Genomic DNA, 116,354 nt, shown 5'->3' with positions numbered 1-116,354 from the left:
CCACAGAGATGGCAGCTTGAGAAGATGAGGAGATCAAGTACCAAGCCCAACTTGATCCCTCACAGTAAGAACATCACAGTTAGGATGGAATATATACTGCCATGATGGAGTGCTTGTGTGGTACGCATGGAACCCTGGGCTCAAATCCCACCAGTGTTCCTCTAAACTGAACATCTCATACTCACCTCAGGCTTCATGATACAGTGGCTAACCATTGCATTCACTGGCTTGACAATATCAACAAAGAAACCACTCAGCGTAGGGGGCATTTGTGTATCAAGGGCTCAAGGGTGCAGCTGCACTTGAACCTCAGGTTCCCACGTTCAAAGGCTTCTGTGAACTAGGCTGGGATGTGCTTTGTCCAACGAGAGACAAAGATGGAAACAAACCCATGGGGAAAAATCTATCTGCCAACCCTCTCTCTGATGGAGAGGAAAGAAAATGTCCTTCCTGCACATGTGGGTGCCACTCTGAAAGTCTTGATTTATGGAACGGGTATTGACTTGATTGGCCATCAATTAGTCCGTCACTTCAGGCCACATTTGTTTTGACTTTCTTAGCAGAGGATCAAAGGAACAGCTTTGTCCAGTAGCTTATATTAATTCAAAAGGAGAAGAAGAAAGAAAGAGAAAAGGTGGGGGCTCTGGCTGGTGTGACTGCATGCTTGCATGCTGAAAAGCCCCATGTCCTTTTCGCAAGTAAAATATATAAGAATGTGGTGAGAATTTTAAGATAAATTATATCTGATCACATTTCTCTATTGTACACTGGGTAAACATTTACAGTAAATCGTTTGTAAATTTCACCCTTGGAAAAACTACCATGCAATCATGTTCGTTATTTCCCAGCCTCTAATGCAGTCTTGGGTGGCAGGACTTATATTTCTCATTTTACCTTGTTCCAAATGTGAGCTGGGGCAGCTGGCTCTTTTTCTTCCCTTACATTTTCATGATTTATATAAATACTTTTGCTGCTGTATTGTATTTTATTTTTATCCTTTGCATTTTATTGGTAGCAAACTACTGGTGCATTTCCAAGGCTCCCATGCGAATATTCCTATTTATCCCGTGGTTATTTATTGAGAGCTATCTCACGCTCAGTTACGTTACCACTTTCTTTGGCTTTAAACATTAAACAGATGCAGTATATTTTCAAATAATTTCAAACAGTACTTGACGACTGAATTTTTCCTTTTTGGTCCTGCTAAGATTTTTTTGTTCCTTCTGGTCAAAATTGGAATGCTGCTGTTTTTGTAATTAGAGCTTTGCTGTCTGGTTGGATGAAGATTGAGAAACGATCCTGTCTCCCAACGGAAAGATCAGGCTCCATTTTGACTCGGAGAAAAGTTTCTGTACACAAGGAAGGAGGCTTGGAGAGGAGGGATCAGCAGAGATCAACAGAACTTGCTGCTCTTCCAATCCCATGCTCACAGCCATAAATAACTTGGTTTAACTTTAATTACGCATGGCCACATGCGTCTCAACATGCCACAGTATTGGCAGGATAGATCTAGACCAAGGCTTTAAAAACTTTTTCTGGTCAAAGACTGGTTGTTATTTTGGTTTGGAATTTTTGTTTTTTGGTTTGTTTGTTTTGTTTTTGTTTTTGAGACAGGGTCCCTCTATATACCTCTGAGTGTTATGGAACTTACTATATGACCAGGCTTGCCTTAAACACACAGAGATCCACATGCTTCTGTCTTCTGAATGCCAAGATTAAAGACATGCACCACAACATCTGGCCCCAAACATGTTGTTGCCAAAGACATTTTTACATTATCCTTAGTATATATGTATGCAAAATAGGCATATGACTCAAGAATTAACTAATAATAAACCACTAAGAAAATTTATTTTAAAACAATTCTCTGGTATAAATTTAATTTTACTATCAATTAAAGATGAAAGCAAATTTGCATTTTGATTAGATGGATGCAATTTTTTACATAAGAGATAAATCTTAGTTGAATAGTTGAAACTGTAGGACACAGCAACTCCAACATTTCCCCAAATTGATGGACATTTTGATTTTATAACAGAGCTAAGAATGTGACTTTGTCCAAATACACAGAACAAAATGGTAAAGGTACATTCAGGGCCATTTCAGAAATTATTAGAAATTCTGTATAATTTCAAGCCAAAATTCATTCAGTAATTGTTTTTCATATTTATTTATTTTATATATATATATATATATATATATATATATATATATATAAACAAGTTCAGTGTTCTCTTGCTTGATAACCTTCATAGTGCAAAGTCCCAGTGTTGTTTGTTTAGAATCAAGGCCTCAGTGAAGTCTCTTTATACAACACAAGTAAGCACCACCCCCTAACCTCAGAATCATCACACATTAGATTTTGAATTAATTTTTGGTTACTGTGTTATCAGAAACTCTTTCCTGCTGCCAGATTTCTCATTCACACCATCAGTTCTGTGGTTCCACAGAGAACTGCGACTCACAGTCTAAGAAGCTGTAGTATCCGCAGCTATGCAGATTGGATTGTCTGGGAGTGGTCTGATTTATCTACTGAAAGGCCCACAAGGATGGAAGAACTGAGGCTGTTCTGCGAGCACTGGGGGGTTAGAATCATCACTAGCCTTACTGAGTGGATTGGTGTCGAAAATGAGACAGGGGCAAAGCACCTACTTCTTCATCAGCAAAACAGGCATGATAATTACAAATGTAAGGAATTATGGGCTGGAGAGATGACAATTCAACAGTCAAGTGATCAATCTACAATTGTGAGGACCAGAGTTTGGATCTTAGTGTCCTAGTAATAAGTTAGTTGTCCCTGGAAATGCCTGTAATAAGTTAGGTGTCCCTGGAAATGCCTGTAACCCAAGCTCTGAGGAAGGTACAGACAAGAGATCTTTGAGGGCTGCTGGCTTCCATCCTGGCCATGACTCCAACACTAGGCTCAGGAAGACACCCTGTCTCAGATGACAGGTGAGGAGTGATGGGAAAGGATACCCATCACTCTCTTCTGATTTTCTTGTGCACATAGACACATGTGTGTATGCACTCACATAGACTACATATACATACATAAAATAAATAATAAAATGTAAAGGTCAGAATATTTATGTCTATATGTGCACCTGCATGAGTTTATGCCAACCATGTGCATGCAGTACCCTTTAAGGTCAGAAGAGGGAATCAAATTCCCCCCTGGAATTGGAATTACAATCAGTCGTGAGCCTTCTGATGTGGGGCTCGGGAACCTAACCCAAGTCCCGTGAAAGATGAGTAAGTGCTTTTAACCAATGAACCATGTCTTTAGCACCAAGAATAAAATAAATAAATAAACAAACAAACAAATAAATAAATAACAAGTGAAGAAAACAATCTTATAACAATTACTATGGAGATAAAATGTTACTAACACAAGTAGGAGTATTTTAAAGCAATGGTAACAACGTACCCTGCACATTTGTTATTTGCTAGGCAACTTTCATGAATAACCCATTCCATCAGTGTAAAGACTCCATGGTATAAGTGCTACTGTAATTGTCCTTACTGCTGTTTCCACATTAGAGACAAGAACACCCAGGCTCAGGAAGCCGATTCCCTTCAACCAGAAGGTAGTGGTGCTGTCCCTAGGACCTGTGAGCTTGGCCACCATGCCAAACAAGCAGCAAGACCTTGGATGTCAGCCATGATTAATCCTAGCATTCACTTCCAGTTGCCTTTGTGCTTTTTGTCTTGGGGGAAGTGGGAAGCAAATCTTTTGGTGGGGGCATCTGGGAGAAAAGAGTCTGGAACCAGTCAGTGTGGGAAATAGAAACTACCTGTCCCTCCTTGCCTGTCCTAGCTGGCATTGAGCCAGGGAAGCTGCTTCTTGCTCTCAGCTCCTAGGCTTCTTTCAAAGGGTCTGGCTATTCATCTTGTGACAGTCACACTTATGCAAAATCATTGTTTCCCACTGCACCATAGTCTGTACCTCTTCTATGCATCTAGAAGTCTGGGCCCTTTTACTGGCATCTGAGGGGCCATTGGTAAGTTGTGTTATTCCATGAGAGTCATCATTTTTCTTTTCTTTTCTCTCCTTCCTTCCTTCCTTCCTTTCTTTCTCTTTTCTTTTTCTTCTTCTTTCTTTTTTGTTTGTTTTCTTTTTCATTTTTTTTTGAGACAGAGTTTCTCTGTGTAGCCCAGGCTGTCCTTGAACTTGCTCTGTAGACCAGGTTGGCCTTGAATCATAGATCCAACTGCCTCTGCCTCCTAAGTGCTGCAATTAAAGGCTTGAGCTACTGCCTCCCAACTGAAAGTTACAATTTATCACACTAAGGAATCAAACAGCCACAGGCACCTCAGGGGGCAGGCTATAAGACATGAGTAGCATCTGTCAGTGGTGACCAGGTGGCCAGAGCTCTGAACAACTCTGGAGGGGGAAGGCGGGATACGGGATGAGTACCCTTCGGTAGCACCCACCAATGGCAAAGACTACCACAGTGCTCCAGTCATCATGCACACATGTATGCAAACCTGAAATGGCTCTGTCTAGAACCAGCTTTCCAGCAGAGTCTCCACCTGGACATTCTGATGGCATACAGCCTACATACTGAGATCTTGGCAAATCTGTAGTTTTAATTCCAAATGCACCCTACCCATTCCAGTGTGTGTGTGTGTGTGTGTGTGTGTGTGTGTGTGTGTGTGTGTTAGGCATTCTACCCTATTTTTTTAAAATATTATTTTCACCTTAAAATTTTTCATGTGTATGAGTGTTTGGCACTGCATGAGTATAACCCAGAGAGGCCAGAAGAGGGCACTGGGTCCCATGGGACTGGAGTTAAAGACAGATGGTTTGAGCCACCACGTGGCTGCTGAGAATTGAACTCAGGTCCTCTGGAAGAATAGTCAATGTTCTTAACCATGGAGCCATCTCTCCACCCCCACTTCCACTTATTTTGAGATGGGACCTTTTTGTCATTTACAGCTGCATATATCAGGCTAGTTGCCTTAGAGCTTCTGAGGATTCTCTTGCTTCTGCCTCCCATCTCTCTGTAAGAGTACTTGGGTTGCCACGCCTGGCTGGGGGGTCTAAGGATTTGTCTTCATGTGTGTGCAGCAAACACTTTGTCCACCTGGCCATCCCTCCAGTCCCCACACTGTGGTTTTTAAAGATGACTGTGCTTCTTCATTTTAGTCAAGAAGCATAGTCTCTAATTTTGGTGGTTTGAACCAGAATGGCCTCCTTCATGCACTTGTATATTTAAATACTCAAGCCCTAGTTGATGGAACTGTTTGGGGAGGACTAGGAGGTGTGGCCTTGTTGGAAAAGTATGTTACTGGGGGTGGCTTTAAAGCTTCAAAAACCCACATCATTCCCAGTTATATCTCTCCTGCATGCTCTCTCTCTGCCTATGCCTTGTAGATCAGTGTGCAAACTCTCAGCCACTGTTCCAGTGCCATGCCTCTCTGCCTGTCTGCTTGTTGCCGTGCTCCCTGCTATGATAGTCATGGACTCTAACCCTCTAAAACTTAAGCAAGTCCCCAATAAACTCTTTTTTTCTATAATTTGTCTTGGTCCTGGTGGCTTTTTATAGCAATAGAAAAGGAACTAAAACCCTAATGACTAAGTATTTAGGAAACAGTTTCTTTCAACATATTCTTGGATTCCACAGAGTGACTACTTTTTTCTTTTAAGTAAAGTTACACAGGACAGATCCAGGGCATGGTGCAGGTGACTCAGGCTCTGGGTTTTCTGAAAAACTTTGCATGTCTCCCAGAGTAGAGAAGAGACTGAACATAGAGATGCAGGCTCTGCAATCCTGGTGTTACAGGCCTGTAAAATAAGCTACTTGGGAAGCTGAGGCTGGAGAATGGAGAAGTCAAGGCCAGCCTGGATACAGAGTAAAGTCAAGGCCATAGTGAGCAATTTAGTGAGAACTCATTTTAGAAAGAAGGCTAAGATGGAGTTCAGTGGTAGAGTGCTTGCCTACATGCTCAGGGATCTAAGTAGGTCTGTCACAGTAACACACACACACTACACATACTAAATACACTCACACATAACACACACATATCACACACACACACACACTACACATACTAAATACACTCACACATAACACATACATATCACACACACACACACTACACATACTAAATACACTCACACATAACACACACATATCACACACACACACACACTACACATACTAAATACACTCACACATAACACATACATATCACACACACACACACACTACACATACTAAATACACTCACACATAACACATACATATCACACACACACACACACACTACACATACTAAATACACTCACACATAACACATACATATCACACACACACACACTCACACCAATTGCACACATTACATATACCAAACACACACCACTCACAACACATACCACACACACACAGCAGGAGAAAGGGAGAGAGGGAAGAGGAAGGGAAGGAATGGACGGTGTGGACAGGATGGAAGGGGGAGCACTATTGGTTAACAACACAGCCGGAGCTTGGGTGTAGGTTTCTCACCTCTACACACCATTTGCAGAAGTCATCAAAATTGATTGCTTCTCTTTATCCATTCTTCTGTTGTTGGATATCTCGGTTAGTTTCACAACTAGGTATTGTGATAGTTCTCCAATAAGCACTGATGTGTCAGAATTTCTGTAACATATGCTGAGTTAGAGTTCTTAGGATAAAGACCCAGGGCTGGTACATGCTGCTTTAATTTTTTCAAAGCTCACTTTTATTGATGGTTCTTAAATACTTTAACCTCCCTTGTAGCCCACCACCACCAGAGGTAGTGGAAAAGAAAGGATATGAGGGGAAGTGAACCTGTTTAGAAATGGTTCTTTGGAGCAAATCCCATCTGCATTGTCAGGAAATCAGCAGCTCAGTTCACAGGTCAGCAGTGGCAGCTTGATCCACTTGCAAACATTTCATGGATATATCAGCAATCCAGTTCGATAGAGTCAGGATAGCAGCAGCGGCAACGCTACCTAGCAGGAACAGCCAGGCCTCAGCTGAGTCAACATGGGTCAGCAAGAAGAATTAGGACCACAAAGGATGCCAGGAGAAGTTCTATGCTGTGCTTCTCTCAATGGAGAGAAGATCAGTGAGGATGCAAAACCAATAAGCATTGCACAGCTAGATCTACCAGCAAGCCTCAAGCTCCTCTCACAGTCTGTTGAGTCCTATTTATATCCTCCAAACATCACGTGTCCTCCACGGGTCTTTCCTCACCCTGTGTCTTACCTTAGCATGTGAGTCTGTCATAGCAAAACTCCACGTGTGTCTGTCTCAGTTGACATCACTCCGCCAATCAACCCAAGTCCACAAAAGCCGCAAGAAACTTCAGCACACCACCAGAAGTTTTTTGGTGCATTTCTTTCTATGGAGTCCTGACAAATGGAGCTCAACTACACAATGTAAGGTGGACCAATACATGCGTGTCATTAGTGAAGAATTCTTCATCATATGTCCTTTCACGTGCTTGCTCTAGCAGAACATCCCTTCCCTGTGTCTGCTTCAGGAAAACACTCCTTCATGTGTTTGCCCCAGCAAAACACCATTCGACATAACTGGCTTTCCAAAGAACCCTTAACTTTCCACTTCGGGTACTGTTGGGTTATAAGGTAGAGCTACTTTAAAATTTTTCAAAAGTATGAATTATTTATTTGTATGTGTCTGTGCAGTATTGTAAGTATTGGTACCTGGAGTGCAGGGTGCAGAAGAAGGGACTGGATCCCTTAGAGCTAGAGTTACAAGTGGTTATGAGCCAACCAACATGGGGATTAGGAACTCAACTCTGGTCCTCTGAAAGAGCAGCAAGTACTCTTAACCTCTGAACCACCTCACCAGCTCCCTGACTTTAGTTTTTGAGGAACTCCATACTAACTCCCAGTAGTGTGGGTTCACACAGTGTGTGAGGTTCTCACACAGTGGAATTTTTTTCAGCTATAAAGAATAAAGTTATCTTGTTTGAAGGAAAATGAATGGGACCAGAGGTAATCAGTCTAAGAGAGTCATGTCACTCTCAGAAAGACAAAAACACATATTTTTCCTGTGACATAAAACCATATAGGTACAGGTAACAAGAAAGTGGAAGTGAGACTCTCCGGGGAGCAGAGGGGACTAATCAGAAGAGAAGAGGGAGAAGAGGGAGGGGAGAATCTGGAGGAAGAATATGCTCGAGTGGAAACAGCCTTCTGCAACCAATGATAACCGTATTGGTAATGATAATATTTTATTTTATTTTATTTTATTTTATTTTATTTTATTTTATTCTTTGTTATACAGAGGGTTTCTCTGTGTAACAGCCATGGCTGCCCTGGAACTTGCTTTGTGAACCAGGCTTGAATTCACAGAGATCTGCCTGCCTCTGCCTCTGGGAATGCTGGGATTAAGGGGTGTGCCATCATACATGGCTGGTGCTGGGGCTGCCTTTAAAAAGTGAAGTCTCCTGCCCCTTCGTGGGGGATTGCAAAGGGAATTTCCCCAGTGACAAACACAGGTGACTGAGGATGTAGCATGAGGCTGTCGTGATTCTGTTGTCTTTGTGAAAATTTGTTCACATCTTCCAGAGTAGTTCCGGTTTATGCTGGATTTAATTATTTGTAACACGGTGTTTTCAGAGCTCCCACTGAAAGCCCGAGTAATGGCAGTGTGTAATGAAGTAAGAACCCCGGGCTCCCTAGTGAAGGTGGAAGTTCTTGCAGGAAGCCACCTCTGTGTCTTTGCCAAACACCCCCATAATTAGGTCACATTAAGGATGCAATGTCCGTAAAATTGGATTGTTTAAAAATAATGAAACTTTAAGCAGAAGAAAAAAAAGGAATTTTAACAATTAAAGATTTTCTCAGGGTGATTAGGGGAAGATTTCCTCCCAGTTCGAACTGATTAAAATGTCACTGAGGAAAGAGCTCCTTTGCCCTTTTGCAATGTGTGGGACTGTAGTGTAGCGAGCTTTGGCTCCAGAAGTGAGGACCATGTGTCTAGCTGTCTTGAGGTCTCCAGCTCATGGGCTGCTAAGTATCAGCAAGCAGAGTGGAACATGGGCTGGATATGGCTCCCACACGTTGAAAGAGGCCCACATTCTGCCTCCAGGGCTTTAGTCTGAGCACAGTGAGACTCACTGCAATCCACCCAGGACCTTCGGCCTTCTCCCGCAGTTATCCCTTGACCTTGACTCACCATTATTAGGAGTCGGTTTTCAGGCTGGTAAGATAGCTCAGTGGGTAAAGGTATGTGCCACTAAGGCTGCTGTCCTGAATTTGTTTCCAAGGCCCATATGATGGAGAGAGAGAGAGAGAGAGAGAGAGAGAGAGAGAGAGAGAGAGAGAGAGCCCTGCAAGTTATCCTCTGGCCTACATATAGCATTGTAGTGTGCATACACCTCCCCCACCCCAGACACACACACACGCACGCACCCACGCACGCACGCACCCACGCACGCACGCACCCACGCACCCACACACTCCTTACTGTGGCAGATCTTCCTGCCACAAGCTTCAGGCCTCAGATCAGTGACAAAACCCTAAGAGTTTTCCTCACTCCTCTGACCTCCCTCAGACCCTCCACAAGGGTTTCAGATCCTCTCTAGAGAGTTGTAAAAACCATCAAGCAAATCAGTAAGGCAGGGAACCTTTGCAGATACCTCCCCAAGGGCCCTACCTTTACACCCCCTACTTCTTCTGTGGCTCCCTTCATCTGAGAAAGGTCTTTCCTGAGTCTCAAGTGCTTTTTCTTATTCATTTGCCTGCTCATTCTTCGATTGGGTGCTTTCCTTTGTGATTTCTCTCAGGCGGACACTGAGTACTCCTGGTCTAGCCTCATCAATCCAGGCACTTTCAACACACAAGAGCAAGCAATCCAGGCTGGGAAAAGCACAGTGAAGATGAACAAGAACATGGTAGAGGAAGGTTTGAAGTGACAGTGAATGGAAGTGGACTTCAAGACAGGGGGTACGGGGTGGTGGAGAGGTGAGTCTGGCCCTGGGTACAACTTCTACATCTTTTCCTGCTGGGAGGGAGTGACAACGCTAAATGGACTCAGTAGGGTGTGTGTGTGCATGTGTGTGTGTGTGTGTGTGCATGTGTGAATGTGTGTGTATGTGTGTGTGTATATGTGTGTGAGTGTGTATGTGTGCGTGTCTGTGTGTATGAGTGTGCATGTATGAGTGTGTATGTATGTGTGTATATGTGTGTGAGTGTGCGTGTGTGTGTGCGTGTGTGTGAGTGTGCATGTGTATGTGTGCGTGTGTGTGTGTATGAGTGTGCATGTGTGAGTGTGTGTGTATGTGTGTGTGTATGTGTGTGTGTATATGTGTGTGAGTGTGTGTGTGAGTGAGTGTGTGTGTGAGTGTGCGTGTGTGTGAGTGTGCGTGTGTGTGTATGTGTGTGTGTTCATGTAGCAATAATAACTATGGAAGAAGAGGTCATGAACTTGAGAGGGAGTGGAGTGATGTAGGAGGAGTTGAGGGTAGGGATGAAAATGACAGAAATATAATATTTGTATATAAAATTCTCAAACAGTAAAAACAAAATTCAATTAACAAAGAAAGAAAAGCTGTATGTGGTCGCACATACCTTTAATCCCAGCACTCAGGAGGCAAAGGCAGGTAAATCTCTGAGTTCTAAGCTAGCCTGGTCTACAGAGTAAGTTCTAGGATACCCAGGGCTATACCAAGAAACCCTGTCTCCAAACAAAGACAAAAACAAAACAAAAAAACAAACAAAAACAACCACACACACATAACAAGATCCCTCCCCCCCAAAAAACCAAAATTAGATTCTGCCATCAAGCATGGTTAAAGCAACAGCATAACATCACCGGGAACTTCCTCTAGGAGGCACTCCTAGAGTGCTTTTACTCTATGACAGGTCTTCATGGCAGTGTGGCATCTGTTCTGCCTATGATGTGGTTTTCCTGGTCTCACAATGAATCACAGGCCAGCCTATGTCCCCTGCACCTCATCCTCTCCTTCTGCCTGATGCTCTTGGTCCAAGGTCTAGTGTGGAAGGCAGTTCTCACAAGACCCTTGCCAAACTGGACCAGTCTCCTCCAGATCCAAGACTCTTACTTATAACTCCTGGTGGGAGCTTATTATGCTTCCCACCAGTCTGCAAGCCTGAGATCCTCTAGACTGGGAACACATGGGGAACAGATAGCTCAGGGAACTTACCAGCCTGACTACTGTCTGCTTCCTTACTAGCCCACTAGGACTTACTGAAGATTTCATGTGAGAATTAGTTACATGAGGGGCCTGGGGCAATGCCTCAGCAGATAAAGTGCTTATCACAAGGACCTGATATCAATTTCAGGACTTACTCAACAACTCAGGTGTGAAGGCACATGTTTGAAATCCCAGGCCTACAGAAGATGTGAAGACCAGCAGATCCCTGAAGGTCCCAGGCCAGAGCCTACACTGTTTAATGAGCTCCAGGCCAGGGAGAGACCCTGCTTCAAAGAGAACAGGGTCCATGACAGCTGAGGAATGATAGTTGAGATTGGCTTTTGACCTCCACACACATATGCATGCACATCTGGACATACATACACACACACACACACACACACACACACACACACACCCCGCAATGAAGCACAACCCCAATTGCTACAAGGCCCTGGCTAGGAGGAGCCACATGGTTGAGAGGGTAGCACTGCACATACTCTTCGTGAGGGCCTCCTGCCCTGTGAGCCTGACCACCACACTGTAGAAATCCCCACTTCCTGCTTGTGACTCCCTTGGACAATTTACTCAGGCCTTTATCCCGAGACAGCAAGGACCAGCCAGGTGAGCCAGGCACAGCCATGCACTCACAGGCTTGGAACCAGGCAAGGGAAAGGCCATCTGCACGCAAGCCCGAGGACAGACAAGACATTTAAGTGTTACCAGCACTCAGTTACAGGACTGGCATAGAGAAATGGCTGCAATTCTTTTTATCAGCTGGGAGAACAGATTTTAAATAAGAAAATATTAGCCCCGCGCCCAGATGCCTGGAACCTACAAGTTTGGAAGCGGCAAAGGAAATCTGAACTTGGGGTAGGAGCCTCAGATTGGGTGGGCGGGGCCTCCTGTTTCCCTCTCTTCCAGTCTTATTTATTGTTTCAGTCAGTCACTTTATTCATCCGTCTGTTCATCGATGTCAACCTATTTTTTTTTTAATTTTTTAATTCTTATTTATAGACTGACCTTAATAAACTCCCCTCAAGTACTGCAGGTTTGTCACTGTCACCAACGAAAACATTATTAATGACTGGCTGGCTGACCCGGACCATGGCTGCCCTTTACTCTCCTTGCAGCTGGCCGGGACCGCAGAGGTGGCTGCAGAGAGGAGGGCGGTCGATGGGAGGCGGGGGTCAGCTTCTGGCCCCATCATCAATGCCAGCCACAGTGCTGTTGCCTCTCCATCACAGCAGTCCACTATGCCTGAAGGTGGAGCCTTCTGCTTCATTCTAGGAGACAGCACCAGATTGCAATAGTCTAATTAAAAAAAAAAAAAAAAAAACAGTAAACAAGAAGAGAAGTCCCCAATACACTAAGCTGAGGACTAAGCTTTTAAATAAATAGTCCTCTATTAATGTATTGTTATTCAATAAATAAAATAAACAATAAAAAAGAGAAGAGACAGAAGGACAATGGGTTTCTTCTTGTCCGGGAAGGAGTTACAGGAAGACTGGGGGTTGGTTTGGCTCAGGTGAGGGTGTGAGATGCCCTTACTGAAGTGTCTCTGAGAACTGTCACCCAGAATACCTTACCTTTAAAACAAAGGAACTCCTGTTGGGGCACAGCTCAGCAGCAGAGCACCTGCCTTACTTTGGTGGAGCTTGGGGTTCAGTCCTCAGCAAACAAACAAAACAAGAACAAAAAGCTTCTTTCCTGAAGAAAGAACAGAAACTTGAATGAATCACAGCAGGCAATGCCGGGGGCCACAGAAAAAATGCTGTCATTTGTCGTTGTTGTTGTTCTTTTGGGGGTTTTGTTTTTGTTTTTTTGGTTTTTGTTTGTTTGCTTGGTTGGTTTTGTTTTGTTTTTTATTTGAGAGGAGGTCTCTTTATGTAGCCTGGCTGGCCTGGAACTTAATATGTAGACCAGGCTGGACTTGAATTCAGAGATTCACCTGCTCCTGCCTCTGAAGTGTTGGGATTAAAGGCGTGCACCATCACATCCATCTTTTTCTTCCTTATTTCTTTAAAAAGTAGACAGAATTGACTATAAAATAACGAATTCAGTTATAAAAATAATTTTATAGCTAGATATGATGGCTCACACCTTTAATCCCAGTACTCAGGAGGCAGAGACAGGCAGACCAAGCATTTGAAGCCATTCTGGTCTCCGTTGTAAGTTTCAGGTCAACTATGACTGCATGTGAAATGCTCTTTCAAAAATCAGTATAAGGATAATAACTTCAATCTTATGTTGTGGGGTAGGTGCTTGTTCACACGTGTGTGTGTGTGTGTGTGTGTGTGTGTGTGTGTGTGTGTAGAATGAGGCCCACAACGATCAAATCACCCAGGACCAATAAACTCCTAACAGGGCTACTGGTCTAGGCTTGCAGATAATTTTGTTATTTTTTTTATAATTAATTAATTAAGTAAGTAATGGGAAGGATGCATGCACATACCACAACACTTGTGTGGAGGCCTGAGGAAGTCAGTTCTCTCCTTCTACCACATGAGTCCTGGGGATCAAATTCAGGTCTTCAGGCTGGACAGAAGTCACCTTTACTCCCTGAGCCATCTTGCCTATCCCAGACGGTTTCAAACAGCATCCCTTCCTCTTCCCAGATGAGTAAGCCATAATTTCATGAAAAGCACACCCTCCCTGCCTTTTCAGCCTTCTCTTGCTACCTGAGATCATAAACTTTCCAAAGATGCCAGTCTGGCAGGAAGAAAAATACTGCATCAAATTGTGCATCAGGGCTGCTCCCATTAGCCTTAAAATTAGACACTGCTACATTAAGTCCCAGGCACATTCTTAACAGACGATGGTCACCAGCCTGCTTCGGAAACGAATATAAATCCTGTGTGTTGCTGCAGAGCTGACCCTTGGAAACATTCCCTCCCCTCCCCACCCTAATCCCCTCCTCCACCTTTAGGGACCTAAACAAACTTAGCAATTATTTAGCGTGCTATCTCAAATAGCACTCACTTTCATCCCCGAGTCTGATTACACCGTTTGGACATTAAAAGCAGAGCCAGGAGCAGAAGCACCCGCAGCATGCGGTCTCTTCAACACTGAAGTCTCTCCTCACCACCCCATCTAGAGCCTGTGAGGTAAATCACACTCGTCCCTGTTAAACGTCTCACGTTGTTGCAGGGTGGTAATTTTGATAGCAAAATAAGGCAGCCAGCTGCATATGCTATGGGGTGACATGTGATTTTAACTTCATTCAGGACCTAGACTTGTGAGACATTGTTACCTGCTGGAGCAAGCAATAAAGCAGGGATGTACAGGAATGTGTCAAATAAAGGGCCTTCCTAAATTACGCCGCGAGGCCCAGATTAATACATTTAATATATTCTGGTCATGAGTGAGGTGCTCCGGGCAGAGCAACTGCTCCTTTGTGATATCATTCACACGAATGAGCTACGGTCGCACTGACAGCCTGGAAAAGTGCCTTCACTTTTCAAACTGTACAAATGGAGGTTGGACACAGTAACTCAAAACTGGACACTTCATTTCAAGTTTAAAGCTAGTGGCCCAGCCACAAACTATTACTCCATCTCCTTTATTTGTGGTCCATGGTTTTGTACTCTTTAAGAATCAAATAAATACTGGTGTAATGTTTGCAACTGCCAGTTCAACGAAAAATACTGCTAAATTCACCAATAAGTCTTTTTTCTACACACACAAATTTATGCCCCCAAGAGCAGAGCCCGTTGCTGCCACAGGGGCTGGGTAGTTTTTTAGTGTAGAAGGAGACTCACTTTAGTGATAAGAGTTTAAAGCTGAACCCTTTTTTCCTTTTTTCTCACTCATAGATCTGGTGCTGGGAGCAGTGGGAGGTAAACAATCAATGTTTGTAAGTGCAGAAGCATTAACAGACATTTGTGACTTGGCCAGGAGCAGGCTGGCTTCTTTTCTGCCTCCTCATCCTGCTGGAATTTGCTCCTGAACTGTCTATCCACATTGGGACTCTGCAAAGCTGACTGTAGCTTCGAGCTTCCTGGGGAGAACCACCTGGTGAGGTGGCCTGGGGAGAACCAGGTCGGCGCATTGTTGAGATGTCTGTTCTAGACCAGGCCTATGTCAGCGCATTGTTGAGATGTCTGTTCTAGACCAGAACAGTCCCTGAGGATGTAGCTCAGAGGTGAAGTGCTTGCCTGGGTTTTATCTGAGCACTATCAATCAGTCAAAACAAGTCAGTGTTTTGTGGACTCAGTTTTAGACTTATTTTATTTATGTGTAAGTATTTTGCTTGCATATATGTATGTGCCCAGTGTTTAGAAGAGGGGGTCAGATTTCCCTTGAACTGGAATTAATGATAATTATGAATTCAGATCCCATACAAATGCAGCAAATGCTTTTTAACCTCTGAGCCATTTCTCTAGCTTCTCCCCAACTCTACAATTTTTGAGACAAGGTCTCACTATGTAGCCCAGGCTGGCCTCAAATTTACTATGTAGGCAGAGATTCTCAACCTTCCCAAGGCCACAACCCTTCAACACAGTTCCTCATGTTTTGGTGACCCCCTAACCATAAAATTATTTTCACTGCTACTTCATATCAGTAATTTTGCTAGTGTTTTGAATCACAATGTAAATATCTGTGTTTTTCAATGGTCTTAGGTGACCCCTGGGAAAAAGTTATTCAATCCCCCTAAGGGGTCAAGACCCACAGGTTGAGAACTGCTCATGTAGACCAAACTGGCCTTGAACTCACATAGATCTGCTTGCCTCTGCCTCCTGAGTGCTGGGTTTAATGGAGTGTGCCATGCCAACACACCCTACTCTATGGTTTTAGTGTGTTTGTAGATTTGCACAACCATCCAGTCCCGAAGTCAATTTTAGAATGTTTTTTACACCGAGTTTTATCTGAGCACTACCAATCAGTCTACTTCCAATGGGAAACCCCGTACTCACTAGCAACCACACCTCCCTTTCCCCTGTCTCTCACCCAGACCTAGAGAACTGCCAATGCCCTTTCTGTGCCTGTAGATTTGCAATGAAAAAAAAAAAAAAACAAAAAAAAAAAAAAAAAAAATGTGGACCTTTGGAGTTGACTTCTTTGGCTTAGCATCACGTCCTCCTTGTTGTAGCATGAACTCGTGGTTGGTTTTTTTTTTTTTTTTTTTTTTTTTTTTTTTTTTTTTTTTTTTTTTTTTTTGTAGTAAACTATGTAGTACTGCATGGATGTACCACAGTTTATTTACCCACAAGTCAGCCAATGGCTCAGACTGCTTTCCTCCCAAGGCCAGTTCTAGCCTTCAGCAGATCTTCATAGCAGGCTTGTCGTGCGCCAAACATGCAGAAGACAATGATCTGTGTTCCTGTCTAGGGCTTCAGAGCTTTGTTACAGACACAGAACCTATGCTGAGCAAGCACTGAACACCTGCAAACCTCAGAAAGGCTTCGTGTTACTCATTGAAAGTATTTGGTTATTTACCGTTCGCACACAGCACGCTTGTGGTTAGGACACCTTTCAGGAGACACATCTCTCCTTCAACCATGGACTCCAAGAACTGAACTCAGATTATCAGGCTTGGAGGGCAAACACCTTTCCCGGCTGAGCCATCTCACTGGCTCAGAAAGGCCTACTAAAAAAACAAAAACAAAATAAAGACAAAACAAAAAGCAAACATCTCTACAGTACCTATCACACTAACAAAATAATGATCCCTGATCTTAACTGAAAAATCAGTCCATAGTTGAAGGAGAAAACAAAACTCTTTAAGGCTGACATTTGTCAAAAGTAACACTTTAAAAAAAATTAGAGCCAGTTTTATAGCCCAGGTTAACCTCAGACGCTTTAAAAATATTTTTATTGAAATAATTTGTACCATGCGTTCTTTTTCAAAGACTTAGTTTATTTTATATAGCTCTATAGGTGAATAGAGCATACCCCCATTTTTTCCCATTCAGATTTTTTTCTTTTTTAAAGAACTTTATTTACTTTATACATATGAGTGCTGTATTCACATGTATGCCTGTGTGCCAGAAAAGGGCATCAGATCCCATTACAGATGGGGTCGTGAGCCACCATGTGGTTGCTGGGAATTGAACTCAGGACCTCTGCAAAAGCAGACAATGCTCTCAACCTGTAAGCCATCTCTCAGCCCCTGTACAATGTATTCTGATCATGCTTTTCTCTTTCCCCAACTCCTCTCAGATCCTTCCACATATCCCCATACAACTCCACACCCTCTCTTTCTCTTTCTGTAGAAAGCAAGTAGGTAAACAAAAAAACCTAAAACAAAATGGGAAGAGGGAACATAAACTCTCACACATACACAGAACAAAATCAACAAAACATAAAATAAGAAACGATAATATACAAGCCCAACCAAAGCAATATGATGCAAAAAAAAAAAAAAAAACAAAAAAAAAACAAAAACAAAAACAAAAACAAAAACAAAACAAAACCCTACAAATATGCCCTTGAGTTAGTTTTGTGTTGGCCATCTACCGCTGGGCATGGGGCCTTCCCAGAAGCATACTTAATATACCCAGTGAGACTCCTTTGGTGAAAACCAATTTTTTTTTCAAGCAAGTGTCAGCTGGGCGGTGGTGGCGCACGCCTTTAATCCCAGCACTTGGGAGGCAGAGGCAGGTGGATTTCTGAGTTCGAGGCCAGCCTGGTCTACAGAATGAGTTCCAGGACAGCCAGGACTACACAGAGAAACCCTGTCTCGAAAAACAAAACAAAAAAAAAATTATTTTGGCTCACAGTTTAAGGGATACTGTCAGTCATGGTGAGGAGTCATGTGATGGCTAGCAGCTCCACCCTAGTGGATACCTTGCCTCCTCACACTCAAGCAGGAAAGGAGCTAGAAGCAAACAATAAGCAACAGACACAACCCACAAGCCCCGGCCCCAGTGATCCACTTCCTCTAGCTAGATCTTACCTCCCAAATTCTCTACAACGTCCCAGAACCGTGCTACTGTCTGGCGACCAAGTGTTCAGACATGAACCTCTGAAGGCCATCTCACATTCAAACAGCAGCTGTGGTTGGGAAACTCTGCACCTCCTGGCTCCCCACATGCATAAATGATGGGAGTAGTTATGGTAAGTGTTATATATAATATAATCTCATAGTTGATTATTTAAGACACCCTGGCCATGGACAAAGTGGTGCAGACCACAATCCTGCCCAGGTTGTAAACTCCCAAGAGCTCAGTGTGAGTCTTCCTCAAACACTCCTACCTTGTAGTACAGAGGCTTTGGCTCCTGAAGCCAACTGATTTTAGAAGACATCCTTTGATAGATAGTAGGGATATCTTGGGGGCCCTGCTTCTTCTCAGTCCAGGTCCTCTTTTTTATCCTAGGAGTTTTGCTACCCAAACCAGCCTGAGACTAGGATGGCAATAGGAACAAGTAGGAAGCCAGAGCTCCATTGCTCTTGCAGAGCAAAGTTGCCTAGATTTAAAGAAAAAACAAACAAACAAACAAACATTGGGAATTGGGGCTGAGCAAGGAGGGTAAGGGAAGAGGAATGGCTGGTCCTCTGGGCTAAGGAAAAAGATGAGGCTGGGGTTGGGAAAGGCAGACCTGGAACTGGGGCTCAGAGGCCATCTTGAGAGGCTGCTGGGATGACACTTGCTTTGCTGACAAGGCTAGAGGAGGCAGCACCAGGCCTGGGTGATTCATAAATAGCCCTCAGAACCTACAGGTCAAGGGTCCTTGCTCTCCTGGCTCCCCAAGAGTCTGCCTGGTCCCTAAGCTCAGGAAACTCTAACACTCCCTCACTGAAGATGAAGCATATTAGACCTTCTCAGGGAGCTCCAGAGTGTGGTTCTGTGGCCACCTGCATGAATGTATCGTTTCAGGGGCATTTGAGACATTGTCCTTCATGGACTCAAAGGTTAGGTATAGATTCCACCTTGCTGCTGGCAATGAGGAGTATAGAAGACAGATGGAGCAGCTCCTACCAGCAGTATGCTAATCCCCTGTGCACTCAGTGGACCAGGAAATGGCTGGCCATTTGCGCTGCCATCAACACTCAGAGATGATGCCTCCAAGTTCACGTGTCTTTAATGCCATCTCCTAGTTAGGACTCCTTAGAGCAATTGGTCCAGGGTGGCAGGCAGCATGAGGAATGGGACAAGAGATGGATGTGTGGGCTATCTCCAGGAAGCTGCAAAGAGCCCACCTGCACACTCATCCTGCCCTGGCTTCGGTGCCCTTGGGCCTGTCCTCGCATTCCCAACTCTGCTGCTCTGAAAGAGCTACTGGCCAGAGAGCGGAAGGAAATGAGAACAGAATTGTTATAGTGAAGAAGACTGACCACTTCTGGGGTCCCTGCTGAGTCTCAGCCCCACGTGGCTTTCTGTCCATTATTCATGGGGTTGAGGGTGACATAGCCGAGGACAATGCTTGCATTCATACTGCTTGATTTTCTGATTCTGTGATGTGTAAGAGGCTGTTTTGGGTCTATCTCCTCGACCTTCTTTCTGTTCATCTCCTTCCACACCTTCAGCCCAGTGCTTTGGGTGTAAAGTGTTGTAGCTCTTTCTCTTGTGTCCATAAGTCCTAAGATCCAGGTGTCTAATCTATGGGAGGTCTCCAAAATGAGTAAGCCCTCCCTAGCAGGCAGGATAAATGCAGACCTGACTGACTGCTCCTACCTGCAACTCCCCTCCCCCCAAGTGTGTGTTCTATTCACACTGTCCAGACTAATGGGGCTCTATAGTCTTTTATATGAGAACATACACATTGTCTCTCCAGGATCTAAAGGTATCCCCTGGGGTGCCCCAGATCCTTGTCATCTTAGAAAGACACTGCTGGGAACACGCCCACTTTATGCAGAAATGCTTAATCAGGGGCCCTCTTTCCCAGAAAATGTGAGAACAGCCGAGGAATGATAAAGAATTTATCTCAAAACTTAAATTTATCTTGAGTAGGAAAACACACTTATTTTATTGTTGACTTAAGGCTACAATTGCATCTAGTATCCTAGGCTAAGCTAGGAATGAAGCAAATGTGCCTTGGATATACAGGATCTTCAGCACTAAATTGCATGATAGCTTACTCTGAAGGTCAGTCTTCGTGGCCGATTTTCACAGCATGGTCTTAGAGAGCATCATTTTGATAAAATTATCTGGGCACATCTTGCAGTGTCCCAAACTTAGTCCACAGCACTCAGATCACCCCACTTTGAGTGTTCTCAGTATTACGCCCGCCCATTCTTTTCTCTTTTAGATTGAAGAATGGTCATTTTCTCATCTGCTAAGGGCTTTCACAAAATCTCTATCATCACGTTCATGACGGTGTGACATCCTGCAGGGCACACAATTTGGAGATACAGTTTGTACTCAGCATACACAGGCTTTGCGATTGCATCTGACAATTAGTGAGACAGAAAATAAGGGTGCAATACGAGTTGGGCTGGGTAGGGAGACCGGGAGGGACTGGAGGGTGAGGGGGTTGCAGGTTGGAGGGGTGGGGGGAAGGTTTATGTGGATGACACTTACATAGATACTATGTAGCCCAATGGCCTTGGCATGACTTTCACTGACCTAAGGAAAACATTTAAAGGACACAGTAACGAGTTATGAGAGCCAGGAGAAGCTGGGCCCAACTTTTTTAAGTGTCGGGGCCTCCTCCCTTTGTTAGGAAGTAAGGAGCCGGTGCGGCTGCTTTCCTCTCCATGATTCCTGTTGGGTTTTTCTGGGCCAGATCCTAGAGACAACCTGACAGAAGACACAAGCCCAGAAAGAGAAGCAGCCATGTGCAGCACAGTGGCACACAGCCGAGAAAAACTCTAGACCCTTGGGGACCTCCTTAAGCTGAGTTCCAGCTAACTTCTCCTTCCTGGAGAGACAGAGGGAGAGAATTCTGCCCCAGGCCTCTCCCAGGAATCAAGGTGGCGGAAGGTGGCACTTTGGGAAGCCACCCTTGTTCAGCATCAGCCATCTTCCGGTTGTTTAGTACAACTTAGGATACACACTCCCCCTGGGCAGGTTCTGTGCACATTTTACAAGTCTCTTCTCTCTCTTTCTCTCTCTCTCTCTCTCTCTCTCTCTCTCTCTCTCTCTCTCTCTATCTCTCTCTCTTAAATTTTGTCTTACTACCCTGTTAATTTTATTCTCATTTTAAAGTTGAAGAAATGAAGACATAGGAGGACTATCTATTCATTCCAGGGTACCACTTATTCCAGGTATTCCATTGTGAGTAGAGACGTGGTCCCAGACCGTCTGCCTCTAGGACCTCATACGAAGGACAAATACTTTAGACAATGTCTTAGCTTTTTGTCACTGTGGTAAATACTTGAGAGAAACAATTTAAAATTAGGCAGGTTTCATTTTAGCTCATTGTCTGGGAGAGATTAGTGTGTAGTCACTTGGCTCCATGTCTCTGGGCCTAAGCTCAGGCTAGGCATGGTGGTGGAAGGGTGCCCTGGGCTGAGACACAGACAAAGAAGTCAGGCACACCCTCAGTGATGCACTCCCTCCAACCAGATCCCACATCCCAGTAAGAACATTCATCTCTTAGGTCACAGTCTTCAGGATCCACTTAATACTTAGTGACTGGATTCACCACCTGGGGGCCAGGCCTTGACATTGGCCTTCTGAGGAAGACATTTCTTAGCCAGGCTTAAACAGACACTAACTTGGCTTTTTCTTCTAGGTGTGGGTAATACCAGGAAGCAGCACTGAGGCATTGCCCTGTTGTCACAATTGATAAGGATAAAAAAAGAGACCGAGAAGAACTTGTTCGATCTGCCCCATTGTTCATCCAGCGCCAGTTAAAACCCAGTGTCCCCTAAAACCTTAAGTATGCTGTTCATGAGTCAAGAAGGTGTCTTCCCTCAAAGGCTGCCTTGACAAAGCTGTGGACAGTCTCACCAGGCACAGAGTATTTTTGTAAAGATGTTTCATTTCTTAAAACTAATAAAATAATTGGGTTGAATATGTTCAACACAGACATTTCCCTACCAGTGAGCTCTTTTATGGCCACTGAAAAAGTCACTTTTGGGTGGGTGGGGGGCTCATTATCCCTCAAGAGCTCATGCTCATTTGCATATGAAAAAGGAAGTTCATAAAAGCCCTTTCTTATTTTCTAATGTGGGTTCAAATCTGGGGCCATTATCATCCTATAGAAAGACCCAAATGGCATATGGATCATTCTGGAGAGAGGGGGTGAGTGCCTTTTAAGAGAATTGTTTTAGGTTTTGCAGGAAATTAATCAGAGGGATGGGCTTTGTGGAGCAGGGAGCAAATCTAATCTGTCCTTTGTTCAAATTCGCCTTGCTCCAATTCCTAGCAATTGTACACAACATGATCTTTTGTTCAGGAGACACTTGTTACATGCATAATTAGAGACTGCAGTAGCTGTGTTTAAAGAAAAACTGTTTTCCAATGTAATGTGTGATCTTGATAATAGTATTTTCATCAAAGGTAGCAATTACATTCATTAAGCTGGGACTGGCGTGGAGGCGAGGAAATTAAGTGGGAAGTGAAGAAAGAGCTCCCCCCCCCCTTTTTTTTTATCTCCTTCCCTTTATAAGTTGAAATGCACCATGGTGAGCTGTAACTGGGAAATACATAGTGAATATAAAAAAATAAATTCCCCCTTAACCTTTCTGAATAATGACCCTGCAGACATCCTAGGGACAGCCACTATGGATGCACTTTTCAAATTAAAGGGCTTTATTCCTCCTTAATTTCCAATGCAAGTTTTAAATGAGCCCAACATATGATTCAGATCTTTAAAGGCTGCTGGGATCTTCAGGATTAATTCAATGTCCTTTTCACACATAAATTAGTAGTTTTGTGTCCTTAAAAAAAATCACAACAAGGCATAAATCAACCAGTTTAGGAGAGAAACAAGGCCAGGCACCTATTTCTAATCATGCCTTTAACTATTGATTAGGCTTCCTTCGTTCATTCTGAAGGTGTTGTAAATGAGGTGAGCACATTTGAGATGGAGAAATAGTACCAGGGGAAAAAAAAGAAACCCTGCAGATCTTTGAATCTGTATTGCTGAGAGAAAAGACAAAGTATGTGTGTGTCTCTCTGTGTGTGTGTGCACACGTGCTCCTGTCTGTCTCCTCCAGGCAGACGTTCTGTGTCCTCACACTCCTAACAACTTGATTAAAAGTCCTGCTTAAAATGTGACCTTGCAAGGTCTCAGAGGACACAGAGCTCAGATTTTATGCAACAGACAGAAAGATAGTAAGATGCTCCGGGAAAAGCAGACGGGGCCCAGCTCACCTCTCAGCACCCTGGCTCCTGCCCGTGTTTAACCTCAGAGGTTTTCTGAGACAATGAAAGCAGTCCCCAGAAGTCACCTGGGAACTCCTCTTCTTCCCACTGGGATGTGTCCTCTCTGGGTTGACTGACCCACATGTCATGCCCATCACCTAAGAATAAAACAAAGTATTTAAACACAATCAACACTTCCTGTTGCCTGCACAGAGAGGCCCTGATGACTAACTTAGACCCAGGTCTAGGAATGTTACTCCCCAAGGGAGTTCTGTAGTTTGAGGAAAAGTGGGATTTCTGAAGTTATTCAGATTTGCTCTCTAACCTACTTACTAGCAGTTGGTTTGACTTTAGGAGACAAGAACATTGGATAAGTGTCAGGAGACTCACCTGGTGGTCCCTGCCTGCTGTTCACTGACGCCTGAGTGTGGTCCTGGTAACATCTTACAGTGATCTTTTGAGGTGGACATCAGTATTGTCGTTACATTCACTTTTCATTTCAGAAAAATCTGGCCTTACAGAGGTCAAACAAGTAGCCACTGGAGTGGTCAGAATAGATTCATCCTTCTAAACCCACAGGATGAAGCAAGCCTAGATGCCCTGGTGTAATGAGAAGGAGTCCCTGGGAAGTAGTAAATCATGAGGAGTCTACCCTCAGGAATGGGATTATTATCATCCTTAGAAAAGGAACCAGAGCCAGCTCTTGTCTAATGAACCCTTAACTACAAGGGCTTTCTCAGGATATGGTCTTAGCTATTTGGGATGCTAAGATGGGCAGGGATTGAAGAAAGGATTCTTTCTCTTATACCCCAAAGCTTTTAGAATTCTAACTTTTCCTTTCTCCTCTTGATCCTAATTCAATTTTTTTTTTCAGACAGGAAAAAAAAAGTGTAATCCTAATTTCAAAAGTTTCACAGTCTTTTGGGCAGGCATGGTGAGTGCACACCTTTAATCCCAGCCCTCGGGAGGCAGAGACAGGTAGATCTCTATGAGTTCGAGGCTAGCCTGGTCTACGAAGTGAGTTCCAGGACAGCCAGGGCTTTTGTACAGAGAAATCCTGTTTCAGAAAAAACGAAAAACAAAACAAACAAACAAAAAGTCTTACAACCCACCTGACTTTAATTTTCCTAAGTGCATTGTGTTTCATCTTTCTACCCCTGAGGAACTTTGCCCGTCTACCCAGCACCCAGTGAACCATGCTCAGCAGAGGCAAAGTTCTCCATCACTGTCTGGTGTATCCTGGATTCTGTAACTGCCACTCGTACATCCACCATGTTTCTACAGTGAGGGCGGCTGGGGAATCTTCCTTTGAATGTCTTTCTTGCTTTCCAAGGGCAGTGTTGTTGGATGTATCCAGGTTCCAGCTTGTTTTCTGAGGTTGTTCTTTTGCTTTTTCTTAAGATTTTGGGCTTCTCTGTACCCACACTTGGAAGCTCCTGGCCTTACTTCATATTTCCTTTGTCAAGAAAAATAAAGTTGGACTATTTTCCTAGGCTTGCCTTCATCCCACTCCAGAGAGCATCAGATGCCTTTAGGGACAAACTGGTGGGGAGGGGCCTCCACCTCTCTGGTCTTCAGCCTGAACATTAGGCTTGAAAACAGGAATGTACTTCTGCCATATACATATATGTCATGTTCATACTCCAGACCTCACAAGGGTAGGTGGGGCCCCGTTAGCTTTTCTTATGCCAGGAACCCCCCTCACCTACTTTCCCCTGAAACCCTGGCTGGCTAAATAGACCAGGCTAGCCTCAAACTCAAAGAGTTTGCCTCCTTCAAACTCAGTTTGCCTTCCTCTGCCTCCCAAGGGCTGGAAGCAAAGGTATAATATATACCTTGCCTGGAGGAAGCCTATTCTTAAATCAGAAAATAGAAATCTATATGAAAACACGGTAACAAAGGCATTTAGGAAATATTAAATTAATTAATTAGAAACTTCCTGATGACTAATATTTATGGTACTGGAATGTTCATCGTAGCATTGAATGCCACTGGAGAAGAAAATAATCATCAAGTTCACCTGGCTACAAATCCCGCAACCCACAACAGAGACCTGACTTTATGTACTGATGCAATAATGGCACAAATGCTATGGGATTAGCCAACCACCTTCTGATTAAATTTAATGCCCACTCTATGAGATGGAACCCTTCCCTTGTGCTGCTAATGTAGCCAAGACTAAATAGTTTATGCGCCTATGGGGAAACCTAAAACTGTTATTCTGCTAAAGGAGCATAGCAATAAAATGACTCCTCATGACATTTTGCTCTCCTGTGTAGATCAGTACCTGCTGGGCTCAGCGTCACCAGAGAAGCTTCCTCTTGTAGTACATGGGAACTAACACAGAGGCCCACAGCTGGACGATGCGGTGAGAGTGACAGATTTTGGAGCATTCGGCCCTAAATGGGATGCCTTTATTGAGCCCCCTTCTCAAGATTCAGGATCTATGGGGAAAGGATTCTGAAAGACTGTAAGAGCCAGAGGTGGTGGATGACTCAGGGAAACAGCATCTTCCAGGCACAGCAGAACTGACACACATATGAACTCACAGAGATGATGACAATGCGAACAAGACCTGCATGATTCAAGCCAGACATAATCCCAGCACTGAGTAGTCCCACTGCTAACTAAGACGTAGTCCCACGCCTAAGTAAGATTTGTAATTAATACTTGATGGGGAAGAGAAAATCAGTTTTCCCTTAGTGGATCGACACTGAGTATATCAACCATGTCTCAGGACAGGCTGCAGGCCCAGGAGTGGTTGGTTGGCTAATGCAAAACAGACTCTATGTTTATGTGTTGTTAGGGCCTAGGCAAAATATTGAGGCCTAGGTAAAATGTTAAGACCTAGGTATCAGTTACTTGGATAGCCTGCCATTATAAGGAAACTTTCTCATATGTTTCTGCTGTTACTAGAAAACTTTCTAATGCCAAGATTGATTATATGTCCTGTTATGTTCTGTGCCCTTGGAAACCAATCATGATAGAAGTTGGCATAACTGTTTCGAATAGTTACCAATGTAGAGGTAGTTCTGATGCTAAGGTTTGGTTCTCCAATTAGTTCTTGGTCTGTCAGTAAAGAAGCCATGAGCTAACTGCGTGGGGTTGGGGGGGGAGGGATAGGTGGGACTTCCAGGTTCCTGGAGGCAAGCAGACAGGTGCTAGGAGAGGAGAGTTCGCCTTGCGTCTGGGGGAGAAAAGGTGACCAGCCATGTGAGATCTCAAATGGAGTGCCACACAGGCCATTCCTACAGGCTGGTGGTCAAGGATGTTTAGCAGGGACTAGATGTAACTGAGCAACTAAAGTTTAGGGCAGTTAGTATGGAGATAAGAATATTGATAAGGGCGGAGCTTTTCCAAGCAGGAGATACGTAGCACCCAGCAATTGTGTCCAGAGGCAAGTTGAAATGGAACAACTGTGTGTGTCTGTGTCTTTTATCCATGGATTCAAGGGAAGCTGGGTGGGGGGCTGGTATCATAGCCCATTCTGGAGCTTAGGTGGGGTAGTGAAAACTACACGTAACATACCCGCAATAAGCTTGGATCTGAAACAACCACCCAACAGCACTTCCTGCACCTGTGTACAAGCTCTTATGGTATAAGCTGCCCCTGGGATGGACTCCAACATAAGGGATATAAGAAACTATTTGGAATAAGACTTCCATTTTTAGTAGTAGTTCCCTGGGAACTGACATCCTACTTGGCAGAGAGAGACGTGTACATGGGTAACTGATATCCTGGTTGGCAAGTAAAGACATGAATATTAGACAAGGCAAGTCCCCTACCACAGTTGAATACCCCAACCAATGGGAGCAGGGTAAGTGTACAACAAAGACGTGTTCCTGAAGAAATCCCTTATCCCTAAATCCTGATTGGTGGAATACCTTGGCACAGATGTTTGTGAACTTTGTGCTTAAACACTCTGTAGCATCTTAACTCAGGGTCACGGTTCAGTTCCCGAATCTGGATCATGGCCCTGGTCGATCAGTCCTGGGGCATATATATGCTCAATAAACTATCCCTGTCTGACTGAGATCAGTGTTTGGGTGGTTTCTGAGTCAATTCAATTCCTGAACCCGAGTGTGTGTGTGTGTGTGTGTGTGTGTGTGTGTGTGTGTGTGTGTGCATGTAAACTTTTTGTTTTGTTTTTATATTTGTTTGGCTTGCCTGTTGATTATTGTTGTCATTTCTTTTTTCTTTCCTTGGATAGAGAAAGAACATGAAGCTGGGTGGATAGGGAGGTGAGGAGGATTTGGGAAGAGTTCAAAGAGGGGAAAGAATGTGGTCAAAATGTATTGTATGAAAAAAATCTTTTTAGAAGCTAGAGAGATGGCTCAGTGGTTAAGAGCACTCGATGCTCTTCCAGAGGACCCAGGTTCAATTCCCAGCACCCACAACCTTCTGTAACTCCAGTCTTGGGGGAATTTTATACTTTCTTCTGGCCTCTGTGGGAATTGCAAGCACATATTGCACAGACATACAGGCAAGCACGCATACACATAAAATAAAAAATACATAAAATCTAAAAAAACAAAAAAAAAAAAAAACCCATGCTATAGCCTAATTATTCCAGTACTATGTATACCATACCAGAGTCTTAGGTGTGGCTAAACAGATAAAACCTTCAAGCTTTTTAGATTCAGCAACAAAGGCATTTAAGAAATATAGCTTTTAAATGAACTACTTTTTTGATTTTTTTATTTTATATTTTATTTACATTTAAGATGCCATCCCCTTTCCACATTTCCCCTCCCTAGAACACCTCTGTCCCATGGCCCCCCCCTTCCTTTTTGCTTTTATACGATTTTTAAAAAAAATGTTAATCAAAGGATTTATAAGTTTGGTAATGCTCAATCAGAAGCGTAACCCAATACCCAACCTAGATATAAAAACTATCTTTGACAGGTGGAGACATGTGAACATCTGCCTCCATGCCCCCTCTCTCTTTCTCTCTCTCATCACCTAGCTTCTCCTCTTTTTCATCTTCTCTCCTTGTTCCATCTCTTCCTCTCAGTACTCCTTCCCACTTAGCTCCTCCTACATATCACTCTTCCTGTTAAAGTAAAACTTTTCTCTCAAAATACAATTAGAGCATACTTATTCCTAATTGTACCAGTGAGGTACAAGATAGTCCTAATACCCAGTCCATCATTTTGTTGACTAACCAGAACCTCTGTCATCTCTTCTAGCTAAAACACTTACTTTTGATCCTGGCTTTTTTGGCTTTAGAATGAATGTCAGCTGAAAACCATCTACTCAGATCTTTTCTCTCAAAGTAAATAGCCAGGATTGGCTATGAGACTATAGGTCTTCAACCCCATCAGAAATCCAGAATGACTGAGTTAACTGAAGTTATGGGAAACACTAAGCATAGCTTCTAAAACTTAGCCAATTTATAGAGACCGCTGAACACCTGAAAAGCCCCTATACTACTGAATGTTGGAGCATCAAATCTTCAGCCTTCTGGCCCAGAATCATCTGACAGACCTTAGTGATGCAGGATTATTAAGGGCTGATTACTCTGTCTAGGCAGATATAATCAGTCGACTATTCTGCATGTGTGTCCTTTTCTGAACAGTAATTTGTCTGTAGATGGAGAGAGGCAATTCTTGCCTAGTGGCTGTCACCGCACAACTGGAGTATCTCCAAGGATGCTCAATTTCTTCTTAGAATCCAAGACAGGAAGCTGTCAGGAGCAGACAGGTCTCTAATCAAAATGAACATTAATATATAAATATTTGTAGCATCAGTTCTATGGACTTCTGATGTTATGAAAACCAACTATCCATGTAAGGTAACCTGGACTGTTGTCTGTTCACTCCTCTCAACTATTTCTAAATAAAATATGGAAAACACCCTAACAATAAACTCAAAAATATGAATTTGCTATAGTCCCTTAACTCATAGGTTAACCGTCCCAAATCAGTTAAAAAAGTTAAAAAAGGGCTGGGTCTAGGCCTTGTATTCCTAAATGTGTTATACAGGCACAATGCCCATGGGAGTATCAATATTCATCTCATTTTTATATTAATAAGAGGCTCGTACCAATGAAAACCTTAAATTTGAAATCAAAGTAAATTTTGTACCATTTAAGAAATTGTAACTTCATCTTGGTAATAATTATACTGATTTCTACCAATAGGTTATGGCTAAGCAATAAGTCCTAGCTAATCCCCCCTGTTCCAACAAAACCACTACTTTTCCCTAGAAAGACAGACCATTATTAACCACATTAGTCCCCAAGCTCAGTGAATAGGGGCGCTGACTCTTCTTTAACTTCTTCAAGCTGATTAAGGGCGTTGAGATTTTAGAAGAGGTGTGTGTGTGTGGGGGGGGAAGAGTAAGTTGATAAGCCTCTGATGCTGTGTCTTCACTGAATCCAGATGGAATTCCAGGACATCGGAGGTTTGGGCAGGTCTGCTCAGTATGCTTGATGAGTAGATACACCAAGGCTGTGTATTCTGCAATATACAATTCTCAGAACAAGTTTTAGTATCAAGAAAAAAAAATTCCGCCCCCCCCCCAGGGGGCTGACATTTTTTTTAAAGATGTTGGTTCTGACAACTTTTTTTTTGATTGTTAAAATTGGTTGTAGTATTTATGTTTCAGATTTTATCCCCTTACCCTACTTCCTCCCACCACCCAGAAACCTCCTATCCCATCCCCCTCCTCATGCTTCTATGAGGCAGTGACCGCACCTACTCCCCCTCACTATCCCCTCCCCGCCCTCACATTCCCCCCCACTCTGTGTTCATTTTTTTTATGGGACCAAGAAACTCCTCTCCCACCTATGTCCGACAAGGCCATCCTCCCCTACATATACCTCTGGAGTCTTGGGTCCCTCCCTATGTGTTCCCTTGCTTTCCACCTGGGGTCACTAACCCTTTCTGCTCCTTCAGTCTTCTCACTAAGTTCTCCATTGGAAAACCCCCGATCATATCAGTGGTTAACTGTGAGCATCGTCCTCTGAGTGTGTTAGTCTTTGGCAGACCTCTAAGGAGACAGCTATATCATGTTCCTCACATTATGCACTTCCAGCCATCCACAACAGTGTTTAGCTTAGGTGGCTGTACATGGGATGAATACCCAGGTGGAATGGTCTCCTGATGGCCCCTCCTTCAGTTTCTGTTCCATGTTTTGTTTCCCTATTTGCTCCCTTGAGCATTTTTGTTTCTCGTTCTAAGTAGAACTGAGGCATCCCCTCTTGGTCTTCCTTCTTCATGAGCTTCATGTGGTCTGTGGGTTGAGTCTTCGCTAATCCAAGCTTTTGGGCTAACATCCGTGGAGATATGTTTGTGTAGCTACCTTCTTTTACGGTTTTTGGAAGATTACTTTCTTGTTTTTTCTAGGTTGTAGTTTCCCTCCTTGTGTTGGAGTTTTCCACCAATTATTCTTTGAAGTGCTGGATTTGTGTTGAGATACTGTGTAAATTTGGATTTGTCATGGAATATTTTGGTTTCTCCATCAATAATGATTGAGAGTTTTGCTGGGTATAGTAGTCTGGGCTGGCATTTGTGTTCTCTTAGGGTCTGTATGATACCGGTCCAGGATCTTCTGGCTTTTATGGTCTCTGGTGAGAAGTCTGGTGTAATTCTTATAGGTCTGCCTTTATATGTTACTTTGCCTTTTCCCTTACTGCTTTTAGTATTTTTTCTTTGTTTTGTGCATTTGATGTTTTGACTATTATATGGCGGGAAGTATTTCTTTTCTGGTCTAAACTATTTGGAGTTCTGTAGGCTTCTTGTATATTTATGGACATCTCTTTCTTTAGGTTAGGGAAGTTTTCCTCTATGATTTTGTTGAGGATATTTACTGGTCCTTTAAGTTGGGAGTCTTCCCCCTCATCTATACCTATTATCCCTAGGTTTGGCCTTCTCATTGTGTCTTGGATTTCTTGTATATTTTGGGTTAGTAGCTTTTTGTATTTTGCATTTTCTTTGACAGTTGTGTCAATATTTTCCATGGTATCTTCTGCACATGAGATTCTCTCTTCCATCTCTTGTATTCTGTTGGTGATACTTGTGTCTATGACTCCTGATCTTTTTTTTAGGTTTTCTATCTCCAGGGTATTGTCCCTTTGTGATTTCTTTATTGCTTCTAGTTCCATTTTTAGATCCTGCATGGTTTTGTTTAATTCCTTCTCCCGTTTGGTTGCATTTTCTTGCAATTCCTTAAGGGATTTTTGTGTTTCCTCTTTAAGGGTTTCTGTCTACCAGTGCTCTCCTTAAGTTCTTTGAGAGTGTTATTTATGTCTTTCTTAAAGCCCTCTATCATCATCATGAGAAGTGATTTTAATTCTGAATCCTGCTTTTCTGGTGTGATGGGGTATTCAGGGCTTGCTCTGATGGGAGAGCTGGGTTCTGATGATGCCATGTAACTTTGGTTTCTGTTGCTTACGTTCTTGCACTTGCCTTTTTGCCATCTGGTTAACTCTAGTGCTGTCTGTACTTGCTGTCTCTGACTGAAGCCTGTCTTTCCAGTTATCTAGCTTGTGTCTGATCTTCTAGGGGTCCAGATGTCCCTGTGATCTTTTCCAGCTGCACTGATTACAGTGGTACCTCTAGGATGCCGCAGGATATGGTGCCTCCAAGGTAGCAGTCCAGCTAGGTGTCTGCTGTTCTGGGTGCAGTGTCTCCTCTAGAATATCTCAGGATATGTTGTCTGACACTCTGAGTTCAGTTGTTCCTCTGTGGCTCTGGGCTGAGTGGACCTTCTAGTATGTCTCAGGTGGAATCCAGGGTCCACACAACAGCAGACCTGGCAGAGGTCTGGTCCAGGCCTCAGATCCGAGAACCAGTTTCTAAGACACTGTCCAAGTTAGAGCGCCTGGAATCCCTGCTTCCTCTGGGTTCTTGGAGGTTGGGGACAGAGCTGCCACCCAAGATCTGCTCAGTACTCTGGCCCAGACCGGAAGGAACCAGTGTTCCAGGCCGGGAGTGACTTCCTGGGTCCTTGTGGGTCCCAGTTACTCCCTGTTTAGGGCGGGCCCTGCTGTCTGCTTACCTAAGATTCTGCCTGAGTTAGAGTGCCTGGGATCCCCGCTTCCTCTGGGTTCTTGGAGGTTGGGGACAGAGCTGCCACCCAAGATCTGCTCAGTGCTCTGGCCCAGACCGGAAGGAACCAGTCTTAAATTAACTACTTAATTTTTAATAGATTTAATTTATTCTATGAGTGTTTTGCTTGTATGTATGCCTATGCACCATGTGTGTGCCTAGTGGCTGAGGAGGTCAGAAAAGGGTGCTGGATCCGCTGGAACTGGAGTTACAGACAGTTGTGAGCTGCTATGTAGGAAAGAAGTAATTTTATCCACTGAGACATCTCTCTGGCCATAAACAAAAAAATAAACAAATACATTGACTGTTTAGAAAAGAAGAAAGTCTATTTATCCACAAAACAGCATTGGTAATGAAAGAACCACTAGTCATGACTTGAAAAAGGGAGGGGGGAGCAGAGACAGGCAGATCTTTAAGTTCAAGGCCAGCCTAGTCTTCAAAGTGAGTTCTAGGATAACCAGGGATACATAGTGATACCTTGTCTTGAAAAACCAAAAACCAAGGATGAGGGGTGGAGAGAAAGAGAGAGAGAGAGAGAGAGAGAGAGAGAGAGAGAGAGAGAGAGAGAGAGGATTTAGGTTCATAGCAAACTTCAGAGGTAGGTATAAAGATCACACACACACAAACACACACAGAAATGCACGTGCTGGAATCACACCCATAAGGCTGATAAGCCTCTGTTGGTATATTTACTTCTGAAGTCCATAGGTCACATTAGTGCCAGCACTTGGTGGTCAATGGTCAATGTCCTGTGGGCTTGGACAAGTGAATGACTCATCAGTTCCACATCTCACAAAACAGCTTCTTCTCCAACCCACGAGCTCATCTTTCTCTCCCTTAACTCCTGGAACCCACTAGTCTCTTCCCTACCACCATAATTCTACGTTTCTCAGAATGTCATCACCCAGATTCCAGTCCTGTGTTGCTTCATCCAGCGGGTACTCTGCTTTTATTTTGCTTTATTATGTCTTTTCATGGCTCGGTAGTTCATTTCTTCTTTTTAAAAAATTTTAACAATTTATTTTATTCAACTTGGAAAATGAGTACAAATCCCTGGGCATTTGGGTTGAGGAGTGACAACTGAAGGGTAGGCATGAAGGAGAAGGGAGATGGGGCGAGGGTAAGCATCACAGCGATCACATCACTACATGGAAGGGGAAGGTAGATGAGTTCAGCTGAGAGCTCACATCTAGAGGAACACCATAGGGAGGAGGCCTAAGATCTAAGCTGCCACCAGTTTCTGTCCCAGTGCAGAACTTGAGGCAGCTGGCTACTGAGTTTGTCCTGTGATAACAGTAGCAAGAAGGCCTCAGGGACCATGCTGGTTAGCAAGAAGAGTAGGAGGGAGCTGATGGTGGCTGCCCTGGGCAAGCTGTGAGTGTGTGTGTGTGTGTGTGTGTGTGTGTGTGTGTGTGTGTGTGTGTGTGTGTGAATTCCTGGAGGTGTCTAGCTGGGGTTAGGCCTGTCCTCACTGGAAACCCTGGTTTGTCCTCAGAATGTCCCTGAAGCTCAAAGGGGGTACTCTGGGGCCCAAAGAACAGACATAATGTCTTTTTATCCAAATACTCATCCCTTCCTTACCCTGCCTCCTCAAACAGCTCAATGCAGAGTCAGACCTGGACAGCACTGTGGTTGGAATGGAGGCAGAGTGTCAAATCTCAATGACAATGCAAGACTGAAGTTTCAAGTAGTCTTCTGCATCAAATATCATATGTTTGGCAGGCACTGTACACAGAACTTGGAAACAAAGCACAGGTCCCATGTGGTTGTAGAGGGCTGGTAGCTCCAGGAACCATTCCTTTGGTAAGTCCTGAGTACTAGGTCTGGGTAAAGTTCAGCACCCCAATAATGGATTCTGAGCAAGGAGGGACGACGTCTCATGACCCATGCAGGCTCTAGGTGATTGAACTTGATTGAACTTTAGAAAGTTGAGCTCAGGAGGAAAAGAGAGCCTTGTCCAGAGCTTGTGGTCAGTTTCCTTCAGTCAACCTGTGGCCAGGCCAAGAGCCCCATCCTCCTGAGACAATGCATTTCATCCAGTGTGGAATGATCCTCCACTCTGGCTAGGTTATTGTTTATTTACCAATTGATTTGTTGATGGATACCTTGGTTGCCTCCTTCAAGTTTTGGCAATTATGAATAAAGCCACTCCCTGTAAACATCTACATGTGTGGGGCCAAACTCACTTTTTTTTTTTCCAATTCCATTGGGTAAGTACTAGGAAGTGTGATTGCTGGATTGCTTGGTAATGGTATGTTTTATTTTCTAATAGCCAGCATGCCTTCCAGTGTGGTTGAACTGCCTTACATTTCCACCAAAGAACAAAGGCCCTGGTTGCTTCCAACTCATGGCAGTTCCAGGCATGTGTAGTGTTTTGTGTCAAGTATATAGTAGGGATTTGCATTTCCCAGACAGCATCTAAGGTAGAGCATACTTCCACATGTTCATTTGCCATCTGTAATTCTCTTTTGCTGAGGATACTCTCCCTGTTTGGGTCCACATCTTATTTTTGTTATTTATTTGTTATTATGTGTGTGTGGGGGGGGAGGTGGGGAGGTGTTTGGAGGCCAGAAGAGAGCATTAGAGCCTCTAGAGTTGGAGGTTGAGAACTGTTCAATGGTGGGTGCTGGGAACTCCACTCAGGTTCTCCATAAGAATGACAGTCAACAGGTGGGAGAGCCTTTGGGGCTGCTTGGCAAGAAGCTGACATGGGCCAAGGGCAAGGAAATGGGCTGCTTGGCAGGAATATGACATTGGCCAAGGACAAGGAAGTAGGCTTCAGGCAAGAATCTGACATTAGGCTAGAACAAAGAAGTAATTTCAGTCGGGAATCTAAATTTTAGGCTAGAACAAGGAAGTAGGCTTCAGACGTGAAAATGACCTTGGGCTAGGACAGGTAAGTAGGCTCAGATACTTTGGTCATCCTGATAAGCCCTTAGAAACAGTGATTACGAGGAGTGTTCATGTAATTGGGTTTAATGCCTTGCTTTATCTTTGACTATTTGGATTTATTGTCTTGCTTGTTCCTTGACTATTTGCATCTATTGTATTGCTAGGCCCTCAGCCTAGAACGACCTTAATACATGCATGTAATCAAAATGGTATAAAAGCATAAAGGAGGAGGGGGGATGGGATGGGGGTTCTAGGGAGAGGAAACAGGGAAAGGGGATGACATTTGTATTGTAAATAAATAAAATATCCAATAAAAAAAAAGAAAAAAGGAAAAACCGAACAACCATCATTGTTAACCATTTGAACTATGCAGACCCTGGGCCTGCTTTTCCCCATTGCTGAATATAACTCTGTGTAGTATGAATAAGATTCTTAGAAAACATCTTCTTAGTTTGTGGTTGGCCCGGTTGTTCTCTCAACTATGTCTTCTGCAGAGCAGAGCCTCAATTTCAGCCTCTCAAGTCTTTCATGGGTCACATGCTACTCAGCTTTCTATCACTATGACAACACTTGGTATGGTCAACATTTAGAGACAGTTCATTTTAGCTGCCCATCTCAGAGGTTTCAGCCCACTTTTTTTTTTTTTTTTAAACCCTGCTACTTTTGGAATTGGGGCGAGGCAGTACATTATAATGGGGGTGGATAGCCCAGGAAAGCTGTTCATCTGATTCCTTATAGTGAGCCAGGGGACATGGAGGAAGAGAAAGGAACTAAAATTCTCCTTCAAGGGGACATCCCTAATGACCCGAAGACCTTTTATTAGGACCCACACCCACATCCATGGTTCCACAAACTCCTAAGAACACTTCACAGGAACAAGAATATGCCACATGGACTTTAGGGGACATTTAAGACCTAAAGCACAGAAGGTCATGTCTGACATGTCACACTCAGCATGCCATTGAGATGGCTTATTGGGTAAATGTGCTTGGCTTCTAGCCTGAAAGCCCGTGTTCATACTCAGGGACCCACATGGCTGGCCATGGCATGTACATGTGTGTGTGAATGCATGTGTGTGTAGCACATACTGAAATAAATAAATATTAAATAAATGAAATATGTCATTGGCAAATCCAAGGTCTTTTCTTTGGATATTTCACATTTGTGTTTAAGATTTAATTGTATGATTTAAGTTCTGTGACAGGTATGTCTATGTCTTTTTTTTTTTTTTTCATATGAATATTTGGTTGTTTTAGTCCAGTTGTTGTTAGAAAGGCTATCATTGATTTGTTTTTTATTGACTTTGTTCCTTTGATATTGGCCAATTTGCAATACTTATCTGGGTCTATCTTGAGGCTCTGAACTTTGCTCTCTTTGTTCTTTGATTGACATTGTACCTGGTCCCTGTAGCTTTACAGTTGAGTTTTGAAGTTAGGCAACTCTTGAGTGTTGCTCTGCCCCTTCAATACTGTTTTGCTTATGCTTGTTACTTTGCTTCTCTCACATAAACTGTAGGATTCACTTGCTAATATCTGCAAAAATAACTTTCTGGGGAATTGTGCATGGCTTGTATTGAGTCTATAGGCACAGTAATTTTGGAGGAACTAATATCTTGATAATGCTGACTAGTTTCACCCATGAACATACAATATATGCCCATTTAATTTGCTTCGTTTATTCATCAATGTTTTGTAGTTTTCCTCATATGGATCTAGTACATGTTTTGTTAGATTTATACCTATTTCATTTTAAGGAGTATTAGTGTAAATAGCATTACTTCTTTAAACGTCAGATCCCACTTATTCCTTGGTGGTATATAAGAGACTGACCTTCAGATGTTAACTGCTTGTTCGGCAACCTCACTAGCTTCACATATCTTCCTGAGATTTTGTGTCATTGATTCCTTTAATTCTACACAGATTGTATTGTGTGATTTTTCTGGGGAGACATGAACAGATGTCTATTCACCCTAGAAGAACACCAGCATGAGACAAAGGAAACAAATCTACTAAAAGTCTAGCTTGATCAGTCAGTGAGTTTACTAGGGCTACTTAAAAGAACATGGGTGACTTTCGGGGTAGCTGCATTATCGACAAACTTCACCCCCAGCACAGGTGTAAAGCTGTCTCTCTAGAGCTCCCTGGACAACAGCCCCAGTAAAGAATCTCACCTCTCCCCAATTGTTTAATGCTTATATAGCCTTTAGAGAGGGTCCTTGGGAATCTTAAGACTCAAGACTTTCTGGTCCTTCTGAGTTTTAGCCTCCTTCCTCCTGTTCCAATTACAAAGAAATAGCTACACAATCATACCACCTGTGAACAAAAAGATTTGTTTCTTTTTTTCTAGTAAGTATACCTTTCTTTTTTTTCTTATCTTACTGCATTAGCTTGGATTTCTAGAACAAGGTATAACAGACAAAATTTTTAAAAAAAAATTTTTTTCATGTGTACGGATGTTTTGCTTTCATGTATGTTTGTGCACCATATGCATGCTTGGTGATGTCAGATCCTCCAGAACTGGAGTTACAGATGGTTGTGAGCCACCATGTGGGTGCTGGGAACTGAGGCCCCTGATGAACAGCTGGTGCTCTTATCCACCAAGCTATCTCTCTAGCTCCTTTTTTTTATTTCTGTTTTGAGACTATGATTTAATTACATTTCTTCCTTCACTTTCCTCCCTCCAAACTTTCCATCTTCCGCAATGTTCCCTGGGCCTTAGGAGTGGAAGTGTCTTATATACCCTGTGACTGTGCTTCACAAATCTGCACTTTTTTTCAACATAGTATTTTTATCGAATCTTTGGGAACTTCACATCATGCACCTGGTCACACCTGTAGCCCAGTCCTTCCATGTGACTTCCATGGAGTCCCCACCCTCGTGACCTCCTCCCAAAACAAAGTATTAAATTTTAAAAAGTCCAGTTTGTGCTATCTATATAGTCACTTGAGCATGGTCAAACTTTTAGTGACCTGCCTCTTAAACAGACACCCCCCAAAACCCCCAGCAGAAGCCATCAACTGTGGATAGCTAATGTTAGCATCCTCGTCATACCTTTAAGAGTTCTCTTTGATGGTTTCCTGTTTAGGCTTGCTCCTTTTTTGGGGGGAGGGGTTGGGGGTTGCAGTGGAAGTAGGGGTTGTCACAGAAGTCTTCCACATCCCTTTTTCTCAATTATGTGTCTGCAATCATCAGTATTACTGCAAAATAGCTTCTTTTTGTTGAATATGGTTTCCAGTGACAGCACAGACCACAAATATGGCCCCCAGCTGCAGCAGGCCCATAGACCCAGATAAGACCCCCAGAAACAGCTCAGACCACAGACATCACCGTGGCCTCAAGTGGTAAGTACAGGTTACTCAGTTCAATATGGCCCCCAGTGGCAGCTGGTCCATGGACATCAATCAATGTGGGTTCAAGCTGCAGCACAGACCACAGACATTATGTGGCCTTCAGTGGTAACATAGGACATCAACACAGACCCCGGCTGTGGTGGCACCATGGATGCAGGCATGGTCCTCAGCAGCAGCATGAATCTAGACATCACTATGACCTCAAGTAGCAGTCACGTCAGCCTAACATCAGCCTGGTCCTCACCACCATTGAATCCCATCCCATCTCCAGCTCTGCCTCTCTCCACTGTTTTGGGTTCCTATCTTTCCCATCTATTTATCACGTCTTTGTTCATTATAGTGGTGCCCAAAGCATGTACCAAAAGGCTGGGTGGCCTGGAGGACTTCTTCTGCCCTCCCACAACTCTGGATTTTGACTAGTTGTGGTTTTCTGTAGGTGTCTCCATCTATTGCAAAGAGAAGATTTATTTATGAGGGGTGAAGAGAAGACTATACTTATCTGTAGGTACAAGGTCAAATGTTTATAGATTGTCATTAGGGATATGTTCCAGTAACCATGACTTCCATTGTTATTCCTCTTATTGAGTGGGTCTAAGTCTAATAGAGAGCTGTTGGTTACCTGTAAGGCATGTGTGCCACTACTGTACCCTCAGCGTCATCATACCATGCTGGCTGTTGACATGGTTCATAGGTGCCTTTGCAAACTTGCATGATGTCTTCTTGTCCAATGAAAGCTAGTCCCCAGAGGTCAATTCTGGCTCAGGGGTCTCTGGGCCCTGTTTCTAAAGCAATGGGGACTTACTTTCCACAACTGGGGGGTAACCAAAAACTACAGCAATAGGCTGTATGTTTGGGAGTCTCTTGGACAATCATGCTTAACAACTCAAAAGAGGGCTTCTCATATCTGATATGGGAGTTTTTTGTTAGGTAGTCTTTGACTCTTGGAGGGAGCACTATCAGCCCAGATGAGAAATGTTCACTAAAATTATATGTATATTTATATACAAAGCTATGTGTATTCTAGGGTTTTTTTTTGTAAATATTTAACAGTATAACTCCTTGTGGGTTTTCGGATATTCTTATTGTTACTTTACCCACTCGTCTCCTTTACTTACAGCCTTCATCCTTCCCTTAAAAACTCCCTTTTCCATTTGTCCCATCAGATCACCTATAACTTGCTATTCCCTTCTATTCTCCCCCTTCTTCTGTATTTACCTCCCTCCCCATCCCTAAGGAGTCCCCCCTTTTTCTATTTCCTTGATTAGATTTGTTGTTCTCTGCTATTCCCCTCTCTGTTGCTCCCCAAGTCCCATATCCTGACAATGGCTCCATTTTAACTTTTCTGATTTCTGTAGTTACGACACGCTACACATTCACATCTGAAGACTTGGCGCTAGGAGCCTCCAAAAAGAGAGAAGATGTGACATTTGTCCTTCTGGGTTACCTCTCTAGCCTCACTTAAGAAAAAAATGTAAAGACAAAATTTTAACTCATTAGTCCCAAGAATCCAGCAATCAGTTAGATCTTTTCAGAATGAATCCTATACATTTTTTCCAAGTTTAATTCAAATATTCTCAATGTAATAACTGCTCTTAGACCTGTGGAAAAGAATTCCGATCTTAGGCTGTCTCTGGCCTGCATTCCATAAACAAACACATAGTAAATGTATTCACTGGGATTCCATACTTCATATCAGCACACCATGACCTGGAACCTAGATATCATTCTCACACCTAACACCTTTCAAGTCGCTATAGCTCCCCCATCTGCCTTGTCCCCAAAGAGTAACACAAAAGGAGGCTCCATCCAAACATAAAACAGGGGAAGTCACTGTCAGAGAAATAGGTTACTCTAGCAGTAAGGAAGACGATCTTAGCTAGAAGACAAATTACAAACCTGTCAAGCCCTTCCTCTCAGATGACACGAGAGTAACAGATTCTTGTGTAACAGGTCATTACTCCCCGTGGCACTGATCTTTCCTGACTTGTCTTTTGTTTTTGGATGGGCAGCTCCAGAGGCTTCCAGGAATAGGCATGGCTTTAGGGCAGTTTCATACAGGGGTTGAGCAATAGCTTGAAGTATTACTACTTTGTACCACTCCCTCTTAAAGTTGAGGCCTAGTGGTAACACACACAGAATATCACATGAATTCTCTACATTCACTTATGGACATTGAATTCCAAGTCTGTGAAAAGGTTTTCTTTTTCTTAGTTTCAATACAAAGTCATAACATTTAAAGTTCCAAAAGTGACATGTAAACAATTAGTTTTGCGTAAATAATTTATAACTTTAAATGCTATAGAAGAAAACACTTATTACCTACATCTTATCTGTATTTGTGTCCTTGAGTGTATGTACAGTACACTTTATGTATTCGAGTACCTGCAGAGGCCGGAAGAGGGCTGGAAGAGGACATCCAGTTTTCTGCAGATGGATTTAGAGGAGGTTGTGAGCTGCCCTGAGGTATTAGAAACCAGACCCTGGTCCTCTGCAAGGGCAGCAGATATTCTTAACTGCTCAGCCTTCAGCTCCAGCCCCCCAGTTACACCTTAAAATTATATTGAAAAAGAAGTACCCTGGACCATGGGTACACGGAAAGATTAGATTAGATATAAGAAATGTAGCAGTAGAATGCTGAATATAAAAGCTAAAAATAAGCCCGTTGATGGGATTGATAGTCACCTGCTAGCTCTGAGACAGGAATGCAAGAATGGAGACCTCATAGAAAATGGAGGCCTCTGGTGTCCTCTGCTAAAGTGACCATGTGGTCCTGGAGGGGAAACCACAAACTGAAGTCCTAAAATAGTACAGGAATTGGAAACCAAATTTTTTTAGAAGTCAAGCGAATAGGACAACGGCTGAAGAGTAAGAGGTGGATCTTGAGCGAAACGACATAAAAGCCTCAACCAAAGAACCAATTAACCTGAAACACAAGTGCACCGCCTGCTCCTGCTGAACCCTGCTGGACATGAACAAGAACGGATAAGGGCTGCCTTTTAAGAGCTATTTGAAATGCCAGTGGGATGTTCTGCCCTTTGCCTAGAATGTGCAATGCTTTCCTGGAATGGAGCAGCGGGCTGCTGCCCCGGCATTCAGACGTCTTCATTCAGTTTCATTCAGACTGAGTCCCTCATCCCCTATACTAGTAGCTAGAGATGCTGGGACCAGCTTGTTCTGAAATGTTTGTTCTTCTGGAGATTGTCCTGGTTGCTGAGGTCCAGTAAAAATTAGACTAAAAAGAAAAAAAAAATCAGCAGGAACAAGGTGAAGATGTGTAAACTCGGGGTCAACTGAGTTAAAAGGAGTGCTAGCCCAGACAGCGCCCTGACCATACTAAAGTGACTTCTGAGAACATAGACACCAACAATCTAAGTCCTTTTTAACACAACATTCAAAACAAAACATAAAGTCCATGTCTTTTTTTTTTTTTTTTTTTTTAAATCCTCTCACCCTTTCTTTTTTTCTTCTTTTTCTACAGGGTCTGTGAATCCAGACTGCCTTGGAACTTGCTTTTAGTCCAGGATAGCCCAAAACCCATAATTCTCCCTCCTCTGCTTTCCCCACGGGATTTCAGGCATGCACTGATACACTATACACCTTGCTATATCTGGCAACCTTTCATATCAATGCTTTTTAACCTGAGTAATTCCCAGGACTTCTTGCCCACTGGGCAAGGGAAGACATTATAAAACACATTTGAAAATGAGCACAGCACCCATCAATAAGTGTATTTTTAGATCTCATGCACTTAGGGAAAGCCTGTGCCTGGGGAAGATGGGGTATTGCTATATGAAGGAGTTGTACATCTAGTGTACTGGGGCTGACCACTAGGCTGGATGAGTCCTCTGACGCCCAGCCCTCCACACATACACCATACTGTCTGATGTCATTTTATTGTTAATTTACATCTCAAAATGGGAAAAAGTCTCTAAGAGAAACAGCTGGATTTTAAAACATGAAGCTTTGGTGACACATCCTAGCATCCTCCTCCTCCTCACAGGCTCTGTTGGTTAAGAAGGCAAAGTCCAGTGAAGCAAGCACCATGGAGCCTCCCATTTGGGGGCGGAAGTAAGGTGAGTAGATGGCCCAACAGCTTTGGTTGCACAGACCTAGGAAAACAGTAGGTATACGCCTTCCCAGAAGGCCTTTGGGATGGAAATGGGGCATCTGTGATGAACTTGGAGAAGATGCGGAGAAGCTCACCTTTCCCTTCCTTAGGCAGGCAGGGTTTCAGGGAGCTCTGGGGTTTACTGAGTAAGTCTTGCTGGGTGACACTGGGATAGAAACAGAAAAAGGGGTCTTTGGGATAAGATTTGTTTTGAGAACCCTTCTCAAACTTTAGTGTGATAAAAGTTCCCAGGGAGGCTTCTAAACAGACAGATTCCCAGGTCTGAGGCCCAACCAGAGGACTCATGGCTCTAGAAATGAGACTTTTGTAAAAAAGCATTTCAGATCCTTCCAACCTTACTATAGGCTTCGTGTGACTCTGCAATGTTTCCCTGATAGATGACCAGGTCTCCTGCCTCAGTTCTCTGAGATTTAAACTGAAATTTCCAAAGCCTGCTGGGCCCCCTGTAGAGTGATTATGAACAGCCTGAACTTCTAAGACACTCCCCACTGCTCTAGAGGATAGTCCAGGCTAGTGTAAAAAAAAGTGAGGTACATGGACGGCATTGGGATGGAAGTGGTCACTGAAGAGGGAAGCAGTCAAGGGGAGGAGGTTTCAGGCACAGAGCAAGGCTTCCAGGAAGGCCATCTGAGATCACAGGGATAGATAGAACAGAGCACCAATTGAGGGTAAAAAGGAGGACTTAGGAGGTTAAACTCACCCACAAAAGTGAAAGCAGACAAAGCAGGGTTTGAGGAAGAGGAAATACGGATGAGGAGCAGATGAGGCAGCCATGGTCCACTTCCAGATCTGCAGAGCAGTGGCTCACGAGAATTTAGGGAGTTAGTTTTGTGAAATGGAGTTGAGGTTAGATTGGATATAAATACATTTCCTGTCTTAAGTCTCCCAAGTGCTAGGATTATGGCCATGTGCCATTACACCATTACAGCTGGGAAATTTCAGGTTTTTTTTTTCTTGTTTGTTTGCTTATTTCTTGAGACATGGTTTCTCTGTGTAGCCTTGGCTGTCAGGAACATATTCTGTAGAGCAGGCTGCCATTGAACTCACTGAGATCTGCCTTTCTTCTTCCTCTGCCTCCTAAGTCTGGTGATTAAAGGATTGAACCACCACCACCCAACAGGAAATTAAGTTTTTAAGAATAGGGATAAGAATGTATTTGTAAAGGGAGGGAGGGAGAGAAATAGTAGAATTACAAATAAAATCAAGAGCGAATATAGTTCATTGTCAATTTGTGTTTTGGTATTCTACCCTGATGGACTGACTGATTAATCTCGTCAGAGAAGTCTGACATAGAGGTAGTCATTGAATGGACAACTTTTCCTTAAAGGGCCAAAAGGTAAGTATCTTAGGCTTTGTAGCAAGAGTCAATATTAAGGATATTATGCTATTTACATACTGTTTAAAACATAGAAACCCGTTCTTATTTGAAGCTGTATCATCAATTTTACTACCCACTTATAGCACAGAAACCTGTTAACCTATAGGCTGTGACAAAAATAGGAGGTGTTGACAGAAGGTGCCCATTGGATTTTGCCCAAGTCACAGCTCACTCACTCAGTTTATACAGGCACCTGGCTTCTTAGACTACAGACTTTTGGGAATTTTCTTTTCCTTTGCTCCATCCCCCTTCTCTCTCATATGGAATCTCATATGGAATCTTGGCTGGCCCCAAACTCATGGCAATCCTCCTGCTTTCAGGCTTGCCAGTGCTGAGATTACACATCTGCATCCCAGCTCCCATCTCTGACTTGTTGATTTCTAAGCCATGCCCACGATTACAGCTTTGTCAATTATTCTCATTTATTTCTATTTGTTTTGCTCTATGTATTCCCACTTATGTTTTTAGGGGTAATAAAGTCCATGGCTGTTGGATCTTCTTGGTGAATTGACCCTTTTTATGAGATTTTCTTTAAAATTAGTTTTGTCTTTAAATCAGTTTTGTTAAATATAGTTATTCCTATTTTTTTGTTTTTATAGCATTTGTAGTCTTTTCTCATATATTCCAACTTTCTTGTCTTATTTTAGATATTTCCAACTTCATATAGCTAAGATTTAGACTTTTCTTTTAACTCATTTGAATAGAATTAAAACAATTTATTTATTTTTATTGGCCTAAGTTTTGTTTGCAGACGTGTGAGTGCCTGCTGCCTGTGAATGGTGGATGAGAGCACTGGATGCAGGGAGCTGGAGTTACCGGTGACTGTAAGCCACGATGTGGGTGCTAAAAACCAGATTTGGGTCTTTTGCAAGAGCAACAAGTCTTTTTAACTGCTGATCCATCTCTCTGGCCTTCTCATTTAAATCCCACACCTCTACACCCCATAAGGAAGAGTCTTCCTGTGTACCTCTGCTGTCCTGGACTCACTCTGCAGACCAGGATGGCCTTAAACTTACAGAGATCTACCTGCCTCTGCCTCCGAAGTGCTGAGATTAAAGGCATGTGCTACTATGCAGGGCTATCTGAACACCTTTTAATAAGTAGGTCTAACCCACTAACATTTGCTTACAATGTTTTTTCTCCTTCCTCTCCTCCCCAGTGCTGGGGATTGAATCCAGAGCCTTGCATACACCAAATGCTCTACCACCAAGCTACATCCTCAGTCCTACTTCGGTTTTGCTTTTTACCAAGTTGTAATGTTAGGATTTTTACTGTGATCTGTCTGTACAGATAACTGCAACTCAAATACCCTGTTGTGAGCACTTAGATTCTATTATGCCTCTGCACAGCCTAGGATAGCTCTTAGTGACTGCCTCCTTTAAAAGATCTTCTTCCAGTTCACAAGTCAAACATGGCAGACAGTCTATCCACGCAAACCTGTTTCAGAACTTTGCTTTTCTAACTGCTGTCTTCCTTTCACCCAGTTTCCTCCTTTATTGGAGACCAAACCCCAATGTCTTATATATGCGAAGCAAGTGCTACCACTTAGTCACACACCTCCAGGGCTTTAATCATTGTCTCCCAAAACCCACACCCCAACTACACCCCAACTACCTTGTTCATAGCTTGAAGAGTTGAACCTATTTCCTGAAGACTGATTAGGTAAGAAAGGATCAGTTAAGAGTGGCATTTCATTGGGAAGCCTCTGAAGATTGAACAGCTATAATGACTCCAAGAAATGAAAGTAGGAGAGCCTTCAGCAGCCAGGTTTCCCACAAATGCCACTCATGAACCAATGCACAGTCGACTTAAACTCTCTATGCTACAGTCTCCGTATCAGCACAATAATAAGATACAAGAGCAGCCACCTCATAGATTGTTGTTAGCCAGTGTTGAGGCTATGGAACGGGGCTGGACGTGGTGATGCACACCTTTAATTCCAGCACTTGGGAGACAGAGGCAAGCAGAATCTGTGTGTTCTCGAGGTCAGCCTGGTCTACATAGTTCCAGGAACAGCCAGGGCTACATAGAAAGACCTTGTCTCAAAAGAAAAAAAAAAAAGCCTGTAGACTGACAGTTGGGATGTAGTAAAGGTGTTAAGTTTCAGTAGATCTAAAGCACTCCTCCTGCACAGGACCCACATTGGCACTTTTCTTAACATTTTTGTGAAAATATTATTAATGAAAACAGAAATGGGACATTGACATGGACACACCCTAAATAAGGGTAAGCACACCCTAAGTAAAGGGACACTTTTGTAATCATAGCTCAGAAACCACAATATTTGATGGAGCAACCACCAAAACACATTGCTGAGTGAAAACATTTTTACTGATGTCTAGATTTTTAAACTGATGTAGGAATCTGGAACATATAAGCTGGGATATCCTATGGCCCTGTACTGCGGTGTATCACTGAATTTAAAAGTGTGACAGTACACATTTACACTAAAGTAATTCTTTCAGCACATAAGCACACACATCTGCAGGATAATATCTGCTGGGAGGATATGCTCAAAAGCAGTGGCCTCTCTACTAGAGAGCTGCCCACATTGCGAGGAACAAATAGAGTCCTCCAGGGGTGGGAGAGGAGACATCTTTAGCATTGTGAATTTAAACTTGGTCTATATTACAAGGCCTAGTCTCTGAAAATGAATGAAACTGGCTTACCTGAGTAAAGAGCTATTGGCAAGGTGGACAAAGGTGTTGTCCACTTTTCCCCGGCTTTCAGACTACATTCACTCCTCATCTATATGTGACAACTGTGCTTTGTTCTAGCAGCAAGAATCTCCAGTTAATTTCATGCTTTATCTTTTCATTCCCCATAGAACACTGATTTTGTAACAATGAACAAAATCTCATACATACTGTTAAAATGGGACTTTTACTTTATGAAAGATCAGCAAAAATACCCTGCAGAGTGTTTCTTTAAAAACAGTGTAACAGTGATGCAAAAATGATCTCACATAGCCGTCTTCAGACTTGCCATCCAGGCTATGGCCTAAAAGCCTTTAGCAAGTGATTGATCAATCACATTAGTGTGAGGTTTATTTTTTATCAGTTAAACTTGAAATAAATCAACAACAAAATAATCCAAGGACAAAATCCAAGCTCTGTTGAGCAACAGCTGTGTTTGGTAATGGGAAGAACACTGATCTGAGCCAGTCGGGCTGAACTGTTGTCTTTGTCCTTGGATGGATGATCTGAGAAAGCAGCCTGGGTTAAGAGTCTTTCATTTTAAATACACAGAGTTGCCTTTATGGTTGTCTAGTCTTTCTGGGTTTAAATTTCCAGTAACCAATGCATGTTAACCATCCTTTGTGAATATGTGCAAAATACACACACAGAATTACAACGATATGGGCACATTTCAAGTCCAAATAGGTAATCAGCATCTACTGATGCTGAGTTAGAACATGGCACTTATCACCCTTTCCTGGGTTTCTAACTAGAGAGGAGAAGGGCAGGACTCTGTTTGCTCACACTGACTCCCACTGCATCGTCTGTAAGTCCACCTCCTTCACACTGTCACAGAAGTGGAAGATGTCTGGCCCCTCAGGGCACTGCATCCACCCCTTCCTTTCTTATCACACTCATCTGTCTGTTCTGAAAGGCTGGGTGAGGGGCTTTCATCATTTCCCCCATTTGAAAGTCAAGTAGACTTTATCTCTTTGGATTCAAGGTCTAAATTTGTTCTATTTCTTCCTACTGTTTTAATGTAATTCCTATCTCAACTGTATTTACACAACCTTGCATATTTAACTATGATTTGCATTGTGGAAATTAATTTAGCTCAATAAACATGACTGTGAAAAGCAAAATTACCTAGAAAATGTCAGGTTTTCGTAATAAACATTATCCTTTTGCAAAAGCACTAAAATACTTTCTATCTAGAAGTAATGATTATTTTCAGCAACTGCGTGAGCCTTGGGGCACTTTTTACATCTGACTTGTGATGTTTCCTCTGGAAATATGAAACTCGTTTGTCTACTGTCTACTTCTCTCTCTAGAGGACTCAGGATCTGCAACTAGAGGATCTTCTCCTGACTGTAAATTCCTAACACTGATCAATGGCTTCACCAGCTGGATATCTGATTAGGCTTTGCCTGTTTTTCATTTACATTGTAAAACATAGATCTCTGTCTTCACAAATATAAAATTATTTAATATACTATATAAATGACTACATATATTTATACTGAATGTGTCTTTTCAGAGACTATCTAGTCTCCGTTCCCCATTCCTTATGAGATTGTGATATTATTTCCTTACGGGGGTATATTTCTCTTAAGAATCAATTTTGAAAACCAAAATTGAATTTCTCAATTAATTACTATTTATGATAAAGTCCAATAACCAAGTTTGAGGGAAAAATACTCAATTAAAATACAGAAGTAAATCATACTACTGAAAAATAGTACATGATCTAATAAATTATTTTCAGATGATCAGGCCAAACTATTTAAACTTTATAGTTGAAAACTAATACAGGGACATGTTTTTTAAATGCGCTGCTAAGAGCCACACAGTACACCTTTCATATAGTTCAGTTTTAGCAGCCAAACACACTGCTTTTGTTGGTTAAAATAATACTTGGGACTTTTTATTGTTGTCAATTATATGGCCTACAAGCTACATTTTTATTTTCTATTATTTCTTTGATATTTAGAACTAAGAGTTCTAGATTTTTCCAAATAAATTTTATCAGGTTCTACCTTGTTTAGCAACTTACCACTGAATCTATAAAGTATTGAATAAAAATTGCCAACTGTAACAAACGTTCCTCTGGCTCATACCACAGTATAAAGATTTAGTAGGAATATAAAGTGACTATTTCTGTCAGCTACCAATACTTCAAATGGTTTCTTCTTCCTAAATGCTGGTATAGTGAAACTTTAGTATACTCTAAAAGTAGGACGAGAAATAATAAATGTGTTCAGAAGCTTAGAAACAGTTTTAGAGTAGATTGGAAAGAGACAGGAACAGGTCTGAGACCAGGACGAGGGGCTTCAAATAAAACAGTGCACTGCTCTGCAGACTCTACTCAGTAAGGCACAGCCGTTGGAAATGATTTGCCAGGATGCCAGAGAGGCCATTGCACAGACATCAGTACTCCGCATCGATGTGCTTGGCAATGGTGTTCAGCTGGATGTTGGAAGTTCCTTCATATATTGTACCTTAAACAAAAGGGAGAAGTGGGACAATTAGAAGTGCGCCCACAGTTAAAGAGAGCCGCACAGAGATGAATAAAAAGACACCACCCCTGCATCTGCACTTGAACAGGATTCAGCTTCCAAAGAGATTCTGATAAGGTAACAGTTTTCCATTTGATCTGCAGCTCACTAAAATCGGCTTTGAACAGTTGAGGATTTGGCTCTTAGAGCATCCCTGAGCAAGCCCAGCTGCTTCTAAGGACCCAGCAGTTCTCAGGCCTGCCATTTGCTCTCCTTGCTGCTGGTGGAGCACTGGAGCACTCAGGCATGATGAGGCAGCTGCCTTCTGAAATTAGAACCATACTTCACAGAACAGTATTAGACCCCAGGAATGGTAAATACTAGCAACTTCAGTAACAGGAAAATGAAGATAGTACATTTTGTCGCAGTTCTCTTAAAAGGTCTACGGAGGCATTTTAAGAGTCAATTTGATGTTTTTAGAAATATAAATTCATTTTTCTGATAGGAAGAAGGAAGAAATGCAGCCACGACGAAAAGTCAATAAACATTCTGTAGAGATTAAAATGCTTTTACCTAAGTACCAGTAATATAAAATCGACAAACACAATAGCCCAAATACCCACTGTGGCAAATAAAACAAGCGAACATGGAAAGGCTGCTTACCGATCTTTGCGTCTCGGAAGAATTTCTCCACAGGGTAATCTTTGGTGTAGCCTACCCCTCCCATCCACTCGATGCACCTACTTGTTGTTAGCCCAGCAACCTACCAAAGGCAAGGAGCAGGTTATAGACTGGAGCGAATGCAGCATGAGCCTTGGAATGACATTCTCAGGAGCACACATTCACTGTTAGCCAGTGGAAGGGCTGCAGTTATTTCTATAAAATTCCCCATCAAATCACAGAGTTTTTTGAAAAAGAAACCAGACTTGTTCATATGCATATGCTTGCCAACAGGCATCATTTATTAGCAGATACTTCCTGAGGGTGGGAGAAGATAGGCACTACCCCTTCGGTCATTATGGTCATTTAGAGACAGACATTAAACCACTTGACACAGATTTTATAAGCTGCAGAGAGCAGAAGAGCTTGTCAGGCAAACTGTTGTGAAGAAACAGCTCGGCCGAGACACAGCAGTTTGGGGCATTATAAACTGAGGAACAACAACTGTATGAGGACTCCAAATAGAGCAGGGCCCATTGGCCTCAGGGACCAGAGAGGCTGGGGTCAGAGTTAGAGGGAAGATTACACTGGAAGGGCGGGGCTGGCCTGGGGTGGAGTTTGACTATTGTAATAGCTCCTCCAGGATGTCCAGAGAGAGCCCAATTCCCAGAAACAGGATGTGCTATCTAAGCTGACAACAGAGGGGCTCTGCAGCTGGGCCTGAGTCAAGGGCTTGAGATAAGAAAATTATCCTGGAGCCAGGCAGTGGTGGCACACGCCTTTAATCCCAGCACTTGGGAGGCAGCAGCAGGTGGATCTCTGAGTTTGAGGCCAGCCTGGTCTACAGTGTGAGTTCCAGGACAGCCAGGACTACACAGAGAAACCCTGTCTCAAACAAACAAACAAACAAACAAACCAAAACAAAACAAAAAAACAAAAAAGAAAGAAAGAAAGAAAGAAAGAAAGAAAGAAAGAAAGAAAATTATCCTGGATTATTGGGATGGATGGAGCACATAATCCCAACAGTGCTCATAAAGGAGGAAGGATGCTGCAGAGCTAGTCACTGAAGACAAGCTGACCATAGCAACAGGAAGGACTGTGCGTACGTGTGTGTGTGTGTGTGTGTGTGTGTGTGAGAGAGAGAGAGAGAGAGAGAGAGAGAGAGAGACAGAGAGACAGAGAGAGAGACAGAGAGAGAGAGAGAGACAGAGAGAGAGACAGAGAGAGAGAGAGAGAGAGAGAGAGAGAGAGAGAGAGAGAGAGAGAGAGAGAGAGCTTTGAATGTATTACATTCATTGCTGGCCATGAAGACGGACAAAGGGATGAGTCAAGGAAGTAAGCAGCCTTGGAGCTGGAAGGTTCTTCCCTGGAGCCTCCAGAAAACTTGTTCTATGAACATCTTTATTTGATATCTCAAAAGCCAATTTCAGATTTCTGACCTCCCAAAGTGGCAGCTGATAAAACTGCATATTTCAAAACACTATATTTTGGGAAATTTGCTTGCTGTAGCATTGTGAAAAACTAATACGAATATTGTTTCAATTACTGTGAGAAGTCACTGAAAAGTTCCAAGAGACATCATGGCCACCAAAAAAGACAGCAAGATTGGACTGGGGACCGCAATAGGGACCATGAAAGCAGCTGGGGGCCCAGGAGTTTGACTAAGAAATCATGTAGCCTGGACAGATAGGTGGCAGAGAAGGAGAGAGAAACAGAGAGAGGCAGGAGAGAGGAAGGGAGAGACACACACAGAAAGAGAAACTGCAAGAATGAGAGAGAAACAGAGAGAGTGCGAGAAAGAGACAGCGAGAGACACAGAGAGATGCTGGGGTTTTGGCTTTCTCTGGACATCCTTGAGACCCCATTAAGACAGTCAAACTGCCTGTCCTTCTCCAGGACCAGCTTGCCCACCCAGTTTCTTCTCCTCTCTTCACTGACCCCAGTTCATGGCAGTCTCTCATTTTAGGAGCTGTAAGGGTTAAATGAGTATCTGTCAGTGGAGGCAACCTGTAGCCCATGGGCTATTATGTACCACAGGATGCCATGAAAGCAGCTCAACCCAGCTGGAGAAAGTCAAAAGGTTGGACCATACTAAATCAAAATATTAGACACAGTGTCAAGACTGGGAGACAGCTCCCCAATAATGTGGGGCAACTCTCTTGTTCAATGTGTACACAGAGAACAGATATATCTGAGTAGAAGATATTACTCATGGAGATCATGTCTTCTTGGTGCTTTAAGTCTCATATGGTCCTGTCATGAACATATCCTCCATGGCAACTCACTGTACCCCAACTTGAAACCATGGCTTGAAGCCATCACTCAAAGGAGACCTCTGTGGACTTGCTGTGGTGTGCTTCAACCTGAACTGGCCATTCATGAAAACATTGAGACATCACAGAAGCAACACATCTTCCCACGACAGCTCTACCCTTACTCATCTACTGCAGGAAGTGGAAAGCGCACGTTCTCTTTTTTGGAGGATAACCTAAGCCTAATCAATATTCCCAAGTGAAAGACTAATAATCTCACTTATGAATAAAAAAGGAAGTTGATAACTCCTTCTAGTTTACCTCTGCTGCATAGTATTTGGCCATAGATGCTTCTTTTATAAATGGCCTTCCAGCTTCGACGAGTCTAGCAGCGTTGTATGTTAGCAATCGTGTGGCTTCCAGCTGGGTGGCCACCTGAGCCACTTGGTGTTGGAGCCCCTGTAACATGCAGACCCATGTAAGAAAGTGACAATCTGCAAGCCTCAGTTTACTTCTAACTGCCAGTGAGATACACAATGCCTAAAGACTCAAAATACATCCCCAAAGAAATACAAATGCAATCCCTTTAAATACCTTAAATCTGTAATCTAAAGTAAAATAATAATAGGCTACAGGTATTATTAGATTATTAGACTCTTTCTTGAAATATTTCAAAACTCATGTAATTCTTCATAGTTTGCTAAAATTTTAAATAGCACCATAAAAGGTCAGGTTTTTAAAACTTTGATTCTCAAATTTAGTAATTATTTTCAACCGTTTATGATAAAAACTAGGCTCATACCAAATCCCAATAGAACAAAACTTTCAAATGTTCTTTGCTTGATTGACTTAAGAAAATTTTGATTTTTGAACATGACCTCACCACCTTAAAAGTTGCTAGCTGTAAAATAATGAAAGAATATTTGAAGCACCAATTTTCTTCCTTCAACTAACTTTATTAATATGAGTCTACTCCAATGTTCAAGAAGAGATAGCATCTGTATATATCTTCCTCTGTGGCTCTCTCATTTCGTTCTGGAGACAGAGATTTCACCAAATCTGGTGCTTACCCTATGGCTGCTGACCAGGAAGTCTCTGGGATGTGAAGCCCTGTCCCCCTCCACAGTATCAGTTTCATTCAGCTTATACAGGAGCTCAGGTCTCCAAGATTGTACAGCAAGTCCAAAACCATGTCCCCAGCCCCCAGTTTATTCTAATTTTAAAGAATAACTTTTCAATGCATATTAAAAAGTTACTGCCACCCTGAAGTTTTATTTAGTGATGAGGTGCCACTAAGTGCCTGCCAATGAATAAAATGTATTAGTGATAACAGGAATGTAAACTGTGCAGTGATACACAGTCTGTTAAGCTTTGGTTCAGGCATGGGGGGGGGAAGGGGTGGCATACTTATAATTTCAGTATTTGGACTCAAAACTGAGAGGGACTGCTGTAAGCTCATGTCTAGCCTGGGCTACACACTGAGTCCCTGTCTTTAAAAAATGGGGGCCCACAGAGACTGAACCACCAGCCAGAGTATGCATGGACAAGACTTAGGTTCCCTACACATATGCAGCAGATATGCAGCTTGGTCTTCATGTGTATCCCCAACATTTAAAGTGGGGGCTATCTCTGACTCTGTTGCCTGCCTTTAGATCCCTTTCTTCTAGCTGGGCTGCCTTGTCTGGCCTCAGTGGAAGAGGATACGCTTAGTCTTGCTGTGACTTGATGTGCCAGAGCAAGTTGGTATGGGGGGTATAGGGGCTCCTCTTCTCTGAGAAGAAGTGGGGAGGAAAGGGGTAAGGGGGTGGGAGTATGGGGCTGGGAGGAGAGGAGGGAGGGGGCTGTGATCAGGATGTAAAGTGTAAATAAGTTAATGGAAACAAAAGTAAACCTCCACAACCCAATTTGCTAGAAATATAGCCTCATGTTTACTACAGACTGGAATGATTTTCATGTCTAACCTATCCGCCATTTAAGCATTTATTATATGCTAATTCTGTGTTGAGCAATGGGAGATACAGCATTGAACACTATAGCCAGAATTCCTTGTCTTCCTGATTTGAGTCTAACAATAGACGTCAATTACATAATTTCAGTAATATTTGATGAAGATTAAGACAGTCTCAATTAAAGCAATTATTTAATAATCCCATTAATAAAAAGCTTTTCCAAAATGAAGGGAGTGAAAACTCGGGCTATTTGTAAAGATCTGATAGTCTTTGTTTTCTGTGATATCTAGTATTTATGCTATTTTGAGATGCATAAATGCTATCATGGAGATGAATGTTATGAAGCATCACAATAATGGAATAACTGCAAGTCCCTACAGAGCAAATACCTCCCTGCTATGACATGCCTTTTCACTTATGCTATCTCTTTTTGTGGTGTGGACATTGAACTCAGGGCCTTATGCTACATTCTAGGCCTACTGAGTAAATATTCCTAATCTAAAAATCTGAAATCCAAAATGCTCCAAAATATAAAACTTTTAAAGCATCAAGATGGTGCCACAAGTAGAAAGTTCAACTCATGACATTTTGGTTCATATATAAAATTATTAAAAGTATTGTATAAAATTACCTCAGAGCTACATATAGGGCATATAAGGAATATAAATGAAGTTTGTTTAGATTTACCTCACATCCCCAGGCTATCTTACCATATCCATAAAACAAACAAAAAAAATGTTTGTTTCTGCAAACAAACCTGGAAGCCTGAAATATTTCTAGTGCCAGGCATTTCAGATAAAGTCATATAAACCTGCACACAGAATAGCAAGGTATGAACCCAGGGGATGCTGGACTTCTAAGGTGGTGAGGAGACAGCTCTCCAATGCCCACCAAAGCATCCTGAACACATAACAGCTGGCCTCAAGGACTATGGTTCTGCCCTTAGAAAAGATTAAGATGGTCACAAGCGTATCCCATGAGACCTATTTCTCCTCCCAATGGAACATCCTTGGGGGACTCCCTCCATGGCTTTCAACACAGGAAGGGGGAAAGTCCAAGACAACAGAAAGAGTTTAATTATATATACCTGAAAATCAAATATTCGTTTGCCAAACTGCATCCTTTCTTTAATATATGGAATAGTGTAGTCAAAACATCCTTGGGCCAGTCCTAGCATCTGTTTAAAGTAAAGAGAGAGAAACCAAAAGATCAAAATGTGTTGGTTATAAGTTTAAGTCCTTAGTTACCCAAGTAGCACATTCCTTTCACAAGGAAACTGAACCAGGGAGAAGCAAGGAGGGGACCGCAGAGCTGGCAGGCGCACTGGGTATGCACTACATACCTTTCCCCACTGTGTCTGATCATGTAGAGACAACTGGACTCTTTTCATATATGCAGGAGTAAGTGCATTTAATTCTAGCAAATTCTGGCTACAGCTATGCTTATAGGACCAGGACACTGCTCAGAAGTCCTCTTTGTTAAATTCTGATTCTCCAGGAATGAAGCAAGCTGTAGCTTAGCCTGGAATGGACTCAAGGCTACGGACTCTGTCTCCATTCCTCAGAGTCAAATATGGGAAGTCCCTTCTTTGCTTTGTCCGTTTGTTTTGCTTTCTGAAGTACAGAGGGGATAATCCACAGTGTCATCCATGTAGACAAGCACTCTACCATTGAGTGGGAGGAAGGGGGACGAGGGTGTGGCCAAATAAGCATTAACATTTAAATCTGTCCTTGGGTGATGTAACTGAGGTTCAGACAACTGATGAGAGAATCTGGTAAAAACAGTAATTTCCACACTTGAAGACCAAGTCAAATGTGGTAACAACTTCAGCTGAACTGTCTCATTGCTAACCAATTTCTATAACTATTGAACGACCCGAGCTTAAAAATGGTTTTTAAACTTCAACATTAGGTAGCTAGTAAATCACTATCTAATTATGTCAAACTATGTAGGTTTAAAAAAAGAAAAAGAAAAAAAAATCAATAGTTAAAGCTTTGGGGGGAAATGCTCACAAACATCAATATTTCATTAGTGTTCATTCACATTTTCTTTTAGCCTTTATTTAGTATTCTCTGGTGAACAGAAGATTATATCCAAAATTAAGGGGACAATGCCCCCACAAATCCCAAGTTAAAATGAGGCAGCAAGTTTTGGTGATTATCAATGATGTCATCCTCCAGCATATGAGCCTTTCTATTAATATGAAGATTGATTTTGATTCTTAAATTTTTTCTTTTCATTATTTTCTAGTATGTATGAATGTTTTGCCTACATGTATGTCTCTGTAACATGTGCATGCAGGACATTCAGAGGACAAAGAGAGCACTGGCTCCCCTGGGAGTGAAGTTCCAGCTGGTTGTGAGCCACCACCTGTATGCTGGGAGTCAAACCTGGTTCTCCAGAAGAGCAGCCAGTGCTCTTGACTGCCGAGTTATCCTTCAGCTTCCAGTTTCGTTTTTTAGGTAGGTTTTGCTATGTGCCTCCACTGGCCTTGAACTTGCTTTGCCTATCTTCAAACTCTCAACCTTTCTGCTTCAAGCCTCTGGGATCACAGGCATGTGCCAACACCACTGATTTAAACCCTGAAATTATCCACTGTGAATTAAAAACATGCATTTCAATCTTGGTAGAATGCCTCCATTTTAAACAGTAATAAAATAAATTCTCTTCAACTGCAGGGTTTTGAACAGCGACTCCAGTTCACTGCTAGGTGTACCTTTTCCTCTGCAAGCAGCCACTGAGGCTCAGGATGTACCTGCTCTTAACATTTTACTGGGTTATAAGATAATGCAGAATAATTGAAATAAGGCCCATGTCATGGACTCCATCGCCAGAACATCTATATTATGTGTATCTAGAAACCATAAGGCTTCCTATTGGAGCTTTAATGCTGTATCCAATGAAGTTATAAAACAAGAAAACCTTTAAAAGCACTGGTACAGCAGCACTCCTTCAGCTTTGTTAGCAACTGAAGTTGAATTCTGGTCTAAGAATAGTCTGTTAGGGTGAGGGTATAGTTCAGAGGTAGACCAGATGCTCAGCATGCTTAGGGTCCTGGGTTAAATCCTCAGAACCTCTCCCCTTGGGAGGTGGGCACCATTTTGCTAATGTAGTAAAGAACAGCAGGAAAAAATGTGGAGTAATAATTCAACATTTAACTATTGTAACAGCTAACATATAATTTACATCAAATCTAAAAGCTTTAAGTTAGTAAATCTTAGATACTGATTAAAAACAAATATATACATATTTGTTTATATAATATATATTTATATATATTATATATATATAATAAATATATATATAATATATATTTATATATATATATTTATATATATATATTTGGAGTGGAAAGAGCGTAATCAGAATTACATACACACACATACACACATGTATGTATGATATATATTAAGGGTTGAGATTAGGGATATATATATATATCTGACTATTGATTTGTTCAGGAAGGGTTTAGGGGGCTCCAATTCTCAATGTTGAACTACCCACTACTGACAGATTTTGGGTTGGAGGTAAGTCATTGCCTTCAGTTGATTCACCAGGCTCCAATATTCACATAGATGGCCCTGAAAACGGATCACTAAACATAGCCAATAGTTACAAAACTCAATCTGGTAGGATGAAGGTGGTGTGGTGTTGCTAAGGATGAGAAGGAGATATGAGAAAGAGTGGAAAGACAGTAATCAGAATTACATACACACACACACATGTATGTATGATATATATTAAGGGTTGAGATTAGGGATATATATATATATCCTTACATAATAGAACATATGTGTGTATATATATACATATATGTATATATGTGTATGTACATATGTATGGATCCTTATATAATAGAATATATGTATGAATATATGAATGCTTACATAATAGAATATACATACTTATATAATAGAATGAGTGTTCTTAATTTTAAAAAGTTCTGAAAGAATGAATTTCAGATTTTGAAAAGTTAACTGAAAAACAGATGTCATTATTTAATATGTAATATATTTGGAAGTTACCAGTCTAGTTGTTAGATAATACTTTAATGTTCTCAAAGCAGAAAACAGCTATTACTAAGCTATTGTTTGATCTTCTGGGCACTTACATAATTGACCAAAGTAGAGTTTGAGAGAAATAAACTGAAGCCATTCTTTTCCCTCATGCAAGGACAGGGTGCCACCTTGTGTTCAAAAGCTTCCAGATAATTAATTGTCTTATTGCAATTTTTTTCTTTATCTTAATTGGCTCAAAATGTGAAGTAGCTAAGATGTGACTTACCTGTGCAGCGATTCCGATTCTCCCTTCGTTAAGACTTCCTATGGCATACTTATAACCATGCCCAATTTCCCCCAAAATATTAGTTTCTGGAACCTGGAAATACAAATGTACACTTACTTCCAAATTTAGATTTACATCATTTATTTTGATTTTAAATATACATAACATGTAATTGAATCTCCCCAATTTGTGTGACCTTACTCTATAGTGATATTGAGTAGACTTCAGTGAGAAAAGCTGCAGAAATGACTCAGTGGTTAAAAGCACTTGCTTTTTCAAAGGACCCAGGTTCAACTCCTAACAATCTACATGATTGGTCACAACCATCCTTATTTCCAGCTTCAGGGGATCTGCCATCCTCTTCTGACTTCTGCAGGCAACAAGCACACAGGTGGTACACATACATTCATCCGGGCAAAACATTCATACACAGAAAATAAAATAAATACATCTAGAAAACAAGAAAAAAAAAAAAAAAAACCCAGACAAATCAAACCCTCAGGGTTGAGTGCCTGCTGACATCTGTGCGTCTCCTCACTGTTCTCCCAAGTTTGTGCTGCTCACTCGTGCATCCTCCTGAGCCCAAGCACAAACTACCAAATGAATGAATGCATTTAGAAAAAGGGAATTTTACATAATTTGTCAATAACATATATGAGTAACAAGTTACCTCCAATTCTTATTTGTATGTTAATCATGTTGAGATAATTCATTTTGAACTACAAAAACATGAAGTATTTTCAAAAGCAAGAGTAATCAACTGCTCTTCTGATGGGATGATTCATTTTTAGAAAAGTCTACTGAAGTGTGTGTGTGTGTGCACTCTCCCATCCTACAGTAAGTAGGAGAGAAGGAAGGAGAAATAAGCTGTAATATTTCCTCAGAATATAAAAAGTCAATGCTAGAAGTAGAGAGATGGCCCAGTGCTCTTGCAAGGATCCAGGTTCTCTTCCCAGTACCTACATGGCTACTCGCAACTGTCTCTGATTCCAGTTCCAGGGGATCCTACACTCTTTTCTGGTTTCCAGGAGCACTAGGCACATATATGGTTCACACACACACACACACACACACACACACACACACACACCCCACACATTCAAAACAACATTCACACACATACAGCAAAATATCCTCAATAATCAATACTAGGAACAAATCAATACTAGGAACAAAAGAAAATCCTTCAGTTAGGAGGGAGAACAGGGAGGAATGGACGGGGTAAGGTCAAGTAGGAACAAGGAAGGAGTGAGGCCCAAAGGTATCTGTAACGATATCTCAGTACCTACTGACACAGCTGCCCTCAGGGATCCAGGAGCAGTGGAACATCTGTACCCAAGCCAGGCTCTAGCTCAGCGCCAGCATCTTGAGGAAGAGCTTGTTTTGTGGAGTGTAGCCTGACTGCTTTCCACTCTCACTGAGCAACATCTCCATCTTGTGGCCGTTGGTGTACTGACCTCAGAGTTGCTGCTTCTCCCAGCAGAGGCGGGTTTACAAGTGCCAAGCTTATAAGTATAAATGTTTCACAAGTATGTACATTGTAAATAATGATAATGATCATAGTAATAATAATTAAGGTCAATGTCTGACATTTGCTCTCTAGGTCACAGGCTGGACAGAAAAGTTTTCCATAGAAGAGAGCTGAGAAAAGGAACTCAAGTCTTGTGAAAAATGTTCTTAGTCAGGGCTTAATGCTGACTAGCTGCTCCACCAAGAACTCACCCACGCACACCTACATCCTTTGCTGTTTTGGCCATCCTGTTGCATATTTCCTATGGTTCTATGTAAGGCTGATTTCTCATTAATCTTTATGGAATATTCTAGAATACCTACCTTGACATTTTCAAATGTTAACTGACAGGTGGAAGAAGCTCTGATCCCCATTTTGTTTTCTTGTTTCCCTATCTGAAAACCTTCTGTATCTCGGTCTACTAAAAAGCAGGTGATGCCTCTGTAGCCCTAAAAATAAATAAATAAATAAATAAATAAATAAATAAATAAATAAATAAAATGTTATCACTTATGCTTTAAAAATCCCTGTTTATGAAGAGTTCAAAGTAGGAAAGCTAAGGGGTTGCAGAGATGGCTCAGCAGTTAAGAGTTCTTGCTGCTCTTCCAGAGGACCAGGGTTTGGTTCCCAGGACCCATATTGTGGCTCACAACTGTCTGTAACTCTAGTTTCATGGGATTTAGCTCTCTCTTCTGGCTTCCATGAGCATCAGACATGCACATGGTTCATAAATATACATGCAGGCAAAATACTCACACACATAAACTAAAAATTAAAAACATAAAAGAGTGAAAAAAAAAGTTAGAGGCCTGGCGAGATGGCCCAGCTGGTGAAGTACTGCTTTGCAAACTTGAGGATGTGTGTTTGATCCTAAGAACCTGCGCAAAGAGCCGAGCATGGTGGCATGCGCTTGTGATACCCGTGCTAGGGAGGCAGAGACAGCTGAATCCTTGGAGCTTGCTGCCCAGTCAGGCAAATGTTATCAGTGAAGCCCAGGGCCCAGTGAGCGACCTTGTCTCAAAAAGAGCTGGGGGGCTTGAGAGAGGAATCAGCAGTTAAGAGCAAATACTGCTCTTGCAGAAGATTCAAGTTTGGCTCTCCACACCACTGCGAGTGGCACACAACCGCCCATAACTTCAGCTGCAGCAGATCTGACATCTTCTGGCCTCCATGGGTACCTTGTACCCAGTGTACATCCCATGACACAGACAAATACATATACATGTAGCTAAACTTTAATTAAAAAAATATCAATATTTAAAACAAAAGTGGCCATTTCCTGAGAAGCAGTGCTTGGGGTTGACTTCTGGTTTCCTCACAGATGCATCCACATCCTCACAAACACACACATGTGCACACATGTACAAAAGGAAAAGAAAGCTAAACTGGACAATAAACACCAAAGGACTCTGAGATGCAACATGTGCATTACAGAACTAGAACAATTGGAGAACACTAGTTACTAAGTCTGAACCTTATGCCAAGACAACGGTGCAACCTTTAAGTACATGTCAGCACTTGGGAAGCCGAGGCAGGTGGATCTCAGTGAGTCTGAGGCCAGCCCACTCTACAGAGAGAGTTCTAGGGCAGCAAGGGATACCTGACATTACTACTTCTTGTACTTCTCCACACACCACAGTGATTGTTGAATTTATTTTTATAAGTATGTGATCATGAGACCCCATACTTTAAATTCAATATTCTCAAACAAATCGGAAAGCAAAATAAAACATACTTACCATTTTGCTGTATGATTTTCTTCCATCTAAAATACTCGTAAGTATTTTTCAATATTCTTAAAAGTAATGTATTTTACAAGTACTTAAATCCTTCATTATTATACAGAAAATTAAAGTTCTATGCAATTAAAGATTAGGGTATTAGGAGAGAAGTAATAAATGGTCCTCTGTGTAATTAATAACTATGTCAACAACAGTTATTTTAGATGAATAAGAGTGAAAAAATGATCATTCAACTCTCACAGAACGAGGAGTTTAAAACTAATTCTAGAAAGAAAAAAAAGGAGAGAAAGCAGAGGAGGGAGGAGGGAGGAGGGAGGAGGGAGGAGGGAGGAGGGAGGAGGGAGGAGGGAAGTCTCTCTCTGTACTCACAGAGGCGAGGTCCACGTTTGCGAACACCAGAAAGAGCTCTGCATGCTCTGCATTGCTAATCCACATCTTCGACCCATTGATGATGTAGTAATTTCCACTTTTATCAGCTCGTGTTTTCAAAGCAAAAGGGTCACTACCAGCTCCAGCTTCAGAGAGGCAAAAGCTCCCTAACTACAGATGTGAGAAAAAAGTTATTGTGTTTATCCTTTATATTAATGAGTCATAAGGAAAAAAATGGACACTTGTGGGTTTGTTTGTTTTTCTCTCTCTCCATGACAGAGTTTCCTTGTGTAGAGCTGGCTGCCCTAGGAACCCGCTCTATAGAGCAGGCTGGCCTTGAACTCAGAAATCCACTTGCCTCTTCTCCCCTAGCCTCCACCATCGAGTGCCGGGATTAAAGGTGTGTGTAACCACTGCACTGTCCAATTTTAAAAAATGGACATTTGTAAGTCAAATCTTTAGTTATGCAAAAAAAAATCTATATTTGGGCTGGGCATGGTGCTGTATGCCTTCAATCCCAGTACTGAGGAAGCAAAGCAGGCAGAACTCTGTGAGTTCCAGGTCAGCCTGGTCTATATAATGAGTTCAGACCAGCCGATCTATGTACTGAGATCTTGCATTTAAAAAAAGTTTATATTTAACAAAATAGACTTGTAATCATTATTTTCTCAAAAGCACCCTTACTATTTATCTAAGATAAATACAGATTTAGGAATACATGCTTACTGTGTAGCAGTTCCTAGTCTACCTTCATTAAGACTTCCCATGGCACAGTTAGAGCCTCCTGCCATCTCAGAACTCAAGGAAAAGATGCAGAAATGTGGTTGTAAGTTTGAAAGCCAGAAAAACAAACTAAAAAACCCCACATGCTTAAATTTATTTAATTCTAGTAGAAAGTGATCTCAACAAAGGTACTAGAAAATGAATTGTGATAAAAGTATGTTGTTTTGCCAGGCTGTGGTGGTGCACACCTTTAATCTCAGCACTTGAGAGGCAGAGGCAGACAGATCTCTGTGAGTTCAAGACCAGCCTGGTCTACAAAGTGAGTTCCAAGACAGCCAGAAACCCTCTCTCAGAACAAACAAACAAAACACAAAACAAAAACAATAAAACAAAAAGTGCTGTTTTTGTTTTGTTTGTTTGTTTGTTTGTAGGCAAGGTGTCACTTATACATTCCAGGCTGGCCTGGAAGTTGCTATGTAGCCTAGATCTGGTCTCAAATGAGTAGTTTTCCTGCCTCAGCCTCTGAGCACTAGAATTACGAGTATGAACTGCCATGCCTGGCTGAAAATCATTGTCTGATGATTATTTTCTAAGTTTCCACATGACAAATGAGAAGTAGAATGTGTTTTTCTGGTAGCAGTAATTTATTGAGCATTGCATGGTTGATTGATGGTGCTACATTGTGGTCTTGGATAATGAAAGTCAATATCACAGGTACCGTTCTCCCGAAAACATTGAAACCTTAGATCTAATCCATTTCAACAACTCATTTCAACTTACTTTTTCTGTAACCAGCTTTGGCAAATAGGTGGCCTTTTGTTCTTCTGTACCATGTTTTCTAAACAAGTTGTTAATTATTGTGTTCTGGATGTCACACACGAGAGCCACTGATGCATCCACCTTAGCGAGTTCCTCTATCACTTGGACATTGCAGAAAAAGGAAGCTTCTGTTCCTCCATATTTTGCTTCAACTTCAATACCCATCAGCTAAAGCAAAGACAGATGAGGAAAGATGAGACAGGTGAGGAGAGCTACTTATACCGGGAGACTGCAAACTGTAAACTATGAAAAAGAAACTGCAAACACATGCATGACCTGGGACCCCTTATGCTAGCCAAGCACTTACCACCACCCAAGCTATAGCCACAGCCCATATATATATGTATACATATATATATACTCTGAATTTTAAAATTTTATTTACATTTTAATTTGATATAGCTATTTTGCTATAAACAGTAGTCTATAAAAACACTAAGGTTTTTTTTTTTTTCTTGGTTGCTTGTTTTTTTTCCTTTTTTTTTTCTTGAGAAGGATGAATTTATGTTAGATTTTTCTTCCATTTTGGGTCTCAGATAACAAAGTTACGAAATGCTTTGAAGCATAAGAATGGAATAAAGAAATAAAGAAATCTAAATATGCTCTGAGAACCTTTCTTATTAAGAAGGCACGAGCTGTTTTTTTGTTTTTTGGTTTTTTTTTGTTGTTGTTGTTGTTGTTTTTTTTTTTTTTTTTTTTTGTTTTTTCTCTGTGTAGCCCTGGCTGTCCTGGAACTCACTCTGTAGACCAGGCTGGCCTCGAACTCAGAAATCCACCTGCCTCTGCCTCCCAAGTGTTGTGTTTTGGTATTTCAATACAGGCCCCTCTATACTGATTTGATGGAAAAAGTGAATGCATGAGAGTAACCAGCTCCCAGTGTACATGTCTGCAGCTTTAGTTGGCATAGAGTCTTCTAAGCAGGTCTTTTGATGTGACCTTTTCAGCAGAGATAATGACTGCTTGACCATCCATTTTGGGCCACTTTAGAAAGTCCAAGATGGTTAGCAGACAACACCTGGTAGTGGTTTGAGTGACACATGCAGCAAGTCACAGGTACCGACACACAACACTAAATGTTGGCCAACATCTTTAGGTGGCCATTTGATTTCAATGTCTAAGTCTGGTACATGAAATGTCCTTAGGACTGCTCCATGTTTAATTGTCCTTGTTTTAGGAAAGGAACATGTCGTAAACCAGTGGTGCAAGACCCACATCTGATAGTAGAAAGGGTGATGTTCCCTTTCTCTCTAGGCTCTCCTAGAACAGCCTTGCTGAGTTAGGGGCTATGGCTATATTTCATGTTGAGGATGTAGTTGACAGAAAGGTGGAACCATTAATGCTGAGAACTGCAGTGGGAAGAGGAGGGCGGGGTAGGGGAGAACTGACAGTGATTTCCGAGTGTGAGTACTTGTTAGCAATACTGCTCCTTAATAAAGGTCACAGTACTCTTTTATCAGAAATATGTGGCAGGTGACTAACACTGGGACTGAGGAGTTAGGAGGCAGCTGAGCTACTATAAGCAAGAGCAGTTTACATAGGTGGATAGTGAGTGCATGTGGCCCTGAATGCAAGTACTACTCCAGGAGAACAGTTTTCAAGACGTGAGACCACCAAAGGATTCCCACAGAAGCATGGCAGGGGCATGGCATCTGTCAATGATGACAGCAGAACTGGTCTGGGAGAGGAACCATTGCATCTTTGTCTAACATACTAGGCTTCTGTGTGGCCCCATATGTCTCTACATGGGATTCTATTTCCTAAAGATTATACTGATAACAAAAAATTAGAAAAAACATCAAAAGTTGGTCATATTAAAACCAGAAGAAATGAAATTATTATATGGCCTTGTGCCAAAAGTTATTTTTCAATAAGGTGACAGACAAGGTTTAGGAAGGTGGTACTGAATAGGAGTGACTGGTTCTGGAACATACTTAGTTTTAAAAACAAAAAGCAAAACAAACAAAGAAACCCTTTGAATCTCAAGAGAAGGGAGACACCAGGAATTAGTATGGTGATTTTTTAACACATTCTCCTTGGAGGTCCCACACTGACAATACCCAACTCATAGCCAGATTAATTCTACTTTAATCTATTCTACATGTCATACTTGGTGACTAGAGCTATGTGACAAGGACTGTGTGAATCAGAAAGCTGGAAATCTGGTTAATGTGGAACTCAGATATGAGCTCTGCTTTAAGACTGTCACATACACAAGAATCCACACTGTCTATGACCTGTCATGTTTGCCGGAGCTAATCAGTTCTTAGCTGAGTTTCCCTGTGTACTGTACATGTTCAATCTGCAGTGTCCCATGCTTCTTCTCACCAAATGATAGTGGCCTTTTCCTTTAAAAGCATTGCCAATTAAAAATGTCAATGCAGTTAAAACTTTTTAACTGTATAAAATCAACTAAGACCTTAATCAAGAAGAAACACAGATACTTTGCACTAGGAATGAGGAATTCACTATGATTACTATGATCCTGCACTTGAAAAGTTTGCATATACTTTAATATACATGATGTATTTAAAAGTAGCTGGCCAACACAAAATGGACTGTTTTTTGTCTTGTTTGCTTTGTTTTTTTTTTTTTGAGAGAGGGAACATAAAATTGGGTCGGTAGAGAGGTGGAAGAAAGTAGGAGAGGAGTAAGGGAGGAAAAAGAATATGATAAAATATATGGTATAAAAATTTAAATATCAAAAAGTTTGAAAGGAGAATTAAGAAACAAATACCCCTTGTTGAAATAATCCTTGTATCACTGATTTTTCCATTTTTGAATTTTCATCCATAGTTGAAACCAAAGGAGCAATTTGTTCCTGTGCAAATTTTTTGACTGTGGGGAGAAAGAATTGCTGATAAGTTTATGTTTAAGTAGACAAAGTAGATATTTTTAAGTTAGGAAAGAAATAGTTCATTAGCAGTTTGCTGATAAACTTTTTTAACCAATAAATACACATGATTATATTTAGTTTTTCAAGATATAGATTACAACTTCCTTCTATAAAAACAGAAAAAGGCAATCCCATAATCCCCTTTGAAGCAAAAATATAATACTATGGAAGGCATAAAATGAAAAATGAAAGCCTTATTCTCTTATCTTGGATTAAGAGTTAATCTCCCCAAAGATAACTGACTTTAAGTTTAGTGTTCTTCCAAAAGCTTCTCGTCAAAGCCTTCTGTATGTCTCTACCCAGACGCTCTACCCATCGGTTTACTTCTATTATACAAACCAACATAAGACACACATTCAACTTTCTCCCGGCCATCTTACTCTTTTTGCTATTTCTTGAGACAGAATTCCACTGTGTAGCCCTGCTTGGCCTGGAACTTACTATGAGATCAGGCTAGCCTTAGCTCACAAAGATTTACTTGCTTCTGGTTTTGAAGTTCTGAGATTAAAGGCACACACCACCATGCCAGATGCCTACTGTCTCCCTGCTTACACCTTATCTTTCTACACCAGCACATCCCATCTGACATGGACCTCTTAATAGCTGCACGACCACACACAGGAAGGTTTCTCCACCTCGGTACTAAGAATGTTCTGGACAGGCAAGCCTTTGTTTTGGAGATGCTTTCTGTGTGCACCGTAGGATGGTTAGTGTCATGTCCTCACTCCAGGGCTACAGAAGAGACTGGTAATGAAGCAGCTTCTGGGAAGAGCTGCAGAATCTGGGAACAGAGATGGGCAAGCCTTAACTTGTAACCTAGCCTTTTATTCTGCTGTTGTTCTTATATGACTTTTTCCAAAACCCAGCTACTCTGGAGGCTGAGGTAAAAAGGGTAGTTGAGCCCAGGGGGTTGAGATCACCATGGGCAACACAGCAATATCCTGTTTCAAAAGTAAACAAATACCCTGCGAGCCCCCAAACAGAGCAACCACTGCAGAGATGAGCATAGCTTCTGGGCTGTTTTGTGTTGTTTCCCATGACCAGAGGGGCAACAAGATAAAGTTGAAGGTTGACTTACCTGCCTCCTTCATCATAATTTCCTCATCCGTAAATGTCTGCAGAGGTGCAAGGGGTAGCGCATTATTTGTTATACCGAGTAGAGCTTCTGGTTGTGAGGATTTGAGGACATGAGGAGGAATTCTCCAAGAAGACAAGCAAGTTGGGAAGTTTCTTGTCAGCTTTAGGAACAGCCCCGGTTGAAAAAGAGATATACATAGAAGAAAGCAATTTGAACATTAGTTTACTGGGGAATAACTCTATTGCACATTTGTATTTATTTATATGTATGTGTGTCTACATCTGTGTGGGTTTATTTATACCGTATGTGTGTAAGTGTCAGTGGAAGAGGGGATTGGGTCCCCTGGAACTGGAGATTTAGATGGTTGTTCAATATGGCTTCTAGGAACCAAACCTAGACCCTCTGCAAGAACAGTCCACATCACTTATTCTTATACCCTAGACCCATATTCTAAAGTAAGATAGCTTAATTTAGTACATTTTAAAATTCACTTTTGTTGTTATTGTTTTTCTGAGACATGGTTTCTCTGTGTAATAGCTCTGGCTGTCCTGGGCTCACTTTGTAGACCAGGCTGGCCTCAGACTCACAGAGATCCACCTGCCTCTGTCTCCTGAGCACTAGGATTAAAAGTCTGTGTCATCATGCCCAACTAAATTCACTGTCTTTTAAACACAATGATAAGTCATTGAATACTGTATGGTACTCCTTTATCCAGCAATGAGCTACTGTAAATAAACAGATCCTCTAATTAAAAATTTACTTTTATTCTTTTAAATTCTTTGTATGTGTGTGGTCTGTATGTAGTAGGTATGTGCACATGAGGGCCATATAGGCCAGAGGTGTCAGATTCCCCCTGGAGCTTGTGTTACAGGTAATTGTGAGCCAGCTGATGTGGGTGGTGGCAATAGAATTTGGGTCCTCTGAAAAAGGAAAGTAGTGCTCGCTCTCCCTCTCCTCCTCTCCTCCCTCCAGGGTCTTTATATATAGCTCAAGTTGTCCTGGAACTCTAGGCAGATCAGGCTGGCCTCAAAACTTGGAGATGCCCTACCTCTGCCTCCTGGGATTAGAAATGTCTGTCCCTACATGCACCTCCTAGCGCATGTCTTTAACATTAAGCCATATCTCCAGGCCCAGCTACCTTTTAACCCACAAGGAAACAGTTTTTACATTGAACTCGTTCTCTAGATACATTTCTCATTTCACTAACTTCTTGGATAGGAATACAAGACTCTTGTTGTCTATGACTAACCACTGTCAAGATGGGGAGACAATGTACAAAGGTTAAGGAAACAAGCGTTTTCTATACAAACTAGGCTTAAATCCTAACATTGGATACGTAATAGCTATATCATTTTGGCAAGTGATTTCATTGTTTTTGTAGGATGTGGTGGTTTTAATAAGAATGGCCCCTATAAGCTCATATATTTGAATGTTTAGTCACCAGACAGTGGAACTTATTGGAAGGATTTGGAGGTGTGGCCTTGTTGGAGTAGGTGTGGCCTTGTGAGAGGAAGGGTGGCACTGGGGATGGACTTTGAGATTTCAAAAGCCCATGTCAGACCCAGGCTCTCTTTTTCTGCTTGCAGACCAAGATGTAGCTCTCAGCTGCTTCTCCAACCTCACACCTGTCTGCCTGCCTGCCACCATGTTCCCTGACATGACGACAATGGACTAAGCCTCTGAAACTGTACACAAGCACTCAATTCAACAGTTTCTTTTATAAGAGTTGTCTTGGTCATGGTGTATCTTCACAACAACAGAACAGTGACTAAGACAGAGGGGTACAGGTGATTTTTTAAAATCTCTCACAATCTTAGTTTCTATACCTATAAAATTCAGATAATTTCTTGGAGTCGTGTGAGAATTAATAAAACAATCTATATAAAAGATGTATCACAGTATCACCATTTAGCAGGAGCTTAATAAATATTTGTGACTATTTCTACTTATGAATTGTGACAAGAATGTTAGGCTAGGATGGGGAACACATTATATCCCTCTTGATGAGACAGATGAAAAAAAGTAAAGAGAACAGGAAAGGAGAAGTGCAAAGGAACTACAGACAAGAAAGCATGCTGCTAATAGCTGATGGGAGGGAAGTGATAGCAGCTGGGTCAAGGAGTGAAGGAAGGATGGGGAGAAGTGGAAACATGGAAGCAGAAGAGAAGTAAATACAAGGGCAGTTTTGCTCAGTGCTGGTGATGGAGTCTTGGATTGTGCCCTTAATATATAGTCTAAAGAAAGAAAGAATGAGTCAACTACCTCCATAAACTGCCTGTGAAACTTGCCTATCCATCTCAAAGGCTGCAATACATTGGATTACATTTCTCATTTCTAGGGGAGGTTATTTACTTCACTAAGCTCACTACAGAATTCTTTCTGTCTCTTAGTCAATATATCACCTTTGTACCTATGTTGATCTTTAAAAGAAAGCCCACTGCTGAGAAACTTAAGAAGCCAGTGGGTCTTGCGATAATACCTATTTTTCCTGCTGACACAAGTGTAAGCCCCTTAGTCTCAATATTACCACTGACAAAGCACATGCCAGTTCAACCCACAAAAATTACTTTCAGATTCAGAGGAGATAACAGAGGCAAATGAAGTTTTAGAAAGTTCAAAATGGCACACAATCATAGGGTAGGTGATTGAAGATGCTAATCATAAACTCTGAAGACTGAATGCTGTGAATGGAGTCCATTTCTAGCCAAAGCATCATGAGAGATGACTTGACTCTTGGTAGATGATACGAAAGGAAAGGAAAGGAAAGGAAAGGAAAGGAAAGGAAAGGAAAGGAAAGGAAAGGAAAGGAAAGGAAAGCTTTCCTTCTCCTGTCTTTAACTGCACACTCTGGATTTCACTGTTGATTTTTCTAATGTCCCTATGCTTTGGAACTGACCACAGTCATTGCAGTTTTGATGTCTACTCTATCAAAATGATTTTCTGCAGTTATAACCCATTGTACCACATCATCACATTTTTTTTTTTTTTTTGCACAGAGAAGCAATTGTTACTTGAATGAAATAATGGTTATTTACACCTTGCCAAATCCTTTCCTTAGTTTCTATATGATCTGTCTCTACTCAGCTGACCAGAGAGTTCTGATGTACTATGACTAGAAGGATCAAGTCCATGAACTTGGGGAGGGTTGGGGAATTACATATTTATTTCATTAACCTCTAGCAAAAATACAGCATTGAAAATTATGAATGTGGGTAACACATTTTGGTAATATGAGCAATAAATGTGACTCTGCCAAAAGAAATCATAGCCATTTTCATATCACATTGATTTAGCGCCAGTATCTTGAAATACATTTTTGTTCATCACTATGGAAAAATTACAGTGGCTATTAGAATGACTGCCAAGCTGTACTTAAAAAGCACACACTGCTCAATCACATTAAGACATTTTATAACTGTTTCATTATAATTGATTTCCTTTATAACGCTGTATCTTTTATTTTATGCATTTTAAACATTTGGAAGAAAGGTCTATAAACTTTTACTATACTGCCACATATGCTGCACTCAAAGTGCTGAAAAGTTAAGAATGCTTGACTGTGGAATGTTCTGGCAAATCTATTGCTATTCTTGTTACATTTAGCCACTGGATTAGTTAGGGGAACCTTTCCACCATGCTTTGGCATATTGAAGTATTATTTTAAATATTCCTAGAGTGTTTCCTATCTAACTGCATTTACAACCCAAGAAAGGCAGAGAACACATTACAGAAGTCATGTTGACTTGCAAAGACTCAGTCAGACTTGCAGAAAGAGAAATTTTAATAGAAAGAGTTGCATTTCTCTGTAGTTATTGTTTTTCTGCCCTGCTTGCCCTCGTGGCTCCTCCTTCTCTGAGAGGGATACTGAGGTGTGTCTGTGTGTACTACCTGCTGACACAGAGCATGAGGAAAGTCTGCTTTTCCTGCTGCTGCAGAGAACAATTACTCTTTCCCCTTTTCTAAATTGAGGGCAACTTTGCTTTCCTCCTGAAACTGTTCTCTCAGTTTCCCTTTCTAGGATAAGGAGACAGGCTCCATGAACTTCACAATAAAACCTGAGAATGCTACAGGGCCATCTTCTAGTGGGAAGGACAAAGAAGGGTGACCATTTCTCTTAAAACTCAGGAAAGCTATCAAAGGCACCCTTTTCTACTCTTGACCCTTGTTATGCCCTACTGGACAACCGTCCTTAGTTATTGATTTATTGGATTTACGTCACAAAAATTCTTTCTACCCAACACTGACCAAAAGCTTAGGAAATTTCAGACCAGAGGCCAATTCAAGTGACACTCTGGTCATGATCTCTTCTCATATCTGGTGAATGCCCCCACTCCTACACAATGCTACTGTGCATCTGTTTTGAGATGCCACTCAGTACTGTGTCTCTTAAGGTCTCTGTATCTGACCACAGTCTCAATCTCTGTCCCCCCAACTTTTCTCATAATACATGGTGGTAAACTTGTTCCAACATGTCACCAGATGTTCAAGCCTATCAACAAATCTATTTTTCCTCTGGTCTCTCCCTCATTAACTAGCCCAGATCCCACTGTTGATCTTTGAGAACATAGATTTCACAGTACTGGAAGCATTCTTGTCAATATCTTCTTCTTCTAAAAAACCAACCAACCAAACAACAACAACAACATCAAAGCAAAACAAAAACATTTTATACTATGAAGAATGTAGCTTTCCTTTTCCTAGATCAAGGGCAACTTTCCTTTCTTCACAAACCTTTGTCTGGAATGCCTTAGAGGAGAGTTGTGAAAGCTAGTTTTCACTACCTCTCCCCCTGTTTCCTTAAGTGAGCATTTTCCAAATGCAAGGTATGAAAACTTAATAGCTATACAGTGGTATGAAGATGTGGGGTCCCTTAGAGGTGATAAGGCCAAAAGGTTCTCCTCTTGTGAATGGAATTAAATCCATTAACTAGTTACTCTTCTCATTGTTACCAAATACCTGCCATGAAGCAACAGAAAAGATTTGTTTTGTTTGGTGCACTGTTTGAAGATACTTTCTGGTAAAGACATGCTATTGGAAGTGGCTTGTTGGTATGGTGACAGAAACATGAGACTGCTTACATTTTGATGGCTCAGGAAGCAAAAGATGGGACAGGAAGCAAGCAAGCCTACACACTTCAAGACTACCCCCAAAGACCCACTTCTTCCAGTCAGCCTCCAACTCCCAAATGATTTACAGCCTCCCAAAACACATCACCAGGTGGAGACCAAGTATTCAAACACACGAGCCCATGGTGCATTTTATATCCAAACCATCCTACCCTTGCAACAGAGGCTTTACCCAGCATTACACTCATTTTCCTTGAGTCAGTCAGTCGTGTGAGGTTAAAGTGGTCCTCAGCAAGGAAGCCCACACAGGCAATCTAACCTGCTAGTGTGTTGCCTTTGGACTAACCAGAGATTTATAAGAGAATAAACATCTAATCTTTAAAAACTGCCCACTCTCTGGTACTCTGTCATAGCATTATAAAACAGACTAAGATGCCATATTTATAGGAAGACACAACAATTTACTTCAGTCATAGGACAAGTACACATATACAAATGATACAGTGAAGTCAGCAAAAGCAAAACATTAAAAACCCAATTAAATATTAATGAAGGAATGGTTAAATCTTTGTGGGATATTGACTCCATACAATTATTTCATGGCCATTAATGCAATCCAGGCTTAAAACACTGAGGAAAAATACAATTAGCAAAAATATAAGTTCAGCATGACAGCATTTATGTACACTCATAAATGAATTATTATAATATACATGTAAACAGTGAATTAATCTGGCAGCTATATTTCTTCACTGTATGCTAGTCCCCAATAACTGCTCAGAGAACCCAAGATTTATTTAAAACTGCACCTCAACAGCTGAGCAGTTAAATGATCTATCTTTATTTTCTATGCTTACCTGGCTACTCCCAGGCTCTTCCCATGATAATTGCATATTATTATTGATCTGGCTCTTTGGGCTTCAGGTGTGTTTCCGTGATCTCTCTCTGGACCCCTTCCTTGTGGCTTCCTTACAGCTCCAAATCCTCCAACCTACGTCGCTGATCTCAATCTCCCTCTCTTCTTCCTTCCTCTGGTTGGTGGACTTCCTGCCCTATTCTGACCAGCCACTGGGTGGTCAGCATTTATTGACAAGGCAGAGAATAAATGGTAAAAACTGTTTACACAAATCTGAGATGGGAGATTCTTGATATAAACATTACAAAACCCTGTCTGGATTGAAATGAGATATGAGGGCAGAGAAATCAGCATTCGAATAACACAAGGGTAAACTTTATACAGTGTATAAACATTATGCCTACATAAACCTTAAAGCACACACGTGCTAAATATTTAAAGAAATGGACTGAAGTATATATATCAGCTCTGGAGTTACTATCTATGAGGGCAGGACAGAAGTGTGTGTGGGGGGGTTGATGTTTATTTCTTTGAAAATAAATCTTAGTAAAGGGTTTGTGTCAGTTTCATTACTTTCTGCCCTTTTATTAAGAATACTTGATAAAAAAATTCATGTTAAAACTTCTTTTCTAAAATTGTATTTGTTTATATGTGTATGAGCCTCTAAGTATATTTGCACCATGTGCTTGTAGGATCCCATATCAGCCAGAAGAGGGAGTCAGATCCTTGAAGTCACAGGTGGCTGGGCCCTGGGAACAGAACTCTGGCCCTCTGTACTAAGTGCTCTTAACTGCTGGGTCATCTCTCTATCACCTGCTGAAACTTCTTAATGTGATATAAAAGGCTGGAAGAAGGTTTTAGGTAACACATTCAAGATATCATTTAAGGACCATTTCTTGGATTTCTCAAAGCTACAGATAATTAAACTAAATAAACTGGTTTATTCTGGAAACATTTACTAATAACTGACTTCCCTTCCTCCATCTGGCTCCTTTCTCCTGAAGGTCAGAAAGCAATGATATACCGGCAGGATGCCTTACCTGATCTTACTTAAGACGTTGCCTACTTGTCCTCAATATCGCCAAGACTGCATTACACAAGGATGATTAATAGCAGGATAAGACTAATAAGACCCAGAACTTAGCTCTAGCTCATCCCAGGCCATTGACTGTCCTTGGCCCATTCATCTCTCCTAAAAATCTTTCTCAATAACCTATCCCTCCCCCTTTATCTGCAGTTTTGCTTTCCACACTCCTGTCATCTGTGGTCTGAAAATACTAAATGGAAGAGTTGCAGAAATAAACCATGTGCAGTTTTAAATTGCAAACCATACTGAGTACACAAGGAAGTCTCTCGTTATCTTATTCTGTCCATCTGGCCCATCAATAACTGTGTGGACAGCCAGGTTATCAAACAGTTGGCAGTGTGGCAACTGTTTTGTACAGTTCAGAGAATGAGCTACAAATGCTGTACTTTTGGTTTTGAATGAGTAATTTATTAAGTATATAGTGAGCAAAAGGGACCAGAATAAATAGTGAGGAGCAGATAAAGAGACAGCTGGCACAACATTATCAAACTGGGCACTCACAATATCCAGTCAAGACACTGGAGTAACCCAACTGAGAAAAGTAAACAAAAAGTGATGTAATCAAATCAGGTGACTTACAAACAACTAACAAACAGCCAAGGAATCCCCTCAAATTGTCAGCTAGAATTTAAGAGTTTGGGGGAAAGCAGAACATCCTCTGGGTAAGATTTCCAAGGAAAAGAACAAAGAGAGAGCAAGTAGCAGATAGCTAACATCAAATAAAGAGCATCCATCATCTGTCAGCAGGGGAAGGTGGGGCAGTCAGCTGGAGTCCTCCCTAGAGACTCTCCACCTTCTCTCCATGGATGAGACTCTGCACAACTGAACTTCTTCATATTCTCACTGTAAGCATTATTATATTATAGCATAATCAATAGTAACCTGAGTAGAAAATGGCTTATCTTCTAGCTGTTCTCAAGGGCAGAATGTGTTTACTTTTGGGCTGTTCTTCCCTCTCTCTGCTACAGACGTGGGGGGAGAAGACAACATTGTTTCCAGAGCCAGCCTCTCAGTGAGCACAAATAGCACATGACACTTTGCCTTTAGAATGTGCATCATAATAGTGGTTGTGTTCAAATAACTTACTTCATTTAATATTGTCCCCAAAGTTTGAAAGAAGTCGGTCAGGCTATTTGAATGTGCCAGAGAAAACAATATTTCCTTTAAATGAAAAGTATTTCTTACCTTATTAAGGAAAGAGAAACAAAACCAAACATATGTTGAGATTGCTAAGAGCTATAATAAAAACAAATGATCCATGAAACTGTGCAGAAGTAAAAAGAACTTCATCCCTGTTTTACTGTAGACCCTCAAGCTACAAAAGTAGAGGGCACAGAGTGACAAGTGTGGCAGTTACTCAGGATACAGAAGGACATTGCAGGCATTGGTTCACCTACAGTTTCAGTTGTTCACTGAGGATTTTGGAAAATAAACCTTGCAGATGAGGGAAACTACTGTAGTCTTCTAAGATTTCAATCATCTCCCACTTGATTCTCCCCTGGGAAGAAGGGATAACTGAGGGAAATCCAAATAAGCGCTCCAGCTTCAAACGCTTTTAGTTGACTCTGAAAGCATCACTAACTTTGGAGGTTCCAACAGCTTTGCTATAGGTGACACCTCTAACTGAGGCTACTCAATAGCCTGAAAGGGTTTTCGTTTTTGTTTTTTTTTTTGTTTTTGTTTTTGTTTTTGGCAAAAGCTGCTTTTTGTTCTTTGTCCTAACAGCAAGGTTAGCTAACTCCTGGGAAAAAAGAGTTAAAAAGGCTTAGTAACTAGCAGCTCGCTTCTGCTTTATAGAGGGTAGAACATTTGAAGACTTTCTGGAGACATCAATATGTGGATCATCTAACACAAAGCACGAAATTTGCTGTTCTATGTTTTAAAACTAAAATCAGACATATAGGACATGTTTGGTTTATAGGGAAACACTGTGTTTATCTAAACAAGGCTATCCAATTTATGGCCCAAGAGACACATGCAGCCCAAAATGACTCTGAATGTAGCCCAATACCAAAATCAAGTACTTATTTAAAACATTATGAGATTGTATTTCTCTCTCTCTCTCTCTCTCTCTCTCTCTCTCTCTCTCTCTCTCTCTCTCTCCTGTGTATTTAAAGGTTTATTTTTATTTAAAATTGTGTATAATGTGTGTATCCGTGTGTAGGTATGTACAAGTAAGTATAGGTGTCCAAAGAAGCAGAAGCATTAGATTCCCTGGAAGTAGTAGAATTATACGTGGTTGGAAGCCACCAAACATGGGTGGCTAGAGACTGAACCGAGGTCCTCAGTAAGAGCAGAGGTGCTCTCGACCACTCACCATCTCTCCAGCCCCACTGTGAGTATTCTGTAATACTGATTTGGAACGTCATAGGATAGTTCTTGAACATAAACTTTGCAGATGACAATGTCATATTATAATGTCATGCAAAATGAATGTATGCTTTTGTGACTGAAGGCCACAGGTTGTACACCTGGGGATTTAGAGGATTTAAGGTATGGCCCAAGACATTCATTGTCCAATGTAACCCAGAAAAGCCACAAATTTGGCTACAGCTGATCTAAAGAACTACAATATTCAGCAAACAAAGGTTCTTTGTTATGTTAATGACATTCTGATGTGAAGGAAGGAAAGCATCCTGAGAGATGGAGACTGTTATCAAGCCTGGATACATCTGAGTAGTCTTTTCTGCTCAGTGTGGTCTTTTCCTTTCTAATAAAAGTCTTTTCACATACCAGGTTCCTTAAGGTTCTGAGATAACAGTTGGTCTTCTCAAAGCATCAGCCCTTGAAACCTGAGTTACTGGATTCTCACTTTCCTGACTCCCTTTTGTCTGTAATAAACTGGTATGCCTCTTCTGTTGTTAATCTCTTTACTGTCTACTCAGAAGGTTCAATTAGCAAGCACTCAGAAGTGAAGAAGGAAGCTCCTTTTGCCCCACAACACTTGAGCACATCCATCTCACTTGAAGAGCTTAAAAACAAATGAGGCTTCCTTATATCCAAAAGGTCTCCCAGATAATAGCAAGCCTGGTCTAACATTTGTGGGGTTTTGTCTTTTCTGGCTAAACCTTAGGTTAGGCTTTCACACTTGGTCTTAAAACCACTTGTATGATTCCTCGTAAAATCCAGTTTTAGCAAAAGCACTCTGCTAAGCCAGTTCAGTCAGAATTCCACTTAATATTTGATCACCTTTGATAGCCAAACAAGCTATTCTTCTACTCCTTATCAAGGTACGTCTGAACACTCTGGCCTGTCGTTAGCAAAAATCATGCTGTACCCATTTAGCCATTATCCCTTCTGTGCCTGCTGTTTCCTCTGTCATTTTCTACTCACAGACCATATTATCAGAATGACTGAAATAAAATATTAGTGACATACCAATGAGTCATCAGTTGTGTCTGTGAACACACACACACACACACACACACACACACACACACTACATGCATATCAGACATCCAGTGTAAAGTCTGGCAGTCCATCCAGCATCCCTAACGACAGCATCCCTAACTTAGGTAAAAAGAAGGGAGTGGACCTGACTTCCATAGAAAACACAAATATTGACAGGAGAGATGGCTCAGTTGCTAAAGGCACATTCACTGTCCCAAGCCCGATGACCTGAGTTTGATTGCTTGGACCCACAACACAGAAGGAGAAAACTGACTTCTGAAAACACAAATATGTTTCTGGAGGAAATTCAAATGGATTTTTAGGGAGGAAGTGACCACTTATAAAAAAAAGTTTGGGGCTTTCAAGGTGGCTCAGTGGGTAAAGGTGCTTGCGGCACAAGTCCAGCAACCTGAGTTTAATTCCCAGAACCTATAAAAAGATGGAGAGAAAGACTTCCACATGTATACTCACACAAGTATCACACATTCACACACAATAATCAGGTTTTAAAATTCTGAGATAGGATATCACTAACTAGCTTTGGCTGGCCTGAAACTTACTGTATAAACCAGACTGATCTTGAACTCACAGCAATCCTCCTGCCTCTGTCTCTCAAGTACTAGAATTATAGGTATATACCACCATGTCTGGCTATAAGAAAGTTTTTGAAGATATTTGCATAGATAAGTGTTAGTGGTCTTTCTCTTTTCTTCAGGGACATAAACCTTCATAGGAGAGTAGATTAGTGGCAGTCACATTCCCAAGAGGTTGCTAGTTCTTGTTGGGCAAAGGAATCTCCTAGAAAACTTGGTTTGCTGAATTCCAGAGGTTTTCAGCTTCAAATAAAAAAACAAGCCAGGTTAGTGGTGCATGTACATAATACCAGCACTTGAAGGTAGAGGCAGTTGAGTTCAAGGTAACCTGGTCTACATGTAGCAAGTCTCAGGCCAGCCAGGGCTCTAAAGTGAGATTCTGTCTCAAAGAGGAGGAAAAATAATTCTATAAATGCCGAGAGTCTAACCACACTAGAAATGTACCCTAGGTAACTAACTCTTTACAACAAAGGGTGTATGAATTGTTTCCACTTTTGGTTGCTATGAATATTTGCATGCAAGTTTGGAACTCACTTTCATATAGCACCAAAGTCAATCTGTCTTTCCATGTTTTATGCCCTTATAATTATATCTTATAATTATAAGATGCTACTAATACAAAGGGGAGGTTCTTCAGGCTAATCTTCTTATCCAACAAATGTAGGTTTAAAGGCCAAATATGATTCCTCCTTCATATGATTACTCTTGTGCTTTAGGGCCATTGTTAAGTAAAACATGGGTCCATCCAAACATAGGCACTATAAAGCAAAAGTCAGATGGGTAGCATATACTTCATGCAAACAGCTAGCTGGACAGATGAGTAACTCATGTTCTAGACTGGACAGATTGTTATGCTACTCAGAATAATGTACAATTAAAACTGAAGAGCTGATTACTTCTGGAATTTTCCATTTAATCATTTCACAATAGTTACCCACAGGAAGCTAAAATTATGGAACACAAAACCACAAAATTCTGTTTGGAAAAGCTATTATTCAAGCCTTCAAATTTATTCACTAATCAGTCACATACTTGCTATTCATACAAAATAAACTTCTCACCACTGTTAGTTATTAATCTGTCTTTTCTATTTTGATTCTTAGGGCTAGCCACTGAATCTAAAAGGTAGAAGAAAAATATTTTACCCATCTCTTACAACAGAATACTATTCATTCCCAAACTGACTCTGTTACTAAATGATTCCATTTATTTAACACTGTTGAAATAAAATAATACAGCTAGGAAAGAGATTAGTTGTTGGTATCAGTTAAGGGCCAGGGAGGGGAGAGCGTGTAACGTGAGTGTAAGAGAGCAGCAAAGACCTCTCGCTGTATTGCTGGAATTATCTTTGGCTTGGCTGTAGTACTGCAAACACAAATAAGGATGTGATGAACCTGCACAGAGCTGTGCATACATACATAGGCAAACTGACTATCTGAAATAGTTTGGTGGATCACATTAATGTCAATTTCTTGAATGTGACACTGTACAACAGTTAGTAAGTAATGTGGGGGGGGGAACTGGGTAAAGAATATATGGTACTCTATTTTTTTAAATTAAAATTGTGTGTGTTTATGTGTGTACATGCCACCTGTGTACAGGTGCCTGAAGAAACCAGAAGGCATAAGATACCCTGAAGCTAGAGTTGCAGACTGTTGTAAACCATCCAATGTGGGTCCCCAGCTCCTTCCTTGTCTCTCTTCCTCTTTCTGATAAGAGAGCAAGCCATCATGCCATTGCCATCTGGCACTCCCACAAAAGAAACAAGTCTGTCTGCTCATAGGCCTCTAAAACTGTGAGTCTAACTAAAATTCCCTCTAAAAAGGTAAGCTGATTATCTCAGCATTTGTTATAATTACAAGATGCTACTAATACAAAGGGGAGGTTCTTCAGGCTAATCTTCTTATTCAACAAATGTAGGTTTAAAGGCCAAATATGATGCAATTATGCTCAGTGTTGGCTACTGACAAATGTGAACATTATTTTTATGAGCTTTGTATGCTACTTAAGAAATCAACATAGCACATAAATATTGGTAAGACATAGAGATGGCTCTGTCAGGTCATTAAAATAGAAATGGAAGTCAAGAGGTGCTGGCATACACTTTTATATCCCAGCACTCAGGAGGTAGATCTCTTTGAGTTCAAAACTGTTCTGGTTTACAAAGCGAGATTCTAGATCAACCAGGGCTACACAGAGAAACCCTGCCTCAAAAAGCCAAACCAACCAACCCCCTCAAAACAAACAAACAAACAAACAAACAAAAAACCCAAACCCAAAAAGAAACAACAAACCAGGTACAAACCAAACCAAACAAAATCAAAAAACCAAAGAAAAATAAGACCACAATCACAGTGGTCTTATTTTCTCCCAAACCCTTACTTAGGCTCTGTGTGGTTGGCAGAGGCAGCAACAGTTTCCCTTAAACCGGAGCACAAGCATTAGGGGAGGAGGGAAGCAACAAGGGTTTGGTGATGTTCAGGACATCTCTTATTTTATTTAATAATGGCTGTAAAGTGCAGGTGAAAAAGTTTAAACATGGCACTCTATGCAAGCATGCTAAAGAGAAACTATAAAAGTGCTGTCTTAGTCACTGTTCGATTGCTGTGAAGAGACACCATGACCACAGCAAACTCTTATGAAAGAAAGAATTCAATTGGGCCTTGTTACTGTTCAGAAGTTTATTTTTATCATGGAGGGAAACATGGTGGCATCCAGGCAGACAAGGTGCTGGAGAAGGAGCTGAGAGCTCTACATCAATCAGGATTTGCAGGCCTTAGGAAAGAGAGCCACTGGTCCTGGCTTGGGCTTTTGAAAACCTCAGAGTCCACCCCAAATGACACAATTCATCAAGGCCACATCTCCTAATCCTTCCAAAAACTGCCACTCCTTGGTGAACAAGCATTCAAATCTATGAGCCTACGGGGGGTGGGGGGGGGTGGGGTTGGCTTATTCAAACCACAAGTGCTTTCTGGAAGTAAAATGGTGAGTTTACCATAGTATGTACTGAAAAAGAAAGAACCCTCAGAATATTGAGTATTTAAAACTTCAGGGTCGTAGGATGTAGCTGTCCTAAGGAAAGGGAAAGCTCCTGTACAATGACTACAATGTTGCTTTCTGTACTTCCAACAGCTACGGGATTTTAAACTTCTACAGAGGCCTTTTACTATATTCTCTTTAACTCGGGACTATTCACTGGATCAGACGGAAGTATCTCCGGTCTCGTTTTTTAATTTTACCTCTATTCTTACATATCCCCACGCCCCAGATCAGAATCTAGTCTCTCCCCTCCACTTGCTTTCTCCATAAACAGTGGCTTCTGTTCTTGCTCCTCTTCAAAGCTACTGAAACTGAACTTTTGTCTTCCATGGGTCTCTGGCTCTGTGTTTTGGCCTTTAGGAGTCTCTAACAATGCTTTCATCTTCTAAGAGAATAACAGTGACTGGTCCAAAAGATAACTAAGCAAACCAAATTTCTGGAGTACACTGTTAAACTTTCCGGACCACTAGTTTCCACCAACTATAAAGGAAAGAATGTTGTAAGGTCGTATTTGAAACTTAGAACAAGCCGGGAAGTGGTGGCGCACGCCTTCAATCCCAGCACTTGGGAGGCAGAGGCAGGCGGATTTCTGAGTTCAAGGCCAGCCTGGTCTACAGAGTGAGTTCCAGGACAGCCAGGGCTATACAGAGAAACCCTGTCTCGAAAAACCAAAAAAAAAAAAAAAAAACTTAGAACAAAGTTTTCCCAAGTCTGCTGCAACCTACTTACCTGATGTCTTCATCAATATAATTGGTATACAGTTCTATACCAGTGGTTTTCCAATGGATGAATTTGCCCCCAGGGGACACTAGCAATCTCTGGAGATATTTTTAATAGCCAAAACCTATAACCTTGGTATCATATGATGGCACAGACAATTCTAAATATATTATAACACAGAGGACAATTCCCTACAGTAAAGAATGAGCGGACTGTAAATGGCATTAGTGAGAAACCCTGGTCTAACCCTTAGGAAAGAAATCCAGGCAATGTAGGTCCAAGACAGCTAGTGTGCAAAGACCCTGAGAGAAGTTTATAGTTGACAGAGAGGATTTTTATAATTAGTGGTCTTGGAATCAGAGAAAAGGGTGAGAAGCAGACACCTGTCATTTCTATACTGATGAAGATAAATGTTTCTACAAGCCCATGTCTGTTGAGACTATGTGTAATCCTTTGGGCAACAGACACAATTAGTTCTAAATTGTAAGCATAAACTTTAATGTATGTGCTTTAGTCCATACTGTATCTGCTATAGCACACAGTGCCTCATGAATGGGAGTGAGAACATTTACTGAAAGCTGGCTAGTCATTATGCTCGCCTACGTGCCTTACATGAGCATATGAACTCGTTTAGTCCTCCCAACAACCCTATAGATAGGTACTATCCTTCCCCACGCCCATTTTACATATCAGAAAACAGACTCAAAGATTTTAAGCAACTGGTTAAGGTTCTATCACAGAGCCTGGGCTCTATATCCAAGCAGCTTGGCAACAGAACTTACTTTATTAAGCACCGTGCTTCAGGCAAAATTCAGTAAAATATACTAATTTGTGTAAAAGGTATTCAAAACCTATGCAAGACTATGCAGTAGTTTTTGTCAAAGTCATCTAATCCTTTGTATAAAATCTCTACACCTCAAGATTAAACTGCTACTTGTTAAGAGGTTCATGAAAAGTAAGAGACTGGAAGCTGGAAAAGCGCCAAGGCCTTGTAGGCTAGAAAAACAAACAGTGGAGCGAACTGAAAAACCCTGACAAGTCTGTTTGCTCCACTGCTATTAAGCAACAATTATCAAACAGTATTAAATAATAACCATGAGAACCCACTTCTAATCCTTTGTGACAATACACTAACATTACTTTATTAATTTCCTAAACATCCCAAGCTTGTAAAACAATCAAATAACATTAATTATCTACAATGTAAGGCAAAGAGTTGCAGACTGCTGCACCATTTAAAAGCTACTTCTCATCAGTAGCTCGTAAAACCATGAATGAATACTGCATGATTTTTATGGCTCACCAAAATAATGGGATCTGAGTCTTATCTGACTTGAGACTCGACATCTGCCTAAGGACATTTTAAGATTACTATCTAGACGGAGGTTTTCCAGCTAACTATCACCAGCAAAGGCACCCCAATTGTCCTTTCACTTAAAAGTTAGCCAAATGGATCTGTCAATCGTCTAAATAGGGAAACACTCTTCAGGAAAGTTGTCTATTTCAGGCACCCGAAGAAATAGCATAAAGTCCAGCTAAAAATGTAGGTTGGTACAACGGTTCATTTGGCCATTGGCCACTCTGGTAAGAGTGTCTTCTGTTATTCTATAATACATTCTGTCTTCTGCACTGTGCTGGGTGTCCTAATTCCAAGCTCAGAAGATCCAAGGAAGCAAAGGGAGGAGGAGGCCAGAAAAATGCTGGTGAGATAAGAGGCTAGCCTCAGATCAAGTTTGAGGAAGGGGACTAGAATGGGCTCTTCGGTTCCTCAGAGTCTAAGGTAGATCCCTATAAGGGAGTTGCTCAGGTCCCAGCAGTGAGATAAAGCCTAAGAAATTCTTTCCCTGAACGGTTAAGTCCCCGGAATATGAGGTCCCTTCCAGCTGGGCTGCGGAAGGGAAGAAAGTGTCAATAGGCTCAACGAGTAGGCCTAGATTTTAACCATTAAAAGAAAAAAATCATCCGAGGAAATATGGCATGAGCTGGGACCGATCCTGAAGGAAGTCTAGATGTCGGTAAAACGTCTGTAGAGCCCAGCCCCAGTCCCCCAGCCCATTAGGAGAAGACGACGTCTCCAGGAATCAGTGTAGCCCCAGGCCTCCCGAGCCTGTAGCTTCGAACCCACTCACCAGCCGGCTGGCACGCCGCAGGTGGAGCGCAGAGACCACCATCCTCGCTTCAGGCAGGGTGGTTTGTTAAACTTGCTAGGCTTTCTACAAAACCCTTGCGCAAGACACCCTGGGTGGGGCAAGCTCGGGCCCTGCCCATTCTGAGTATCCGCCCCTCACACACCCCTCGTGTCCCCGCCCACTCGGACCTACGGAGCCCCAGGAGAGACATAATTCTCTCCTTGCTCCCCACAGGTCGCTCACGCGAGACTTGGGCTAGGCGGGGGGCGGGCGGGAAGGGAGCGGAGACACAACAAATATGGCGGCTACAGCTGCGACGCTGACGAACGCTGAGGCGGTGGCGGCGGCGGCGGCGGCGGCGGAGAACAAGGCTGTGGGGATTCCTCGGTGCAGTTGTCAGGAGGTGAGTGATGGGAGGTCAGCTTACACGGCGGCGCTACGGTTACGCATGGCACGTTGACGGAATGGCGGAAGGTAAAGTGCCGGGTTCATTGCTGGCCGGCTCACACTGCCTTAGCCTTGGCCACAGCGGAGGGTCCTGCGTGCCCCATGGGCTGTCAGCGTGGTGACTCGGGACTTTCTTGGGCTTGTAAGTGACTGGGTCCGCCGCCCGGAGGCTCGTGAGTCGGCGCCGTCGGGCGGGAGCTCGGAGGTCAGGGTGGGGAGCTGTCTCCTGCTTTGACAAGTGGCGATCGTCGGGAGCGCTCCCAGTGCAGTGCGTTCTTGGGGTGCCAAAGTCAGGAGTCCATCCCAACAACCTCAGTGTATCCTGGAGAGGGTGTTATTTCGACTCCGGTCCCGGGCTGCTGTTGGGAAGAAGTTTCTCAACCCTCGAGTTTTCTCTCATGAACAGGCTTCTACTGCCTGCACTTTCCAATGTTGGGAACAGGTGAGGTTGGGGAGGATGTTGATGAGCTCTTCAGACTCATTCAAGATTTACATCACCCCGATCGACTGACGGGAGTGCTCTTGGATGCTCAGCGGAGCTCCTCAGCTAAACGTCCAAGTGCTCTGTGTCTAACTGTAGATCCTACGTATAGTCAGTGGTAGCTGCCAGTAACCACATGGCCCATTTAATGACCCCCTTATGTGCTGGTCGGAACCGGACAGAGGAGTGACAAATGAGAAAGGACCTGAAGACTTCTAAAGTTGTGAGACCCAGGGAAATTTCATTTAGAAGACACAAAATGAAAACAGCTGCTTAAAATATCTGGACTACTTGAAGATTTTTGTCTTGCGCGTATGTTGTCTTCAGCACAGGTGACGATGAATGTTTTCTTGGAAGTTCCTTGCAGTGAACTGGGATGTTTGAAGTTCTTTTCCCCGTAATGGTCCCGTGTTTCCCAGGAAACCGTAACTGTTGTAAGTTAATGAAGATGGGGATCGGATATACCGTTGTTGAGCTCTGATGGTTGTTGCAGATATATTTCCCTGGTATAGGGCTAATGTACTTTTATATGCAACTGGACTTACTCAGCAATACTAAGTCTGACATCTCTTGAAATTAACATATTAAGTATGGCAACATGATAGTAACACAAGTGGCTAGGATATAATTGTGGGCCACCAAGCTTGTCTTTGTGTGTGTGTGTGTGTGTGTGTGATCTGCCTGTTGGCTTAGTTAGCTTAGTTTGTTTTCAGCTAATGATAGTGAAACACAAGTTATGTTATTAACTTGTTATTAAACCTGTAGTCCCTAGCAAAGTTTTCACTTGTGTACCTTTGTTTGCAGACTGTTTGTGGCTTTTGAATTTTAGTTGAAATTCCCTCCAAGGCCTTTTGGAGTCCTTTGGTGTGTCTCCAGAGTAAATTTCAATTATTCAACATTTCAGCAGTGTTGCCATGGAAAGGAAAAAGTGAAACTAATTTGGGGTGAACAGGTTAGATGGTATCTTCTTTTTCGGCTTTCTTCTGATGTGGCGTTGTTTCTGTTTTCCTTTTTATGTTTTCTGATTTCTCAGAAGAGCCTTATCAGAGTGTTGATGCATTCAGAGTCTTTAGCGGACAGGAACTCAGGAATTATGTTCTAACTGTTTATGAAGGTCCGTGTTACTCTGTGTGCACTGAGTCTCATCAGTCTCTTTGCTAATGGATATTCTCTTTGACGTTCATAATCAATAGGTTATAGACGTAAGCACAACTATTGAACTGTAAACAACTTTATTAGGCCTGCCTAACCTCTGGGTTAAATTGTCACATAAAAAGTTGGGCTAAGTATTCTTCCTTATCATTAGTAACCCTTCAGTTTAAACATTTCTTTTAAAGCAGTGCTAGATAAATGTAACACACTGTACCGTTCTTTGAATTCTCCTTTAGTGGAGAGGGCATATTAAAGAGCTTCTTGATTTAAATTTATTTTATCTTCTTCATATGGGTGTTTTATCTACATATGTGTCTGTGCATCCTGTGTAAGCATGGTGTGGCATCTGATCCCGTGGAAGTTAAGTCAGAGGTGGCTAGAAGCCTCTGTGTGGGTGCTGGGAATCCAACCAAGGTCCTTTGCAGGAGCAGCCAGTGCTCTTAAGTCATCTCTCCAGCACTTTTGTTTGTTTTGTTTGTTTTGTTTTGTTTTTAAGGTTCTACATATTTTATTGCTGAAACCAGTTTATGTGGAACAGATAAAAGCAAATCAAACTTCAATTTAAACATGTACATGGTTTTGTCATTAGTTTTCATCCGAATCCCTTGGGGGAATAAAACAACTTTGTTTTTTGGCCAGAAATTTTTTGATTTTGAAAGTCTTGGTGAAAAACATGGCAGAAGCTGAGTCAGGCATGTGCTATGTGATGGCAGAGGAAAGAAGACCCTTTGATTTTTATATTATCTGTTTCGTAGGTGTCCTTACCTTCCGGTTTGTATCTTAACACCTCTTTTAAATAATTAGTTCCTGATTAAAAGGTGTTTGATTGTATATGTATTTACATACATGCATAGGATATATGAAAAACTAATTCTTAGATTTTTTTTTCTCTACTAGCTTGGGCAATATGTCTTATAAGATTTGGAAGTTTTTCTCTTCTTTAGTTGAAAAAAAAAATATATATCTTAGTTCACATTCTTCTAACAAATTGGACTGTGTATTACTTAGGGGTTGTAGTGCTTTGATAAAAGACCATGACTAGCCTGAATAGTAGTGCACAATTTTAATCCCAGCACTAGGGAGGTAGAGGCAGAGAGGGTAGGAGGATCTTTGAGTTTGAGACCATCCTGGTCTACATAGTGAGTTCCAGGGCAGCCAGGGCTATGTAGAAAGATCCTGTCTCAAACAAACTAATGAACGAACTACAACGACTAAAAGTTATTTAGGGAGTATAGAGTTCATTTTATCCTATATTTCCATTAACATTCCATCACTGAAGAATAGCAGGGCAGGGCAGAAACTGTGGCACAGAAGCCATGGCTTTTTGTTAGTGCTTACTGGCTTGCTTCTCATGGCTTGCTCAGCCTACTCTTTATGTAGCCCAGGACCACCTGCCCAGGGGTGGCACCTCCCACAGGGAGCTAGTCCCTGCCATATCTCTTATTAATCAAAGCAGTAGTAAACAGGCTTGCCTCCAGGTTAACCTTATGGAAGCATTTTCTCAAATAAGATTCCTTTTCCTCCAGGCATTGTGGTGTAAGCCTTTAATTCCAGCACTCAGGTGGCAGAGGCAGGTGGATCTCTGAGTTCAAGATCAGCCTGGTCTACATAGTGAGTTCCAGGCCACCAAAGCTACCCTAATGACACCCTGTTTGGAAACAAGTCTTTTCCTGGATATGCCTGAATTTGTGTCGGGTTGACAATAACCAACTAGTACAGGAGAGGTGATACAAAGAAGAATTCATTAAAGTTGGAAGCTGGGAAGTTGAGTTCGAGTTGCTAGCAGATACGAGATCTGGTTTCTGGTTATTTACTCATAGTGCAGAAAACAGAAAGCAAACTATTATTCTTATAAACCTATTTTGATGGCTCTGCCCTCACAACAAATGTTATATTGGAGGTTAGTATTTCAACATAAAAATTTTCATTTGGAGCAATATCAAGTTAGCATAGAGCAGATCTGGCTTGCAATGTAGTATCAAAATCTATAATAATATTAGGAATGTTTTTAAATTTTTTTTCTGATGATATTTTACATCGAAAATGTGAGTAATTTCTTGTTTAACAAGTCCAAGGTGTTGAGTTCACAGCCAGTTAGAAAGATACTGAATGAAAAGAAAAATAAAAAGGAAAGGAAAGGACATGACTGCTCCTAGGTATGTTGGAGGGGAAAGTTTATTATAGATGTGTGGGAGAGCATAGCCAGAGGCAGACACATATGAGAAAGTCCAGAGTGGTCATTACCCTGAGCCATGATGGGAGTGGGTAAGGGAGAGAAGAGAGGGAAACCAGGTGCAGCAGCCAGCCCAAAGGTACAGGAAGGTCAGATGGCCAAAATGATAGGCTTATGTAGGGAAGGACAGCCCAGCCCCTGGCCTGGAATGTTCAGGGTATGTGCACACAAGCCAGGTGAACTCTGTAACAAGTAGGGAATATTAAGGAGAACTGCTGGGAGAACTTGGTGGCCAGGTCCACTTTGATTTATATGTTAGGTAGGCACCTCAGCCATTTGTCCAGATTTTGAAACTTAACAGATACCATTTTGAAAGATTATACTTCCCTGATTTTCTAATGTACATACAATCAGTTGTCCCTCTGTGGGGGATTGATGTAGGAGCCCTTGTGTATACTGAAATCTGAGGATGTTCAATGTCTTACATAAAATGCAATAGGATTTGCATGCAACTTATTACATAATCCTTCTATACATTTTTTTCTTTTTCACATGGGAGTTTTATTGTATCCCTCTGACTGGTCTTGAACTCCTTGAATTTTCTTGACTTGGCCACTTCGTGCTGGGATTAGAGGCACACACTCACATTCTCTTTATTCTCCAGATACTTTATACAGCATAAGTCGTTCTGATTCTGTATGTAGGGGATGCCAAGAGACGTGAATCTAAACTGTTTAGAATGCACTTTTTAAAAAAAGATTTTAAATATTTCCTATTTACATTTGGTTGAATCCATGTATATATCATTCATATTATGTTTGTAGGGGTTTTAAAATTTGTTAGTACTGAACAATATCCTCAGTTAGCAGGTTATATATGGAGTTCTTGTTATCAGGATGGTGTGGACAGCAAACCCATATTCTCTTTTTATAGCAGAGGCTCTTTTTAGCCTCATAATTATTGTTTTTCCATATATCATGCTTAGAGGTATTGACCTGAGATGGAAGAAGCTGGGGTTTGAGCCAAAGACTCAGCTTAGATTTAGGCACCTATCATTTACACAAGTCAGTTTCATCGTCTACTGCTATGTAAATAGCTGGCTATCATGCCTATTGCCCACAGAAATACGTAACATAGATAATACAGGTTTGATGGACACAAAGATGCTTACAGATGAAAGGTCACTTAAGTTTTACATCATGGATGGATATGTAGATTAAACCATATAAGTGTGTTTGAATCCCTAATTCAGAAGCTGGTCTTCATGCGTGCAATGTTTTCAGTTACTTCATTGGCATTCTTTTTTCTTTAATTTATCATGCATAATTGATAGCAGCATACAATTTATGGCAGAGAACACAGTGAAACTTGTAATGTGACGATGTGAATAGCTAAGACTGTCAAAATATGTCAGCCATGCTCTGTAATTGGGCTCATTTCTGTCCTTAAACTTTAGTTGGAGGTATAAAAATACCGTTTTTTCTGCTTGCTTGTGGTAAGTCTTGTGTTTTTGTTGCATTGTCAAGTGTTGTATCGCAGCATGGCTAAGCTTTCTAATCAAGGTTTGGTAAGATTGTCTTGCATATTGAGGCCTGTTAAAGTATATTCATTTCCAGGAACATGTATCACTTTGCATATAAATTGATTGGCCAGAAGAAATTCTGAATTGCAATGCATAAACTGGGATATTTTTCTTTATTACAGCTTTTTGTGTTTGGGTGTTACATAGTGTGTGTATGCATGTATGATGTGTGGGTGCACATGTACATGTATGTGGAGGCTAAAAGTTGACATCAGGTGTCTTCCTCAATCTCTCTCCACCTTATTTTTTGAGATGGGGTCTTTCATTAAGCTGCAAGCTGTAGGAATCCTCCTGTCTCCACCTTCCCAGTGCTGAGGTTATTAGTGCCTTCTGACATGCCTAACCTTTTATGTGGATACTAGGGATTTGAACAGGTCCTAATACTTGCATGCCTCATTACTGACAGAGCCATCTCTTCAGCCCTATTTATGCTTTTATAATCAGAACACAAAAAATCAATAGAGCTTCATAGCCCTTATAATTAAAAAAATCCTGGATATGATTCGTTTTAAAATTAGCATATTTTAATTGACAAGGTGATCTTAGTTATGATATTTCTATACATGCATATGATATACTTTGATCATTTTCCTCCCTTCTGTTATTACCCCCACCTTTGTCAGCCTTGCCACTCTTTTCTACTTCTGTATTCCTAACAGTCCCCCTTTACTCTCAGGTCCTGGTTTATTTTTATAATTAAAAATTCAGCTTTCTTTCTTTTTCTTTCTTCTTTTTAAAAAAAGTTTTTGAGACAGGGTCCTCAAACTCACTGTGTAACAGAGGCTGGCCCTATAATAATTCTACTGCCCCCACCTCCTGAGTACTGAATTAAAGGTAAGCAAGGCCTGTGCATCTTATTAATGATCATCTTTTTCATTGGCTGACTAGCTCGTGTTTTCTAAATAAAAAGCAAATTTGAAACAACAAATAATTAGTAGTATTAACTATAGTTAAACAAATAGTCTGATACAACTAGTTAATAAGGTTAAGAAATAAGAAAAATAATGATTAATAAGGTTGGGAAAGCTGAATAAGACTAAGGCAAGAAATTTAAAGAAGTGACCTAATAAGATAAGAAAGGGCAAATTTGGAAAATTGCAGATGGACTTAGAAAGTTGCAAACTGGGATATGTGAATTAATGGAAACTAAGGTGGCTACTGCTTATTTCACTAATGTGAGAGCAAATAGATGCTAATTATATTTTCTAACCAAGTTAATGAACTGATAAGGGAGACAACTTTGAATGAGACTAAGATACAATTTTATTATTTCGCTGTAAAAATAATTGTTCCCAAATAGCATTTTCTCAGAGATTATCCTAAGCTGTATAGCTTGCAATATTTTATATATGATTAATATAAAGCTTGAAAGAACACTGCAAGTTTGTATTGTTGTCTTAGTTTATGAGTTCACTGTTTTAAAGCTAAGAAAGATATATTCTGTTCAGAGTCTAAAGCTAGTGAGGTGGACATAAAAGCAAAATAGTCAGTTCTTTCATAGACTGGAACTTTCTAGAAAACAGCAAAAAGAGATTAGTAATAACTTTTCAGACCTTTTAGATAGCTTTTAAGAAGGAAGGAAAGAACTCAAAAGATTACATTTACTGAAAGTTCAGCCAGCTATATGTCCTTATTTGGTGAAATATCTTCAAGTAAAGAACAGATTAAGATTAAAGGAGAAAAAAGATAAATAGTCAACAAAAATAAAATATATCCTCTTGGGTTCAGTAAGTACTGGGGGACATAACAGCCTTGTGTCTGTCATTGCCTGAGGTATCACTGCATTGCTATAAAGGATAATGATCTGCAGTAGAGGCACAGTCAAAGGTTGGTAAGTTCCACTAGGGTTCTAGTTGAAGTGTCCAAAGTTTGCTTTTTATAAAGTTGTGAGGTTTTTGCAAATTGAGAAATGTGCTTTTATGAAAGTCCCTCATTCGTTAACCTCTGCCATTTAAAAAGCTTGGGCCAGGGACTAAAGAGATGGCTGCTACTATTTCAGAGGACCTCTGTGGCTCATAGCTACTTATACCTCTGGTTACAGGAGAACTGGGTCCTCTTTTGGACCCAGTGGGCATAACACAAACATGGTGTATACATACACAGAAATAAAAATAAATCTTAAAGAGAAAGGAACCAGGAGTTCAGGTGTTCTTGGAGAAGAAAAACAAAGCTGATAGTCATATTACCAAGGTAACAAAGACTTGTTGAGAGTAGATTTGGCTGTAAGAATAGACAGGCTTTGTGAAATAGAATATGGAATTCAGAGATAAACTTCCATGAATATAATTACCTAATTCAAAGAGGCAATCCTGGGGCATATTGGGAAAGCTGATCTGTTAAATGCATATAACTGAGACAAGTGGATGTTTTCTTGGAAAAATTACTCTTTTGACTCCTGTTTTACATCAGTCACAAGACTAAAGTCTGGATAAAATATGAAAAGCAAAAAATGTTTTTCAAGGAAATATTAAGGTCTATATTCAAGAAAGATGGAGGCATGGTTATTCTTAATGGGACACCGACAGTTATAAAATGTAAAAAGGAAAAAAAAATGGGTAAATTGGAATACATTGAAAATTTATGTTCAAGAAGCTGGAGAGATGGCTCATATTACTCATGGGTACTCTTGCAGAGGACCCATGCTCAGTTTCTAGCACTCACATAGTGGCTCACAACTACTTACAACTCCATTCCATAGTTACCTTCTGACTCTGTGGGCACCAGCCATGTATATGTTGTACACATACATACATGCAGGAAAATCACTTATATACCTAAAATAAAAATGAATCTAAAATTTTTAAAGCCACAAGAATCATTTGTTTTATATTTACCTAAAATATAAATATAAAACATAAATATAAATATATTTACCTGTGAGAGAGAGTTTCAAAACATAAATATAAATATATTTACCTGTGAAAGAAAGAGAGAGAAGAGAGAGAAGAGAGGGAGAGGGAGAGGGAGAGGGAGAGGGAGAGAGAGAGAGAGAGAGAGAGAGAGAGAGAGAGAGAGAGAGAGAGAGAAAGTTTCAGTGAAGTTTTGCCATTTGGGGTAATAATGCTCCCTGGAAGAGCCATAGACTAACACAAATGCCAGGACTAGGCATAAGATACCTCCCTTTGAGTTGCTGGCCAGCAGAGTTCAAGAGACTCTCCAAACAATATGGGCTATTGCTGCTGTATTTGGTTACCTCCTAGAGGTTAGAAGTAAGTCCTGATTGCTAAAGACACCATGCACTTCAATATAGGACTCTGGATTCAAGCTGATCTGACCTGAAAACTTCCTCCTTGAAGACTAGCTTTCATAGAACCTGAAGGTGCTATGTGATCTGCCAAGGGAGGAAACAATCAGTAGTCCTACCCAGCTGTGATACCTATGAACCCCAACAACAGCCAACATGGCATGATACCCCAAAAGGTTCAGTAGTGAGAGTCATTTCTTGGCAGTAACCAACAGCTATCTAATTGGACTCAAGGTTCACTGAGAAGGAAGGAAATCATGCCTGGTACTGAAAACGTACCCAACTACCTGGGGTTAGTGAGGCCATGGATCTTAGAATACACCAGCATAACTTCCCAACAGCACTCTAAATACTCATCCTTATACCCACAGGGAAGTACAGCTCCCACCTCTCCTCAAACAAGTCTCTTTTTTGGCTGATCAAGACTATTACAGAAAACCACAAGTGGTCAGAATACAGAAAACAAGTGATCATGGGGTCCCCAGCCCTCATGGATATATCTACAACACAATTTCTACACCCAAGGCTCAGGGCCCATCACAGAAGAGAGGGCAGAAAAATCATAAAAGCCAGTGGGCCGGGAAATGTACTATGAGATTGTGTCTCCTAGAAATGAAAGGGAAGCTACACCCATATCTCAACAAGATGGCTGTCTAAAGAAGTCCTAAACAATAACAGCACCCATGTTAATGTCCAAGGGGTAATCCTCATGATATCCATCCCTAGACAAAGAAGTGGAGAAAACTAATGACTACTGAGAGAGGGAGAATTAGTATCTCTTAGGAATGAGCCCCTTAATTGATTCTCCAACACCAAGTTGTGAGCCCAGAAATTATATACATCAAGCAACACTAAATGGATTTGGGAACATGAGAGGAGTTAGAAAAGAAGGAATGGGGGAGGGGGGATGATGTAGTTATATTTTAATTAGGAAAAAATAGAATCCACTTTTGTTCATAAAGACTCTGTTCATACAGAGGGCATGCACAGGTCAAAGCCAGATGGAGTCCCAGCACTCAGAGAGGAAGTGGACACAAGCCCCAATCCCTAACCCAGAAGCTATCTCCAATCGATAAACAGAATCTCATGGGGTATACAAACAACTAAGGACAGACCAGATGGCCAATACAAATGAACTCAATGACAGGCTCCTTATCTCATAAAGTTTCGTCTAAACATTATTTTTATTTATTAATTTTTAATTTTCCTTACAGATCTTTTACATATATATTATGGTTTCCAGCCTTGTGTTTTTATGGGATTTCTCTGTGTGTGAACATGTGTGTCTGCATATACATGTGTTTATTTATGGGATTTCTGTGTGTGAACATGTGTGTCTGCATATACATGTGTTTATCGTGCTTTTTTTTGGCTCTTTTCCCTGTTGATTACTTTTTATTTTATTATTTTTTTAGATGCCTGTTTGGAATCTAGAAAGAGAAAAAGGATATAGATTTGGGTGGGTGGGGAGTTGAGTTGGAGGGGAAACTCTAATCAGAATATATTGTATAAATTTATTTTTAGTCAAAAATACTTTAATGTTCATCAGAAGACTTAGAGACAAAGCCTAAAGCATACATTTCTTGTATTCGAATATCCCTATGATTACATTTTATAAATTAATTCTTAATTTAAAATGTGGATGAAAGTCTTACCCAAATGAAATCTGGTTTTGGTCTAGCCTAACTTCCTTTTGATTATTTTTTAGTGTTGGTAGTGTTGTGATTTTTTCACTAGTTGTTTCAGAAAAGAATCTTACCTCTGCAGTGTCATAGTTCTAATGTTTAAGAATAAATTCTAGGGTGTGTATTATCTCCAACCCTATTTTAAAAAATAAACAGTCCAAGAAATCGAAAGGAAATTATAAAGAGAAGATACTTAAAATGTATATATGTAATGAAGGATTTATATTTAAAATATCAGGAAGAATTCTTATCTGTTAGAAAAGACAGATAGTCTATATGGGAAAACAGTCATCACTCAAAAGAATATAAGTAGCCACTCACATACAACTTCATTAATATCAATGTATATGAATCAAAATTGGGGTGGTAATGCCACATACCATCCAAAATAGCCACAACGAAAAAGCCAAGTACTGGTGAGAATGTTAACTACTCTTACTCATGTGCTGATAGGAGAATAAATCAGTATAATGACTAAAAAAGTTATTTGACATTGCTTAAGGCTGAATCTGCATACACTTTCATTTCAGTTCCTCTATAGCCAACACAAATGTGTAGAGAGGTTTCTGGAAATTTTTTTTCCTAAATTCAAATTATTTAATGAGTATTTTTCATCTCTAATGGCTAGCAGTAGGCATGCAAAGATTGTGCAATTCTTTATTGCTTAGCTTTTTCTTGAAATTTAGTATGTATATAGAAAAGCTTATAAATCTTAAAGCTTGGTCTGTTGGATAGTCAGAGTGGTGACTCTGGTCATGAACTCAGAATTGATGTGAAGAAATGGAAGGCTGCCAGCATCCCAGAAGCTCCTTTTATGTCCCTTCCAGTGTTAGGCTCTATCTGCCCTAGCAACCAAGGACTACACTCTGTTCATTTCTGGCACTGGACATTAGTTTCTGGTCTTTAATAGTATCATATACTAACAACCTTTGTGTGTCTTCTAGTGCTCAGAATTATGATTGTGAGCTGTCTGTGTGTTGCTGCATGCAGCTGTAGTTTGCTTATTTTCACTGTTCTAGCCCATTGTGTGATGGTGCTACAACCAATTTATATATGGTCTTATCTGAAGGTCATTTGGGTAATTGTCAATATTTGGCTGTTATAAGTAAAGTTTTCTCTCTTTTTTTGCCTTGGTAATTTGTTTCCATTCTCTATAAATTCAGTTTAATTATTAAATTCGTTTCTCACTATTTCTACATATCTTCTTTAATTTTCCACATAGAATATAAAGTATGTAAAAACAGCTTTTATTTTACTGTTGCTTTATACAATGTTTTATACAAAATCTTTTTTGTCTATATTGTTTTAATTTGTACTGTTTTCTTCAAATTATTTCTGGGCTCTTTATTTTCTTTTTCCCTAGATATAACAGAATTTCAACTTAAAGAAAGAAAGAAAGGAAGGAAGAAAAAGCACCAAGATGGGTGAAAAGAAACCAGAGCCTTTGGACTTTGTAAAAGATTTTCAGGAATACCTGACACAGCAGACCCATCATGTGAACATGATTTCGGGATCAGTTAGTGGGGACAAAGAAGCAGAGACTCTTCAGGGAGGTAGACTTGTTTTAATACTATTGAAAAGTTCACGTTGGTAAATGTGCGAATGTTCCTCTATAGCTTCCATTCTGTAACCATTACTGTGCACTAATGTACATCATCCTTTTCTTTTCTTTTTCTAGAAAGATACAAGGTCTTTTCTCCCTTTTTAACATACAGACTTCTGCTATGATTTAATGTAGTCTACAGAACTGTTTCAGTCTTGTTGAAAGGTTAGGGCATCTAAATCCTATGTCTGTCTGTTCTTCATGTTGTTAGCTAACAGTCAATTCAAGTAACCCAGGGAATTTGTCCATCAGGCAATGTGGATTGGATCTGAGCCTCAACTAGGGATTTTTTTCTCTTTAAGTGAAAGAAGAGAAACTAAATTAGATGAAGCAAACATTTGGTGAGCCTGCTAGAGCTAGAGTTTCTGTAGTTTGTGGATCACAAACACTGTTCTTAACCTAGCTCAGGGTCAGCTGAATACCACCCATGGGCCTCATCTAACTGCTTTCCTGTAGTCTACAGTCTGGAAATTGCTTTGTGCAATTAGAAATTATTGAAAATTAGGCAAAAAGAATGTAATAACACATGCAAATTATATGAAATTTAAATTTCATTGTTGATAAATAAAATTTTATTGGAACACCTGCATGCTTACTTGACATATTTGTACTACTGGTGATCAACATCTGTTGCACACATTAGGCAAGGGCTGTACAATGAGCTACATTCACCCCCAGCTTGCTTAATTTCGATAGCTGCTTTTATGGTACAGCAGCAGAGTTAGGTGTTGTGATAGAGACAAACTCACTTGACTTTAAATATTTACTACCTCAGCCCTATAGAAAACATTTGCTGACCTCTGACCTAGCTCTTGTAAGCCATGCAGGGATCTTGAAGATGCAGGGACTGGCAGCAGTGATCAGGGATCACCCCCAGATTTTTGTTAGAAAGGTAAGCACCAGTTCCTGTCTGGATCTAGTGATTTGGTTTATCAAAATGTTGAGCATCAGGGTCTTAGGAAAACAGTGGGGGAAAGGGAGACCACAAGTCTGGTCTCTCTACTTGGTTCCTTTTGGACTAATCTGCTGGTCTTACCCAGGCCAGTAAAATGATTCCTGGTGAAGGGCAGAAGGAAAGGAATAGGGTTTGAACTGAGCCTGTGAGGACTGCCTCCTGGCATCAAGCTGAAGTCCTGTTCCCATGAAGAAGATGAAATACAAATCTAGCCTCTTAATACTAATGTGAACAGATTCCAGGGCTGGGATTCAGAGGCCAGGGCGTAGTTCCCAACATGTGTAGTTCCTAATTATGAGCACCTGTTCCTGCTGCTGCTTTATACAAAGTTCATATGTTCAGCTGAAAAGCAAACACCCAAACACTTTAGTTTTGAAATCCATATAGTCTTTATATTCGGAGCTATCAGATACCTTGTTTCCTTGATGTGCTCGATTAGAATTTAAGGTTCTAAATGTAACTGACTGTAATAGAATATCTGATAGTTGTTTTTAGACAAAAAGAAATTGAGTTAGTGTTTTAGAACTGTAACAACTGCTAATTAAAGTTGTACTCAGGAGCAGGATTTAGACACTACACCTGTGTGTGACTGTGAACTCATACTTGGAGACTCTTTATTCCTCTCTACCTTACCTGTTTTCTTCAAAAGCATGTAAGAGCTAGTCAGTTTTTATATGCAAATAATTTGAGACCTTCTTTAAAGGTTCTTAGAGTAAAATTCCACTTTTGTATAAACATTGTCCTAGATCAAGAAATCTGGATTGTTTTATGAATTAAACTCTTGGACAGGAAACTATCAGTTTGTAGAAGATCTTCCACCACTTGAGTCTAAAATGCTGAATTGATTCTGAGGTGCATGATTCCTTTTGCTTTTGTTTATAGCTGGAACAGATGGTGATCAAAATGGACTTGATCACCCATCTGTTGAAGTTTCCCTGGATGAAAACTCAGGAATGTTAGTAGACGGGTTTGAAAGGACCTTTGATGGGAAGCTCAAGTGTCGGTACTGCAACTATGCCAGCAAAGGAACTGCCCGGCTCATCGAGCATATCAGGATCCACACAGGTAATGGAGAAACAGCTGGAGGGGGTTGTGGAATGCAAATCCACATAGTTTTAATTGTTCCAAACAAGGTTCATGAAAGTTTGTTTCGTAGTAACTATTTTTTTTTTAAACAAAGCAATGGCTTAAAGAAATACAAATACTGGAAACAGACTTCTTTGACTTCTTGGAGAGCTTGATCATCCTACCCATTTTTCTGCTTGACCTACATAATCTTTATCTTTCTGTTGTCAGGTTTGAGAGGTTATCACTAAGGTTAATGTTTTATCTTTTTCTTCACAATAACGTTTAAATTACAGAAAATACAAAGGCTTCTGTACAGTTGTAGAGTGTACTTGCTAAACTCAGGTCTCTCTTAGCCACCTTTTGAAGAAACCTTCCCCAAGCCCAGGCATCTTTTCTGTGTGCTCCATGCCAGCCTGTGCTTCTTTATTACATCATGGTGGCCTGAAAGCTTCCTGAGGTCATCCAAAGGCCATCTTTGTACCCACTAGAGCTAGAATGCAATCTGGAACGTGGTAGGTTCTCTGTCCTTGTCAGATGAATGACTCTCAGTCTTACATTCTAAATGATAGTTTTTACATATTTGGAGTGTTTGGTCCTTCTGAACTAGAAGAATAGGAAAGTGCAGTAGAAGCCTTGGCCCTGGCAATTTCATACTTGAACCAGGAGTTCATTTTTATTTTGAACTTTTCATGGTGGGGGTGGTATTTTTTTTTCCCTTGAGGAATAGATCTGTAAACATATACTTTGGAACATACTGTTGATTAAAAATATTTTTGGGGGTGGTGGTTTGAGACAGGGTTTCTGTGTGTAGCCCTGGCTAGCCTTGAACTCACAGAGATCTACTTGCCTCTGCCTCCCAAGTGCTGGGATTAAAGGCATGTGCTGCGACTCCCTGGCAAATAAAATCTTTATCTCTTTATTGTGTGGGGAATCGTATTTTTATTTTTCCCCAAGTGCTACTGAAGCTGTAATAGTTTTGATATTAAATAGATTCTAAATATATGTCACAAGTTATTGCTAATGAATTCTTAAGCTTTATTTCAGATCTTAGGTTTCTTTACAGATCTTACAAACCTAATATACAAGTATGGATTTCTGCAAAGCATTTTATTTTTGTATCAGTTCTCACATCCAGTGGACAAACATGGAAAGTGCTATAAGTGAGCTACTCCTGCAGTTTCTTCCATGTCTCTCTCTTACACAGGCGAGAAGCCTCACAGGTGTCACTTATGTCCTTTTGCATCTGCTTATGAGCGCCATCTGGAAGCCCACATGCGCTCTCACACTGGGGAAAAACCATACAAATGTGAATTGTGTTCCTTCCGCTGCAGTGACCGAAGTAACCTGTCCCACCATCGAAGGCGCAAACATAAAATGGTACCAATTAAAGGTACCAGGTCTTCCTTAAGCAGCAAGAAAATGTGGGGGGTTTTACAAAAGAAAACAAGCAATCTGGGGTATAGCAGAAGAGCACTAATCAACTTAAGTCCACCTTCCATGGTGGTCCAGAAACCAGACTACCTTAATGATTTTACCCACGAAATCCCAAATATCCAGACTGACTCCTATGAAGCTATGGCTAAAACTACACAAACTGCTGGCCTGCCAAGGGACCCCCAAGAACTCATGGTTGACAACCCTTTGAATCAGCTCTCTACTTTAGCAGGACAGTTGTCCAGCTTGCCACCAGAAAACCAAAACCCTGCCTCCCCTGATGTAGATCCCTGCCCTGATGAAAAGCCTTTCATGATTCAGCAGCCTTCTGCCCAAGCAGTAGTCTCTGCTGTGTCAGCAAGTATTCCTCAGAGCTCTTCCCCCACAAGTCCAGAACCTCGGCCGTCGCATAGTCAGAGGAACTACAGTCCAGTGGCAGGGCCCAGCAGTGAACCAAGTGCCCACACCAGTACTCCCAGCATAGGAAACAGCCAGCCAAGCACTCCAGCTCCAACCCTGCCGGTCCAGGATCCTCAGCTTCTACACCACTGCCAGCACTGTGATATGTACTTTGCAGACAATATCCTTTACACTATTCACATGGGATGCCATGGGTATGAAAATCCTTTTCAATGTAATATATGTGGATGCAAATGTAAAAACAAGTATGATTTTGCTTGCCATTTTGCAAGAGGGCAACATAACCATCACTGAACACAATCAACATTGTTGTCACTTGGTTTGGCCATTTGGGAGTTTGTAGTTTGGTTTTTAGTTTGATCATCCCTAATAAGGTATATAATAATTTAAAATTTATACATTCTATTCATAAAATAGAAATTTGATAGCAAAAAAAGGTTTTGTTAACTTTTCATAAAAGTCTGGTCAGGGTTATTTATGCATTAGATAGATGCATTGATGTCTTTTTCATTTAGACCCATGAGAGTCGAAGTACAGTCGTAATCTTACCAGGTGATCAGTTTCCTACACTAGTCCATGAGGACTCCCAGGGTTGTCCGTACTCCTGATGCTTCAGTATAGACATTACAGCTAAACATTCTTTCTGCCACACTTCAAAATGGCACAATAAACTTATCATAACATCTTTTATAACATTTCAGTGTTTATAGACAAACTGCCTTTAAGTTTGCTCTTAATTGAAATGCTGTTTTCGTTCACATAACTTAAGTTGAATTAGTTTCATTACAACCAGAACTAGTAGTTATTGTGTAATAAATCTTTCTCTTCAAGGGGAAGTATAAAATAATTCTTTTCAAATTTAAATTATAAAAATGAAAGTCTTGGAAGTTGAAATTTGGGTTAAATTGAACATTGTGTTTTGGTATTTGAGATATCTGTTCATTTAATGTATAAACATGTTAGTTTTTAGTTTTTCATTTATATATATATATATATATTTATATATTTTGAGTATTATTTTAAAGCCACAGGTAAATATACTAGAGTGCTAGATGCCTTTTTCAATCTGAATCTTTCATTTAAATTCTGCATTCACCTATTACTGGTGTCAGGTAAGATTGACAACCACACTGATTATTTTATTCTTCCTAGTCTTTGATGACCAAAGAGGAAGTGAAACTCATCCATCTTATTAAGATGCTTCAAAACAATCTCCAAAGTTTCCTTTTCTGCCTTCTGTACATTTATTGCCCATAATTTCCAAGAAGGGTTAATCTAGAAACACAGAGAAATGTAATAGTGAGGAAACAGCTACAAAATCGCAAGAAAGCATGCCTAAACAGAGCCTACCTACTTTCCTCTGCAGAGGAGAGTGGCCATGGAAGTCCTCCCTGTGAGTCTTCATGGACAGAGACGGTGGGATAGTCACCACAGTGGGCAAGGATAAAGAGTGAGAGTTATTATGAAGCACATTTAAATGTGACATTTAATTTACTTAGAATTAGAGTGGTTCATTTTATATAGGAAGCCATTATTTTTGTATCGTGTAATAAGTAGCTTACTCTGAAGAGAGCCTGGCAAAACAATAAAACATTGTCACTTACTATTGGTTTCTGTGTACTTTGCAAATTTTTCATTTTTATTTGGTTAATATTTTGAAAATATTCCCAATTGGCTTCTTAAAGAAATACCCTGTCAAGCATTTATTAACCAAAAATCACCTCTTACAGTAAATAAGAGGGAAATATTGAGTGTCTACCCATGAAGCCCCAAGTGCCCTGTTAATGGATCTGTGCCCTCCCTCCCTGTGCTAGAAAGCCATTCTGAGGGTGCCTGTGCTTACATAGCCAGTCTAGGCTCATCCCAACTGCACTGTTAAAGCGCAGCCCCAAAGACACTTTCTCTTGTGACCCTAACTTTCTAGTGACTTTGGTCTGTTGCTTAAATCATTCACTAGATTAGTTTTCTCGAAACACTTTCCAAATACATAACTCGACTGTTGTGCTTATCAGCTGCCAGAAAGAAACAGGTTGTAGTTTGGAAACTGCTGTTTTTAAAGTTTGATTCAATTCAAAGCAATACTTCCAAATAGACAGTGAATACTTCCCGAAAGAGGAAGAAGCCCAGTGCACTGCTGCACACCTGTAGTCCCAGCTGCTTGGGAAGCAGGAAGAGTGCTAGATAGAGCCCAGGAGTTCCTGCCAGGCCTGCCGGCAACACCGGCAACACCGCAAGACACAGTCTCAAAGGCCAATCAGCCTGAAAGGGCTCCTCTCACAGCCAGCTTTATCACCTATACATCTGGGCCAAACAGTGACACGTGCATTTTTCCTAACAACTAAAGATGAATGTTCTGAAGGTACATTTCATTTTAAGTATGGAAAAGACTTTTCATAATTACAGACTAGAAGGAAAAAATCCTAATTTTCCAATAACATAAAGAGCACAGTTGGTCTTCCAAAGGTGTCGATGCATGAAGCTACAAGTCCTTCGAAATGCACTAAAATTTTGAAGCAAATCTACCTTAGAAACTTTTTTGAAATTGTACTTTTAAAGATTTAGGATTTTGCTTAAATATTCTGAGTTAAATTCTGTACTAGGAAAGATGCTGGATTCTTTCCTTAAATACTAAATATGTTCCTCATTTTATTTTTAACCAAATGTTTTATAGAAATGAGTTGAAAAAAGTTTAACATGCACTATTTATAGTACTTTGCCAATAACAGGCAATGTTCTGAAACTAAATTTATTTTTGTTCAGTGAACATGAGTTTAGATTTTTAAAGTTGGTAATTTATCTCCACTAATATTTTTTTAAAGCAACTGTGAAGAGATTAACAGAATAATTTTATTTCAGATTTTACTAATGTAGTATGTAGCTACAACTTCTTGACATTCAAGTGAAGACTAGACTTCTGTTTTGAAAATTTTCCATTGGGTAGTTTCAGTGGTTTCATTTTAGAAATGTGTTTGCTGTTCATCTGGAGATGTTTGACAAAGGGAATATTACTAAAAAGAAAAAAAAATACTTATCAAATGAATAATTGTTAGAAAAATTTAAATTCCCTGCTAAAGACATTTTTGTTGGTCTTAGGGGGTAGGTATTTGCTTTCTAGAACTTGTTTTTGTTGATACCTGGATGTACAGAACATGTTTTCTATGCGAGGCGTAAGTCTTGCATTACAGTTGTAAGATATATTATATTGTTTAGGGATCAAGAAAGCAATCTAATGCTGAAGTAACTATAGTATGTAGTTCCTATTGTGAATAATGCTTTGCTTTTGTAATGTATGAATAAAAAATAACACTTTCTAATGACTTTCGTTTTTTATTTTTTAAAACTAGAATCAAATTAATTTTTTTTTTTTTTTTAGTAATTTATGATACATAAAATGTTAATAAAGAGCCGGGCAGTGGTGACATGTTAATCCCATCACTTGGGAGGCAGTTTGACTTTCTAGAATCCCTTATAGAAAGAGGTATTATAAGTTTAGAACAAAAGAGTTCTATAGATCTAAAACTCCTTTCTAGTTGTTATGGTTTGAATGACAAATGTTCCCCCGAGGCTTTTCAGTTTGAACATTTGAACATTTGGTTACATTGTTTCAAAAGGTTGTGGAACCTTGGGAATGTGTTACCTCTTTGGTGGAAATCGTCCCTAGTCCTTGAAGACTCCCTCTGATTCTGGTCTAGAGCTCTCTGCTTCTTAATCCACAGTGGGAGAAACAACCACCACAAGATTCTGCTACTCCGTACAAAGCCAACCCTTATATACCTCCTGAAACTGTGAGCCCAAATAAATCTCTCCTGTCGGTGGTTTCCTGTCAGTGGCTTTCTGTCAGATATTGTGGCATCCTTGTATGCCAGGAAATATATTCCTCTTATTCAGATCAGTTTAGGCTGCTGTACCCTAGTACATGGTACATCAATGAGGAAGGCTGCCTCATATACTCAGTTATCTTTGTCAATTCAACAAGTAGCTCACTGAAGTAATTTCTGGCATGCAAAATGAAATAGACATTTTGGATTGGTTTTGTTTGTGTGTGTATATATTCAGAGTGGTCTTTTGCAAGTCATAGTATTAGTCTAGAAAATACCCAGCCATACAAAATTGTTTGCAAAAATTTACCCAAATCAGACATTTGACTAGAAATTCAGAAAGTTTAATGTTGCTTTGAAAAATACTTCTGCACAATAGTATCTCTCTCCTTACAAAAAGAAGAAATAACACCTGATAAGTCAGTGGTTTGCTGAAAGCATGGATATTTTCTGTTTCCTTGTCTTAGATCTTCCAAAACATCTGCCTTGAGCTTGTTAAGTTCTTCTGCTAGTTGCTTCAAGTTATTAAGAGGCATTTGTTCATCTAAAATAAAACATATATTAACATTATTCCTGTAAGTCAGTCTGGACTGCCTACTGCCATCAGTCATTTGATTCCATCAAACAGGCCAGATGCTCCAATAAGCAATTAGGAGGCATTTACAATAGTTTATAGATAAGAAATTACATTAATGTGATTATAAGAGTCATCTAAAATAACAGCCACAGGGAGTTAGGACTAGTATTTGCTCTGAAGTGTTTGAGTAGAAAAAAAATAATAAACATGGAAGAATATATATTTTAAAGATTTTATTTATTTTTATGTTAAATATTTGAATGTTTTTCCTGTATGTATGTCTGAGCACCAGTGGTGTGCCTAGTGCTCACAGGGGTCAGAAGAGGGCATAAGACCCCTCCCCCCATTACTGGAGTTACAGATGGTTATGAGCCACCATGTCAGTACTGGGCACATGTCTTCTGCAAGAATAGCAAATGCTCTTAACTACTGACCCATCTCTCTAGATCCCTAGAAGGGTGCTTTTACAGATTTTCATTGTGTAGCACTGGCTGGCCTGGAATTTGCTATGTAGGCCAAGCTGACCCTAAACTCACATAGATGGCATGCTTCTGCTTCTCAAATGCCAAGATTAAAGGCTTGCCACAGTAGGTTATTTTTGAGCCAAGATACCTAACTTACTATCCTTTGCCTTGAGAAATAAACTGACAACTTGGTTTTTTGAGGCTGATAAGTAATAAATTTGAAGAGTTGTCCAAGTAACTTTTTATGATGACAGAACTGTTCTACCTGGCATGGCCATATGGGTAGTGTTACTGAGCATCTGAATTTAGCGTTAGTGAGATATAACTCACCATAAATGTACCAATTGAAAAACGTAATGGCTTAGTTCTCATAATGGCACATGCTTTTAACCCCAGCACTGGGAAGGCAGAGGCAGTTAGGTCTGTAAGTTCTTGCCAGCCTGGTCTACAAGAGTTCCAGGACAGTCAGAGCTACTTAGACCCTGTCTCAAAAAACAAAACAGTAACTTTTTTAGATAATTCACATATGTGCAATCACCACCATAGTCAATTTTAGAACATTTTCATAACTTAAAAGCATAACCTGGCTCCCCCGACAGTCACCCTTCTCAACCCTACTTCCCTATCCCAACACACTACCCCTGTTCTGCCCTGATTTTCCAGTCCTGGATGTTCATACACCCTTTCAGTTTGGATTTTTACAAGGTTTCCCCATGTCCTATCCTGTATCAGTATTCTAGTCTTACTTTTAGCTAAATAACATCCCATTATATGGGCAACCACATTGTATTTACCCATTTATGAGGTGATGGAGAGTTGGGTTGTTTCCACCTTTTGGCTGTTATGAATAGTTATAAATAGCTTTGTATCAACATTATAATTTTTTCTCGATCCTAACACCATGGAGCAGAATAGCTGGGCCACATGGTAACTACAGTGAAAGAACCACCTGGCTGTTTTCAAAGCACATGTGTCATGTTTCCAGAGGATTCTGATTTGTCCACAACCTCAAGTCTTGGACCCCTCATTCTGGCCATTCTAATGGCTGTGAAGCAATATCTCCCATGCTTTTGATTGGTATTTTGCCGTTCATTAAGTTTTAAACATGTTTTCATTTGAATACGCTCCCTTGGGGGGAAAATGTCTATTTAGATATTTATCCATTTTAAAAAGAAAAAAAAATAGATATTTATTCATTTTAAATTTGGGTTACCTGTGTGTTACTGTGTGGTAAAGATTTCTCTAAATATATTTATATGTTCACAAGACATTTGCAAATGTTTTATACCATCTGTGGGCTGCCACTTCACTTTCTTAATGGCAAAGAAACTGAATTTTTTAGTTTTATTCAAGCACATATTTAGAAACCAGTACCAATTCCCTCCAGTAAAGTCTCCATTTTTCCAGTAGGTGGGAATGGTGAATGATTTGGCATAAGACAGAACAAGAGGCAAATGGCTGAGAAAAAACTAGAATGATTTCTGCTTTGTTCTAATTATACGGCCGTTTCTATTCTGACTCTCTTAGAATTTTGGGATTGTAATTCATTAATGAGTGACAACAGGCATTTTTCTAAAATGAGAAAATAAAACATTAACTATGGGGATGCATTTCTGAAGCCTGTTTCCACATGTGCCTGAGTTTATACACTACATTATACACCATTCACAACATATGCTTATGGATAAAGAGAATTTGAGAAACATGGTATGGTTAATACACTGTGGTGTTCAGTGTCCCCAGCTTTCATGAAGGTGACAATAAAGACGGGGCCCAACAACAGACTGGATCAGAATCACCTTCAACCCAGGTTGCCCCCAAATTTAGCAGCTCTTCAGCCTTAGGAAAGGTACTTGATTCACTGTGAACCTCCATTTCCTATTTATAAAATTACACCCACTGTACATGATTATAAAAAGTGAGTATAAGACATTTAGCACATCAAAGGACAGTTAATGTGCTGTTGTCTTTGGTTTTTTGAGACAGGGTTTCTCTGTGTAGCCCCGGCTGTCCTAGAACTCACTCTGTAGACCAGGCTGGCCTCGAACTCAGAAATCCACCTGCCTCTGCCTCCCAAGTGCTGGGATTAAAGGTGTGCACCACCACTGCCCGGCATCTTTTTAAAAATAAATTTTAAACATAGCAAGGAGTTAAATGTTCAAGACCTAAAGCAACTATTGAAAAAGCTATAGTTAACCACATGTCTGAAATATGATTACTTATTTTTAAATATTATTCACATTTAGAATACAGTGACCTTGTTCAAATCCCATGCTAGTCTGGCCCCCCAACCCTGGACTCCCCTTAACCATTAAGTCACCTCTCCAACACCCTAATTACTCTCAAAAATAAATCTACCACTGCTTCAGGGGACTGATATATATTCACATAATTTCCTTTCTGTCTATCTCCTCACTGGAATGTATTGCTTCCTATTGATTCCCTGGCATCTAAGAAAAGGTCTAGTGAAAGAAAGAGGCCACTCAGTAAGAATGGGCAAAACGGATGCAGTTTCGAGGGATGGTTTAGCTATGTAGCCAAACAGCAAACAGCGAACTGGAATACATGATGCAGACTCTGATAGAATAAATCTTTCTCGTGTCAAGGAAATGGCAGCAGCAAGAGAGAGCACCCCAGGAGCTAAACTGCACAGTCAACTTAGCTAAACTAAGTCAACGTACCTTTGGCTTCCTTCATCGTCTGAGAGACGGTTCTTCGGAGTGTCTCATCAGCTTTATGAAGGATGTTAGTAGAACAAATAATTCTGTCAGTTTCCTGTGTAATATAGACACTGTTACTAGGAATAGTTTATAAAAGGAATGACCAACGTACAGACTCATTTGAAGGGACCAAAAGAAAAGCAATGGTGGTTTTTTTCCTCGTTTTATCTCACAGAAGATCTCAATGTATCATGTCCAGTTGTGAAGTGTGTGCTGTTGAGTGTGTAATAGCTGGCTTGCTAGGAATTAAAACTTCCTCCAGCCTATATGCAGTTGTTTCTGTGCTTTAATGGTATAACCACTTCCACCTTGGTCCATTTTAAGTCCCCAACATAAGGCTCTAACATTTCTGGACATTTACCATGAACCAGCCAGGACAGGCTTGGCAGCTCCCTGATGGGATGTCAGAAGCCAAAGGCTGGTGCAGTGATACTCTGCTAACAGACCATTTTTCCCTTTTCTCTTGCTACCATCAGCTCAAAAAGTCTCCCTGCAAGACAGTTATTCCGTTTCATTTGCAAACCAAGTCTAACTGGAATACTTACCTTTTGTTCCATATTATCCTCAACACATTTTATGGGATTTTCCAAAGCAGTAAGCAACAAATCAGTCACTTCCGGGCTACAGAGAAAATGAGATAAAGTATACAAAAATCTTTCTGTAAGACATTTTATTTTTAAAGAACCTGCAATAATATTACTAGGTTGAACTCCAGATAGGAAAACTGCTGTCCTCCAAGGTCCTTACTGAAAGGGGATAGAGTGAGTGATCTGGAAGCTATCTTCCATTTGTAAAATGTTAAGTGAAACTCAAAACCAATTACAAGCCATCATAAGAGGCTAATTTTCTAAGATGTACCAATAAGCAATTTCTTCCCCTATTATATCCTGGACTGTAGGCTTTTAAAACTATTGTAGTCCCTAAAGAAAGACAGTGTTTAATTCTAGCTGCTGCTTATTTACTAGATAAGGATTAACAAATTTCTTCACTAGCCAAGGGTCCCTAAAGAATTCAGGTAGAGCAGCTGGAGAGAGAGCTTGGTAGTTAAGAGCACCGACTGCTCTTCCAGAGGTCTGGAGTTCAATTCCCAGCAACCACATGGTGGCTCACAACCATCTGTAATGGGATCTGGTGCCCTCTTCTGGTGTGTCTGAAGACAGCTACAGTGTACTCATAAATAAAATAAATAATTAAAAAGAAAAATGTAACAAGAATCCATTTAGAATTCACTCAGTAAATATATACATAGAGCATCTTGTATGTAAACACTGTAGAGCTACATATGTGAAACCACTAATCTGGGGGTATAACAAGGTGCCCACCACTCTAATCCTGAAAATGGAATGCATTTAGACAGGGAAGTCATCGAGCAAAAACATAATACGGTTATTGGTAAGTGGCTGAATGAAGACAATAAAGTGATGGTTCTGAGAAGTGGCCAGATACTGTCATTCACTCCACCTTAGATGGTTGGGCCAGGCAGGGAAAACAACATCTGACACCAGGCCTGGACGCAAGTTCTTGGTGCTCACATAACATAGGCTCATGTGGGATGGTGGCAGGGTGGTTATTATGTAATATATATTATGTAATATGTAAGTCAGGAGCAGACTTTGGGTTTTACTTAGAGTAAAGGGATCAGAGCTGAAGTTCCAAGCTATTGAGTATGCAGTGTAACATCTCCACCTTGATCTTTTTCATGCAGAGAAGTCCAGGCTCTAGAATGTGACTGCACTAGCTAGGTCCCTTGGTTCTGCCATTTACATCCTAGGCATGTTACTTGATTTACCTGGGCCTCAGTTATCCCAGCATAAAATGGCAGTTTTATGCAATTTTTTACCCTTTAAGGGTTGTAAGGATGGAATGGCATTCCATCCAGAAACACTGCGAATATGTATATGTGCTAAGTAGTTATTACTACATTATAGAAGCTGGAGAAGGTTACCTTGATCAGATTTACCTCTAGGTTTGCAAAATGGGACTCCAGACTTGGCACTATCTCAATTTGGTTGCCCTGTGATTCTTTGCATATATACAAGTCACTTAACCAGGTTTGTAAGACCTGAGACAACATTGCAGAGTACACTAAGGGCTGGCAGTGACTACAGAAACCCACACTCTACTCCTACGCACCTCACTGGTGTCAAAGCAGTGAATGTCAACTTACACCATTCTAACAGTACCTCGGTTGGCCACTTACTGCCAAAAGTGAGAGAGGGAGGGACTTATAGGAGCTCCAGAATGGATAGCAATCCATTGGCGGTGTGCCTGTTCAGTTTCAAGATTTTATGACAAAACTAGACAGCTTATTTAGGCTTGATGGCACACATCTCTCTACAATCAGTCACAGTATTTGGGAGGCTAAAAAAGAATCATAAATTTGGAGCCAGCCTGGGTGGGCTACATACTGAGACCCTGCTTTGGAAAACTGGAAACCTCACAAGTGAGTTATTTTATGAACTGTATAAACAATAGCAACTTAAGTGCTAGGTCCATTTTATTGTGGGTATGTGACATTTATAAACTATACCGAAACTGTACTGAGAAATCTGTCTAAAGACTTTCAAAGGATGAATTTTCTTAAATTAAGCTTAAAAACTAGCATGGCACAACTTCTCTAAAGTAGCATTGTGGCTGGCAGTCACTTCTTGGCAGTAACCAACAGCTGTGTATTTGGACTTAAGGCCCACTCAACAGAAAGAAGTCGTGCCTGGTACTGGAAACCTATTCAACTACCTGGGGTTAGTGAGGCCATGGATCTTAGAAGAGACCCTACTACTACACTATAGTAAACCAGCATAACTTCCCAACAGCACTCTAAATACTCACCCTTATACTCACAGGGAAGTGCAGCTCCCACCTCTCCTAAGACATTTCTCTTTGCAGCCTATTGAGACCATTACAGGTGGTCAAAATGCAGAAAACAAGTGATCATGGGGTGTCCAGCCCTAGTGGTTACAGCAGTAACACAATTCCTGTACTCAAGCTTCAGAGAATACCATAGAAGACAGAGAGATCATAAGAGCCAGTGGACCAGAAAATGTGCTGTGAGATTGTGTCTCCTAGCAATGACACAAAAGCCATACCCATGATAATCTCAACAATCTGGCTGCCTAAATAAGATCTGAACTATGACAACACTTGGAAGGGGGAATTCTCATGGAACCTGTCCCTAAACAAAGAACTATAGGCAACTAATGACTATTGAGAAAGAATTAGTCTTCCCTAGGGAGTCTCCTAATTGGTTATCCAATACTAAGTTGTGAGCCCTGAAATCACATATATAGAAGCAACGCTAAACAAACTCAGCAGATTGTGTTATATATATGTATAAACGTAGTATGTATGTATGTATGTATGTATGTATGTATGACAATAATAAAGAAGCCATGGATTTGGAAAGGAATGGGAGGCAATAAGAGGAGGTAAAGAGAAGTGAGGAAATGATGGTTACATAAAAAAATTAAGCTTAAAAATTAAACTAAAGAAATGTGCACAATGTTCCTGAGATCTACACTGTTTAACAGTACAGTTTGTAGCCATATGAGGCCATATTAACTATCAACTAACATATCACTTGCATTAGATACATTTAAGTGTTCAACAACACTCATGACTGGCTGCTCCCATACTGGACAGAACAGAGAACACTTCCATCATTCATGAAATTTCTATCAAAAATGTACTACTGCAAAATTCTATAAATATATCACCAATGGAAAGTTTCACATACACATGTGCAGGATGACTAGAGAGGGCTCTAGGAAAAATCAGAACCCAATATTAGTTTAATTACAATTGAAGACTTTTAAGGAGTGTTAGGTTTCATTCTATGGCTTTGCACAAGTTACATGGGTGCTTGACCACTGAGCTCACAGATCTCTATAAAAACACTTCACAACCTATTCAGTAGCCAACTTTGACAATATCAAAAGACAGGGTCTCTCAACAGACTGGCTAGTCGTGAGCACCACCCCCACCCAGTGCTGGGAGAACAGATGTGAGTAGCTATGCCCAACTTCACATATCTGAGCTTCAGGTCCAGAGCAGCAAGCCCTTTACCCACTGAGTTATCTCCCCAGCCTGAGACATTACAGTTTGAACAGTTAAAAGCAGATGTTTATAAAGAAACTTGGATTCAAATCTTAGCCATTAAAAGTCTGGTGATCATGGACAAACTAAACTTTCTTGGTTTAGTTTGCTCCAGCACACAATTCCCCAAGCTTGTGGGCGAATGGTCAACCCCATATAGTTACGCATGTTTTCCCGGGGACCTAACAGGAGAGCACCAAAATGGCACAGCGTAGAATACCTGGCTTCCAGAGAACATGCTGAACTCTGAATTACGAGGCTGTTGTGTTCCCAGGCATTTTTCTCAGGGTTGGGTTTCTCTATCTTTCTCTCCATGAGTTGGATGGTCTCATTAGGCAGTGGCTGGGGTCTCTCACCATTCCTCTTCAAACATGTTTCCAGGGGACAATCTAAAAAGAGCTGGCAAAAGCCGAGCGAATCTGAAAACAGTTTAAGTTACCAAATTACCAGTCTGTCTCTCCAGAAATGTGAAATAAATATATATACTAGTCCCAGAGGATGCAGGAGAAACTTCATTTGCAATACTGAACACCCACTTTAAAAACTAAATCCATATAAACCCAATCCAATTAAAATCTCACTAAAGGCAGCTGTGATTTTGATATATGTGAATCAATGTTTGCACATGTAAGAAAAAAATGTTTTAATTACATTTCCGAGCCAGTTGGTAGACTTCATATCTCATACTTTGATAATAAAAGTTGTCATCTAACACCAAAAACAATGGTCTAGAAGCAGCAGGTTTTGCCAAGAGGTGGCAAGGCTGGGCCTCTAGCACTGCAGAAAAGATCATCATATCCTGTCTTTTTAAGCAGGTTATAAAATCTTCCCACACGGTCTCAGTCCTGTTGGGTGGGGCAGATATCTGAGCCCCACTAATGACAGCTACGAGGAAGCATTCCAGGTACTTTAACAGTTCTTGTCGGAACATTTTCCACTGGGATGGCTACAAAACACAATAACAAAGAATTGAAATTTATATTAGGCTTTTTTTTTTTTTTTTTTTTTTTTTTTGTAGACGAGGTTTCTCTGTATAATAGCCCTAGCTGTTCTGACTTCACTTTGTAGACCAGGCTGGCCTTGAACTCACAGAGACCCATTTGCCCCTGCCTTACAAGTGCTGGGATTAAAGGCATGTGACACAACACCCCAATTTTGGCCAGTAGGCTGGTTGTCTTGTTTTATTGCCATCCTCTTCCCTTTTAAACCTTCAGGTCACAATACTGAAGCATGTGTAGTTTTCCAGCCAACACACTGTTTCTCATACCCTCCTGCCTTTTAGTTCCTGCACCCTTTCTCCCTAGAATATTCCCAAAGCCCCCAGAGTGTGAAGCTGTGCCAGACTCAATCATGTAGAAGGCAATCTAGCCCTATTCTGTACATTGTTTCTACTCTGGCAGGGCTTGTATCAGTCAGGCACTTCTGTACACCTTCATATTTCGCCCTCCCAGACCACCACCTCCAACAGAGAGGCTGACTGACACCTTATAGGTGTTCTAGAAATGTAATTTAAATGAATGGGTGGATGGATAGATGGATGCATGAATATATGAGAATGAAAACCCTTTACTATATAAGAGACCAAAGGAGCCACAATCAATTTCCTGCTGGATTAAAACAACCTAAGCTATGACAATGCTGCTTTATCCATGAAATGAAAAGGAATACTAGTAGTAAGATAAGTCCATCTGAAGGCCCTTTGGTCAAGATCCGAAGACCTCAGGCCAACAACTGCATTGTGAGACTGGGAAAGATGGCAGAAACAGGAGGAAGGAGCTAGGGAGCTCGAGAATACAAGGAGTCTCGTGTTTCGAGGGACAGTGGAGAGGAGAGTGGTTCAGCAGTCAAGGCTGGAGGAGACACAAAAGGACAGGAGGTGAGCCCTGCTCCTGCCCTGTCTACAAAAAAGTACACCAGATTAACCCAGAGAAGGAAATGTGTGCCACTGCCTAAAGGGCAGAGATTTTCTAATCACATTGACCAAATAAGACCTAAGGAGGGAAAGTGGGGAAATAAATAAATGGTAATAAAGGTGAAGGGAAAACAAACGTCATCAGTGGCCTTTAGCTTTCTCCAAATACTACCATACAAGTAACCTCCAATTACAATACTGTTTTTTCTCATAACCAAAACTGTAGCAGCATATTCTGATGTAGAAACATACAAGTTTCCCACATGTCAAATACATTGAGTCTTTGTATATACTCATCTTTGTGTGTGTGTGTGTGTGTGTGTGTGTACTTTGTATATACTTAGAAAATATAGTCATTCTACTTTCCTTTAATTCCTGTAACTTTTCTACACCCAAGCAAGAACCATCAACTGTAAAAATTTAAGATGTCAGAAGACATCTGCTTTAGAGTAAGTATGAAACTGGAGACTGGACTTATTTTGCCATGGGTCGGCTTTCATGTACTTCTATCATGGGTGCACCTCACTGGGGTGTAAATGCAGGGATTAAGATGTATTTGGCACAAACAATTCAAGCTTATTACTTCATCCGGCTGTCAACCAAGAAAGCCCCATATTTTCCAATACAAGTGGCAGACCAGGCCCTTCATTTGGTAAAACTTTCCTGGACGGACCTAGCAATTTTGTTATTTATCACTTGTATTTTTTATTCTCATGGGGAGTTCCAAAATGGCACAGAGCTCCAGTCCTACAAACTTTGGTTTTAACCTTTTTTTTTTTTTTTTTTTTTTTTTTAAAGATCCCTTCCTTTGTCTAGGTCCTAGACTCTATGGAGAAACTACCCAAGGGATTGTTATCAGGAGGTGTCTACCTAGGCTGTCTACCTTGTACACCTAACTTAACTTCATTCTGCCATAGGGCTCTTGTAGGGGAGGGGTCAGGGTGATCCCTGAGCCCTGGGGTTTTGAGACTAACCCAAGCACCATAACTGGGCCTTATCTTAAAGCTCCACTGCATAGAATATGCAATATGTGAACGTACGGAACTCGGCATAAACACCTCTACAAAGCAATGGTCTTGACCCCAACACCATATTATTCCCAAACACAGGTCTACAGAGCGGAGCTAATCAGCTCCCCTGGCCTCCGGCTCCTGTCAGGCTTCCCCAATCACACAGGCACTGCTTGGTCAGGATCCAGGACGTCTTGGCTCGTCTTCAACCACCCACAGTCCCACCGCCTGGGCAGAGCCTGCAAACCCGTCCGCCCCCACTCGATGCTGACCGGAGGCTGCGTGCCAGCGCCGTCCGGGTGCACAAGAGGCAGCACATCGTCGTAGGAGAGGACGCCCACGGCCCAACCCCGCTCCCGCCGCAGCCGGAGGGCCAGCGCACGAGCAAAAGTCGACTTTCCGGCCGCCGGCAAGCCGCAGAGGACGCATAGTCCCAGCTTCCGCTGTCCGTCGCTGCGAGTGGCCCCATAACCTGTGGCGGTCTTCATGCCCTTGCTGCAGTCTCCACAAACCTTTGCGCTCGGTGCGCACGCGCAGTGCCCCAGCACTATGCTGCGCCCTCTGGCGACACTGAGGAGAAACAAGCGAGGATTAGTCCAGAGAAGATGCCTTGGTCCAGGCTGCTATTCAGGTGGCCCTCGGAACCTTTTGAGTGACAGGTGTCAGCTGTCCCGGGCCCTAGTACCCTAGGCCAGATGTCCTTGGCGCTTCTTTTCATACTTTCTGGACACTCTTTAAGGGCACCAGAGTTAGGTTTACTCCAGATACAATCATCCTCCCTACCCCACCTTCAAACCATTAGGGTTTCTTTTTTGGTTTATTTACGATGGGTATCTTCTGTACAAAAGAGAGACTAGAAACTCCTTAAGGAAGGCTTTGAAAGGTAAAGCGCAGGAAATCAAACAGCAGCAGGCGAAACGAGGACAGCATCTTTCTCTCTCTTTCTGGGCTTGAAGGGTGCAAGGGTTGAATATTCCTTACTGAGTCCAGGTGCCGCCAGGACAGGCAGCAGCTAGTGGGAAGAAATGAGGACAGG

At 41.1% G+C, this 116,354-nt stretch overlaps 3 protein-coding genes across 5 annotated transcripts; 1 reads left to right on the top strand and 2 right to left on the bottom strand.

Annotated features, from left to right (window-relative positions):
• Positions 1–46,462: 46,462 nt before the first annotated feature.
• Positions 46,463–84,681, bottom strand: Acadsb (acyl-CoA dehydrogenase short/branched chain). Of its 2 annotated transcripts, XM_076911952.1 has the most exons (12): positions 84,482–84,665; positions 73,525–73,735; positions 67,602–67,761; positions 66,365–66,465; positions 63,592–63,798; positions 62,089–62,259; positions 60,301–60,426; positions 58,468–58,560; positions 55,271–55,360; positions 52,556–52,693; positions 49,986–50,085; positions 49,084–49,325 (listed from the first exon to the last, which is right to left on the bottom strand). In XM_076911952.1, exons 2-12 carry the CDS (start codon positions 73,558–73,560, stop codon positions 49,255–49,257), a joined length of 1,293 nt encoding a protein of 430 aa, XP_076768067.1. In that variant the 5' UTR covers positions 73,561–73,735; positions 84,482–84,665; the 3' UTR covers positions 49,084–49,254. The 2 variants fall into 2 exon arrangements, with proteins under 2 accessions (XP_034366381.1, XP_076768067.1); XM_034510490.2 differs by lacking the exon at positions 73,525–73,735 and having other exon boundaries at positions 46,463–49,325; positions 84,482–84,681.
• Positions 84,682–84,742: 61 nt separating this feature from the next.
• On the top strand, positions 84,743–104,042 carry Ikzf5 (IKAROS family zinc finger 5). 2 transcript variants are annotated; one of them, XM_034501815.1, is made up of 4 exons: positions 84,743–84,884; positions 96,609–96,798; positions 98,686–98,868; positions 100,076–104,042. In XM_034501815.1, the coding sequence occupies exons 2-4, from the start codon at positions 96,666–96,668 to the stop codon at positions 101,017–101,019; spliced, it is 1,260 nt and encodes a 419-aa protein (XP_034357706.1). In that variant the 5' UTR covers positions 84,743–84,884; positions 96,609–96,665; the 3' UTR covers positions 101,020–104,042. The 2 variants fall into 2 exon arrangements, with proteins under 2 accessions (XP_034357706.1, XP_034357718.1); XM_034501827.2 differs by lacking the exons at positions 84,743–84,884; positions 96,609–96,798 and adding an exon at positions 96,805–97,740.
• Positions 104,043–104,865: 823 nt separating this feature from the next.
• On the bottom strand, positions 104,866–115,923 carry Pstk (phosphoseryl-tRNA kinase). The gene is made up of 6 exons (XM_034501839.2): positions 115,591–115,923; positions 113,048–113,342; positions 112,617–112,815; positions 108,850–108,925; positions 108,266–108,359; positions 104,866–105,087 (listed from the first exon to the last, which is right to left on the bottom strand). The coding sequence occupies exons 1-6, from the start codon at positions 115,804–115,806 to the stop codon at positions 104,888–104,890; spliced, it is 1,080 nt and encodes a 359-aa protein (XP_034357730.1). The 5' UTR covers positions 115,807–115,923; the 3' UTR covers positions 104,866–104,887.
• Between the last annotated feature and the right edge of the window lie 431 nt (positions 115,924–116,354).

The sequence above is a fragment of the Arvicanthis niloticus genome, chromosome 1, assembly GCF_011762505.2.
Source record: "Arvicanthis niloticus isolate mArvNil1 chromosome 1, mArvNil1.pat.X, whole genome shotgun sequence".
NCBI classification, from domain to species: Eukaryota; Metazoa; Chordata; class Mammalia; order Rodentia; family Muridae; genus Arvicanthis; species Arvicanthis niloticus.
Note: the sequence above shows the minus strand (reverse complement) of the source record. Positions and strands in the feature narration are given on the sequence as shown.

Bases quoted from the DNA above. Each gene is read 5' to 3' on its own strand.
- Acadsb (XM_034510490.2), bottom strand. From the start codon at position 84,523: ATGGTGGTCTCTGCGCTCCACCTGCGGCGTGCCAGCCGGCTG. The intron at 62,260-63,591 runs GTAAGTTGAAAT...TCACATCTGTAG, and splicing joins CAAAGCTGGTTACAGAAAAA to TTAGGGAGCTTTTGCCTCTC. The intron at 58,561-60,300 runs GTAGGTATTCTA...TTGTATTTCCAG, and splicing joins TAACATTTGAAAATGTCAAG to GTTCCAGAAACTAATATTTT.
- Ikzf5 (XM_034501815.1), top strand. From the start codon at position 96,666: ATGGGTGAAAAGAAACCAGAGCCTTTGGACTTTGTAAAAGATTTTCAG. The intron at 96,799-98,685 runs GTAGACTTGTTT...TTTTGTTTATAG, and splicing joins AGCAGAGACTCTTCAGGGAG to CTGGAACAGATGGTGATCAA. The intron at 98,869-100,075 runs GTAATGGAGAAA...TCTCTTACACAG, and splicing joins GCATATCAGGATCCACACAG to GCGAGAAGCCTCACAGGTGT.
- Pstk (XM_034501839.2), bottom strand. From the start codon at position 115,806: ATGAAGACCGCCACAGGTTATGGGGCCACTCGCAGCGACGGACAGCGG. The intron at 113,343-115,590 runs GTCAGCATCGAG...TGTGTTTTGTAG, and splicing joins GCGCTGGCACGCAGCCTCCG to CCATCCCAGTGGAAAATGTT. The intron at 112,816-113,047 runs GTAATTAAAACA...AACTGTTTTCAG, and splicing joins CTACCAACTGGCTCGGAAAT to ATTCGCTCGGCTTTTGCCAG.